We start from the raw sequence: 136,454 nt of genomic DNA on the forward strand, positions 1-136,454 counted from the left end.
TTATGTTCTAAGCTGCTACATTTCCTAGCCAGCTCCCTGCTTGTGGCCTGGTTTAAAGCAATGGAGGATGGTCCAAAGCCTCAGGACCCTACACCTGCGTGGGGGACCCAGAAGAGGCTCGTGGCTCCTGTCCTCAGACCAGCTCAGCTTCAGCCATTTGGGGAGTGAACCGGTGAACCCTCTCTGTCTCTCCTTCTTTCAGTAAATCTGATTTTCGAAAAAAAAAAGAAGGTGACCACAGTGTGACACCTGTTTCTATTTCCCAGCATGTTGCACCAAGGCCCCCAAACACGCTGAAGTCCACAGGTGGTACCCACTACCTTAACGATCCCCCCGATGCACACATTTACAGTCTCCCCAGGATGACTATACACTCCCTACTGACCAGACCCAAGCTCTCCTCCTCCCCAATGCCAAAGAGTTCAATCAGGCATACTGGCTAATTGTGTCTTTTCAGATATTCTTTTAACAGGAAAGGCAGATCAAATTGATGGAGAGACAGAGAGACAGATTTCCCATCCACAACACCTGAAGCTGAGCCAATCCAAAGCCAAGAGCCAGAAGCTTCTTCTGGGTCTCCCATGCGTGTTCAGGGTCCCAAAGCTTTGGGCCGTCCTCGACTGCTTTCCCAGGCCACAAGCAGGGAGCTGGATGGGAAGTGGGACACCTAGGACATGAACCAGCACCCACATGGCTAAAATCCCTGGGATCCCAGCACTTGCAAGATGAAGATTTGGCCACTGAGCCATCGTGTTGCTCCCCCTCACCACCACCATCACTGACTGATCTAAACTTTATGTTAAGGATCTCCTCAACCCATTTCTTTTTCCCAGCAATGCGTGGTATGCTGTGTGACGCGCGGAGGGTCACCTGGGTATCCTGCTGCACACCTCATCACAGGACTGGTGTGGAAACACCACAGCAGCACTAGAAGACTAAAATTAACAGAATTTTCTCTCACCACTTAATATGCAATGGAGAAGGAGCATGAACTCTGGAATCTACTAGTTGTCCTGAAGTTCACGAGCACTCTGACCTCAAGTGACTGGGAGCTTGACTTGGAGGAGCACTGAACGGGGGAGCCTGCTCTCGGGCCCCTCACGACAGCAGCGTGCTGGCCCCCAACTCCAAGCCAAGAGCAGCTTTCAGCTTTATGAACACAAGACCTGGCTGGCTACACGGCCACCATTCACGCTCACCAATAACGTGTTCACATGAAGAGCTATGGGAAGCAGGTTGGCTAGCCACGCTGGACTTGGGGATTTTTGCCCGGCATGTGCCATACGGCCTAGGTTGAGCTCCTTCCACAGATGGTGCTCCTGTGGTGGAAGGCAGATCGCCAGGGTTCCACAGAGTGCTTGGGACCAGGAACAGCAGCTACACTGAAGGGGACTTGCTCCAGATAAGAAGCCAAATACAGTAAAAGCCCTTTTCACAAGAAGGTTGCTATCACAACTCTCCATTTTATGGTCAGAAACGTGTTATCAAGGCTTAGAACAACATGAACTTCAAAACTGTGGATCTCACACATTCTGGGAGGGACCCTGCAGGAGCCCGATCAAGCTCATCACTCCCCCACTTCAGCAGGAACAGGCTGCTGCGGCTGCTCTTCCCCACGACCTCGGGCGTCACAGGAACACACCTGGCCGTGCTGTGAGTCACTGTCCCCACTCCAGCTCTTCCTCCTCCGCTCCATAGGAAAGAAGATCAGAGTCTCCCCAAAGCTCCTGCTGCAGGCGGATGCAGCGTCCTCCTTTAAAGATAACTTACAAATGAAGCCAGCTCTGTGGAGACGCTATTTTTAGTACAGCTAAATAAATATAATTTGCAAAAACTACAGTAGAGTATGCCTGCATTCCGCTTCTTTGGCGCAGCTGGCTGTGGCATCTAGAAACTGCACAAGTGTTGGCTGAACACGCTGAAATCCCAACAGCAGCACCCCTAGATGAGCACCCCGATGCTCCTGGCGCACTGTCGTCTTCTGGGGAACCCCAGCTTAACACCTGCAATGCGTGCTCGGTGGAGCCACTTCTTGCCTTTGCAAAGTTTCTCTGATTACAAAACTCAGTCTAATCGGGGAGGAAAGAAGAGTAAACAAAGATTGTAAACTAGCGTGAGGACAAGAGCAGGGTAAGCACACAGCACTACGGGCACAGGAAAGCTGGCACAGTTAACGATGGAAAGGTGAGCGGCCATCCCCAGGCGTGAGCTGGACGGGAGGCCGCAGGGCAGGGTGTGCTGCTGGCACGGCAGTCAGGCAGCTGCTCACGGTGCCAGGCTCCTCCAGAATCCTCAGCTTCCTAGTCACACGAAGCCCAGGGCGTAGCAGGTGACGGCTGAGTCCTGCCAGCCCCAGGGGAGACCCAGAGCAGAGTGCCAGCTCCGGGCTTTGGTCTGGCCCAGATTTGGCTGCTGTGAGCATGCCGGGGGTTGGGGGAGTGAGGGGGTCACAGTGGCTGGAGATCCCTTTTCAAAGGAAATGAACTTTTTTTTTTTTTTTAAATAAAAGGAAGGCTACTCTAAACAAAGGCTTGCCAACCGGAGTTACAGATAGCACTTTCTACTAGGCAAAGCCAAGTGCTGCGGGGCGGTGGCTTACTTGCTCACAGCATGGGGAGTGACGTGACAAAGCCCAGTGCTGGAGGAGGGCTGGAAAGTCCTTGCTGAGTCACGTGACAAGACATGCTCATGGCAGTGATTCTCTGGGACATCCTGGCAGCAGCTTCAAGAATAAATTACAAAGGTGAAAAACCGGGGACGTGCTGCGGCACAGCGGGTTACGCCACCACTCAGAAAGCCCGCGCCCCTCGTCAGATTGCCGGTCTGAGTCCGGGCTAGCCCATCGTTCCTCTCCAGCTCACCGCTCACAGATCTGACAGGCAGTGGAAGATGGTCCAAGCACCTGGGCTCCTGCCACCCACAGGGAGGGCAGAATGCAATCCTGGTTCCTGGCCTCGCCCTGCTACTGGGGAGTAACCAGAGATGGAAGATCTGTGTGTATTTTGGTATCTGCCTTTCTATTGCTCTGCCTTTTTAAAATTTTTTCCGTTAACATTTATTTTATTGGAAATGCACATTTTTACAGAGAGTAAGAGAAAGATCTTCCATCTGCTGGTTCACTCCCCAAGTGGTTGCAATGGCTGGAGGAGAGCTGATCTGAGACCAGGAGCAGGGAGCTCCACCCAGGTCCCCCGGCTTTGGGCTGTCCTCTAAAGCCATACGTGGGGAGCTGGATGGGAAGTGGAGCAGCTGAGGCATGCACCAGACCCCATATGGGATCCAGGACATGCAAGGTGAGTATTTAGGCACTAAGCCCTGCCCTGCCTTTCAAATAAATGAATAAATAAATCTTTGAAACTTAAATTAAGGATGGAGGGCAGAATAAATTAGAAAACTAACCCAGCCAAGCATTGGCAGCAAATATCTAGGTGAACGGAGACCCCAGAGTAGGCTGTCAGCCAATGGACCTTGGAAGGATTTCCTCATCCTGAGAGCGGCAAGATCATTTCAGTACTGAAAACATCTGAGGGCCCGGTGCGGTGGCCTAGCGGCTAAAGTCCTCATCTTGAATGTGCAGGGATCCCATATGGGTGCCGGTTCTAATCCCAGCAGCTCCACTTCCCATCCAGCTACCTGCCTGTGGCCTATGAAAGCAATGAAAGACAGCTCAAAGCCTTGGGACCCTGCACCCGTGTGGGAGACCTGGAGAAAGTTCCTGGCTCCTGGCTTCAGATTGGCACAGCATCGGCTGGCTGTTGCAATCACTTGGGGAGTGAATCATCAGACAGAAGATTTTTCTGTCTCTCCTCCTCTGTATATCTGACTTTGCAATAAAAAAAAAATAAGTCTTAAAAAAAAAAAAGAAAACATCTGAGCAGGACCTTCGGCGCATGCTCCACACTGGGGACCCTGGGATGACACTGGGTGGCCACTCCTCATCCCCGGGGGACCGATGCAGTAAGGATGCTGGGTGCGACTTCTCTTCCCTCTTCCCCCAGATACAGGAAGAGTTCAAAGAAAATTGGAAACAATGGTCTCATCCACTTCCCCCTAATATTCATTTCTCCCCACTCTGGTTGGGGACCACATGGGCATATATCCTTCATGACTATATAAAACATCATCAAAAATAAATATTTTTTAAAAAAAAAAAAAAAAGGAAAGAAAAGTGAAAGAGCCAAAGATGCTTCCCAGGGTCCAGAATTGTGGTACAACGGGCTAAGCTGCCACTTGAGATAGTGGCATTCCTGAGCTGGGGCCGTGGCACAGCGGGGTGAGCCTCTGTCTACAGTGCTGGTACTTCACACAGGTGTTGTTTTAAGTCCCAGCTGCTCCACTTACAACCCCAGCCCCTGCTCATGTGCCTGGGAAAGCAGCAGCAGATGGCCCAAGGGCTTGTGTCCCTGCATCCATGTGGGAGACCTGGAGGAGGCTCTGGACTCCTAGCTTGGGCCTGGACCAGCCCCGGCCAGCCATTGGGGGAATGAACCAGAGAACAAAGAGCTGTCTGTCTCGCCTACTTCGGTAGTAACTCTGTCGTTCAACGATAAAAAAAGAGGAAGAGGAAGGAAAGAATCCCAGGATCCATCTACAAAGTCCTGGCCTTTTTTTTTTTTTAAGATTTATTTATTTCTATTGGAAAGGCAAATTTACAGAAAGCAGAAGAGGCAAAGAAAGATCTTTCATCCACTGATTCACTCCCCAAGTGGCCACAACGGCTGGTGATAAGCCAATTTGAAGCCAGGAGCTCCTCCAGGTCTCCCACGCGGGTGCAGGGTCCCAAGGCTTTGGGCCGTCCTCCACTGCTTTCCCAGGCCACAAGCAGGGAGCCGGATGGGAAGTGGAGCAGCTGGGACATGAACCAGCACTCATATAGAAATCTGGCATGTTAGCCACTAGGCTACTGTACCAGGCCCAAGAATCCTAGGTTTTTAAGGGGAAAAAAAAAATGCTCATTTCATTTTGATAGTAACAGATTTGAAATCATGTATGCCTGCGATATTTAAAAAGTTTCTGGAAAATACATATTATGGGGGTTGCGTTGGTGCCATGGCACAACCAGTTAAGCCACTACCTAAAGCATCAGCATCCAATATGGCCATCCGTTCAAAGTCCTAGCTGCTTCACTTCCGATCCAGTCCCCTGCTAACACGCCTGAGAGAGCAGCAAAAGATGGCCCAGGCAATGGGCCACCACACCCACGAGGAAGATGGCCCAAAACTGGGCCACCGCACCCACGAGGAAGATGGCCCAAGTGCTGGGCCACTGCACCCACGTGGAAGATGGCCCAAAACTGGGCCACCGCACCCACATGGAACATGGCCCAAAACTGGGCCACCGCACCCAGTGGAAGATGGCCCAAGTGCTGGGCCACCGCACCCATGTGGAAGATAAGCAAGAAGCTGCTGGCTCCAACCTCGGTATTCCTGGCTGTTGCGGCCCTCTGTGGAACAAGCCAGAAGAAGATCTCTCTCTTTCACTCTTAACTCTGTCTTTCAAATAAATAAAACAAATCCTATACACACACACATAAAAAAACCACTCATAAATTTCAAAATTTTTAAAAAAATGTCAGCCAGTGGATTCTGGAGAGATTTCATCGTGCTTGGAACAGCGAGATTGGCAGCAATTCAGAACATCAGGGACCCAGGATGGGTGGGAGACTGGGTGGGACTTCTCCCTTTATCTCTCCTCTTACCGCAGATACAGAAAAAAAAAAAGTGGAAACAATGGTCTTAGCCACTTTCCTGTAGCTCTTGACTCTTTGTGCCCTAATCAACTCTGTAAAGATTATCAAAATAAAATAATTGAAAAAAGAATTTCAAAATTTTTACACCAAAATAGTTGTTTTAAATTTCAGTTATGGGGGCTGCCACGGTGATGCAAGTGGTTAAGGTCCTCGCCCAAAGCGAGGACGGCCCAAAGCTTTGGGACCCTGCACCTGCGTGGGAGACCCAGAAGAGGCTCCTGGCTTCAGATCGGCATAGTATCGGCCATTGTGCTCACTCGGGGAGTGAATCATCGGACAGAAGATCTTCCTCTCTGTCTCTCCTCTCTGTATATCCGCCTTTCCAATAAAAATAAAATAAATCTTTAAAAAAAATAAAAAATTTCAGTTATCAGACACGGCGCAGTGGCTTAGCAGCTAAAGTCCTTGCCTTGAATGCGCCAGGATCCCATATGGGCACCGATTCTAATCCCAGTTGCTCCACTTCCCATCCAGCTCCCTGCTTGTGGCCTGGGAAAGCAGTGGAGGACGGCCCAAAGCCTTGGGACCCTGCACCCGTGTGGGAGACCTGGAGGAGGTTCCTGGTTCCTGGCTTTGGATCAGCACAACACCGGCCATTGTGGTCATTTGGGGAGTGAATAATGGGAGGGATTATCTTCCTCTCTATCTCTCCTCTCTGTATATCTGACAGAATTCCCCTCTATCTGTCCTCTCTGTATATCTGACTTTGTAATAAAAACAAACAAATCTTCGAAAACATAAATAAATAAAATTTCAGTTTTCAGTGAAATTTAAAACTTCCGTATCTACGGATAATGTGCACAGTGCAATAAGGGAAAGGATAAAAGGAAGGGGAACAGCAACATTTAAAGTAACAGGCGGGGGCTGGGCTGGGTTGGGCTCGGGCTGCTCTAGTTCTAAGCCAGCTTCCTGCCAACGTGCCGGGAAGGCAGTAAAAGATGACGCGACGGCCTGGCCCAGCCCAAGCCACTGAAGTCATCTGGAAAGTGAACCAACAGATGGATGACATCTTTCTGTTGCTCAATCTTTCAAGTAAAATAAATTAAAAAAAAATCTTCACAAACAAAGTAGCAAGCACAGGCAGGAGCTTGGCCTGGCAGTTATCACACTCCACATCAGACGGCCTGGGTGTAACACCCAGGTCAGAGGCTGACCCCAGCTTCCGGAAAAAGACATCGACTAAAGCCTTTCCTCTGGAAAAAGTGTAAGCAGCAAGTCCGTCACAGAGAGTGGATGCACCATGCTGTCTGTGTGAAACAGACTTCATGTGTGGATCTGATGAGAGCAACATTCGTCCGTGGGAAGCTCGTGGCTCTGAAGGGCTGGGTGTGCTTATGTCATCAGAAACAACAGCAGCCAGATTATAGCCAGAAGTTATGGAGAAATTTCAACCTCACCTTCATGTGAAATGTACAGCTCATCTTTGGCATCCACCAAAACCCATCCACAGCTACATTCACCAACAGCGCATCAGGAAAGAAACTCGTTGGCCAAACGAGCAACTCACCTGAACCGCAGCAAGCCTGGAGTCTTACAGAGGAAGAATCATGTGAAAGGTTTTCAAATAAATACATATTTTTAATACATTAAAAAAAAAAACAGGAAGCCATGATTTTAGAAAAGCTAACCAGTTTACAACAATCTAAGGATACACAGGAACAGGGGATGGTCTACCTCAGGGATCAAACACCTTTGCACGCGAAGACTTCCCATGGTATTATCAATTCACAAGCTTGTCTGCACCGCTCTCCTGGGCGGCAACTTTCCAACACGCCTCCAGTGCACTGCAGGTCGGCTGGCGCGCTGGATCCCAGGAGCCACAGGACGGCTGAGCAGTGGTTAGCACTGCTAGAGCCTGCAGCCCAGACCTCCCAGGCTGCAAACAGCTGCACGTGTCCCACCACACCCACCTTCCGTGTGTGCTGGGAGACAACTCCCTAGTCTGCGAGCCCTTTAGCAACAGAACTCTGCGGAGTCACTCCTTGTGCCCGTGCCCAGAGTGCCCAGAACCACAGCAACCTGTCCTAGACATGCTTGAGTCCTACTGCCTTCTAGGGGGCTGGCACTGCAGGGCACCAATCAAATCAACAGCCTACCTGGAACACTGGTTCCAAGGCCAGATATTCCACCTCTGCTCCAACTCTCCACTACCCTGCCTGGGAAGTCAGTAGATGACCTGACTACTCAGGCCCCTGCCATCCCCATGGGAGGCAAGACCGAATGCCTGCTTCCTGCCTTCAGCCTGGCCCTGCCCTCGTTGTGGCAGCCATCTGAGGAATGGACCAGTGGACAAAAGAGATCTCTCAGGCCCAGCATGATAGCATGGCAGTTAAAGTCCTCGCCTTGCACGTGGCGGGATCCCATATGGGCGCAAGTTCTAATCCCTGCAACTCCACTTCCCATCCAGCTCCCTGCCTATGGCCTGGGAAAGCAGTCGAGCACAGCCCAAAGCTTTGGGACCCTGCACCTATGTGGGAGACCCAGAAGAAACTCCTGGCTCCTGGTTTTAGATCGGCTCAAGCTCCAGCCATTGTGGGCGCTTGGGGAGTGAATCATCGGACTGAAGCTCTTCCTCTCTATCTTTCCTCCTCTCCGTACATCTGCCTTTCCAATAAAAATAAATTAGAAAAAAAGAAGAAGAAAAACCACAAAAGCCATGGTCAGCATTCCCATGTAAGCGCTCATCAGTCACAGCCATCTCTCCCTCCTCCAGGAGGATGCCAACGGCAGAGCCCTGAAACCCTGAGCGTTCTCTTTCCTGTCCATATGGTGCGGCAGACCCTCGGCAGCAGCCTATGACAAGGCTCCAACGCAGAGTTCTTACCTCAGCCAGTTCTTCTCAGACTAGAATACAACGCACTCATACATTTGTAGAACACTCTGCACTGGGATAGTGGGTTGAGCCATCTGCAACGACAGCATCCCACGTGAGCACTGGTCAACTCCCAGCTGCTCTCTTTAAAAACAGATTTTTTCATTCATTCATTCATTCCTTTGAAAGGTGGAGTTATTAGAGCCAGCACGGAGGTATACAACCTAATCCTCCACCTGCCAGCACTGGCATCCCATACGGGTGCTGGTTCAAGCCTGGCTGCTCCACTTTCCCATCCAGCTGCCTGTTTATGGCCTGGGAGGGTAATGAAGGATGACTCAAGACCTTGGGCCCCTGCCCTATGTGGGAGACCTGGAAGAAGCTTCTGGCTCCTGCCTTTGGATCAGCTCGGCCCCAACCGTTGTGGCCATTTGGGGAATAAACCAAAAGATAAGACTTCTGGGCCCACTGTGATGACTCGGTGGCTAAATCCTCACCTTCAAGCACTGGGGTCCCATATGGTCACTGGTTCCTGTCCCAGCTACTCCACTTCCCATCCAGCTCCCTGCCTGTGGCCTGGGAAAGCAGCAGAGGATGGTCCAAGGCCTTGGGACCCTGCACCCATGTGGGAGACATGGAATAAACTCCTGGCTCCTGGCTTCGGACTGGCTCAGCTCCAGCCATTGTGGGTATTTGGGATGTGAACCAGCAGATGGAAGATCTTTCTGTCTCTCCTCTCTCTGTAAATCCTGCCTTTCAAGATAAAATAAATCAATCTTAAAAAAATAAAGAAATAAAGAGAAAGGAAGGAAGGAGGAAAAAACAGGGGGAAAAGGCAGTTAGAGAGGAGAGCCGGAGATCTTTCGTCTACTGATTCATTCCCCAAATGGACACAGAGCCGATGCTGGGCCAGGTGGCAGGGGCCCGAGCACTGGGACCATCTGTGCCGCTCTTCCTAGGCCATCAGCATGAAGTGGAATGGCCAGGACATGAACTGCTGCCCACACAGGATGCATCACGGGCAGCGCCTTCACTGGGAAAGCCACCATGCTGGCCCCCAACTGCCCATTTTTGATCCAGCTCCCTGCAAATGCAACAGGGAAGGCAGCAGAAGATGGCCCAGGTACCTGGACCCTTGCCACCTATATGCGACCTGGATGCAGGTCCAAGCTCCTGGCCTTGATCCAGCTTTGATTCAGCCTTTGTAGCCATCTGGGAAGTGAGGCAGTGGACCAAAGATCTGTCTCTTTCTCTCTGGAGCTCCACCTTCCAAATAAACACATAAAAAAAATTAAAGAAACCCTTTATAGGGGCCAGTGTTATGACATAGTGGGTTAAGACACAGTCTGAAACGCAGGTATCCTATACAAGCATTGGTTCAAGAAGAAGCTCCTGGCTCCTGGCTTCAGATCGGCGCAGGTCCGGCCAATTGTGGCTGCTTGGGGAGTGAATCAGCAGACGGAAGATCTTCCTCTCTGTCTCTCCTCCTCTCTGTATATCTGCCTCTCCAATAAAAATAAATAAATCTTTTTTTAAGAAATTCAAATGATTTCTCAGCACTCTTCTTCTAATTCGTGACAGCTCTTGCTGTGACGAAGTTATGGTAAACACCATCTCCAAATCTGTGGAGATGCTCCTGCCCAGGAGGGCCAATGATGCCTCCGGCACACGTGGACTTTCCTAACATCAACAGCGACTGCTAGGGTTTCCATCTCTCCGTCCTCCGTTCAGGTGGTTAGTTCAGGCCCCTGCCTCACTCCAGCTTCACCTCCCACTCAGGCGGCAGGAGCTGCCTCGGCGAGGCTGAAGCCAAAAAAAAAAAAAAAAAGGACCTCACTGCTCTTCAGTTCCCTGACCGGCATGGAAAGTCACGGGCACAATCACCCCTTTGCACAGGCACCTCAGGTGGCAAGCCGCTCTTTTGTCAACCTCCTCTCTCACAGGGCAACCCTGGCTGCTCACATTTTATGGCTATTATGACAGCAGATTATTAATAGCAACTAACACCTCTTTGGTGCTTACTATGTGCTGTGCACAACACTAAAGGCTGTACAATTATTATCTCCTTTCATTCTCACAGCAACCCTACTACTCTTAACAGATGAGAAAAACGAAGCGGAAAAGGTCATTTTACCCAAAAAACATGCAACTAGTAACAAGCAGTAGCAGAATTTGAATCCAAGCCCCACTCCTAATTACACCCCACTGTCTCAAAACGCTGCAGAGTCCTGTGTGGAGACACAGTCCAAACGCCACCGTCGCGGCACAAAGGGAAGCCGCTCCCATCATTTCCCTCGGTTACAGGCTCAGTTTTAACAAACCTTTTCAGAGAAGTTCCTCCTTTTAACAAGTAAATCCCGCCCTCTGGCCTTCGCGTCCATTTCCTCTTAGGACTCTGGTGGAAGACTAGGGCAGATGAGCACACTACAGTCCGACCCTTTATACTGTAAACTTGAGGCCCACTCTCGCCAGCCTGCTGTCTGCTCTGCATTCCGTACCACAGCAGCTACCATTCACTGGTGCTAATTCTGTGCCAGGCACCACATACACGGCCCCTTCCCCCTTCATCTCCAGACCCCCAACACTGAAGGCCTTGAGGCTGCTCACATACACAACAGGAAGTCTGGGATTTCAGATAAATAATTACCTTGTGTTTTAATATTTGTCTTCTGGAGACTGAACTTGCCACCATCTGTGTTAGTTCTGCACCTACTGACAAGGTGGAGACACTAACCTCGCCCAGTTCTGAAGGCCAACACACTGGTTCCTTGCTCAGCCATCTGTGGGCGTTTTCAGTAGCAACTACCGCCCCTCTTTCCCTGTCCTTAAACAGGGAAAGAAAGCTTGTTGAGTTCCATCCACTCCAACCTCCCCGAGGGCTCGCTGCATGCGTAGGTCCACAGGAGCTAGACGAAAGCCAACTCCTGCAAGGCTAAAAGCCATGCAGACGCAAGGCAGTAAATCCACGCTGGAGGGCAGAGCCCACGGGCAGGTGTGGTCCACGGGAGCCCTGCCCAGCTGGATCCAGAGCCAGCACTCTCTGCAAGGCTGCCTCTCAGCTGCATGAGCTGCTTTTGGAGTCTCTTACAGACACGGTGTCCCCACTCAGGTCCAATGCGCAACCATCACTTCACCATCCTGGGCCATCCAGAACACGGGTAACAACTTTCTCACCAATATCGGGCCCAAGACAAAATGGCAGCAGAGCCCAGCATCACCCACCCCACCCCACTGCACCTGCTGCACTGACCCAGGCAAACAGACTCCTGCAGTAGATCGCTTCCCAATAAAAGTTTCATGGCCCGGCCCAGGGGTGACCCCGTCTAACAGGACCAGACTGAGGGATCGGGTTACGGACAGACCAACACAACCCTCCTCCTGGCCTGGCCTGCTGGAAGCCTCCCGGGAACTCCTTCCCAAGCAAAGCCACCACCACCACTTTCAGAACCAAGGGGTCCCTTTCAAGGGGGAACTGCACCTCCCCACCTCCCCTTCCTTCCTTCTTTCCAACGCCTGCCATGAAGCAATGGCTCCATTTTCTGTTCCGGGAATCCTGGTACGCGGTAAAGAAAGCAAACGGCTTGGAAGACACCAACTCGGGGCCTGTGACAAGACGCTCTCTCCTCCTGGGAGACCGCCCCCGCTCCGCCTGGGGGAGGGAGGCACCACCTCCTCTCTCCTACCGAGCAAGTCCCCCCTCCCCCTTCCACCCCACCCCCTCCCCACCTGCTGCCCCCTTCACAACCTGCCACTGCAAGGACCCCCAACAGGAACAGCGCCCTCGGGGGACCCCGCCGGCTGACCCCAGGCACCCACGCTGGGGGCGGGCGTGTAGGAGAGGGTGTCACCCCCACCCCCGCCAGGCTCTTCTCCCGGCTCCCAATGCTCAAGTGGGGGAGGGCGAGGGAGCAGCGAGCAGCATTCCCTAGCCCTTTCACGGATGAAGCCAAAAAAAAAAAAAGCAGCCCTGGCCGCCCCCGCAGCTCGTCTCCCCACCCAAGCCCACCGCCCGCACCGCCAGGACCGAGCTGCAGCCCAGGTCGCCCCCTGGTGCGAGGCGGAGGACCAACCCGGTGCGCCCCCCACCCCCACTCCGCGTCCTTCAGCGGCGGAGGCGGCCGGGGGGCCGGAGACACCAGCCCTGTGGGCGCCGCGGCCGGGCCAGGACCCCACACGCCAGGCAGGGCCGGGCGGCGCCCCGAGGGGCTCCATCAGCGCCCGCCGCGCCCGAGCCCCGGCCCGCGGGGAAGCCAGCTCCTCTGCGCAGCCCCTCACCTGTTCCCGCAGCCTCCGCCGGGCTCCCGCTCCCCAAGCCGACCGCGGCGCGCCGGCTGCCCCTGCCCGCTCCCCGGCTCCCTCCTGCCTTCCCTCCACCTAGCACCGGAAGCCGCAACGGCGACGAGCGCTGTGCGGCGCACCCCCACCCCCTGCCCGGGACACTTCCCACCTCCACGCTCGCGCGAGAGCTGCGGGGCGGCGAGCGGCACTTCTCGCGAGAGCCATCACCATGGCAGCGGCTGCAGCAGCAGCAGCAGCAGCAGCAGCCGGGCGCCGGAGCTGGAGTCAGGGCGGGGGCCGCGCTGAGGATGGGGAGTGGGAGGCGAGGATCCCCGGCTCGGACCGAGGCCTGGGGCGCTGGTCGGGCACGGCTTGCCAGGACCGCTCCCCGCCAGACCACCTTTGTGCCTTGCTTTGTGCCGGCTGCCTCCGCCACCCTGCCCGAGGAGCCCCTTGTTGTCGCCTAGGACGTCTGAGTGGGAGTCCCTTGCCTGAGGAAAGGAGCAAGAGGGATGAATAGAAGAGGCTGGCGCAAACAGCTGGATTTGGGGGGCCCCCCGCTAGGAAGGCGGCCCTTGAACCCGTCACAGGCAGGGTCGAGGTGTGGCTTGAGGACAGGGACCAAGAGGGGGTGTCTCAGGCCTCCTTCCCTCGCACTCCCTGGATGAGGTGGCTTGCTAAAACCACACCTGCTATACCAGAGTGCTGTTAATGCTGAGAACAAAACAAAATTCTGTAAGTTCCTTCTCATGTTCAGTAGTTAGAAGTTTGAGCAAGATTGTCACTTTCTTAAATGAATGTTTCTCCAACAAGAATGAGGTGGAGCTCAGACAAGGTGGAGCTCAGACAAGGTTAAGCTCCCACTGGGAACCTCAGCTTCCAGGTGCGGTTTCTTGCTAATGTGCCTGGGACATAGCAGGTGACTGCCCAGGTGCTTGGGTTCCTGGTACTCCTGGAAACCCAAATGCAATCCCTCACTCCTGGCCCTGGCCTAGCCCAGCACTGGGGAATGAACCTCTCTCCCATCATCCTGCCTTTCAAATAAATAAACTTTAAAAATTGAGTTCAGGTCTGGCACGATAGATAGCATAGTGGTTAAAGTCCTCGCCTTGCACACCCTGGATCCCATATGGGCAGCGGTTCTAATTCCGGCATCCCTGCTTCCCATCCAGCTCCCTGCTTGTAGCCTGGGAAAGCAGTCCAGGATGGCCCAAAGCCTTGGGACCCTGCACCCGCGTGGGAGACCTGGGAAGAAGTTTCTGGCTCCTGGCTTCAGATAGGCTCAAGCTCCAGCCATTGTGCTCACTTGGGGAATGAATCATCGGAGGGAAGATCTTCCTCTCTGTCTCTCCTCCTCTCTGTATATCTGACTTTCCAATCAAAATAAATAAATCTTTTTTTAAAAAACATTGAGTTTGTAGACATCACATCATGTCTTGCTCCTATCTGTTCCTGAAATATGTGATTACAAGTCATATTCCAGTCTGTCCTGTTTTCTATCAAGAATAACATGGCCAGGGGTCAGAACAACAAGCTATCCTCCTGTGGCAATGGCATCCCTTTTGGGCTCCTGTTCCTCTCCCAGCTGCTCCACTTTTGAACCAGCTATCTGCTGATGGCCTGGGAAAGCAGCAGAGGATGGCCCAACTCCTTGGGATCCTGCACACCCATGAGAGAGACCCAGGGAGGCGCCTAACTCTTGACATTACAGCCATTTGGGAAGTGAACCAGCAGATGAAAGATCTGTATCCCTCCTCCTCTCTGTAAAACATGCTTTCTAATAAAAAAAAATCTGAAAAATAAATAAATAAAGCTGGGTTTGGCTGTGGGGCTGGGGCAAAAGGAGCATCCTGCAGTGTGGCAGCTGTGAGGGTGCCGCAGCCAGGCCGGACCCAATGCTGGGGACTCAGGCCAAAGTCACTGCCTTTCGGCAGTGACCGAGTCCTAGGCTTTGGGCGGCCAGCACACCAAGTGCATCAGGCTCTGCCTGCTGGCCACCCGGATGCAGGTTCTGGGGTCTTTAGGGTCTGTAATTGCTGCCTAGGGACATCCATGGATAAGCCCAGTGTGAGTTTAGGTGAGAGATAAATCCTGGGTTTATTCCCAGCAACGGGGTCATGGAACTTTCTGGCAAGCATGGGGGCTGAGACCTGGTGGTTTGGAGGGGAGAGTCCATAAGATCTATTCGGGCCAGACTGATTCACCAGCCCACATGGGAATCCTGAGATGGGCTGTTAGCATAGAGCATCACTGACTACCACACATCAGTCTACACAAAAGCTGTAGATGGGGGCCTGTCTGGCAGGGATAAGTACCGGTACCTGACTGAGTGGTGGAGTAGGAGATGGGTCATACTTGGCAGGGTTGAGACACTAACTGGCATGTGAGGGAACCAGGTCTGGGGTTAGATTCTGTGGGGGAAGTGTGGGCCCAACCTTGTGGAAATACAAACCCTGATGGTTAGTTCGTGAGTTGGGGTGGTGATGGGCTGAACTAGGTGTGACCATGAAACCTGCCATCACTCACGGGTAAAGGAACCGACAACAGTCTGGGCAGGTCAAGCCAGCAGCACCCAAGTTTGCATCCTAAAATAGGGTGTGGGGTGGGCTGAGCTGCAACTGGAAGGGGGTTGACCGGGTAGGGCTGAGCAAACCTCAACTCACAAGGAAGAACAGAAATCAGGCTGGAGCACAGGTCATGCTGAGCTAGGCTCTTACACCGACTGCTTTGCATGAGCCAGGGATACTAAGCCACAGCGTGGAAGGCCAAGACAGGTGAGGGGCTAAGCCAGCTGGGTCAGAATAACCACGCACGTAACCTAGGGCTGGGAATAGACCCAGTTGAGGAGCTGTGAGAGTACACCCTTGCTGGGTTAGGGTTCCCCCTGGTGAATGCAGGAGCCGCATTCTGGGGGCTGCATTCTGGTCTGAATATGGCTGCAATCTCCCTTGGCACAAGTGTGAACAGGGGCTGGGCACACCTAACCTGGCTAGTCGCCAGCACCATCTGGTGCTCTGGAGAACCTGGGTAAGTGCAGGATGGACTAGGCTGGGTCTCTGCCCCTACTGAGCCATGTGTGAGCAGTGTCTGGGAATGGACGAGCCTTGGCTAGGCTGAAACATACAACAGTAAATACCGGAAGGCCAGGAAGGAAAGGCCACTGTTACTGCCAGGACAGGAGATGGACTAAGTAGGGCTGGCCCATGGACCCACCAGTATGTGCAAGATCTGGCATAGGGAGAGGTTCCGATGGAATCTCTCTCTGTCGGGACACAATCCCTGCAGGTGAGTGCAAGAACCATGATAAGGAGCAATCCAGACCAGGCCAGAGAAAGATACCCATGGGCATACATTTGGCATAGGTCGGGGGCAGATCAGGCTGAACCAATTCACATCGCCCACTGGCGAATCTGAGCACCAGAATAGAGTGTGGGTCAGGCCAGGTTCAGTCACGAGACATAGCAGTGCACATTACAAAATGCCAAGGTGAGGTGAGCTGTACCAGATGTTACCATGTGACCGCAGTGCCCAAACAGCACACGTTAGAACCAGGGAGGGAGGGGGCAAAGCCAGCAGGGGGAATATGGAGGGCTCCCCTGTTGGACAGCCACTGCCACTGGAGAGCATGAATTGGAATGGGGACAAACCAGACCAGGCAGGGCTGCAACACCTGTGGGCCTCATGTGAGCCGGATCAGGGGAAAGCCAGGTTGGGCTGAGTGTTCCGACTGGTGCAAGCAAATATTAAAGTGGGTGAGGGTTGGTTGGCCTTTGCCACAGCATCAACTGGCAGAAGCTGGCACTGGGGGCTAAATCTGTCAAGTTAAACTCCAGAACCACCTAGAGAGTGCATAATCTGGAAGTTGGAGTGGCCTAGTAGCAAAATAGTGGGCACCTCCCTCTTGGGTTACCACTCCCACTGGAAAGTGTGAAAACCAGGACAGGGGCAGAGATGGCTAGGCAAAAAGGCACCTACCAGTATGTGTGTAGACTAGAAGGTAGGGTTGGTTGGGTTGAACTAGGCTTCAATGCCCATTGACATGCACGAGAGCTAAATGGGCTGTGCGACAGTCTGAACCAGTCTGGTACATACAGGCAAGCATGGGAACCAGGGTAGGGGGCAGACCTGGTGGGGGTTATGGGAAGTTACCCTGACTAGGCTGTAGCTCCCACTGGTTTGCCTGAGGGCCAAGTATGAAGTGGGAAGGATCGGGCTGGACTGCAACACCCATCGGTTCGTGTGGAAGACAGGGCTGGAAACAGAACTGACCCAGCAATTGCAATGACCAGCATGTGCATAAGCTGATTGGGGCAACGGAGTATGCCAAAGCCTGTACTGGCAAACACACACAAGAATCAGGTCAGGGCCCGGCTGCGTGGCCTAGCGGCTAAAGTCCTCGCCTTGAACGCGCCCTGGATCCCATACGGGCGCCAGTTCTAATTCCGGCAGCTCCACTTCCCATCCAGCTCCCTGCTTGTGGCCTGGGAAAGCAGTCGAGGACGGCCCAAAGCCTTGGGTCCTGCACCCATGTGGGAGACCTGGAAGAAGTTCCTGGCTCCTGGCTTCGGATCCGCACAGCATTGACCATTGCGCTCACTTGGGGAGGAATCATTGGATGGAAGATCTTCCTCTTTCTCTCTCCTCTCTATATATCTGACTTTCCAATAAATAAATCTTAAAAAAAAAAAAAAAAGAATCAGGTCAGAGGTGATCAGGGATCAGGGAATCACCTCTGATGGAGTTTCTTTGGAGATTCCCTCCAACTGAACTGCTGATCTCAGAATCGCAACCAGGAAAAGACTATGTCAGCCAGTGGATTCCGACGAGATTTCATCATGCGTGGAATGGCGAGACTGACAGCAATTCAGAACTGTTGAACTATCAAAACTGCTTGAGCAGGACCCTCGGAGCATGCCCCACATTGGGGACCTGGGATGGGTGGGAAGCTGGGTGGGGCTTCTCCCTTTGTTTCTCCTCTGACTCCAGATACAGAAAAATATATATACGACATTAGTGTGGAAGCAATGGTCTTACCCACTTTCCTGTAGCCTTTGATCCTTTGTGCCCTAATCAACTATGTAAGATTATCAAAATAAAAAAATATACTTAAAAAAATAAATAAATCTGGGGCCAACACAATGGCTCAGTGGCTAAATTCTCTCCCTGTAGGATCTGGGATCCAATATGAATGCAGGTTCATGTCCCGGATGTTCTACTTCCCGTCCAGCTCCTAGCTTGTGGTCTGGAAAAGTAGCAAAGGATGCTCAAACCATTGGGATCCTGCACCCATCTGGGAGACAGAAAAAGGAACTCACTTCAGATCAGCTCATTTTCAGCCATTGCGGCCACTTGGGAAATGAACCAGCAGACAGATCTTTCTCTGTATCTCTCTTTCTCTCTGTAGATCTTCCCTTCCAATAAAAATTAATTAAAAATAAGAATAAGTCTTAAAAATAATAACATGGGACCTGGCGACATGGCCTAGTGGCTAAAGTCCTCGCCTTGAACGCGCCGGGATCCCATATGGGCGCCAGTTCTAATCTCAGCAGCCCCACTTCTTTTTTGTAAGAAGTATTTTATTTTTATTGCAAAGGCGGATATACAGAGAGGAGAGACAGAGAGGAAGATCTTCCGTCCAATGATTCACTCCCCAAGTGAGCGCAACGGGCCGATACTATGCCGATCCAAAGCCAGGAGCCTCTTCCGAGTCTCCACACAGGTGCAGGGTCCGGGCCACAGGCTTGGAAAAGCAGTCAAAGACGGCCCAAAGCTTTGGGACCCTGTACCTGCATGGGAGACCTGGAAGAGGTTCCTGGCTCCCGGCTTCCAATAGGCGCAGCACCGGCCGTTGCACTTACTTGGGGAGTGAATCATCAGATGGAAGATCTTACTCTCTGTCTCTCCTCCTCTCTGTATCTGACTTTGTAATAAAAATAAATAAATCCTTTTAAAATAATAATAATAACATGGTCTTAGAATGTGAGGTTAAAACAACCTATTTTTTTTTTAATAATAACTACGTTTACATAGTTGAGGAGGATATATGCCCATGTGGACCACCGATTAGGGTGGGAAGGGTAGAGGAATTGGGGAAAACGAATGAGAAAATTGCTTTCAATTTTTTTCTCTTCCTATATACGGGGCAAAAGAGGGAGGGAAGGAGAGAGGGCCACTGCCAGAGGTCTAACTGCATCAGTTCTCTGGGGATGCAGGGCGGGCACTCAACATCCTAGGATCCCCAATTTGCAGCATGTTCTGAGGGTACTGCTTAAGTGATTCTGATAGTTCTGAGATGCTGTTGATTTCATTGCTCCAAGGTTGGAGAAATTCTCCAGCGTCCATTGACTGACTAGTGTACCTTAGAGTCTCCGTTCACCCAAGTACTTGGTGTCAAAGCTTGGCCAGGAGAATCATCCCGTTTGTTCTGCCCTCCAGCCTAGGCCATGTTACTAGATGTCCTCTGTAAGCCTCAAGGATCTGTCATGTCCCCCATGTGCATCTAGGCATGCTAGCCACTGCACAGGCTTCAACAACTAAGGAGGCCCAATTGCTCCACAGTCAGAACACAGACCCTGCGATTTTTCTCATGATCGGAATTTTGAGCCCAGCAGTCTAGGTTAGGGGATTCCCCATCTGAAGTGACCCCAGACCTGACTCCTATGTGTGCCAGCCAGTGCGGGATCCAGCTAAGTCTGTAACCCACATCAGCCTGCACACATACTGGTGTTACAGGTACTGGGTCAATTTTGTCCCCAGCCCCATCTCATATGCAAACGAACAGATGCCGTGGCCCAGCCTAACCCTGCCCACCACACACTCGGCCCTCATGCACACCAGTGGAACTGCAGCCTTAAGAACCCCCACTAGGCCCAACCCCAGCCATGGTTCCTGCTCATGCCAGTATGTGCAGCAGACTGGTCCGATTTGTCCCACATCCCATTTGGTTCTTGCACATACCAATGGGTGCTGAGGCCTAGCTCAGTCCAACTAACCCCACTATCCAGCCTGTACTTATGCTGATGGGTGCTACCACCTGTCCAGCCAGGCCCGCCCCCAACCCTTGTTCTCATGCCCCCTGGTAGGAGCTACAGCCCATCAGAGAAGTGCCCATAGTTTCCATACTGGGCCTATTCCTAACCCCAGATCTTGCATTTTCTAGGTGCTTCTGCAGTCTAGCCTGACAGGACTTGCCCCAATCCCAACACTTGCCAATTGATGCTGCAGGAAAGTCCAATCAGCCTGTATTTACTGTCTCATGCATGCGCCAGTGGATAAGGTCGCTTAGCCCAGCTTGGCTCTACCCCTAACCCAGCTCACATAGAGGCCAATGGACTTTTTTAGCCCTACTCAGCCTGACAGAGTCTGGTCTGCTCCAAGTCCCAGTTCTCTTGCTCACCAGCTGGAGCAGTGGTCCAAAAGGAGAGCTCAACAGCCCCCCTACTGAGCTCACCCCCCACCTCCAGAGTCTTGTGTGTGCTGGTAGGTGCTGCAACTCCGTCTGGCATGGCCCGCTTCGCCTCAGCACTCACCGGTGGTGCTACAGCCTGGTTCTGCCCAGCCTGCCCCCAGTTCTAGCTCATGCTGGTTGGTGCTACAACCTAGTTCAGCCTAGCCAGCACCCAGTCCCAGCCCTAATGTGAACTGGTTGGCTTTGTGGCCCAACCCTGCCTTTCTCACATCCCATCCTGGTTCTCACATCTGCCAGTGAGTGGTATGTCTTGACCCAGCCTGACCTGCCCCAGACCTGACCCACATGTATGCCAGTGGGTACCATAACCTGGCTGCCAGCCTTAGTTTATGTTCACCAGCAAGAACCGCATGCCTATGAAGACTTCCCCAAACTCCTCCATCAGATCACCTCCCAGTGACAGATTTCGCTGGTCAGTCCTTGGCCCAGTCCCACTTGGCCCATCTCCTGTCCTGGCAGGAACAACAGCCTTACCTGATACTCATTCTGGCTCTTACTTTTGGGTGCTACATCTCAGTCCTGCCTGGTCCACCCCAAGACCCAGCTCTGACATGGTTCAACACATGCCAAGACCTAGCCCAGCCTGTCCTCTACCCACTCAGGCTCTTGCAAGCACCAGTGGTGCTGGAGCCAAGCCCAGCAGTGTGGCACACCCTGAATCAGGTCCACAATCATGCTGAGGGATGCTGCAGCCATATCCAGTATAGTTCACTGCCCCCATCCCAACCCCCAACCCTTCCACTCACAAGTGGGAACCGCAGCCCAGCAGGGGCTTCCCCTTAGCTCCCCAACAAGAGTCGTTCCCAGCCACAGATCTTGCACGTGGTCGGTGGCTGTTCTAACCCAGCCTATGTAGCCCATCCCCCATCTTAGCCTTTGCCATCAGATGCTGCAGCCTGTCCTGACCCAGTCCACCCCTCACTCTCACTGGTGGATGCCGCAACCTAGCTCTGCCCAGTCTGCCCCATTCCTCGGCTCTCATGCAGACAGACAACTACAAAAGCATAGCCTGGCATGACATCAAGCCCATCCTGGCTCCCACACATGCCGCTGCGTGCTATGACGTGGCCTGGACTTATTTAGTCTGTCCCCCCAAACCCACCCCTTAGCTGGCCCACACATCTGCTGACAAGTGGAGCAGCCCTGCCTGGTCTGGCCTACACCCAACCCCAACTGTCGTGCCCACCAGCAGGAACTGCAGCCTAGTAGGGGAGTTCCCCAAGTCCCTTTACCAAACACCCTGCCAGATCCAGTTCTTACACATGTCACACCTGCCCAGCGCAGTCCACTCCCCATCATCAGCCTTTGTGAGTGCTGGTAGGTGCTGCATCCCAGCCCATCCCTACACCTGAGTCTTGGGTGCATCTGTGGGGGCTGCATTTTGGGCCAACCTGGCCTACACTTAAAAAAAAAAAAAAAAAAAAGAGGGGGCCTGGCACGGTAACCTAGTGGTTAAAGTCCTCGCCTTGAACACGCCAGGATCTCATATGGGTGCCAGTTCTAATCCTGGAGGCCCTGCTCCCCATCCAGCTCCCTGCTTGTAGCCTGGGAAAGCAGTCGAGAATGGCCCAAAGCCTTGGGACCCTGCACCTGCATGGGAGACCCAAAGGAAGGTCCTGTCTCCTGGCTTTGGATTAGTTCAGCTCCAACCATTGCGGTCACTTGTAGGATGAATCAGTAGATGAAAGATCTTCCTCTCTCTCCTCCTCTGTATATCCACCTTTCCAATAAAAAAAAAAAAGACTTACTTATTTTTATTGGAAAGGCAGATATACAGAGAGAGGGGAGAGACAGACAAAAAGATCTTCCGTCTACTGGTTTACTCTCCAAGTGGCCACAACGGCCAGAGCTGAGCCAATCCAAACGCATGGGTCAGGAGCCCCCTCTAGATCTCCCATGAGGATGCAGGGTTCCAAGGCTTTGGGCCATCCTCTAGTGCTTTCCCAGGCCACAGTCAGGGAGCTGGATGGGAAGTGGGGTAGATGGATACGAACAGGTGCAATATGGGACCACAGTGGTTGCAAGGCGAAGATTTAGCCACTAGGCTATCCCGCCAGGCCCTGGCCTACTTAACTCCAGTTCCCATAAGTATTGGTGAGTTCCATGGTCATGCCTCACTTGGGCCTTCACCGTTCCTAGCTCTTATGTAAACCAGCAGGCATTGCAGTCCCACGGGGATGAGCCCATGCATTCCCCTCAGAATCTGCTCCCAGACCAGGTTCTCTTGTGTGTTGGTGGTTAGTGTCATGGCCCAGCCTAACATGGCTCACCCTCTGCCTCGTGGGAGTATCGGTTAGTCCTGCCAGGCAGAACCCTGGTGTGTTCCAGTGGGCTGACTGATGCCAGCTAGCCCAGATCTCCCACATGGGTAGGTGTCCTGGCCATGACTCAAACGCGACATCCAGCTTCCCTCCTCTCGAATCCACCTGGTCTCAGCTAGCTTGGCTCCTTGCACTTGCAGCAGGCTGGTCCATGAAAGACCCCTTGGAAGTCACTCCTCATCGGCGTGGTACTTCCTCAGTAGTCCCCCCACCCACACATCCCCCAAAGCCCTTCCCGGGACATTTCACACGCACCACATCTGCAGCTGTGGCCACAGTGGTCCCTGGACCTGGGTGTTCTGGCCTTGCGCACCTGATGGCTCAAGTACTGCCACCCAGTCCTGGATGGCCCTGTCACCCAGGTGGGAGAACTGGAAGAAGTTGCTGCTTCTGGCATCACATGGCCCAGCCCAAGCTGTTGCAGCCATAGGCTTGTTCTCTCTCTCTCTCTCTCTCTCTCTCTCTCTCTCTCTGTCTCTCTGTCTCTCTCTGTCTCTCTCTCTCTCTCTCTCTCTCTCTTTTTCTCTCTGACTTTCTGAAGGACAAAAATACATGTAGATAATTTAATGAAAAGTATCATGGGTTTGCTGGGTGTCCAGAGCAAAGAACTCCATTCTAAGAGTAGGGAATTACTTTTGTGGATTTGCCATCAGCCTTGCATCTACCTCCCAGGTTCCTGATTCAGAGTTTGAAGAGAATAGCACCCGTTGTTGTGGGTCCAGGTTCCACATGGAGAGACACCTAAGACCTGACAAGGCTGAAGCAGAGCTGACCTCACGGTCTACAGCAGATGGTCAGCAAACCACAGCCAAAGGAGCTGAGTTGTCCTGCAGCCCATCTTTACAGGTGCTGTTTAATCGAACACTGCCATACTCACGTTCATATAGGTTCATGTGGTTGCTTTTGCTCTATAACGGCAAAGTTGAGTCGTTGGGACAAAGACTACAATCCCAATGTATTTACTCTGTAGACCTCCACTGGGGAGAAATGGCTGACGCTTGTTCTACAGCAGCAATGGAATGGAGCCACAAAGAGAATAAACAAGTCAACCTTTAGGTTCTGTGGCTTTTCCCACCAAAACAGCCAGCCAAGACACTGAAGACCAGTTCAAACCCTTGGTGGGCCTCAGCAGGCACTGGCTACAGCTGGTAGGCCCCACCTGGACAAGTGACCACAGCATGGGACCCCAAGCATGGGAAGACAGCATTGTCATTTGCTTTCGCCAGCACAGTAACTTAATTTATTTTCGTTTCAAACAGGAACCAAGAACAAGTCTTGATACAATAAATTATCCATTCCCACCCCTCCTACTGAAGAAAGAAGGTGCCCTGGGAGTCTTGGCTGAAAGCCCTTCCTTTGGAGGGTCCCGTTTCACACCTGGATAGAAGGAGCCACGCTCCCCAGCGCCTGGACACCTTTGAGGATCCAGGAGAAGGAAGCTCACCCCTCCCTCCCATCTTGTCCCACTGTCTCCCATTACCCCACAAAAGGGGAGGCAGGAGGCGGGCAACAGTCAGTGGGAGTGGGTAGTCTCTTTTTAGATCTAGATCTCGTGGCTCCACTTCTAAATTCCACATGCCTGGAGTTGTCAATCAACAGAGAGGAAGTGGCCAAACAATAGGGACCAACACAGGGTTAAAGGGTACCTGCCACCGAGAATACAGTGAATTGCATCTTGGGCCACTCAGGTGTTTAAGGAAGACGGATGACAACGCCCTCCTCAATCCAGCCAACTCTGCCTGGCAAGAAGTGGGGACAAGGATGCTACCCAGCCCCCTACCACTCCCAAAGTCAAGTTGGAAACGCCAAGTAGCTGCTTTGAGCTTCCAGGGAGGCCAAGAGCGAGCAGGGACAGAAATGACAGCCAAGGGCTCCCCTTTTCCCCTGCCCCCTTCCAGGGGGACTGACCCTCACTTGCACACATTGAGCCACTCTGTGACCCGGCACTCCTCGCACAGCACGTAGCAGCACCAGTGGAAGCGACAGTGGCAGCGCTCCACGCGGGTCTGCCGCAACACGTTGTGCCCCCGGCCGCAGCACAGACTGCCACAGCCATCCAGCAAACGACTGGTCTTGTTGCAGGCCCGGCCCCTGGTGCCTGGGGAGCCCACGGTGGGGTCCCGCTCACAGAAGTCGGGTGACTTCTCAAAATAGACCAGCTCTCCTGAGAGGCGCCTGGGACGCAGGCGGGGCTGGAAGGTCCCTGAGTTGCGGTTGTGCGTATCAATGAAGATGGCTCGGCCCAGCCGCTCCTTCAGCGCCGCCCCTACTGCCCGGAACTCCGGAGCTGCCCTCCAGCATGTCTTGAACTGGCAGCTGCCCGAAGTGCCGTGGCACTTGCATTTCCGCTTTAGGTTTTCCGTTACCACCTAGGACATCAGAGAGGAGAGAGCTGAAGGTGAGGCGCAGGCCATGAGAGCAGCATAAAGGCCCGGGGAAGGACCCAGAACCCAGGGTGGAGAGAGACAGCCACTTCAGGCAAGGAGAGGGGGCATGGCAGAGTTAACTGTCAGCCCAATTGGCTTATATGACACCCCAGCACTAAAGCCAAAGCAACACTCGCTAGCTGGTCATGGAAGCAACGCTCAGCTCCCACCTGTCCTGACTCTTTCTAAGGGCACCCTTGACTGGCCGAAGGCACCCTAAATTCTGGAGGGAATGCCAACTGTAGTAACAGCCACCAGGTGACAAGGGGAGGGCTAGGTGCTAAGTCAGGTGCCTTAGCTATTTACCAGCTCAGAGTTAAGGTAGGTGCTGCCAGGCCATTCAGACGCTAAGCCTGCTATGTCTGCACAACCTGCTCGCAGCCACTAGGCCACAGCCTGCCGCTCTGCTGTGCCTCTCAAGCTCCAACCAGGGCTAGGGAACTCCGAAAGGAGGCTCAGACACATACCTGGCGCCCCACCCTGTTGTTGTGGATCCGCATTCTTGCCTGGATGTCCCGGGGAGCTTCCCTGGAGTCCAAGAAGTCCCGAGAGAACTTCTCTCCAAAGTCCATGTCATGGTTACAGCCACCCCATTCCCACGTGTCCTGGGGGCCGGGGCCAGAGCCAGAGCTGGAGCCGGAGCCAGGGCTGGGCAGGGAGTGGGGGAAACTCTTGCCCCGGGACAGTGCCTGCAGCTGTAGCAGCTTGGCTCTCAGGCGGTCCTGCTCACCACTGCCCTTCCAGCCACAGCCACAGCTCACCAGCTTGCCCAGGCTGCAGGCTGTGGCTACCGCATGCATCACCCCAGCAGCCAGCATGGAGAAGGAGAAGGCGCTCTCACGGAAACCTGGGGACGAGAAGAAACATATGATGCGGGAGCAGAGGCTGAGAAAGGGGGAAGACGATTCCTAACGGGACCATGACCCCGGGCGACTCCCGGAGCAGAGCGTAGAAGCCTGCAGCTCACAGGTCTGTGAAAGGAAGACAGGTCGATCTTGGAGCCCCATTATCCTTCTTGAAGTCTGTGGTTTTCAGGTGTGCATGAAAGAGCTCGCCCAGGTGGGGGAGAGACCCCTGGACTAGGAGGGAGTCCCTGAGGTCTTTGAAGATGAGTTCAACTGAGTTCCACATCTGAAAACCTTCGAAACTCCCCAGCCCTGCAGGAAGCTGTGTGGGGGTTCTTTCTATACCTCCAGGATTAGCTTAATCAGTCTTTTAATCAAGCTACCCCTCCACCACCCCAACACCCCCCCAAATACTCAAGTAATGGGACTCTCTGTCTGCCCCATCCCAGCCTTGAGTTTGAGATCTGCCCTATTCTTCTGAACTAACCTGCTATTACCTTATAAAACACTGGGAAGAGGAAGGGGCGGGGGGTGATTTTCCCTAAGGCCCTCTTAAAAGATTGGCTTCTGCCTTATGTTGTGGGGATGGGAGTGGTGTCAAGAGGCTCCGAACGTCCAGCCCTCAGCAAGACGCTGCCCTGCCCATCTGAGCAGCAAAGCCCTGCCCTTGCACCAGGCTCCCAGCAAAAGGACAGGTCCCTTGCTGATCTCTGGAGCCCTGAAGATGAAAGAGACAGCGGCCAGGCTTCTTGTACCTGGACGCCAGGGCTCCTGGGCCAGCCTCCGGATCCCCGAGCCCCACGTTCCAAGAAGCTGTTTGCACACGTCTTGGGAATTCCCCTGCAGATGGCAGCTGCCTATTAACCCTAGAGTCCCCGGAGCATTGCCCCCACCCCTGGGCTGAGCCCCCCACGGATCTTCACTGTTCGGGGAGTGAAGGGGGGAACAGGCCGTTGGGGAGCGGCAGGGATGCCTCCCCAAGCCTTCCAGACCAGCAGTGACCTGTTGGCTGCCCCTGCACCCGTTCAGGGGTGGGACACCTGGGAACTCCACAGCACAGAGGAGGGGGCTGTTCCCCAGCTTCAAAGCCATCAGGGTCTTTGTTCCCAGCTTTGGCTCCTGGGAACCCCAGCAATTAGGGGAGCAGGTTTAACCCTTAAACGGTTGGGGGCGTCACTCCACCCCCGCGGAGACTCCAAGGACTCCAGCCTGGACTTGTCCAAAGGAGGGAGCCAAGAGAGACAGAGGGAGGGAATGGGGGCGTTTGAAGCTTCCAGGGCTGGGGGCGTCTCTCGTTCACAGGTGCAACCCAGTCCGAGCAGGGCGGAGACAGGAAAGGCGGTGCGGGGCGGGGTGGGGGTGCGCTTTGGGCAGGGGAGCTGGGATCCAGCTGCCTCGCCGGCAGCGCGCAGGTGGAAGGCAGCGCTCGCAGGGGCCCAGACGGGTGGCCAGACCCGGCTCCGCGCGGCTCCCGGGGGAAATTCCCGGAGCCCCGTCCCTTCCCGCCTCCGCTCGCCTCGGCCTGCCCCCCACCCCAGCCCCCAGCCTCGGCGGGCGCGAAGGCGCAGACCCGCCCCGCCGGGCTCACCGCGCCTGAGGACTGCGCTGTGGTGTGGCAGGCGGCCGCCGCCCTCGAGCGCCGAGCAGTTCCAGCGCTGGTCCCGCAGCTGGTGCTGACATTCGTGCACCGCGATGTGCAGACCCTGAAGCGCCGACGCCGTCACGTCGGGACTGCGCAGGCACAGGCCCAGCTGTCGCTTGCTCAGGCCCGACAGAGTCAGGCACACGGTGTTGGCCGTCAGCGGCGGCTCCCCGGGCAGCTTGAGGCCCAGAATCTCATTGCCTAGCGCCCTGGAAACAGAGAGCGAGTCTGGGGTCTAGGGGTCCGGGTCTCAAACCCCCCTCCCATGCTTTGCCCCAGGACTTCAGGACCCAGCGCCAGCTGGGGGCAGGTTGGGGGATCCCACTTACCCAGTGCACAGCCCCAGGAGCAGCAGACCAGTGAGGCCCGAGGGCAGAGGCCACCGCCAGGGCCCCTCCAGCATGTCGAAGCCCAGAGGCTCCACTGGGCAGATGGCTCAGCGCCTGCCAACGGCGGAGTCTTTGCATGAACAACCAGATGGTGACCCTCCTTGGAGCTCCTAACCCACACCCACTGGTCCTTCACTCATATCCCCAACTCCAACCATCGGATGAGGCCCACGGGCCCTGAGGCTGGCCCTGACACCAGCCCTGGAGCCTCGTGGCCAGAGGACCACACAGAGACCTTCTCATTCAGCCGCAGACCCAACCCAGGGACCGCCCCCACAGCCCCCGTGCCCTCCCAGGTACTGTCCGGGGCCAACAGGCTTGGGAGAAGGTGGAAAAACGGCCCAGCGAGGAAGGAGTGGACAGGAGCTCCAGGTGTAGCAAAGGCTGGGGTGTCCCTGGGATGAGCGGGATCCCCGTCTTGCCTAACTAGCTGCTCCCCTACTTGGGGGGCTGCCCATCTGGTGCCCACCTCCCAAGTTCATTACCCTCCAAACCTGGCTACTCCCTATCTCTGGCTCCTGTGAGTGGGAGTTGTCCGTCCGTCTGTCCTTTTGGTCTTGCTGACTTGTCCCTGGGAGCAAATCCCTGTCCTGTCCTCTCCCGGATCCCATTACCTCCAGCAGTTCGGGTCCGTGACCAGCACAGCTGACTGGGTTGCTGGGACTCCCTGAGGCCGCTCAGACTGTGGGGAGACTGCGGGTCCTGCCCCCTCTGCAGCACCTCATTCTTCCAAGACGGGGCCACTCCTCTCCACCACTTCCCCAGCGGGCTGCAGCGGCTACAGGGAGGACGGGGCGGGAGGGAAGGAGGGAGGCGAGCTGAGAGCCGGCAAATGAAGAACTGGGGCTCTGGCTCTGCTGGCGCACGACTCACCGAGAGAGGCTCGGCCCCGCTGGCTGACGAAGCTGCTGCCCCTCCCCGAGCCCGGGGCATCCCCACCCCCAACCCTCCCAGCCTGGACCAGGGGAACGCCACGGCTCCCCCTCCTCCCAGCCTACACACACCCTCTCCCCTGACGCCTGCCTTGAGCTTGGTCCCCGCTGAACAGGGACATGGCTAGGGTTCCTCTCACCTGTACCGGAGTTGCCATGGCTGCCACTCGGCCTCTACCCAAGCAGCCAAACCTTCCAGCATCTTCCTTTGCCCCCAGCTGCGAGGGCAGCCGCGAGTCGGCTCTCCACGGGGCCAGATGAGCGTGGAGCTGCAACTGGTGTCTGGCACGGTGGCTTGATGAGTCCGGAACCAGAGCACTCCTGCAGGGCACTGGGAGCCAGCTAAGGAGGTCAGGCCTGTGGGCCCACGCCCCCGCCCACCTCGCAGCTCTGCGCCTCCCCCTTGGGAGGGGTCAGCGTGGGCCCCTGCAGGGCTCAGGTCGCCTTGCAGGCAAAGGGCGGGGGAGACCCACAGCGGTCTGCAGCGCCTCCTGGAACTCTAACATCTGTCTGTAGGACAGTCGGCCAGGACACCTGTTGCAGGCTGTCAGGTGTGCTGCACACTGACTGAGGGTAACCAGGAGAAAACCTGGTCTCGGGCACACATAGGCAGAGGCTGGGTCGCTGTGGATAGCTCCCGCGGTGGCAGCGAAGGGGTTAGGCGCCGCCGTACTCCTCGCCTGACTCACCCTCGCAGCTCTAACCACTGCGGGCTATTTTTGCCAGAGAGGGGCCCCAGGCTTCCCAGCCGCCCCCAGCCCCTGCCAGACCGCAACCCGAGGCACGGCGGGCCCCCGCGCACCCGAGGCAGGCACGTTGACTCAGACACAGCTCCCCAGGATGCAGTGGCATGAGGCTGGTGCCCACAGCCAGTCCTCTTGCTCAGTGTGGTGGCAGCCCAGTTCTGCTGAAGAGCCGGCTGCCAGCCCATGTTGCTGCAGGGCCGGCCCTATGCTGCAAGGCACAACGCGCTGGAGATAGGGGACTTTCCTGAGTACCTTTAGTGCCGGCCCTGAGGTGGCTGAGGAGGTGAAGGCGTGCGCATGCGTTATGGGCCAGGCAGCCTGGGCCCAGGAGGTTCGCTCTGCACTCTGCTCTTGTACCTCTGCATTGGGGGAGAGCTACCTTCCCTCTGTCCCTCCGGTTTAGAGAAAGCAAGCCAAGCCACTTGTGGCTTTTGAGGCCACCACAATCTGCAAGGCCTAACTCAGTGGCTCTCATCCATCACCTGGATTCGGCAGTCCGTGCCACTAGTCCCGCGGCCCTGCAGCGGGGAGATGAGCTCCCTGTTCCCAGCGGGGTCTCACAGACGTCCGTGTTTATGCATGTGTTGTTGTGGATGTTGCTTGTTTTTGCTTTGTCTGCAGATTCTACCCTGGTGGTGCTCACACACCATGCAGTCAGGTGCCAACAAAGGGCTGGGGTCAGAACCAACTACCACATGTTTCAGCTTTTCAGAGGCCCCTGAGCCCTTGCGCACAGGCCCATCCCAAACCTCAGCATCCACACGCCTCATCCCTCTTCCCTGGAGAGACCCAGCTCAGGGGGCAGGAGGCCACAGACTGGGTGGCCTGAGCTGGCCCACAGTGCCCTCAGCCCGACCGGCTGGCCTGAGCGCTGACCCGCAGGCAGCTCAAGGGCGGTGGGGCAGGCGGGGCCTGGAGAAGGCTACGGGTGCACACCCATTGCCTAATACCCCAAGCACGCGGCCAGCTCCAGGAAAGGGGAGGGGCGGGAACCAGAGAGACCTTGACAAGGGTTGGGCCCTTGGCAGGAGGGGGCAAGCAGGGGGCTGTCAACAGGGCAGGCAGGGAGTGCATGCGGTGCAGAGGAGCCCAGGGTCGTTCCTCCTTCATCAGGTAGCACTGTATGTCAATGTCAATGTGAGGAGAGCACTGGGGCTCCGTAGGGCGGGGGGTCAATGAAGAGTAGGGGGCCCCTGGAGATTGGGGGATCCAGCAACTGAGGCGGTGGCTAAAGCCGGGCGCAACCTCGGGAACCTCCTCCTTCAACCCCCCATGTTTGCCTTGGCTCGGGGTCCCGGGTGACTCATCTGTTGCTAAGCCGCTGATAGGGGTGGCCAAGCCCGGGGAACCCAAATTATAGGCCCAGGAGGGATGGATGCGCCTAAAGCAGTGAGCTCAGCTCTGCTGCTCAGCCCTCCGCCTCCCAAGCCTGCCTGCAGCATCGCGGGCCACCACCCGGAGGCGCCAAAGGGTCTGCCGCCAGACCGTGTGGGATGCAGCAAGCCCTCCTACTGTCCCCCGCCGCCGCCGGTCATCTTCTGGGGTGTCACCCTAGACAATCGATGCCTTTCCCCGCTCCTGCCTTTCCAACCCAATGCGCCAATGCTGCCTTCCGGTGATTGAAAGGAAAGCAGGCTTCCCCGACCACAAACTTGCAACCCTGAGCCCAGGCTCCCTTTCCTAGATCCCAAGGTCCCCGCCCCACTCCTCATCCCTAGCACAGAGCAGAAATTTGCAACTGGTTTTCTTTAAAGTTATCAGTGGTCAAAAGTGATGCAGAGAAAGAGCAGAGGGAAAGGAGCTGGGGAGGGGGGGCATTTATTTTATAAAGCTAGGGGGAAAGGAATCAAGGCAATGAATATTTGGAGAGCATTCCCGGAAACAGCTGAGCAGGTGCACAGATCCTGGGAATTAAGCAGGCAGCGGCACGGCCCAGGGATGGGAAAGGAGGCCAGTGCGCCTAGAGGGCAGGACTCCATGGAGAGAGTGGTAACCAAGGAGGACCGGGGACTCAGGGGCTAGGGCAGAGCGCACAGGGGTCTTACAGGCCGCTGGAAGAGCGTGACTTCGACACTGAGTGGCATGGGATATCAAGGGATTCTGAGCAGAGGAATGAAATGGTATGATTTCTATACGGGGTTGGATCTCTCTGCTGTGAGGGGACTGTGTCTGCGGGGGAGGCAAGGATTAGAAGCAGGGACACAGGTGGAGCCAACCAGTGTTGGAGCAGCCGAGTGGTGAGGCTAGATTAAGGTCAGCCTCGATTTTGAAGACGGTAGGACAAGGTTTGCTACCTGATTGGACACAGACTGTAAGTCAAGGATGACTGCGACCTTTGTGCCGAGTCACCACGAGGATGGAGTTGCCACTTAGTGACAAGGACAAGACTGACCAAGGGTTCAGTGTCAGACAAGCATGGGAAAGCGGCAGAAGCTAATTCAAACACTGCGCACGCAAGTCCAGAGTTCAAGGACAGACGTAAACCAGAGAGTTCACCGAGGCAGTTTGTGTAGACAGAGAAAAGGCTGATTGAACCTGGGTGTGTGCCAGGATTTCAACAATTATATATAAATGAAGAGAAATCAGATAAAGAGAGCAGCCAGTGAGGTAGAAACAGCGGTCCAGAACCCAACGGGAATGTTTTTCAAGAAGGCTGCTCAGAAAGAAGAGATGAGAACTGAGGACTGTGGGGAAGGGTGACGTGGTGGAGGCTCACGGTTGATTTGCCAAGCAGGTGTCCTGAGTTCAAAGGCGCAACTGTGCTGGAAGGAGACTGAAGACAAGAAATGGGGGTGTGATTACAGCAAAGGGGGACAGCGGGATGAAGCGGTTTTGACCATCCAGTGGCAGCTCCCACAACGTGTGTCCGTGTTTATGGGTGTGTCCCAGGAGGCAGGTAAACTGGTGCTGGTTGGGGCAGGTGTTGGTAAAGTGGTACCGGTAACATGATCTGCCAGAAACCGGGCTAGGTTACACACAGTGTCACCAGGGCCTTGATCCTTTCCTCACTTCCTCCCTGTTCCTGGAGGCTAGAATTGTGGACAAAAGAAGGACGTGGCTCTCCTTTCCCTTCTCCCTACCTCTACTTCATGCCAGTGGCCACGGACCAGGGCTTCCTTGTCCCTCAGCCACCCCCACCCAGGTGAGGTTCATCAGCCCCTCCAGGCCTCAGGGGGCAGACAGCACTAAAGGACACAGGAAGGCTCCCCCAGCCCCAGGCACTGTCTGCCTGGCTGGCTGTCCACAGCAGGGGTTCTCTGCTCTTAGAGAGACCAGATAGCTCGGCTGGGGCAGAAGATCCGGGAGGAATGAGAGCCTCTAAAACACCTCCATCAGGTTTCATTCGAATGAACACACATCTCTGAAAATGCAAGGCTTGGGCCAGCAGGGTGGCTCTTTTGACTAACCCTTCATCTCTAAGCATCAGTATCCCATACTGGCACTGGTTCTAATCCCAGCTGTTCCGCTTCCCTGAGACCCTGCACCTGCAAGGGAGAGCCGGAAGAAGCTCCTGGCTTCCGATTGGCTCTGATCTGGCCATTGCAGCCACCTGGGGAGTGAACCAGCCAATGGAAGATCTTTGTCTCTCCTTCTCTCTGTAAGTTTTGACTTTCCAATAAAAAGAAATATAATCTTTAAAAATAAATAAACATATATTTATTTTTTAAAATGAATTCAAGGCTTTAAATGCTTAAGACAAACTTTCCTCAGCTCGAACAATATTTCTCAGAGTGTGCCCAGCTGGTCACCTACATTAATAGTTCCTGGGTACTCAGTATGGAGCAGGAGAAGATGGGAGGGGAGGAAGGAAGGAGGGCGGGAGGGAGGGAGAGGAGAAACGAAGGCAGGCAGGCCCCTCAGGAGGATTTTCTTGCCTTCAAAGGAAAGCCTGTTCATTTCTCATACTCTTTGGTGTTTGGGCCTGGGTAAATGAGTCAAAAAACCATCACACTTGATCTTAGCCAAAAAAAACCCTGAGATGTGACAGTCAGAAAGCATCTTAAAGGACACGTAAGATAAGGAAAGAGGAGTCGAAAGGAAGACAGGAAGGTCTTCACAAGCTCTTCCACCCGTGTCCACTTTGAGCTGGGGCCCCCGGCCGGCCGGCAGGTGGCTGGGAAGTGGGCGCAGCCTGTGCGAGCTCTAGTTGCGAGCTCTAGTTCACGCACTGGCCGTCCGTGGGCTCCAGCAACTGCCTGCCCTCTTGTCTCCTCTGCCACCAGGGCAGAGGGAGAGCTTCTGTGTGCAGTGACACCTCCTGTGCCCCATCCACAGCAGCCAAGTGTCCCGGAGAAGGCCAAGGTGGCCTTGCAGCTGAGCCAGAGTCCCTGGGACACAGAAGGGAGGCGCACATCCCGCAGATGGTTCCTGATCGAGGAGGACTGGGAGCGACTCAGAATGGCAAGACTGAAAAAAAAAAAAAAAATTCACGGATTCTCCACCTGCAAGCCTAGAACCCACATGGGTGCCTGGTGTCCCGGCTGCTGCATTTCTCGTCCATCTCCCTGTCTGTGGCCTGGGAAAGCAGTCCAGGATGGCCCAAAGCCGAGCTGAGGTTCTGGGCTCCTGGCTCTGGATCCCTTCAGCCCCAGCCACTGCAGCCATTTGGGGCGTGGACCACCAAGTGAAAGATCTTTCTGTAAATCTGCCTTTCCCTTTTAAAAGCAAAGATCTGAAAAGAGTGCAGAAAACCGGTTTTGGAGTAAGACAGGAATGGGGCAGAGAAAGCAAGAGGCCAGGTAGACACAGCAGGCTCACTTAGCCAGCAGCCGCCTCTGTTCTTGCCCTCACACCTGACATGTCTCCTGCAGAGCTGACAGCTCGGCTCCCTCCCCCAGCGACACCCGCCAGTGTGACACACCATAGGTGGCTCAAGGTAAACAGGGCGACAGGGTGACACAGACACACATTCTTAGTCTGCCCTGCACTCACTCATCCACCGCCTTCACACACTGTCCCAGACGCCCCATCAAGCGCCTTCCTGACACACAGCCCCAGGCCACCCTGTGACAGGAGGACTGGATCTCTTCTGGTCCGAGCTAAATTCCAAAATTCTTTGGAAAGCTTCCAGCCATCTTCTCCGAACAAGAAGTTTCTGCACAGGCAGACACAGAGAGCAAAGCCCCCTCGGGACACGCAGTCACATATACTGTACTCCTGAGCTCCGGGCCCGCATGTACAAACCGGCTCTCCACCGCTGGGCTCAAGCGCCCCCTCCAGCAGTCCCCCAACACACACACACACACACACACACACACACACACACACACACACCGGGATTTCCCTGACCACAGCCCCACCCATACACCCTCCCCTCCAGTCCACTCCTTTTCTTCCCCCGCTCCCCGCCTCTCCGTCAGCCGTCGGGGGTTCCTGGGCGGGGACGCGTCTCCCCGGAGGAGTCTCCGACCAGAATCACCACAACTTTCCTTCCGCCCCTCAGGACGGGGGAGACAGAAGGGACGCCGCCTGGGCCCGCGGTGACGTCGAGGGGACAGCCCCACCGCAAGCGGCGGAGCGCGCTGGGCGGCTGGCGGATTCTCCCCGCAGCGCGCACGCTGTCGCCGCGCCCTCTGGCGGACGCTCGTCCCCGACGCGCCCCGGCCGCGAGGCGCAGTGAGGCGGGCGCGCGTGGGAGGGCGTCCCAAGGGGAGGGGTCGGCGGCCAGTGCGGGCCCGGAGGCGGGGGCCACCGGGCGGGGGGCGGGGGATGAGCCCCGACGGCCAGCCCGTCAGCGCTCGGCTCAGACGGGCGGGAGCCGGGGCCCCCGCTCGCCGCCCATTGTCTGCGCCCTGACCGGTGCGCCCTGGTGCCACAGTGCGACCCCGCGGGGCAGCCTCCCTCTCGTCACTGGAGCCAGCGCCGCAACTATAAGAGGCGGTGCCGCCCGCCCGTGGCCCGTCTCAGCCCACCAGCCGGGACCGCGAGCCATGCTGCCGGCCGCCCGCCTCCAGGGTCCTTAAAGCCAGACTGCGCCAACTTTGGCCACTGCCGCGTCCCGCCCCGCCGTCGCGGGCAGCCGCCTAAGCCGCCGCAACTGCAAGCAACAGCGTGGGCAAAACCAGGCAGGCCATGGGGCGCTGGGCGCTGCTGCCCGGCTGCGTTTCTGCTGCGCTGCTCCTGGCGCTGGCCGCTTTACCCGCAGCTCTGACCGCCAACAGCAGTGGCCGATGGTGGTAAGTGAGCCGCTGAGGGTCACCACTTGCCCCCCGGGGCCCAGCGCCAGGAGTCATCTCTTTACCAAGCTTCCCCTCTCGGGGGATCCCCCTCCAAGACACCCGAGGATGCCCGGGTGTTGCGACAGCTCTCCTGCGGTGGGCTGGGATTCTCTCTGGCCCCCACACAGGAAGGGGACCCAGCTCCTTTTCTGCCCTTTTGAGCCCTAATCCAGGCTTCACCTTGGCATCCGCACCACAGGGCTTCCCCATCCGGGAAAGGGAAGGGCCAGGTTTGGAAAGGAGGGTGGTGGGCCACCTTGCCTTGAGTGGGCAAGATGTGCGGCCCAGGATATCCTCGCTGGGGGGGTGGATTGACAGGAAGCAGGATGGGAGAGCCCAGGTGGAGGCGCAGCTTGCGGTTCCCCACGCCTCTTCTAACCAATCCCTGGCAGGCATGCTCAGGGCGGGCACAGGGAGATCTGGATGCCTGGAGAGAGGGCAGGGACGGTCATTACCTTGTTAAGCAGCTCCCTGCGCGCTCTTCCCCTGCTCACAGTCCCCGGGGCAGAGGACTAGAGTCCGGTTGGGGCCCCCCTCCTGCAGCTGAGCTCCCGCTCCGCGTTCCGCGTTCCACCAGGGGCATCGTGAACGTGGCTTCCTCAACGAACCTGCTGACCGACTCCAAGAGTCTGCAGCTGGTGCTCGAACCCAGTTTGCAGCTGCTGAGCCGCAAACAGCGGCGACTGATCCGCCAGAACCCGGGCATCCTGCACAGCGTGAGCGGGGGACTGCAGAGTGCCGTCCGAGAGTGCAAGTGGCAGTTCCGGAACCGCCGCTGGAACTGCCCCACTGCCCCGGGGCCCCACCTCTTCGGCAAGATCGTCAACCGAGGTGGGTGCCTCAGCCAGGCGCACGCTTCCGGGAGCGGAGCGAGCGAGCGCAGTTACCTCACTCTCCACCCTCTCCGCACCACCCACCCCACGCCCCAGGGCACCGGCAGGCGAGGGCAGGAAAGAGGTCCAGGGCACTTTCCAATCGCGGGATCCACCTGCCCAGCGGCGCCTCAGGCCCGGTGCGGGCTCAAGGGCGCGCTCCATCCAGCAGGCCATTTCCAGCTGTACGCCCTGGGTTCTAGGCATGCATGACTGCTGAGCCGCTGCCCCCAGAGAAAGGGAGTTTTCAGGCCGTGGGCGCGGACCGGGTGGCTGCCTCTCCCCCACCCCCACCCACGGCGCTGCCGGGTTTGTTGCTTTCGGGAGCCGAGCGAGCGCGTCTTGCCTCCTACCCGGCAAGGCTGCTCGGTCGACGTAGGCGAGTCTGGGCGGCAGAGAACTCGGAGACGCAAAAGTTTTTCCTGCTCCCCTCCCTTTGAGTTTTCTATTAGAGCTCCTAATCGAAAATGCGCTCTTCGCGAATCATCAGCGAGGTCGTTTAGGAGCGCAGCCCCGGTTACGCGTCACGCAACTCTCCACCTTTTTCTCTAGACGACCCGGGCCCAGCGCTGCCGCGAGGGTGCTGTCTCAGCCCCCTCCCCCACCTCCCTAAGAGCACTCTCACCCATCCTGTGCCCTGCACCCACAGGTTGTCGGGAAACGGCCTTTATCTTTGCTATCACCTCGGCCGGGGTCACCCACTCTGTGGCGCGCTCCTGCTCCGAGGGCTCCATTGAGTCCTGCACCTGTGACTACCGGCGGCGCGGCCCCGGGGGGCCCGACTGGCACTGGGGCGGCTGCAGTGACAACATCGACTTCGGCCGTCTCTTCGGCCGGGAGTTCGTGGACTCCGGAGAGAAGGGGCGGGACCTGCGCTTCCTCGTGAATCTACACAACAACGAGGCGGGCCGCACAGTGAGTGGACCCTGCGAGCCGCGAGCTACGGGAGCGGGGCAAGGCGAGAGGGCGTCCCTGGGGGCGCAGCGGGTTTGGGAGGCCGCCAGGCTAAGAAACCTGATAAGCCGGTCGAGGGCTAGTGGCAAATGGAACAGAAGCGATGGATTGTGCAGTCCTAGACCCTCTTGCCTACAGCTCAAAAAGTAAGGCGGGGAGGCCGGGAGGGACCCCACCGGCCGGCATGGAGCAGGGCTGGGCGCCCGGCCAGGCTGGGCCCGTCCACCTCGCGTCTCCCTGGCCCTGGGCTTGGCCAGGCCCGGGCCTCCGGCGGCGTCCGGGAGGGGGCGGTATCCGAGCCGGTGGAGATGCCCTGGCGACACCCTTTCTTCTCTCCTCCTGACAGACGGTGTTCTCCGAGATGCGCCAGGAGTGCAAGTGTCACGGGATGTCCGGCTCGTGCACGGTGCGCACGTGCTGGATGAGGCTGCCCACGCTGCGCGCCGTGGGCGACGTGCTGCGCGACCGCTTCGACGGTGCCTCGCGGGTGCTCTACAGCAATCGCGGCAGCAACCGCGCCTCGCGGGCGGAGCTGCTGCGCCTCGAGCCCGAGGACCCCGCGCACAAGCCGCCCTCGCCGCACGACCTGGTCTACTTTGAGAAGTCGCCCAACTTCTGCACGTACAGCGGACGCCTGGGCACCGCGGGCACCGCAGGGCGCGCGTGCAACAGCTCGTCGCCCGCTCTGGACGGCTGCGAACTGCTCTGCTGTGGCCGGGGCCACCGCACGCGCACGCAGAGCGTCACTGAGCGTTGCAACTGCACCTTCCACTGGTGCTGCCACGTCAGCTGCCGCAACTGCACGCACACGCGCGTGCTGCACGAGTGTCTGTGAGGCGCCGCGCGCGCCCCCCGGGCACGCTCCCCTCCCGCGCCCCAAGGCTGACTCGCTGGGAGGCGCCCCACCTGCTACCTCCCGCCATTCACGCCACACCTCTCTCACCTCCTCCTTCCTGGGGGCTCCTTCAACCACTTGCCTGGGGCGGCGCGCATCCTCTCCTCTGGCCTTCCCGAGGGACCCGCCCCGGACCTACCTCCTCCCTCCCTGTCCGCGGGATACTCCCCCCCCCCCCCACACACACACCCTTGTTGCACTGCCCCCTGCTTGACCAGGTGAGAGCATGAGAAGGCTCTTCCGCCACTCCGAGTCAGCTACTCTGCCTGCTCCGCGGTGCCAGCGGCCTCTGGGCCTCTCTCCTCTGGCGCGGACCTCGGCTTTCTCCGGGTCTCCATGCGCTCCTGTCCACGTTTTTCGGGCCAGGGGTACAGACCCTGCGCGCGCGCGCGCACGCACACACACACACACACCCGGGCACCAGGGCCTTTCTCTTCCCCACGTGCAGCTGACTGACTGCCGGGGAGGTGCCGGGTGAAGGGCGGCTGTGGTGATGTGGACCCGAAGACCCAGGGCCGGCTCTCCCACCTCTGCCCTGAAGCCATGGAACAGCTGTGAGCCCTGCCTCCCGCGGCCGCCTCCCACCTCCTTCCTGTCCTGCCTCCTCCTCAGTGTGTAAATAATTTGCACTGACACGTGGACGTGATGCCACGCATCTGGTTGTTGTAAATAAAACTATTTATTGTGCTGGGTTCAAGCCTGGCTTGCAGAGACCACCCCTCACCCCGGCCCAGCCCAGCGGAGCTTCTCCCCTGGGGCCATCCCCTTGACCCTCCTGGCCCCCTCCCTGCCTCTCCAAGATGCCTTGGCCCACTGGAATCAGCATTTCCTTCCATCGTAGCTATTAGTGGCTCCTCGCCCCCGTCCTCATAGTACCTTCCTCTGCAGAATAAAATCTCTATTTTTATCAATGACTCGCTGACTTCTCCTTGAGTCTGGGGCACACCATTGCAGTGACCTTCACCCTTGCCAGAAGTGGGCACCCTGAGGTCTCTGACACAAGCAGAGCAGACTGCTGGAGGACTGGCCTGCTGGAGGGCCTGCACCAGGGCCCTGAAATGCCCAGCCCTCCAATAACCCCACTGGCATCCCGGGAGCCCCAGGGTGCCTAGGGGAACCTGGGCAGGTACCCCAGGAGCTACAGAGTCCTTCCTGTTCAGACCCCAACGGCCCAAGGGGCACCTACATCCCCTTCATGCACGGGGATTCAGCCTGCTCCCTGAAACTACTGCCACGTGCCAGCTAGAAACACATTCTAGAACAGAGACCCATGCAGAAATGTCCAGTGCCTGCAGTGCGGAGATATGGGTTCCAGACAGGCACCGGCTGGTGGTGACGCCTCCCCTCCACCCTGGGCTCAGGGAGGGGGCACCCCAGTAACAGGAGGGGCTCCAGGCCCCACCGCTCAGAGAAGGAGGGTTAGGGTCCACATGCGGGCTGGGCTGGCGCTAATGCAACCCAAGGGAAACCCCAGTGCCAGCCATACCCATCCCATCAGGCCACAGTCCCCAATAGAGCCACTGACAGTTAGCGAGGTGAAGGCCCCCAAGTGTGCATCCAGCAGGATCAGCGGGGGTCCCCAAGCGCTCTGAACACACCCATCTCTATCTTGAATGTCCTCCCCAGCTGACTGCAACTTCAGACAGACCAACCCCTTCCTGAGCTCTGGCACTGGTCTCTGATCCCAACTCCTCCTCCTCCAGGACCCGAAGGGAGGGCTGGATGGGTGGGGGGGAGGCACAGAAGCAGTGAAACACCCCACCCCCCAACCCTAGGGCAACAACCGCCAGCTTGAGAATCAGCCCCTCTCCCCAGGACACTGTCGTAGTTGTCACTGCCTCCCACCTCTCCCTGGTTACATGAACTCTGACCCCTGTTGCCCTTTGGGGTATGTGGGAGGTGGGGGGAGAGCAGAGAGGAGCCAGGAGCTGCCCCACGCTACCAGCACACCAGCATGGCTGCTGTCCCAGGCCAGCACTGCCTGGGCTCTGATGGGAGTTCAGTGGGAAGTGTGGGGTACCTGAAAGGCCTTGGGGTCCAGCAAGGGACACCCACAGAGAATTTCAGACTGGAACCCAGGCGCCTGCTGGGTCCCGCAGCTGTCAGCTGCCAGCTGTGGTGAGGGTGTCTGGGGAAAGCAGCCCAGGAGGGCTCCTGCCACTCTTAGCTCCAAGAGTTGGGATCAGAGCCAGCTGGAGGTGGGCTCTGGGTGGGCTGGGAAAGAGCGAGCGAGGAAGGGCCCCTAACAAGACACTCACTCAGCAGAAACAGCTGCCCTCAGCCTCAGTTGCCTCAGCCACCTCCAGCCTCATCTTGCAGAGGGGTGACAGGTTTGAATGTTTGGGGAAATCCGATCATCAGGACACTCCTCACACCAGGTGTGCTGGTGACCGGGGGATGCGCAAGCCTGCCTAGAGGAAGCCACGCATGGGTTCGAGCACAACCAACAGCCAGCTACACAGGCCAGAGGTTTGGGGACAGACCCCCCTCCCATGATCTGAGCCTTCAAGCATGGAGGCCCCTTTCCTTCCCAGGGGACACTGTGGGAAGGCCCCTTCTAAAGAAGGCACGCAGGGATGACATGCCACTGGAGGGACTGCAGGATCTGCAAAGTACCTCACAGGAGCTCCTGCCTGTCTCAGGTGCACCTGTACAGTGCTTGCTGGGGCTGGAGAAGACTGACCCAGCAAAGGACATCTGTGCCTAGAAAGAGACAGGCCCGGAGCTGGCTGAGGGTGGTGGCCACGGGACAATGCTGTCAGGAAAGGGCCAGGCGCTCCAGGCTCCCGCCCACCTCTGATCTTCAGATGCCAGAGGATCAGAGCCTGGCAGGGACCCTGGGCATGAGGCCGGCCTTGGCCAGCAAATGAAGAACTCGTCTTGAAATATCTCAGTGGAGGGGGAGGGAGCGGAAAAGCTGAGAGGACCCGGGCAGCAGGCCGTGCAGGTCCCTGGGGGTCAGCAGGCCGGCTCCACGGGCACCCTGGAAAAACCCCGTCAGTGGTGCTGCAAATACCCCAGGGTCCAACCGCCCCCTCCCCTGGCCCCCCGGGCGGCTCCATTCTCCTCTCTGGGCCAGAGGGAGAAAAATAACAAAACGAGGAGAAAATGAGCTGTTTGGCTGTGGTGTGAACAGGAATATCCACGCAGCGCTGCCCACCACTCATCCTTACTCACTCTTTCCACACCCAGCCAGGGCGCCCAGCATGAGACAGACCACCCTCCTGCCCCCTCCCCCGTCTGGGCTAAAAGCAGATGCTGGTGAAACGAGCAGCAAGTTATAAAAATATGTCCGGGGAACGGCCGCCAACTCGCTCCCCTGTCTTCCCCTGGGAGGGGGCAGGGTGGGGTGTCTCCTGGGGAGGAGCCAGGGCTGCCCTGGCCCTGAGGCCCAGGAGGAAGTGGGGCTTCCAGGAGTCGGCTGCACGCTTGGGGCGCTGCCGAAACCACCTTGTCCTAGGCAACTGCGTGCATCTTCCAGAAAGCGGGTCCTGGTTTCCTTTTGGCTCAGGCGGACAGAGCCCGGTACCACTGCCTCTTCTCTCAACCTGGCACAAGTTCACCAGGCACTCGCTGAGAGCCTGAGGGTGCCAGCCCCTCTGACCCAGGCACACCTGCCTGTGCCAGGCCTGCCTGTGCCAAGGTTGACTATACACACGCGCTGGTGCCCCTGCCACAGCCCCCCTGTTAGAACATCCCGGCCAACACCGGGCAGCCCACCAGGATAGACTAAGCTCTAGGCACTGAGGAGTCGAGGTGGCTGAGAGGAAAGGACTGGGAACAGGGCCCCATATCTGCCTGATCCTTCCACCCCCTGATAAACAATGAGGGACTCCTTGCTTTGCCAGGCAGGCGCCATGTGAGGAGGGCAGCCCCGCTATCCACCTGCCCAAGGCTGCTGGGGCCTCCTATCCCCCAACCTCTTCCCAGAAGGTGCTCAGCTGGGCAAGAGGGGCAGTGCCACCCTGCCAAGCTCCCAGCAACTCCTCCCCCAGGCCCGAAGGCCGCCCTCCGCCCTCTTCCCTATTAATCCTCGGAAGTGAAGGGGGCGAGCCTGGCGGCCCCTCGGCCCTATTGTGGCCCCTCGCCCTCCCCGGCTGGGGTCTAATTAACTCCTCCTGCCCCCGTTTTGTGTGCCCCCCTTACCCCACCTTGTCGACCCCGCCCCTCCGCTCGGCCTGTTCCCCCCCCTCTGCCCCCCGACGGACATTCCAGCCAGGCTGGGCCAGTGTGCCAGGGCAACCAGGGCCGGACCAAGGCCTAATCCCCCCGCCGCCTGGCCCGGCTAGGGGAGCCCCACTCACCTCCCCACGCTCTGGGGGCTGCCCGGCTCGGCTGTGGCGGAGACACACAATCCGGACAAAGGCGCAACCCCCAGGGGGCTAACTCAGCCTTCACGCCCAGGTTGTGCGGCATTTGGGGAGTTTAATGAATTGTCCATCACGCCTTTCAGGGCCTGCCCGTCAGGCTGGATTAATCTTCGGAGCCCTGGTGGGGTAGGAGACACTAAGCCTGTATTTATTACTCTCCCATTGTCACTAATTGAGGTAATTATCTGTGACTCTAGCCTGGCCAACAATGCACCATTCACTGCCGGGACCTCGACGGCCCGGCTCCCACTCCTGGCACCAATCCTCCCTCCCCCTCCTCACCCAAACCCCGCCAAGGGCCAGGACAGGCCCTGGAGCATGTTGGGAGAGCAGTGTCCCACGATGTCACACCTCTGGCCAGCGTCTCCCACGGTCCCCACGACAGGTGTCTTCTCCCGGGGCTGGCAGTGGCTGGCAGAGCCCTCACGCTTGCAGGCGGGACCGCCTGGCTCTTCTCTAGGTGACGGCCACAGCTGCATGGACAGGTTGAAGGTGGCGCTGACCCACAGAAAGGTCCATTGGGGGGCAACCCGGGGCTGGGCACGTGACAGTAAGCAAGGTGGGTATGGTGAGAGAGAGAACAGAAAGGCACTTGTCGTGGAATCGGAGGGAAGGGCGTGGAGAAGCAGGTGACAGCCGCGGCCACGCGGTGAGTTCAGACACGGCCTCAGGAGGGGAGTGTGCCAAGGAGTAGAGTTCTCACGCAGATGGCTGCCCAGGTCGAGGGGCCTGGCCCTGCGGAACAGGAGCGCACGGCCAAGACAGGGAGGACCGTGAGGAACCGCGTGCGTCCCTGTTCCTTCCACGGGAGCCTAAGATCGCGCGTGGGCGCCGTCCAGTGAACGGCTGGGGGTATGGCCGCTCTGTGCGCTGAGGCTGCGGCCTGCGGCTCCTTCTTCACCCGGTTCTTGCCTGTGACACGGACGACTCCGGCCAACTCGGAACTGCAGCTGGAACAGCTCCATCTTGTGGTGTTTCTCGGGAGCGCCCTGGAAACACCGGCCGTGGCAGAGAAGGGCAGTCTCCCCACCTCTGTTCCCGTGCGGTACAGCCTCACCAGCTATGCCAGCGTCTGCGTCTCCTGCTCCATGTCAGGCTTGCACGGGCATGCAGCAAAACCCAAGGCACAACTCCTGGGCAGCCAGTGGCCTGGCTGGGGGGGGTTCCACGAGGGAACGAGACTGACAAGGGTCATGATGGAGTTGGAGAAAACCCAACAGGTGCTGAGAAGACACCAGCAGGATGGCAGTTCAAAAATGCTCCAGCTCTCGCCCCCCCTCGATCCTCGCTCTAATGCTCCAGTACTCTACCTTTGCGCAGCTCCCGGGAGCCACCCCCTGCAAACCACTTCCCTCTCAGCCTTTCCCATACCTGGCAAGCACCCCTTCCCATGTGCTCTTGCCTCAAATGTCTCTTCCGCCAGGAACACGCCCTGGGTCTCCCTGGGTTTCCGTTGCAGCCGAAGCTGGCTACCCCATCGGGGCTTGTTTCTCTGTGTTACTCAGCACCTTAGGCGACAGCCAGCCCTCCGAGCACAGAAGCCCCATGTTTTGATGTTGGCATCCTTCGCAGTACCGAGCTAGGCACAGCATGTGCCCTTCTTTTCAAAAATGCTTTTGTTTCTTTTTTTGCTTTATTTGAAAGGCACAGAGTGAGAGGAGGGAGGCAGGTGGAGAGAGATCTTCCATCTGCTGATTCGTTCCCAGATGCCCACAGCAGCCAGGTTGGTCATGACAAGAGCCTAGGACTGGGCCCGGCATGGTAGCCTAGTGGCTAAAGTCCTCACCTTGAATGCGCCAAGATCCCATATAGGCACCAGTTCTAATCCCGGCAGCCCTGCTTCCCATCCAGCTCCCTGCTTGTAGCCTGGGAAAGCAGTCGAGGGCAGCCCAAAGCCTTGGGACCCTGCACCCTGGAGGAAATTCCTGGCTCCTGGCTTCGGATCGGCGCAGCACCGGCCATTGCACTCACCTGGGGAGTGAATCATCAGACGGAAGATCTTCCTCTCTGTCTCTCCTCCTCTCTGTATGTCTGACTTTCCAATAAAAATAAATACATCTTAAAAAAAAAAAAAGAGCCTAGGAGTGCCAGGAGCCCACACACCTGAGCTACCACCTGCTGCCTCTCTGGGGATGCTCACTGACCGGCCATTAGGCGAGAAGCAGGGTATCTGGGACTGGAACCAAGCACTGTGCTGTGAGATGGAGTCCCCAGCAGTGAGGTGACCACTGCATTGATGCCTGCCCCCACTCAAACTCATTTTTTTTAAAGAATTTATTCATTTTTATTGGAAAGCCAGATATACAGAGAAGAGGAGGGACAGAGCGGATCATCCATCTGATGACTCACTCCCCAAGCAGCCATAGCAGCTGGAGCTGAGCTGATCCAAAGCCAGGAGCCAGGAACCTCTTCTGGGTCTCCCACACGGTTGCAGGGTCCCAAGGCTTTGGGCTGTCCTCGACTGCTTTCCCAGGCCGCTGGCAGGGAGCTGGATGGGAAGTGGAGCCACTGGCCCATGAAGCTGCACTGTTATGGGATCCTGGAACCTGCAAGGTGAAGACTTTAGCTGCCAGGCTACCACACCTAGCGGTTGAGCTGCGGTCCCCTCTCAAACGCATTTAAGAGGGAGAGGAGAGAGGAGAGACATGGAGAGAGAGAGAGAGAATCTCATTTGCTGGTTCACTCCCCCAAATGCCCACAACAGTTGAGGCTGGGTCAAGGCCAAGGTAAGAAGCAGGACTTCCATTTCGGTTTCCCATGTAGGTAACAGGAACCCAAGTAGCAGGGCCCTCACCTGTTGCCTCACAGGGCGTGCGTACGTGCCAAAGTCGACAGTGACGTTGGGGTTCAAACACAACCGCTCAGATATGGGAAAGCCCCAGGTGGCCTCATTTTGTTTGAAGATGTATTTGAAAGGCAGAGTGTGGCACAGCATGTTAAACTGCTGCCTGTGATGCTGGCACCCTGGACGGGCACCAGTTTGAGCCCTAGCCGTTCCACTCCTGATTCAACTTTTTACTAATGCCCGCAGAAAGGCAGCAGGGCCCCCCGCCCCTGCACACCACGTGGGAGACTGGGATGGAATTCCAGACTCCCGCAGCTTCGGCCTGGTTCAGCCCTAGTCATGGTGGCCATTGTGGAGTGAGCTATCAGGAGAGAGAGAGAAGAGGTCTTTCATTTGGGGTTTGCTGCCCCAAATGGCTGGGCCAGGCAAAGCCAGGCGTGCAGGTGTTCTGTGCGGGTCTATGGTAGGCGTGTCAGGGGACCAAAACGCGAGCCTCTGTCTGCTGTGTACCGAGGATGTTAGCAGAGAGCTGGATCAAAGGAGTGGTCAGGGCTCTAACCTGCTCTCTGATATACCACACGGGCAGGTCGAGCGGCTGCTGCACCATTCCTCTCTGTCTTTCTTCATGTTATTTCAAAGATGCAGATAGAAGAAGCTCCCCTCTGGTGACGCACAGGGGTGGGGCCGGGCCCGATGAAAGCAAGGAGCCGGAACTGCCTTGGTGGCAGGAAGCCAGTCAGCTGGGCTTCCTGGAAACTGGAGTCGGGAACTGGGACGCTGTGATGTGGGATGCAGGCGTCAGCGGTGAAGCCAAACGCCCACAGCCCAATCTCCCTCTTTAAATGATGGATGGGCAAGCAGAGTGATGCCCGGGGTGAGAGCCCGGGGCGAGAGCCTGGCCGTGTCCGGGTGTGCAGTGGCCAGGCGGCATCTCTCCGTGGCATCCGCAATGTTTGCAGCCCGTGTCCCAGGGCCCCAGCTCTACTTCCTGCACCAGGTATGGGAGTCGCTCCTGTCTCCCCTGGGACGGACACTGCACTGTGTGCCCCAGCGCAGTGTCTCCATGGGTGCCCTCTTCCACAGGCTTCTGTCTCCCACTCACCCTGAAGGGAAGACAGGAGGCCTGCTGAGGGAGCACAGCTGAGGGAGCACAGCTGAGGGAGTACGGCTGAGGGAGCACGGCTGAGGGAACAGACGAGTAACAGAGCCACATGCACACTGCTCTGGGGCCACGTTGCACACTCTTCTCCCTCCTGTCCCTCACCCTCACCCCCACCCCCACCCCACAACCCTCTCCTCTCACTCAAACCCCTGACTCCGGGGGCACAGCGCTTCCTTGACCCACCAGAGGCTGGTCCAGGGAGATCTGCAGGAGGGGTTCTGTTAATACCCCCAGAGCTGCAAGAACTGGAACCCAAGTCGGGGGGGGTGGGATATGGCAAGGCAGGGTGGCAGAAAGAACTTCCCCGGGAAGAGCCTGGCTGTTGGGAAGGTGCCAGGGTCCCCCACCAACCTGAGGCTGATGCCTGCAGCCAGCCACATCCACCCCCCACCCAACTGGACTGTGTCTGCTGCTGACCAGGGGACGCTGCCCTGGAATGGGGGTGTTTGTGGCACAGCCAGATTTAGAAGTCATTTTCACAGCAGGGAGCCTCCAGCCTCCCGCCTCCCACCCACAGGCCCCACAGAGCCAGGCTTCACCCGAGGCTGGCCCCGGCCTGCAGCGGCTCCTCCCTTCTTCCTGATGCTATCCTCCCTGGCGCCTCAGCACCCCAGCTGCCACTGCTGCCTGGAGCCTCGGACACGGAGCCACGGACGGTAGCAGTTCTGCCGTGACAGCACGGCCCACCGAACCACTGACCCACTGACCCCTACATCTTCCCAGACTCTGTCTGCCCACCCAGGGGCCATCTGCCTGGCCTCTGCTCTGTGCGTCTCCCCTCCCTGCTCCGACTTCCTCTTCCCTGTCCCCCTGACCCCACGCCTCGACACTAACGGAATAGCCGCAGAGAGGAACCATCAACACACGATTGTGCCATGTACCGAGTGTGTCACATTGCTGGAAGTCATCGGATCCTCCCCGCCGCCCGAGAGCAAAGCACTTGGGTGATTCCTTTATATGTTTGTTTTCTCTTTGTTTTCATTTCTCCTTGAAAGAGAGAGATGAGCTTGGGCCAGGCTGAAGTCAGGAGCCTAGAACTCCGCTCCATCCCGGCCTCCCACACGATGGCAGCGACCCAAGCACTTGGGCCATCACCCACTGCCTCCCAAAGCACAATAACAGGAAGCAGGATCAGAAGCCGAGGGGGCAGGACTCAAACCAGGACTCTGATGTGGTCCGTGGGTGTGCCAAGCGGCAGCTTCACCTGCTGTCCATACTGCCTAATGTCCAAAAGCACTTTTCACAACCGCACTTTAAAACAGAGGGTCCTGGGGCACAGAGAGATTGAGTAATTTGCCTGTGATCACAGAGCTAGGCAGAGGCAAATTCCGCACAGCCTGCCAGGCCCCAGAGTCCGTGAGCTAACAACACTGGCCGGGTTCTCCACGGAGGGCATCAGCGAGGGGCGCCCTCAGATATGGGCCTGTGTTTTTGTTTGTTTTGTTTTGAAGATTTTATTGATTTGAAAGGCAGTGTTGAAGAGAGAGACAGACAGACAGACAGATCTTCTATCCACTGACAAATGACTGCAATGACCAGAGCTAAGCCTGTCCAAAGCCAGAAGCCGAAAGGTTCCTCTGGGTCTCCCGTGTGGATCCAGGGGCCTAAGGTCTTGCGTCATCCTTCAGTGCTTTCTCGGGTCATTAGCAGGGGGCTGGATCAGAAGTGGAGAACTGAAACTACTGACTGCCCCTACGGGACACTGGTACTGCAGGCGACAGCTTAGCCTGGACGCCATGGCACTGATTCTGTGTTTCCACCTTTGAAGGGTCCAGGCACTATTGGGGTGCTCTCCCAGGACCAGCACCCGCCTACCCTATGCCCTGGAGCCCCTGGGTTGTAACACAATCCAGTGACACCCTGGTCGCCACCCTGGCCTTCCTGTTTCCCTCCCTGCCTGAAGTCCATCCTTCTCCCAAGGCCGGAGTTGCAAAGCCTTGGCTGGCCAGTCCACTCTAGCGCGCATGTTTCTTTCACACCCACCTTACCTCCCGTAATCCCCTGGATGTATTCTCAATGGCTGTCACATGGTGATTTGGCAATTTTATCCATGGGGCTAGTGCAATAGCATAGCGAGCTAAGACTCCATCCTGTGCCACCAGCATTCCATATGGGCACTGGTTCATGTCCTGGCTGCTCCACTTCCCGTCCAGCTTCCCGTGTATGGTGTGAGAAAGCAGTGGAGGACCGCCCAAGTCCTTGGGCCCCTGAAGCCACGTGGGAGATTCAGGAAGCTCCGAGCCCCTTCCCCTGAGATTGGCTCAGCTCTGACCATTGTGGCTATTTGGGAAGTCAACCAGCAGATGGAAAGCTTTCTCTCTCTTTGGTCTCTGTATATCTATCTGCCTTTCAAATAAAAATAAATAAATAAATGTTTTTAAAATACTCATTTATTTGAGGGGCAGACACACACACACAGTGCAAGGGAGGGAAGGCGCGTCCTTCTGCTGTCCCCAGATGCCTGCAGGCGCTGTGGTTGGACGGAGCAGAAGCTGGGAGCTCGGTGCAGCTCTCCCACACACTGTAGGGGCCCAGTTCCTTGAGCCATCCGGCTGGGCTGCCTCCCGGGTCTACACTAGCAGGAAGCTGGAGTCTGCAGCCAGAGCCAGGGATGGAACCCGGACACTGTAGGCTGCAAGCGTCTTAACCCATACTGTTCCATTGTCCCAGTGTTTAAGAACATCTCCGAGGGCCCCGCGCGGTGGTACAGTGGTTAAGGTCCTCGCCTTGCACGCCCGGGATCCCATATGGGCGCCGGTTCTAGTCCCGGCAGCCCCGCTTCCCTTCCAGCTCCCTGCCTGTGGCCCAGGAAAGCAGTCGAGGATGGCCCAAAGCTTTGGGACCCTGCACCCGCGTGGGAGACCCAGAAGAAGAGGCTTCCTGGCTTCGGATCGGCATAGCATCGGCCGTTGCGCTCACTTGGGGAGTGAATCATCGGATGGAAGATCTTCCTCTCTGTCTCTCCTCTCTGTATATCCGCCTTTCCAATTAAAAAAATAATAAAAATAAATCTTTTTTTTTTAAAAAAAAAGAACATCTCTGCTTTTGCAGCCATTCCCTGCCCTTGAGATGACCTGTCGCTGCGCTCTGTCCTGGCTGCACCTCCCGGAAGCCTCAGCGTTCTCCCTCAGGCCCCAGCTGTGTGCGTGTGGGCCCATGCCTGAGCCCTGGACTCTGCTGCGCTCCGCTTTGCCCTTCCCGCCCAGGCCTCTCGCCTAGCATTTGCTCAGTTAACACCTGCTGGTCAGAGCCGGTGGGTGGCACAAGTGTTGGGGTGGGCAGGCAGACCTGGGGGTCAGGGCTTGCTGCCAGGGGTGACCCTGCCCCCTTTAGCCCCTCCTGGAGAGCTCACGGGAAAGCTTGCATGGTGGGTTCCCCCCCCCCCAGCTTCCCTGGGTGCAGAAACCCCAAGGGCAGGTGTCCCTCCGCGGGGGACGAAGCCAGCCAGCCCCGCGTCGGCGGGCGGGCGCGGGTGGGCAGCGCTGTCGGGAGAACCGGACGCTGCAGCCAGAAGCGGTTTGAAAGCTGGGCTGGGGACCTGCACGCCCGAGAACAGAGAGCCCTGCCGAGCCGGCGGCTAAATTTACCCGGGCTGACTCAGCCCTTGCCCGGAATGGGGGGCGGCGGCCCGAGCGGGCAGGGGGCGGGGTGCGAGGGTCGCGGCCCGGGTCGCGGGGCCAGCCCGCCTCCCCTCTGGCCGCCGGAAGGACCAGGCCGAGGCTCGGGAGAGGGAAGCTTGCATTTTATTGAGCGCCCACGGTGTGCCGGGCACCGAGCCGGGCGCTGTACATACATGATGGAGTCCTCACAACAACCCTGCGAGGTAGGTGTTTATAAAACCCCCCACTGACACAAGAGGAAACGGAGGCCCTCCCCACCCCCAGAGACCCGTAGCAGGCCGACAGGAGGCGGGGGAGAGAAAAGTTCGCGAGTGTCTGCGCCTCCAGCCGCTTGGAGGGGAGCCGGAGGCCTGCTCCCGGCCCCGCAGGCTGGAGGTGGCCAGGCGGCGGACGGGAAGCAGGGACCGCGCTGACCACTGCGCCGCCGGGCCCGGGGCAGGAGGAGCGGGCGCCCAGGCCGCGGCCCGCGCGCGCCCCCTCGTGGCCGCGGCCCGCGCCACACCCACGGCTCCAGGCCCGGTCCTCCAGGAGGCCGCGAGGGACTCCACCTGCGAGATGCTTCCCAGCTACCAGGGGCAACAGGCGTGCAGCGGACAGCAGGCCCTGGAAAGAGGCGCCCAGCTGACTCACTGGCTGCCTTCCTGGCCTGGCAAGGCCAGGGACAGCGATCAGGGCCACTGTCCTGCCCACGCCTGGAGCAGCCCTCACCTAAACCGGGGAGGCTGGGGCAGGAAACCGCTCCCATCCCGCCGCCCCGGCCTCTCAGCTCTCCTGCAAACCCCGTGGGACCTTCTGAATTGAGGTCTGGTGCAACAGGCCTCCCAGGGCCCCTCAGACGGGCTTCACTTACTCCCTTCCGCTCCTTTCCGGCTTCCCTTTGGTCCCCAAAATGTCAGGGACAAGACAGGCCACAGCAGTCTCTCCTTACCCAGCGGAGGTGGGGAGGGACGCTGCAGGGAGGGGTGTTAAGTGGCAGAGTAGGGATTGCAGAGGCTGACACCTGAGACTGGCAACACCGCGGGGAGGTGCCTTGCGCTTCCTCCATCACTCTCAGCCTCCTGTCCTGGACCCGGCTCTGAGCAGGGCTGGCGTTAAAGCTCATCCCACCTCTCTCTTAAGACAAACCTGGACGCCCTTTTCTCTCCCGGCTCCATTTCAGGTGTGTTGGCACCCCGCGTGGGGAGGGGAGGAAACGGAGGGAACCGTGGGGCAGGGAAGGGGCAGGTGACTTGGGAGACACCAGAAGGGCCTCTCACTGTTGCTGATTCTCTGCCTCTGGGGTCTCCGTGTCCCGCGCCCCAGACAGTGCCTCCTCGGCGTGCCTGCCCACGCCTGAACCCTCCCCGGTGCTGTGGCTCGGCCCGGAGCCCTGCCCACCTTGCCGGGGCCCAGGGTTCCCCGCCGCCGGCAGGGTCCTGTCACCCTGCCAGCAGGTGCGCGGGGTTTCCGTGTCGCTCCCGTCGTCGGACGAGCCACTGCGGATGCTGAGCGCCTCAGCCTCGTCCGAGTCCGAGTCCGGGGCGGTGTGGCGGCGGATGCGGGACACGGCTTCCCGCAGGGCCCCCGCGTAGGGCCCGGGAGCGCGCACCCAGCCTCCGCCGGCTCGCCTCGGGGCCGCCGAGCCTCGCGCGCCCGGCGCGCAGCCCGTCCCTGCCGCGGCCGCCGCGGGGCCTAAGGCCGGCTGCTCCGGGCGGCCCGGCTGCTCCGGGCGGCCGCCCCGCGGGCTCGCTGCGCCCACCGGGAGCCCCGGTATTCTGGAGGTGCGCTCCTCCGGGGACGGGTCCCCCGGCTGCCCGCTCTCGGCCTCGCACCCACTCGCCTCGCCCTGCCCGAGCGAGAGGCGACTGCTCAACAGCTGCTTCTGGCAGCCGGGGGGTGAGGCCGCAGCCGGCTCGCCCTCCTGCTGGCCGGGCCGGGGCGGGCTGGGGACAGCGCCCCCGGCACGCGGCCCCTCGGAGGGCAGGCGCTGGCCTCCAGGGGTCGGCACGTACTGGGCCTTGATCACGACGCACGTGGCGTCGATGACAAACACGCCTTCCCCGCGAACCGGGCCCCGGGAGCTGCGGGGCAGGGTGTGGGCGCGGCGGGCCGCCCTCCCGTGCCCGGGGCCCAGGCCCTGCTGGTGACCCAGGGACTCCTTCCAGCCGGTGCCTCCCGGAGCCCAGGGTCTGGGGAGGGTCTGGCTCTGCCGGGGCGGCTGCTTTCCCGGGGAGGGAATCCAACATCGGGGGAGCCAGGTCTGCCCTCGCCCTTCCTTGCTTTCCCTGGAGCCCTTGGGGGGTTGCCTGGGCCTGGGCGCCGGGCGCCGGGGGCTGGGAGTTGGGGTGGCAGGCCGCGCGACAGCTGTCTCGGCTGCGGAGCTCCCCGCCACCGTGGCCTGAGAGCGGCGGTCGCTGCCACTGTCCAGGCCGGCGGCAGGCGGGCCCAGCCTCTTGCTTGCGACCCCTCGGCCCCCAGACTCCGGCCGGTTCGCTCTGGGGGCGCCACAGCCTGGTGAGCCCCCCAGCAGACCCCGGCCCTGCCGGAGACCCCAAGCTCCGAGGACGTCCCGGTAGATGCGAGGATCCAGCCTCTTCTTGGCGCTCCCACCCTCCGTCCTGGCCGGGGTCGGAGCAGGGGCGGACGCGGCCAGCGCCTGGCATTGCTCCGGACTTGGCTTAGTCCCTAAGGTCCGGTGGGGACCCTCGTAAGAAGGCGGGGCCACGTAGGGCGGCGGCCGGTCCCAGCGGCGTCGCAGCGCCGTCCCCACCGCGCCTCGGAGCAACAGGTGAGCCTCGTAGCTGGGGGGTCCCGGCCGCAGACACCCCCAGGGCCCTAAGCCCGCCAAGCCCGCCGCCCCCGCCTCGCCTCCGTGCGCCTCGACCGACGGGCGCGACGCTCTGCCCAGCGGCCCGGGCCGCTCCCGCCTCGTGGGGCCGGGGAAGCCTGCAGGCTGGGCCGCCCGAGGGGCGTTCCGGGGCTCGGGGCGGGGTGGGCCCGGGGGGCTCCGTCGGACCCCGCCGGCCTTGCGCCTTTTTCGCTCGGTCTCCTTGGCCTCCCGCTCCTGCGACGCCGCTTTCCTTTTCTCTTGCTCCCGGGCTCGGACCTCGGCCGGGGGCCCCGCCCGCCAGTTGGTGGCCTCCTGCAGCACCCTGGAGGCCCAGGGCCGGCGGGGCGGCGGCTCAGGGGATCCCGGGCGCGGCCTACACCTGGGACAATGAGCAGGAACCCAGGTGAGCAGCTTGTGCGGGAAGGGAGCTGGGGGTCGGGGAGCTGGGCGCGCCGGAGAGCGCGGGGGGCCACCGCGCGCGGGGGTCTGTGCGAGTGTGCGTGCGTGCGCACGTGAGTGTGTGTGAGGGCTGACGTCCAGGAGGGACTCCTCGCCATCGCTCCCTGCACATTTCAACAGCGGCTGCCCCATCTCACCGCCTGCCCTTTCTCACACCTTCTGGCCTCCCCAGAGAGGCAACGCCGAGTCAGGCCGAAGCCCTCAGAAGGGCGTTGGGGAGGTGGGGGCGCGGGGAAAGAGAAGCCCTCCTCCCCACCCACCCCACGCGCAGCGCCGGCTGGTGCCTTCGGGGGTCCTGGACCCCACTCCCTGCCCCACCAACTCCCTCCTCCCTTCACCCCCCGCCGTCACTCACGTGCGACTCTGGGGCCCGCGGGCCCAGGGGCCGGCCTGGAAGTCCATGAGCTGTCGAGGAGGGGCTGGGCGGCTATAACGACAGGAGATGGTCTTCACTTGGATCACCAACAGCTTGGACTTCTGCACCCAGAGGCAGCTGACGGGCACGGGCTCTTCCCCCCGGAGCACCCGGGGGCTGTCGCGCCCCTCGGCGAGCAGCAGACCATCCAGCATCCTGCCCCACCCCGCCCCGGCCCCCCACCCTCCCACCCGCCCCGGGAGCCCCCTCCCAGCCCCGGGAGCCGGCGCCCACTGCAGAGCGGCAGGCCCAGAGACTGGGAACTATATATACCCGGGCACACGTGTGTGCCTGTCTGTGTGTGCGCGCGCATGTGACACAGCGCGGACGGCTTGGAGCTGCTACCTCCCCCACGTGCACGGCCGCCCCCTGGGCCCAGGATTGGACGCCCCTTTCCAGTGCGTGTCCCGCAAACCTGACGGGACCACACGGTTGGACGGGGGAGGGACTTCTGTTTCCTGCCAAACTGACAATGTCCCCCCAACACACACGCACACCCCACCACCACCCCGCCCCCACTTCTTCAACCTCCCTGCCGTTTTAACTCTTTGCTCTCCTGCACAACAGGCCGCCCTGCCCTCCCAGCCAGGGTCCTCCTGCCTCGGACTTGGATCTGACAGGGAGTGGTGAGAGCGGAACTCCGGATCTCTTGCCTGCCACTTCTGTCTGCTGGTTTCCATGGGGTTGGGGTGCAGGAGGGGCTGGCCCAGGCCTGGGGGGCTATTTTTAGCGGCAGTGGCATTCGGGTGCAGAAATGATGAGTAACCGGCTCCCATGCGGTGCGGAGAGGAGGCGGTGGCTTTTAGGAAGCTTTTGTGCGGCTCTGGGGGCGAGCTGCCTCCCCCCGGCCCCCCAGCTCAGAAGGGGTCACCCCCTCTCACCTATTCGGTGTTGCATCCCAGGGCTGCTAGGACAGGACACAGGACTCTGGCTTGGCTGCCCCACCACCCCCATTCCTGATCATTGTCCTTGGGCACCCATGGAGCCCTCCCCCCAACCAATGCAGAGGCCATGGTTTGAGGATTATACTGTTCTGTGCCCACACCACTCTACCTAGCCTTATGGGGTGGGGGAGCAGCAGAGTCCCATGCTCCCTTGGCAAAGCTAACCCCCTAGCAACTGAACTAAAAGCAGTTGGCTTCCCAAGGCCGCGTTCCCCTCCCCCCACCCAATGCCCAGTTCACCCAGCCTCCCTGGAAGCAGCCCCTCGTTGGGGGGCTGGGGAGGGCTGTTGCTAACACCCACGTGAGCCCCCTCCCCCTGGAGCCTACACCAGGTGTCCCCTGATTCACCATGGTAATGTTGGTGGCAGCACAGCCCACGCCAACCCTTCCAAGCAGAGACTTAGCAACCATGCCTGGCAACCATGGCAGCAGCTCCGAGTGGAAGGGGGGGGTGCAGGGAGGGGAGAGAGCATACATAGCAATGGTTCCTCAGGAACACAGGACACTTTGCTCGAGAGAAATGGGTAAGAACAGAGGCCTGGGGGTGTCCACGGCAGCTGTACCCTCAGGCTCAGGCTGCCTGCTTGGGTTTCAGAGGAAAAGCGAAACCTGCCAGTGTGCTCTGTATGACAGCGCACGGACTTTCAACAACCCAGAAGGGATGTTGAGGGGCAGGGATGGGCTTTCTGAGAAATAGGACTTAACAGAAAACTCACCCAGGTACCCTGCTCTGCAAGGCAGACCTCTTTGAGAGACCCTGAGCATCCTGGACTGTTTTCACCCACCTCGGTTCCATGCACCTGCCAACGGCACCGATGCCTCTGCTTCCAGGTGCTTCCTTCCACTGCAAGTCCCGCTGGAGTCCGAGGCCTTTTAAAGCCCTGGCCTCCTTCATAATGGAATGTGACACAAGCAGACGTCCGTGCTTTCCACCGTAACCCTCCTCCCCCCACCCCATAAACATTCTCTAATTCCAATAACCCAGAAGCCTCCCTCCCCCAAGCTGGGGAATGTGCTGAGAGCCACAAAGGAGGAGATGCAGAAACAGGGCTCCTCCAGCCACCAGGAGATGAGTTCACAAGGGCTCAGCGCTCTCCACTGTGTCCCATCCCTTTCTGATTGCTCCGGGCATAGGTGGGAGATGGAATCAGACCCCAAGGTAGCAGCAAAAAGCACACCTCACACCCTGCAACCTTCCATCTGGTGCTGACCATGGTGGTCCTTATCGGCAGCCACCGTCCCACTGCTCCTCCTCCTCTTCTCAGCCCCGACCCCCAGCTCATTCTCTTCTGGGACTGGGAAAGACAGTGCCAGCTCAGCACAATCCCAACACCACGCAAGCTTCTCTGAGAGCGGCCCCTACTCTGCTTGCCCTCCAGGGCCCTAGGACGGCGAGGGGATGCTCCTTGGCTCCCAGCTATGGCCCAGGCAGAGGGAAAAGGGAGAGTGGGGACAGTGACAAAGGACAACTGAGAAGCAATGAACCCCCAAAGTCCGACTGGGTTTCAATGCCAGCATTAGTTCTTCCTCACTGTGTAGTCGACATGGTTATTCAGCTTCTCTGTGTCTGGGTTTTGAACTGGGTTGTGAAGCTGGAGCAGGAATAGATTCTACTGTTACTTTGAGGATTCAATGTACAGGTTGAACATGCTTAGTTCAAAATGTTCCGAAATCTGAAACTTTCCGAGTGTTGACAGGATGCCCCAAAGGGAAAATTCCACAGCTGACTACATGACAGGCCACAGTCAGAATGCAGCTGCACAACTTACTACTCAGCATCCCAGAAGGAGAAAGGACCCTCCCAGAGGCACTCTGGCAGCAACACACTTTGTTCCATGCATAAAACTGTAAAAAAAAATCTATAAAATGAATTTTCTATTTGGACTTGAGTTCCACCCCCAAGATGATCTCATTATCTGTATACAAACACTTTGAATTAAATGAAACAGCACAATTCCATCAAGAGATTTCTGTCATTTAATTAGATTTGTCATAAAAAGCAACGCACTTGACCCTCTCTCCTGCCTGCCGCATCCCTTCATGTGAACATGGCCCGGGAACCCCAAAGGCCTCCCTGCCCCGGATCTCCCTTGCCCCAGGTCAGGAAGAAATGTCACCAAGTGGCCTCAGCCTGCAGGAGTGAGCGGACACTGCGAAGAGTTCTGTGGTGCTACCTGAGGGCGGAATCGGCAGCTAGGCAGAGGTGAGCAAGGGCTGGATGTCTCTCTCAACCTGCCCGGGGGGCGCAGAGCCCACAGCTCGCCCATGAGAACAGGGGCTGGCCCACCGAGACTCCACTTCTCGGTGTGAGGTGAGGCAGCCACAGTCCCTCAGCCCTCTTCCCTCCTCAGCTCCCCAGCTCCCAAGCAGGAGGGCCGGGGACCCCCCCCCGAGCAGTGCCCAGTCCTCACTGTCCAGGGTTCCCTGCTCCAGAGAGCTTCTGGCAGGCAGTGAGCAGGTGTATCCCCTGCTGCTGCCCGAGGGCCCCCAGCTCAGGGCTTCTCTCCTCCTGTGAGTACCAGAGCCTGCAGGATGTCGGACAGTGATACGATGCCCTTGACCACATCGTGCTCATCCACCACCACAAGTCGGTGAACCTGGCACAGAAGAGCAGGGGAGGAAGGGTGTGTTGCCTTGTGCCTCGGGTGAGCCCTTCAGCGCCCCCTGCCGACAGCAGGCACTCAGCTGCTTTCCCAGCCCATCTGGGGGTGGCCGGCCCTACCTCCGCTTCCACCAGCCTGTTGATGATGGTCTCGAGGGTCTCATGCAGGTAGCACTTGAGGACACCCTCGAAGTAGTGTGACCGATGCTGCAGGGCTTTGGTCACAGACACATCCAGGTTATTGTAGGTCTTTTCTGCTGCCAGATTCTGGGGTGAGACAGGAAGGGCTTGCAGAAAAGCTAGGGAACCAGGTTCCAAACCCTGAGCCCACCCAGGCTCATCACTAAGACTTCGGGCAACCGTCAGCCATGCCCACAAGCCATACTCAACTTGTTCAGCTCCTCTGCAAACAGGATTTCAGTGCTTGAAAGCTTCTAAAACCCCTCCCTCTCCACATTCAACACCCCATCCCCTTCCTTCCCCACCTCCCAGCCCCGACCCAGTCACTCACGATAACATCGAACTTGGAGTAGATGTCCACCACACGCCCTGCGGGGACAGAGAGGCTCAGCAAGCAGGACGTGGCATCCAAGTTCCCCAGGCCCCAGTCCCGCTCAGACCGAGCTGAGGGGAACGCAGACTTCTTGGAGCCCCCGGGACTCCTCCTTGGGCCCGATCTCACCTTTCTCGTCTACCACTGGTAGGGCTGAGACTCGATGCTGGACAAAGATGCCCAGGGCTACATAGACCGGGGTGCTGGTGCGGACCATGGCGATATTGGCATAGGTGCCAATCTGCAGCTCTTGCAGAGACTTGGACATGAATTCTGGCTTGGGGAACTCAGTGATCTGAGGAGAGAAGCATCAGCTTGATTTTGTCAAGGCCCCCAGCCCAGCCTGTATGGAAGAAGTGAGGACCAGGCTGGAGAGCACTTACGAACAGTTTGAGGAACTTGAGGATGCGCTTGTGGGTGAGGATGTACAAAGTGTTGCCTGACTCCGGGTCAATAACTGGCAGCCTGTGGATCTTGTTTCGAATTAGCGAAGAGACAGCATCGAACAAGCTGTGGGAAGGCAGGAGCTGATGACTAGGCCCACGGCACCAGGGCCGAGGGTGGTTAAAAACTCCTCAGCGTGCATATATGAACAAGGAAAGTGGGGGCTGCGGGAATAGGGGGTACAGTGTCAGCTGACAGAGAGAGTGCACTGGGAGGAATATTCTTTTCATCTATTATATTTGTCTCTGGGTCTTTGTATGTTAAGGGCTGTTTCAGCTTTGCTGATGGTAAGACTTCCTTTAACTTCTTTTTATTCTTATTGATTTTTATTTTATTTGAAAGGCAGGGCCACAGAGATCCTCTATTCAATGATTCACTCCCCAAATGTTTGCAACAGCCTGGCTGGAGCAGGAGCTGTCTGCATCTCCCACGTGGTGGCAAGTACCCCGGGCCTGAGCTGCCACCTGTTGCCTTCCACTGTGCACATGAACGGGAAGCTGGAATCAGAAGAGCAGTCAGGACCCAGCCCAGGCACCCTGAGAGGAGCTGTGGGCGTCCAGCACCATAAGGCTGGCGGCCCCTTCTCTTTCTGGCCAACTGGCCAGGACTCACCTGGCATTAGGAGAAATGCAGACGAGTGGCTTAAAGGAATCTTGTAAGTACACCTCTGGAAGGAGAAAGGCATGGTTCAGAAGCAGCTCGGGGAGAGGCCTCCAGCCCCTCACCCCTTCATCACCTCCCCCCCCCCCGCCCCGACTCCCCTCACACCTCTCCACGTTTCTATCTTGTGTTCTTCTAGTTCATAGATTTGGACCTGGAAGCAGAAACAACAGCCCTGGAGACCAAATCTCCTTGGCTCCTTAACCCTTGGGGCGCCCTCACGGCAGAGGAGGCTCTCTGGACTGGGAAATGGCAGCGGCCACTGGGCGAAGGCTCCTTACCAAGGCTGACTTATAGTAGCGGTGCAGAATATTGATGAAGTCAGTGATGGTCAGCATGCCTGGAGGCCAAGACAAAAGCCCCTCAACACTGCCCAAAGCCACTTTCCCTGCGCAGCACGCCATACTCCAGTCCGGGCGCTTCGACTTACCCACAAAACTCTGCTTCTTACTGTCCCACAAAGGGGCAGCTCGCACGCCGTTAGTCACCAGTGCAAAGAAAGCTTTCTTCACCTGCAGCCAAGAGAGTAACACTTTTTTTTAAATTGCATCCAGGCATTTTTAAAAAAAGATTTATTTTTTATTATAAAGGCAGATCAGATTCAGAGAGGAGAGACAGAAAGAAAGATCCTCCATCTACTAGTTCTCGCCCAAATGGCTGCAACAGCTGGAGCTGAGTCAAACTAAAACCAGGAGCCAGGAGTCTTCTCTGGGTCCCCTCAAGGCCCTGGACCATCCTCCACTGCCTTCTGAGGCTATAGGCAGGGAGCTGGGTGGGAAGCGGGGCAGTTGGGACATTAACTGGCGCCCACATGGGATCCTGGCGCCCACAAGGTGAGGCTCCAGCCATGTGCCTTCTCACTGGGCTTGAGAGAAGCACTGTCACAGGGCCTTCACAGGGCAGGACTGTCAAGAAGAGGGATTGAGTATGTTTTAGAAGGGCAAGAATATGCCCCTCAGTAGCAGACAGGATGGGAGGTACTGAACCGAGGCTGCAAGCCAGGGGAAGAGAGAGTCACTCACCTGCAGAGAAGTATCAAAGACAACCAGTTTGGAGCTTGTGGGAATCAGGTCATAGCAGCGATGGGACTTCATGAAGGATGTGTACACGCTGTTGTTGGATTCTGGAGTGTCTGCATCGGGTATGACAATTAGTAGCTTCCTCCCATGAACCAACTCCCAGTCAAAAGGAACAGGAAGCAAAATGGCTTCCAGTTTCTCAAATAGTTAAACAATAGTTTCTGCAAGACTCTCTATTCTACCTGTTACCACAAAGCCAGGATAAAACCCTTAGGGGACATTTCATCCAATCCCTACCTTCAGGTAAAATAAATCTATGGCTACCCCCTTAGGTTAAAAACAAACAGAACCCAGCTGGCTAAGACCTTTTCTAGCCTAAAGAAAAGCTTTTTCTTATTTTTAATCCAAGTTCTCCTCCTGTATATTTAGCACATTTTTACTTGATAACTTCTCAATGAAGAGAAAAAAAACGAAGAGTGCATCTTAAAATTCTCCCAAGGAAAAGTTACAGTCAAGACGGGGCCATGTCTCATCCACTCGGGGCTGGAGTCCAACGCTTAATCAACGTGGCCCAAACACCCTGAGAGTTTGGTTGAGGATCATTTTATGAATTAAAAAAAAAAAAAAAATCATCCCACCCAGCCTAGACAAATGGGAGGTCTTCGACAGCCTGAATGTGTCACATCACACAACCCTGACAATTCTCCGAGATGAGCACTGCCCCATTGTTTGGAACAAATAGATGATGCAGCTAAAGAACCATTCAAGGTCATTATCACCAGTGAGCAGCAAAAAGGATTCAAACTCAGTTTCCTAATTCCAAAGTTTGCTCTAAAGTCCAGATTGTTTTTCAACAGCTGTGTTTCATTTTTTTTTGTTTTTGTTTTTGTTTTTTTAAGATTTATTTTTTATTATTTTCTCATTGGAAAGGCGGATATACAGAGAGGAGAGACAGAGAGGAAGATCTTCCGTCCGATGATTCACTCCCCAAGTGAGCGCAACGGGCCAATACTATGCCGGTCCGAAGCCAGGAGCCTCTTCCGGGTCTCCCACGCGAGTGCAGGTTCCCAAAGACTTGGGCCGTCCTCGACTGCTTTCCCAGGCCACAGGCAGGGAGCTGGAAGGGAAGCGGGGCTGCCGGGACTAGAACCGGCGCCCATATGGGATCCTGGGCGTGCAAGGCGAGGACCTTTAACCACTTGCGCCACCGCGCCGGGCCCTCTGTCTCCTTTTAAAGAACACGTGTGTATCGCTCTTTTGTGAATTTTCATTTTGGGTCATGATTCACTCTCTTGCTTCTTAGTGCTATTCCCTAACGAGGAGTCCATCACACAGGCACCTACTGGGAGTCCCTGTCCACCCACAAGCAATTCTTCCAGGAGTTAAGCTATAATGTTGCTTACAGGAACACTTAATTCATTTTGACCGAGGATTCATTATTCAGAGTTAGGCTAAATGACAAAATTTTTTTAACCTTTCTTTAACAACTTGTTTCCCCTGAAGTCAACAGCGGTCTTGTCTTTGATTTTCTAAATATGGTATTTAGAAATAATTCAACCCCAAACTCTTCTCCAGCTGTTTAACCGTAGACATCTCTCCGAAGCCTCGGGCCTGCTCGGCCTGCTGTGCTGTACAGAGCTGCCTCCTGGGGGTCCTCCTTCATGTCACTCCTCCACAACCACCTGTTCCCTGCATCCCATGCTTCCATCGTTTGCAATCATCCCCTGGTACTGCCTCAGCACAGCTTCCAGAAGCCTACTGAGAAAGGGTGCGTGGGAGGCAGATTTTTTGAGACCTTCCCTGCAGCCTGTGCACATCCTTATTCTACTTCATCCGTGACTGGGGATTCGGCTGGAATCAGAATCCCAGGGTGGGATGTTTTCCTGCGGACTGTGGAAGGCAGTGGGCGTGCTGAGTCCCCAGCTATTGGTGACTTTGTAGCTGCCTTATCTTTCCCTCCCTGGAAGCCCCGGGGATTGCATCTTTGTTTCCAGCACTCTGAAATCTCCTCATTGTGCTTTGGGCGGGTCAGTTTCACCCACTGTGCTCAAGATTCCAGTCCTTCCCACATGGTAACTACTGCACTTCAGTTCCGGGAAATGTTCTGCAACTTGCCTTGATTATTTCCTTCTCTTTGTGCTGTCGTTTTTCTCCTCCTGTAATTCCTAAAATTTAAACATTTGACCTCCTAAACGGATCCTTTAAAATTTGCTTGGATTTCTGTTTTTAATAGGCTCTTGTTCTGAAAATACTTTAATTTATACATCTTGTCTGTTTAGCTCCACTTTCTGGGAGATTTCCTCACCTTTATTTTCCAAAGTTCCTACTGGGGTTTTAATTTTTTTAAATATTTATCATATATATATAGTATTTTATACATATTTATATTTTTAAGATTTTATTTTTACTGGAAAGTCAGATATACAGAGAGGAGGAGAAACAGAGATCTTCCGTCAGTCGATTCACTCCCCAAGGGACCGCTACAGGCAGAGCTGAGCCGATCTGAAGCCAGGAGCCAGGAACTTCTTCCGGGTCTCCCACGTGGGTGCAGGGTCCCAGGGCTTTTTGGGCCATCCTCAACTGCTTTCCCAGGCCACAAGCAGGGAGCTGGATAGGAAGCCGGGCCACCAAGATACAAACCAATGCTCACATGGGATCCTGGCATGTGCGAGGCGAGGAATTTGGCCACTAGGCTACTGTGCTGGACTCAAGATTTATTTTCTATACATTTGAAAGGCAGAATTACAAAAAGAGATACAGAGAGAGGGGTCTTCCATCTGCTGATTCACTCCCTAGATAGTCACAATGACAGGAGCTAAACCCATGTGAAGCCAGGAGCTTCCTCCGGTCTCCCACAGGGTGCAGGGGCCTAAGGACATGAGCCATCTTCTGTTGCTTTCCCAGGCTATAACAAAGAGTTGGACGGAAAGTGGAGCAGCCGGGACTCAAACTGGTGCCTGGCATGACAGGAGGAATCCTTGCCACCTACTGTGCCACAGAGCTGACCCTTGGATTTTTAATTTTTGCTATTACATTTTTAATTTCCAATACCTCCTTTTTGTTTTCTAAATTGTTACCTTGTACTTGTTTCATAGTGGAACTATACTGAAGTTTGCGTGTACAATTATAAAAGTTTTCCTCTGGTCTTTTCATTTAGTTTTTAAGTTTATTTGTCTCTATTTATAGGAAAGGCTGAGAGAGAGAGAGAGAGGGGAAAGGGATCCCCTACCCACTGCTACTCTCCCGTGATGTCAGCAAGGGCTGTGGCTGGGCCAGACCAAAGCCAGGAGCCAGGAACTCTGCTCAGGTCTCCCATGGGAGTAGCAAGAACTCCGGTACTTGGAGCTACCAGCTGGTGCCGCCCAGGAAGCTGGATCTGCAGTGGGGGCAGCACTCAGTCCCAGGTACCAACTATGGGATGAGGACCTGATCCGAGGCACTCGGACGTGGGATGTGGCCATCCCTCAGCTGCTTGACCTGCAGTGCCACAAAGCCTGAAGATGATGATTAAAGCTTTCTTCTTTGGGTCTGGACTATTCTCCCCCAGTGAACTTTTATTCTGTATGTTTCCTTTAATGCATGTATGGGTGGGGACAAGCTTACATCACTGTCTTTCATAGAGTCTTTCTTTGAAGAAAAAAAAAAAAAACTTACTTATATTGGAAAGGCAGATATACAGAGGAGGAGAGACAGGAAGAGCTTTACACTGGTGGTTCACTCCCCAAGTAGCCACAACAGCCAGAGCTGAGCCAATCTGAAGGCAGGACCCAGGAGCCTCCTCCAGATTCTCCACACAGGTGCAGGGTCCCAAGGGTTTGGGCCATCCTCAACTGCTTTCCCAGGCCACAAGGCAGGGAGCTGGATGGGAAGTGCAGCAGCCAGGACATGAACTGGTGCCCACGCGAGATCCCAGTGGATGCAAAGTGAAGGTACAGCCTCTGAGCCATCACGCTGGGACCCATGGAGTCTTTCTTTAGAAGTCTAGTATCCGGGAGGTGGGTGGGGTTTCTCCCTTTATCTCCCCCTTTACCCCAGATACAGGGGAAAGAAAAGCAATAATATGGAAACAATAGTCTTACCCACTTTCCTGTAGCCCTTGACCCTTTGTGCCCTAATCAACTACGCAAAGACTGTCAAAAATAAAGAAAAAAAAAGTCTAGTATTCATTTGGTTTAAAGGAGGATTTAAATACTTTCCTGAATAATAAATAAATCTTTGTTGTTGTTGTAGCCCAAAGAGTTAAGTCACAACATGGGTCGCCTGCATCCCATAGAGATCCTTCATCTACTAGTTCACTCCTCAGATGCTGGCAATGGCCGAGAACCAGGAGGCAGAAACCTGGTACTCACACCATCACTGCTGTCTCCCAGTCAAACTAGGAGCCTGGGCCAGAGCGCAGAGCCAGGACCAGAACCTGACATTGCCAGGAGACAGCAGCTTAACCATGGCACCAAACACCCAGAACTGGACCTTTATTTTTAAAACTGGGGGCCCAGTATGGTTGCCTAGTGGTTAAAGTCCTCGCCTTGCACATGCTGGGATCCATATGGGTGCTGGTTTGTCTCCCGGCAGCCCTGCTTCCCATTCAGCTCCCTGATTGTGGCCTGGGAAAGCAGTGGAGGATGGCCGGGATCAGAACTGGTGCCCATATGGGATCATGGAGCATTCAAAGTGAGGACCTCAGCCATTAAGCCACCGCACCAGGCCTTAAGCAAATAAATCTTTTTTTTTTTTTTCAAAGAATTTATTTATTTATTTTTATTGGAAAGGCAGATATACAGAAAGAAGGAGAGACAGAGAGGAAGATCTTCTGTGCGATGATTCACTCCCCAAGTGAGCGCAACAGCTGGAGCTGCACCGATCCAAAGCCAGGAGCCAGGGACTTTCTCCAGGTCTCCCACGTGGGTGCAGGGTCCCAAGGCTTTGGGCCGTCCTCAACTGCTTTCCCAGGCCACAAGCAGGGAACTGGATGGGAAGTGGGGCTGTCGGCATTAGAACTAGCATCCATATGCGATCCTGGAGCGTTCCAGGCAAAGACTTTAGCCACTAGGCCACCGCGCCAGGCCCAACAAATAAATCTTTAAGAAAAAAAATTATATGGTAGTTTAAGGATTTGGTTTTATTTTTTTCTGTGAAAGAATATATACAGTCTGCCATGTTTAACTGAAAGTTATTTTTCAAACTGGAGAACTTAGATTTTCTTGGGTATCCACTGCACTGACAATTAGATACTATCATTTACGTCACAGACCCACAACTGTGTTGGATCTGGTTCCTGGTATTTTTGAACGTTTAAGTCAGTTTCCAGGAGCAGGTGTTTTAGCACAGTAGGTTACGCTGTGCCTACGATGCACATATCACATATCAGAGTGCCTGGGACAGAGTCCTCCCTTGGCTTACGACACAGCTTCCTGGTAATGTGCACCTTGGGGAGTACCAGAGGCTGGTTCATGTACTGGGGTCCCTGCACCCACATGGCAGAAGACCCAGACAGAGCTCTTCGGCTGCAGGGTCTGCCCTGATGCAGCACCAGATGCTGAAGCTCGTGGAAATGCATATTACATTAAAAAAAATCAGTTGCTGGGCCTTGCAGAATAGCCTAGTCTTGCCTAAATCCTCGCCTTACACGCAACTGGGATCCCAATATGGATGCTCATTTGTGTCCCAGCTGTTTCACTTTCCATCTGGGTCTCTGCTCCTGACCTAGGAAAGCAAACAAAGTCCAAATCTTTGGGACACTGCCCCCATGTGGGAGACCTGGAAGACGCTACTGGCTCCTGCCTTTGGATTGACAAAGCTCTGGCTGTCGTGGCCGCTTGGAGAGTGAACCAGTGGATGGAAGATCTTTCTGTCCCTCCTTCTCTCTGTATACCTCTGCCTTTCCAAATAAAGAAATAAATCTTTAAAAAAAAATTCAGTTGCCAAGTTTTAAGAATGTGAAGAATTGCACATAAATCCAACTTCCCAGCTTCTCTTCAAAATCAGAAGATCTGGCAGTAACAGGTCTTCCTTGATCAGATGTGGATCGTGGCTGCCTCTTTTTAGAGATGACAGAAGAGCCACAGGTGGCATGGTCCTACGCACTCCACGTCTACAGTGGCATTCCTGGCTCTCCTGCCTTGGTGCTAAACGCAAACACATTCAGAAACAGAAAATGGGCACCGACACGCAGAACTTAACATGGCCACATGAGCTTTCTGAATCCCATCACGGTGCAAGCAGAAAGCGCAGAGCTCCGCACTGACAATTCACACACTGCTGATAACCGGTTCTAGGATCCTGACTGTGCTACTTCCTGAAGTCTGTGCATGCCTCCTATTTAATCCTCCAGGAACCTGGGTGTCCCCAGTGTCAGAAACACATTCTAGAAAGATGGAGTGTTCCTGTGCCTTCTGCTTCCCTCCCGATGGCTTCGGGCAGTGCCACTCCATCGTAGGCCTGGTTTTTAAAGGATTAACGCTTCTACTTGCAGATGAACTTTTAGGGTTTCCAGGCCCTTCCGTAATTTCCTGTCCAGTGAGCTTGCTGGGTGATGGAGTCTTGGCGGCTTTGTTGCTGGACTACTCAGAATGAAACAGGGACTTCTAAAGCTTAGACATGGTTGGTTCAGAGTTGCCTTTCCTTTCACGTGATTTGATTACTGAAAATACTCATCAGCCCCATTCTGCCCAAGACCTACTCCTGGGTTATTTCATCAAACCACTGCTCCTGCTCTGTGCTCACTGGCACATTATGTGGCCCAAGCAGAACCCTAGGGGAGATTCCAATGCATTGCTGAAGGCAAGTTCAGAGTGAGGTTCATTTTCTGCAGGACACTGACCTTGAGGATGCTCATTTTCCAGGACCGGGCAGCTATCTGAAGTGACCTGGACAAGAGATAAGAGACACACAGGTTCAGCTTAGCCCAGGCTCCTTCCACATCCACTTGACAACGTCAGAGGAGGGGCTGGTGCAATAAGGACATCCCTTGAAGCTTTCATGTACCTTATCTCATCTAGCCTTCATAACTACCCTGAGGTAGATACTACTATTGTTAACCTTACTTCCCAGGCTAGGAGCCAAGTTCAGAGACATTTGACAATCTGCTAGGTGGAGTAGAATTCGTATATACCCTTCTGCCAAATGAAACATTAGGTCTTAAAAAAAATAATAACATCACACAACTAGAGTGTAGGGATGATGATTTTTAATCTAAATGTATGCTTTCCCAGACTCATTCACCAAGCAGCTGTGGGGACCACACTCACATACACTCCTTACCATTGAATGAGAGCCACATCTGGGGTGGATCTGGGGCTTCCAGACAGGAGAGTGTGAGTGGCTGAGGTATGGGGAGCAACTGGGGACAGCTGCTGCACAGAGGGGACCCTAGCTCCCCAAGGCACCTCTTCTGAGTTAGAACTCTGAGATGAGGAAATCCCATTGTTAGGAACCAAGGGGGGAACATAAGGATTTTCATGAACCTTCCAATAGGTTTTGGCTTCTTTCGCTTTGGGTAACAGTCCCTAACTAACTTAAAGGCAAAGCTTCTGTGTCAAAGGAGCCTTGAACCTGGAAGGCCACAGGCAAGGTTAGGCTGGAAGGCCAGCTCCATGGAGAGAACAGACATCACCTCCCTGCCCCCTCTCCAGGCTGTGTAAGATGACCGGCTTGGCCTGTCTTGGCATGGCCACTGGAATAGCTTCCTCATTCACACAGGGGAGATGGCTGTGTGACGACCAAGATGCACGTCTGGAATGCCAGTCTCCTAAAAATCAAGAAACAGCTACTTCTGTGGAAATGACTGTAACCGCTGAACAATTCTTACTGCTGTTATTTCATTCATTATCTGTCCCCACGGACTAGAGATTCCTAAAACCGACAACTATCTTGTACTGCGTGGAACACCTAAACATGGAGTTTTGCACTTATAATTGTTATGTTTTCTAATTCTCTAATGAGAATAGAGATCTAAGGCTAAGTTACAGAAAGAGAAGAGGAACATATGGGTGTACATCAAAAAGTTCACGGAAATGGATTTTTTGGGAAAAAAGAAGTATGTAAGCACAATTTTTTTTTTTACATCAAATTAAATGCCATACAGACATAGTTATTCGGGAGGCACAGAGGGCTCCTATCTGCTGCTTATTCCACAAATGCCCCCAAACTGTTAGGGCTAGGCTGGCTCAGAGCAGCAAGCCATGAGTCCAAGCCAGGTCCACCAAGTCCACTGCTGCCCTGTGGGCTGGCAGGGATCCAACCACTTGGCCCTAATCGCTGCCTCCCAGGATCTACACTCAGAGGAAGCTGGAATAACAAGCACAGAAGCAGACTCAGGTGTGGGCCAGAGGCGTCTGAGCTGCTAGCTCTCAAGTGCCCATGCTCAGCACCGGGGCAGTGCCAGGGGTCCACCACCCACCGGACCCTATCTTTCTGCCTCTGCTGTCTCCCTCTTCAGTTACCAGAGCATCTCAGGCTTTGAGGGAACTTGCACCTGCAGCAGACAGGGACCACCCACTCACTGCTTTCCCAAGCGGCTCAGTTCATTGAAGGGAAAGTGCCGAGCGCAGTCCCAGTACACACATACTGCCTTACTCGGGCATTTTCCTCACTGGAAAACACAGTTCAGACTCAGCACGTCATACAATACCTTCAAACTGATCTTAGCCCTTGCTCCCACCATGAGCAAAATCTAAAGCTTTCCACTGACAACCACCCCCCCACCCCCGTTATTATCCGCATATCCCACCCTCTGTTCCGGCTGGTACTGTGGTCACTTCTCCTCTGCCTCATCACACTGCACGTGCTCACAATGCAGCCCACAGCTGCGCGTGCTCAGCCCTCTCCCTCTCCCGTCAGGCTAACCTCTCCAACCAACTCTCCTTTTTCACACACAGTTCCCATCAGTGGAAGCTTACTCACTTCACTAAGTCTGAAGACTCAATTAGAAGTCTGTATCAAAATGCACGGTACACCCTAACACAAGTAGTAAAGAATGATACCTTGTTTTGAATTTAATGGACTCAGACTCTATTCTTCCTCAAAACTCTTTAGGAATTGAGCCTGCCTGGGTGATCAACAGCCAATCACTTTACCCCTTCCATCTGCTGGTTTTTTGTTTTTTTTTTTTTTTTGACAACCTGAGGGATATCACTTTCAAAACGTGTAGCAAAATAGTATCTCAAAGATCAGTGAGCCGGTGGCCGGTCTTGCAGAGTTACAGCCAGTCTTCCGGGAGGGCTTGGGGAGCGGGAGGCGCCTCAGGAGTGCTCCTGGGAGGGAGGTGGTCCTGCAGGACCTGCAGGAAGGAGGCGGCGACTCCACAGCCAGCCTGCCGCCGATGCGCGGTGCCCCGCGCCCGCTAAGGGCTGCAGAGCAGAACGCCCCCCAAGCGGCTCGTGACCCCGCGTCAGGGCAAAGCAGACTGGGGGAGGGACACAGCACAAGCAGAAGGGGCACAGACCCCCGGCTACGCACTCGGTGGAGCCGGACTACGATCTGCAAGAGCCTGAGCTCCCAAGAGGACGCGGAGACCGCCGGGCCGGCCCGGAACGGCGAGGCGCGACCTAGGTGTCGCTGCCCGCTCGCTGGGAGGGCACTGCGGGTGGCAGCCGGGCAAGGGCGCGGCCCAGCTCTGGGGCTCGCCGCACGGCTCGAAAGCCCGCCTGCCGCCGGCGTGCCCCCGCCCGCTTCCTAACGGGGGTCTCGGGCTCCACAGCGCCCCCCGCCGCCCTCCCGCGCTCCTCACCGTCTCCATCGCCACTGGCGCCCGCTCCGTTCCTTCGCTCAGCTCAGGCCCCGCCTCCCTCCCTCCCGTGCCGCGACGCCACTTCCGCCTACGTGGGGCGCGGGCCGGGAGGCGGGGCAGCTGCCTTTCCGGCGGGCCCGGCCGCAGCCCTCCTCCCCTCTCCCCTCTCCCCGCCCGGGTCCCGGAGCGCGGGGCTGGCTGACGGCGAGGGTTACAGCACGGAGCCGCTTGTATTTAAAATGTTCTTTTTTTTTATTTGCCATTTAAAAACAAACTTGGAAGAAGCAAAATCCAAAAACTTGCCCTTTGCCTCTTGCAACATAAATTATGTACAGTTCAGAATGATCGCTGATACAAAACATGCCGAGGAGGGGGCGCTGGGGCGGAGGGAGGGCGCTGTAGAAAGGGGACCATTTCATCCGTTGTTAGGAAGGACCAACCTTGCTGTACAGGATACACACAACACAAAATAAAGTCTTCACGGGATTCACACTTGTCAGCGATTTATTTTTTAAAAAGGGGGAGGGTCCTGGAGGTGAGAATAGAAGACTAAAGGGGAAAAACTGAAAATCAAATATGTGCAAGTGTAAACCAACCCAAAATACAAACACGGGGGTGGGGGCAGCGGGAGGGAGGAGGAAATTCTGATGCAATTATACAGGCAGGGTATTAAAAAAAAACAAAAAGAAAAAAAAACCAACAACCAAAATTCCAACCTTGTAGCTTGGGTCTGAGTTATAGTTTATATAAAAATTAAAAACTGTATAAGGTTTCTTTACTAACTTCTACAGGACTATTGGATACCTAGCATAGCTTACAAAGTCTGCCCAGCTCCTTTGCCCAATCCCAGGGCCCAAGCCCCAACCAGAGCCCGACTCACACAAGCCAGTCGCCCCCTCCCCGGAGCCTGGACGTCCAAGGGCTGTGGCTTTGGGGGCAGCCCAGTCTCCCCACTGTCCGATTTAATTACAGCGGTTCTTGTGGGAGTGGGGGTGTTCTCTTAAACATCTGTAGCTTGAAACAGTTGAGGAAGCAGCTTTGAAAAAAAATAAATCTCCTTACCCCCCATCAATCCACAACCCCCAGAAATTCAAAACAAAAACAAACCTAAAATCACAACAGCAACTGTGCCCCCCTCCAGCAGGCCTGCCCGTCCGTCACCACCGAGCCCACTCCTGCACGCCAGACAATTGATTCTTGAAAATATTACAAAATGCCCTTTGCCCACAGCCCCTAGGAGAGAACTGCATATAAGCTTCATCTTCATTCCCACGCTCCCAACCAGAGCGCCGTCTGGGGCCTCACCCACCCCCACCTCCCCTCACCCCCAGAAAGAGGTTCAACTGCAGCACAAGCTTGGGCAGAAAGGGGAAGGGTAGGAGGCAGGGAACCCATCACCCTCTGGCTCCCCCTGGGGTCAGCTCACTTTTGTGCGTTATCACATAGTCTAATGATAGAATCAGGTGGGCCTAGCCCAGCCTCTCTCTGTACCCCCACCTTACAGCAGTCACAGCCAGGGGGTAGGGGAAGAGGGTGGGGGTGAGGAAAAGGGCGGTAGGTTGGGTAATGGAGGGGGCCCCCCCACAAGGGGAGCTCCATGTGTCCGCCCCATGCCCCCTACCATTTATAAACTGGTTTTGTAAAAAGAAAATAGATATATTTATATAGAATATATAAAGCACAAAAATTAGTAGTTTTACATTTGCTCTCCCCGGGGGTGGGGGAGAGGGGAGGGCTCTCACCTCCTGCCGGCTCCCCCGTGCCCCACAAGACTATGTACAACCCCATGTATAAATAGATAAATACCCCCCACCCTCCCCGCGCTGACACTAAGCTCCCCACCCCACATCACCACCCCTTCCCACCAGACCAGCAGCAGTTTGGTGACTGAGGGCAAGTGGGAGCTCCGGGCCACACCCTGCCTCACTGGGTGCGGGCATGCCTCTCGGGCCAGCCCTCACCCACCCCACCCACCCCACACAGGGGCTGCAGGGCCAATGGGCACATGATGAGGTTGGGAGAACAGGAGGGAGACGTCCCGGTCCTAGGATTAGCACATCCCTCCTGCCCATGTCCAGACGGAGAGGGAAGTCCCAGAGCAACCAGGGGCCAGTCATCCCCAATCTTCACCATCATTTGCCTCAACCACCATCCCATGCCCATAATTAAAAACGAAGATGGATTTTTTGTTGTTGTTTTTTCTTCCTCCTCCTACCCCCCTTCCACCCACTCAGAAGAGGGCAGTGAGGTGGGGGAGAGGGTTGGGGCAGTTGGGGGCTTAGAGAGGGTCTCACATTTCAAAACAGCAAAAAATCCAACACTTAAATGAGGTAGGTGTGGGTGCGGGGTCTCCTTGCCCGGCTTGCCCAGCGTGCCCTCCTGGGCAGCTTGGCGCCTCTTTCCCGTTCATGTTGCATTTGTCAGAGTGGAAAACAAGGAAACACAAGCCATAGAGAGACAGAAACACAGAGGAGAAGAGCGAGACAGAGACAGATCAAGCGGGAGGGGTGGGAGTGCGGGGGTGGGGGGGGCAGGACCCGGCAGGCAGGGCCAGGTGTGGGACCCGGCCTTTGGGATTGTCACGCTTAGTCAAGTCTCTTTGCAGCCTTGAGTCGGGCTAGAGGAGTAGGAGGGGGCAGCAGGGCTTTGAGGCCCCACATCCTCCTCCTTTCCCTGCTGCCCCAGAGGCTTCTGGGTAGCTCCCGGCCCGTATCCCCCTCAAACCTGAGATGCCCAACGGCTGCTTCTGTCTGGCCCCTCCTAGAGCTGGGGGCAGAGATGCCAGCCTGAGGGCCGGTGGCGGGGAAGGGGTTGTCCCTGGTGCCCAGGGTGGGCTTGGCCTAGGGCCCTTCTGCCCCAGCCTCCTGTGCCAGGGGCTCCGGTCAGCCGGCAGCCCCAACCCTGGGTCCTGGCTCTGGCTGCTACCTCTCTTCCCCCTCATCCCTTTCAGGGAAGAGGTTGGGGGTGGAGAACTCCCCTGCCTGGTAGCCTCAAAGCTTCTCAGTTCATCCATTTCCGACAATTCCAGGCTCCACAGTGGCAGGGGATCTTGTGCTGATCGTCCTCAAAATCAAACTGATAGTCATAGGTCAGCTGCAAAGACAAGAGCACACACTCAGTGCCAGTCCCCGCGAGGAGTCATGCAGACAGAGCCCCGCGGCCAGCTGCCAGGGGACCGCAGCTCTGTCACCCAGACGCCGCCCTTACCTCCTCTCCCTTGGGGATTCGCCGGCTGGAGATGATGATGATCTTGTCCTCTTTGTCAAACGTCACGACCTCCGCCACGCAGTTAGGGGCACAGGAATGGTTAATGTACCTGGGCAGCGAGACAGAGCCGGGGATGCCGGGGATGCCAGGGATCTGAGTTGAAGAGATCCTGGTTCCTCGTGGCTATCCTCAGGGATCCCTAAATCCTTCCTCCCTCTCTTACTGCTTTTACCTGGCAGGGCCACCGGTCAACGTGGCATCAATCACGTGCTCATTGTTTATTCGGAACATGTAGATGCCTCGATTCTGCAAAGGCACAGGTGTATCAGAACGGCAGTGGGGCAAAGGCGAACAGGGCACACACCCTTTAGTTCTGCCGCCTCTCCCACCCTACACCACCCAGAACCTGACTCTTAGTCAGCTTTGGCCGTGTGGGCGCCCTGTCCACCGATACCTGCTCCTCGTAGATCTTCTCCCGCCGGTTGGCCACCTCGTTGCGAATGATGGTGCCGATGTACTCGATGACCATCGTGTGCTTCTCTAGGTCCTTGGCTGCATAGAGCCCCAGGCCCTGGATCCGGGAGCGAGCCAGATACACGTTGTTCTTCCACTCAGTGCGCAGCCGTCGGTACTGGGATGACTTGGAGTGCACAAACTGCTTGCTGTACGGGGTGTGGGTCTCGCCTGTGAAGGTGCTCTGATACGCCTTAGACATGCTGGTGCTGTTCAGGGTGTGGGGCCTGGGAGGCGACACAGTCCATGACAAGACAGCCCTCCCCAGGCCGACCACACACCACATGCTGCCTCAACACACAAGGCACTCGGATGTGTGCGCCGTGGCAAGCACGAGAGTGGAGTGCAGGCCACTGTGTGGCCACAGCTCACTACAGGGGCCCTTTCCAACCCCCCCAGTGGCAGAGACAGCCCAGGATGGGGAGTGAGGGTCTGAAGGGGGTGCCAATTCCCCTACACTGAGCCTGCCCTCCCTTCTCCCCATTTCCCACCACCCTCTCTGCCGAACCACCGTCAAGGACATGCTCCTCTGGGAGCCCTTCCCCAAGCAGCCGGGGCCTAGAATGTAAGATGACAGTTTGCTCAGAATGTGCAAGTTCTGCCTCCTAAAGCTACGGGAAGCCCTGCCAACAGGGGCCATGTCTCCTACGGCAGTCTGGGAGTGCCCAGCCTGCAGATGGCACCCCTGCCTGCGTGCGGACAGCCTCTCTCTGCTGGCACCTGGGCTCCTGCAGCTGGCTCAGTGCAGGGGAATGACTGCTGCTGGAGTGATGCCGTTCCACCACCCAAGGGCACCAGCCCAACTCCTGCCCATCCCAGACCAGTGGTTTTCAAACTTTTTTTTTTTTTTAAGCAAAAATCTCACGCCACTGTACCCTTCCCCAAGATATTGGTTGGAACTCCAATGCATAAGCTCAATGAAATGGGTTCTTCATTACATTCAATTTGAAAATTAAGGAATCAGGTTTGTCTGGGAGGGCCAGGAACCGCCCACTGACTCCCATGTTCTGGGCTTCGTGGAACACATGCACTCAGTTTGAAAACCACTGTGGTAGAGAATCAAGGACTAAGGTTGAGGAGGAGTGGAGTCTGTGACGTCCCAGAGGCCTACCACCACGATTCTGCCTCCCTCTACCCACGGGCCAAGGACAGGCTACTGCAGTACACAGAAGGAACAGTGACCCACAAGTCCAGAGGTGAAGGTCTGTGTGACCTTGGTCTAGCCACTTCATCTCGTTGGGTCTCGTTTTTCTTAGCTAAGAAATGGGGGTCATACCACCTGCCCTACCTACCTCATAAGGTTGTTGTGAGGATCAAATGAGATAATGGATGTGAAAACGCTTTGAAAAAAAAAGTATAAAGTGCTATACAAACGTATTTTGTCACTACAACTTTAACTATTTATGACCAACTTAGCCTGGGGAAGGGAAGGTGACCCGAGCACTCCCGGAGTGTCTGAGATTTGGGAATCACAGGCCCCCCCTGGAAGCAAAAGAGGAGTCTGGAGAGGTGACCGGGTACCTCACCATTCTCCTAACAGTTCACCACCATCTGCCCCCAAGATCCCCAGAGGCCACTCCCAGGGTGTCCAGTACACCTGAGCAGGCTTAGGGAGGCGGCGAGGGGGCCCACAGGGATGCCTCCACGCCCTATGAAGTGCACCCCAACCCTCACAACAACACATCCATGCCCACACCCCTTGAGTCCTGCGTCACAAGCTCACCGTTTGTAGTGTGTAAGGATCTTAGGCTCGGATCGGGCACAGCCAGTGGGATTGATCATAAGAGGCAGCTCCATCAGGGGGTGGCGTCCATAGCGGAATAAATAGTTCTGACAGCTCTCCACCCCAGGCAGCTGTGGGCACAGGTTGTGGTATCTTAGCTCAAACTCTCCCCTGCCTCTGCCAGCCGGCCACCCAGCTCCCAGCCCCTCCTTACTGATTCAGCTATGCGGAGCACCGCGTGCACTGTCAACCCGAAGAGCTCCTCGCCCTTCAGGTACTCGGGGAAGAGCCGCAGCATGTCAGCCTCCTTCCTCATGGCAGCCACAGGCTCGATGATGCGGTTCCAAACGGCTACGGGAGCGAAAATGGAAGCAGCCCTCAGAGGCTACCTCTGATGCTGGAGGGCACGGCCACCATTCCCTATGGGTATTTCATGAGCTGACAAAGCTGAGTCCCCTAGGCCCTGCTGCCACTCTGCCTTCTTCCTGCTAGCAAGACAGGAGGGGGCAGGCATTTGGTCTAGTGACTGAGAGGCCTGGATTTCACCCTGGCTTTGGCTCACGATCCCAGCTTCCTAGGATGCAGACCCTGGGTGCAGGAGTGAGAGCGAGTACTTGGGTCTTGACTACACAGGGACTCAGACTGAGCTTCCAGCTCACAACTTCAGCCCAGCCCAGCCCAGCCCCTATTACAGCAGGCACCTGGGAAGTGAATCAGTGGATGGGAGCTTGGTCTATCTCTCAAATACATTTTTAAAACAGAAAACTTAAAAAAAAAAAATTGAAAAGCAGTAGCAGCAATTAGGCTATCAATCTTAGAAGGAATATCACAGAGTCTTGCAGCACAGACACAAATCCAAGACCCAGTCTCTGTCAGAAGAACAGGCACGCTTTAGAGTTGGGAAGAGCTGGGTCCAAGCTCCAGCACTGACCATGGCTGCACTGAACACTTCAATTGCTGAGACCCAGTTTCCTTATGTTTTTGAGTGGGCATAATCATAGGACTGCCAAACCGTGAATCACTGAGCGTAGCTTGTGCTGCACTGTACACACTCAGGAAGAGGTACCTGCTTTATTGTTATCCTTATTACTCACACTGAAACTAAGATCAAAAGAATGTTGTCTAGGAAGCACATGGGGCGACACTGGCATCTCCTGGAGTGCACACTCAAGGCCCAGCTGCTCCACTTCCAGTGCAGCAACCAGCTGATGTGCCTGGGAAACAGCACAACTAAGTACTTGAGTCCCATGTGAGACCCGGATGGAATTCCTGGTTCCTGGCTTCAGCCTCGCCCAGCCCTAGATGTTGTAGCTACATGGGAGATGAACCACCACATGGAAAATTTCTCTCTGCCTTTCATATAATAAACATTTTTTTTCCATTTTTAAAAAGATTTTATTTTTACTGGAAAGGCAGATTCACTGAGAAGGAGAGAGAGATCTATCCGCTGGTTCACTCCCCAAGTGGCAGCAACGGCTACAGCTGAGCTGATCCGAAGCCAGAAGCCAGGTGCTTCCTCCAGGTCTCCCATGTGGGTGCGGGACCTGAGACTTTGGGCCGTCCTCGACTGCTTTCCCAGGCCACAAGCAGGGAGCTGGATGGGAAGGGGGCCACTGGGATTAGAACTGGCACCCATATATAAACTCAGTGCAGGCAAGGTAAGGATTTAGCCACTAGGTTACTGCACCGGGCCCAATAATACTTATTTTTAAAATAACAACAATGGGTCCAGTGCAGTGACCTAGCAGCTGAAGTCCTCGCCTTGAACGTGCCAGAATCCCATATGGGCACTGGTTCTAATCCTGGTAGCTCCACTTCCCATCCAGCTCCTTGCTTGTGGCCTAGGAAAGCAGTCAAGGATGGCCAAAGACTTGGGACCCTGCAACTGTGTGGGAGACCTGGAAGAGGTTCCTGGCTTTGGATCAGCTCTAGCTGTTGCAGCCACTTGGGGAGTGAATCATCGCATGGAAGATCTTCCTCTCTGTATATTTGACTTTCCAATAAAAATGAATAGATCTAAAAACAAAACAAAAGCAATAAAACAAGAAACTCTGGGGCCAGTGGTATAACAGAGCCTCTGCCTAACAGTGCCAGCATTCCATATGGCTACCACTTTAAGTTCCAGCTATTCAATTTCCAAGCCAACTCTGCCTGGGAGGGCAGTGGAAGATGGCCCAAGGATGGCCCTTGCCACATGGGAGGCCCAGAAGCAGTTTAGGGCTCCTGGCTCCAGGCCAGCCCAGCTCTAGCCTTTGAGGGGTCATCTGTGGGGTGAACCAGCAGATAGAAAATCTCTCTTTCTTTGCAACTCTTTCAAATAAAAATAAGCAAATCTCAAAAAAAAAAAAAAAAAAAGGTCAAGGTTAGAAGAACCAGACAAAGCATCTCCACGCTGCTTCCTCTTAATTACGCTGAGACTAGCCAAAAGAAATACACACCCCCGCCTGCTGAAGGTGGGAAGAGGCCCCCTGCCATGGGGCCTTGCAGAGTCCCCTTGCTGCCCAGGCCATCGCTAGCTCAGGGCCCCATGGGCGTACACTCACCCTGGGGAGAGGCGTCAGTGAAGATGAGATCCTCCAGGCCTTGCTCCATGACTTTGATTATGAACTCAGGCCGCCCATTGTTCTCACTGATGGAACAGCGGTAGCAGCAGCGCCGGTTGTTGGTGCGAAGGCTCCAATAGATGCGCGTGGCCTCGTAGCCCACCGGGTAGAGGGCAGTGGCACTGTGGAAATCAGCCATCTGGTGTGGGAGCAACTGCCCAATGGCATGGAACACGAGGCCCCCGACGCGGAACATGTGCAGCCGCTCCCCCCGCTGGATGATGCTGGCTATCTGCTTCACCTCGTCCCGCTCGATGTAGACCCGGCGGAAGACCGCAAACGAGCTCAGCTCCTGCTCACAGGGGCCCTTGACCTTATGCATTGGACACAGCATGGTCTTGTCCTTGAAGAACATGCACTTGGCGCGAATGGCACAGGCAAAATGGTAGACATTGGGGCAACGCATGCGGTTGCAGCTGCTGGTGGCACCGGTTCGCTGGCACAGGGAGCACTTGGTGAGCAGGCCTCGGTGGAGGGCAACCTCCACATTCATCAGCGCCCCACCCTGGGTCTCATATACCTCCGTGGACCAGAGAGCACAATTGAGGTGCACCCAGAGGTCCAGGTCCAAGTTCAACAGGCGGGCTGGCCCATCCGTGGCCCCATCACCCTCCTCGTGACAGAAGCAGCAGCGCCGCATATCCCGAGGCACCTTGTCAGGCCGCAAGGCTGTGCCCAGCTGCTCCATGAACTCTGCAACTTCCCGCTCATCTTCCTGATGCCCGCTGGTCTTCTGGATGGTCAGCAGCAGCCGCAGTCGCTTCCAGCGCACCCCCTTCCACTTCTTGAGACGAGGGGGACGGGAATCTTCACCTTCCTCAGGGGGCCGGGCTCGGGGTTTGGGCCGGGCAGATTCAGGGGATGAGGCCAGCGGCAGAGGGGAGGGGACAGGTGGCTCAGCTGAGATTTCAGATGGAAGTTCAACCAGGGGCTCGGCAGGGGGGCTGGCAGGAGAGGGTGCCAAAGGGGATGGGGGTGGGGAGGGCTCCTCAGGGGGCGGGGCTGAGAGCTGTCGCACGTCCAGATTGGAGACGTTGTAGGTGTAGCTGTGCTGGGTAGGCAGGTCGGGGGCAGGGCTCTCCTAGGAGAGGGTGTCCTGGACAGTGAGTGTCAGCTCTGTTCCTCCCCTGACCAGCCTCTTCCCTCCCCTCGCACCCGGGCTGCATTCTCCCCAGAGCCCTCAGCCTTTTCTGGCCCAGACAACAACTTCTCCCTAACACCCTGCCCTCCAGACCTACCTGCTTCAGGAGGCTCAAGATGTCCAGCTGGCTTTTAAGCGTGTAGCCGGGCAACACAGCATCAAACTGCTTGAGCCACTCGGGGCCAGCATCTGGGTTCTTGTCTCCCAGACCCTTCTCTTTCCCTACTGCAGGAAGAAAGGTCAGTGGCTCACACCAGACCCATTCCCCAAAGGCCGCCAGAGGGCTTTCCTGCCACACTCACCGGCACCCTCAGCATCTCCCTTTTTGGGCACCATGCCAATCCGAGCAGGGCTCTCTGGGAACAGCACCTCATAGGAGTTGGGAATCTTCATGCTTAGCAGCTCTGCCACCGCCACCATCACCCCATTCAGGTTCTGCCAGGACAGGGAAGGGAGAGAGGTCAGCACTGTCTGGAGGGGGCACTGCCACCCACTGTGGGAGAACACAATCACCGGAGCCCATGTCCTGGGGTAGCCCGCCCCATGCCGACACCACTCTCCCGACCGCAGCACCAACAGCAGAAGGCTGGGTTCTCAGGTTCAGAAGTGACGTCTGCTGTAGTCACAGTCCAGAATGACACCTAGCACATTAGCCAACTCAAGAGCCCAGGGAGGAAGGCAGGGCCACGCTTCGTTCCCGCAGGCCCGCAGCCTCCCCTCTAGGCTTTTACACAGCAGGGACTCTACAAACAGCTCTCCTTATCATTCAGACAAGCCCCAGGTCTACTGCCCCATCATGACGGTCCCCTTGGCTTGAAGGTCCCCCCAGAGACACACCTTGGCTGCGGCAGCAGACACTGTCAGCATGACAGACACCTCACTTCCTTTGCCTTTTTCCCAAGCCACAGCAGGCAGCTTTCCTGAGACGTCCAGGTCAAGGGCCACATACGGCTTGGCATCTGAGAAGACTAAAGGGACAGAGGGACTCAGGTAGGAAGGGGCCTACCTCCTCCCCACCTGACAACCCAGCTGGGACCGCTTATCCCAGGCCCAGGGTAGCACACACCTGGGATATTGGCCCGAGGGATGATGGGTATGACAGGGGACAGGGCCCGATCATCCTGTTCCCACCGGCCAGAGCCCAGCTGAGGGTAACGAGGGGCCTCCTCTCCCAGGATGCTCTCGGGGGATGAAGCTGGCACGATGCTGTCAGGAGAGTCACTGTCCTCATCGCTCTCCATCCTAAGAGCCAAGAGGGACATTTGTGGCTACAGCCCTGTCACCTGCTGCGTCCCAGTGGACATCCTATCCTTACGAGAAATTTTCCACCTGCTACAAGTCGACCGAGGGACCTGTGCCCAGCCTACCTGACATCCTCGGTCTGGTTGTGAGGGGGCGTGGGCAAGGCAGCCAGCAGGTCAAGACTCTTCACCTCGGAAGCATCTGAGAGCAGGGAGGAGGAGATGGGATGCAGGTAGCCAAAGTTGATGGTGCCTCTCACTCCCAGCCTGCCCCAGCACCCCAGATTTCAGGCTACACTCAGCCAAGCTAAGCTCCCAGCGACGACTGCCAACCACTCATGTTCCTACCGCTCTGGCGCAGAAAAGCTGTGCTCTAACAAGCCATTTCCAAGGGCACTACACACATTCTTTGTCACTTAGCGGTTCCCATCCCACAGGCAAGAAGCCGAGGCTCACCCAATTCAGTCACAGTAACACAGGTAAATCGACGCAGCCACCCAGATCCTGGTACGATGCTTGCTCCATGCGATACAGATTCAGCATAACCCCCCACACTCCTTCCCTAGAACCTTGGCTCCAGAAGCCCACCCTTACCCTCAGCTCAACAGTCCTCGAAAGTTCTCAAGACTGCATACAACCTCCTCATTCCTTGGATTACATGGTAGGGGAGCCCCCTTAAAAAGGGACAAAGCTGCTCCTCACTCACCCCGCAGCGTGCCTTCTGTGTCCCGGGCAGACGTGGCATCCTTGGGGTTCTCCCCCAGTTCCTCAGACGCAGTGACACCATTCACCATCTTCTGCTGCACCGATGGGGGTGGGGTGGGGGGCAGCGACGAGGGTGGTGTCGGCGGGTTACTCAGGTTATTCTGAGGGTGGGGTGGGGTGGTGTGTGCAAGATGGCACAGGGAGACTGACATGATGCCCTGGCCCACGCCACACCAGCCATCTCCTCCAGTCTTCCCTCTCCGCCCCCTCTTCTCCCACAGCTTCACTGGTCCCAAGGAGCCAATGCTGTTTTCCTCACCTTGGTCAGCAGCTGAGAATAGTAGTCAGCGCCAGTGGTTAGCGTCCCACTTCCAAAGGCCCCTCTTAGCTGGTTGTGCCCACTGACTGGGCAACCACTGCCAAAGGGAGCCAGGAGGCTGAAGTTGGCGGTGATAGTAGGCTCCGTCAGGGGCAGCAGAGACAGCTCCTGGGAGAGGAAAGATGACAAAGTTGGAAACTAGCAGCATTCACTGCACTGTCACTGCACAGCTGGGGCCAGCGGCCTCTAGGCTGGGATGGGACCAGGGAACTCGCTCCCAGGGATCACCTGCTTCAGTTGCTTCAGCAAGGCTTCGCTGGCCCTCAGCCCGTCCTCCTTCCGGAGCTTTTTTCTGGAGCTCACCAACCTGTCGCCTGCCTTCTGGACCCGCTTGGGCTTTGATGTCAAAGGTTTCCTTGCTGCCGCATCCTAAGCCAGACAAGCTCAGTGAGGGCAGCTGCGCTGCTCCTCAGAGTCCCCATCTGTCCCATCTCTACCTCCAACTACTCACCTCCTTGTTGATGGGGGTACCCTGCAGTTTCTGCTCCAGCCCAGCCAGCTTGCTGTCAATGTGCCCGTTGATCTCAGTTCGCAGCCCCTCAGGCCCCCGCCCAGCGTTGAGTTGCACATTCTTTGCTCGTAGAAGCTTCTGCAAGAGCAGATGCCCAGCCTCTGAGCGGGGGCCTGCCAGCAGGAGGTGGTTGCTGGTACCTGCTGTCCCTACTGGCTCCCCATTGGCCTCCCTCTTCACCGCTTGGGCTCCCAGGGCACATGGCTCTTCCCGAGGCTCCTGTTTGATGCTGAGTTGGGGTGGTTCAGGCACCACCTGTCCATTCACTTGCTCCAGATGCCCAGCTACCAGGTTGCTCTGCTCTGGCTTCTGGGTTTCTGCTAAGTTGTCTGGGGGGTCCCAAGGTCCCAGCCCTTTGCCAAAGAAGGTATCTGTGTGCTGGGCAGAAGCAGGTGAGACCCTCCCAAGAGGCTTTGGAGTCCCTGGATGGGCGGAGGGAAGCTGGGCATTGGGGGAAGGTAACTGTGAAGAAGGTCTCTTTGGCTCTTGGGGGCTGGATGGCGGAGGCGTGGGGTGGACAGGTCCAAGTGCTGGTCCTGCGGGTGAGGCTCCTTGTGGGACAGGGGGCCGGGGTGGGCCCTGAGGTCGAGGCCCTGCCCCCAGCTCCTGGGGAGGGCCTAGCTGGGGCCCAGGGAAACCCCCAGGTTGTGGCTGGCAGCCCAGCAGGCCCTGCAGAGGAGAGGGCTGCGTCCCAGGCTCCTGGAAAGGTGGAGTCTGGCGTACGGCCTGACTCTGCTGCAGTTGCCGCTGCACAAGAAGGGCCTGCAGCTGCTGCTGCTGCTGAGGACTCAAGTGCCGCAGCTGCGGGTTTTTGGCCAGGACTCCTTGAAGCTGTGCTCGAAGCTGACCCACTGCAGGCATGACTCCAACCCCAGGCAGACCCTGCCCAGTCTGGGGAGCAGGTCCTGGTTTGGGAAGCTGTGGCCCTGTATTATTCTGCAGGGGCTGTTCTAGCCCAAGGGAAGGCTGGGGGCCAAGAAGGTTCTGGGTCACGGGTCCGGGCTGGTCCCCTACGGAAACAGAGGGTTGGACCAGGAGCTGGGGCACAGCTGAGGCCTCAGACGATCCGCCGCCTAGCTGCCCATGGCTTCCCATGCCTGCTGAGTGAAGCAAGTTAACTTGCTGTTGCTGCTGTTGTCCTGGGAGCCTCAGAGGTGGCTGTAGCTGCAGAGAGCCAGGCTGAGGCTGAGGCTGAGGCTGAGGCTGAGGCTGAGGCTGGGCTTGGGGTTGGACAAGCAGGAGTGGTGAGTCCCCAGAGAGCGAAGGTTTTACCTCCCCTGGTTCAACAGCCATGGGCTCAGGTGTAGTCCCTACTCCTAGAGGCCCTCCTCCCTGATGGACTGAGGCCCCCTCAGCGACCTCTGAAGGAAGAGCCGTCTCTACAATGTTTTGTTCCTTGCCCGGCAAAAGGAGGGTTGGGCCCAGGGCTCCGGGGCTAGAAAAGTGTTGAAGAGGCTTGGCTGGCATGCCGGGGCCAAGGGTCACCTGCTGCTGCTGCTGCTGCTGAGGAGACAGTAAAGTTCGACTCTGGTTCAAAAGGCCCATCTGCTGCTGTTGCTGCTGCTGCTGAAATTGCTGTTGCTGTAGCTGCTGCTGTTGCTGCTGCTGCTGTAGCTGCTGTTGCTGTAGTTGCTGATGTTGCTGCTGCTGTAGCTGCTGTTGCTGTAGCTGCTGTTGCTGCTGCTGCTGTAGCTGCTGTTGCTGCTGCTGCTGTGGCTGCAAGGAACTCATGGACTGGGCATTCAGTTTAGGCTGCCCACTGTGGGACATCAGCCCCTGCTGAATATGGGAAAGCCCTGCCATGGAGCCCTGCTGTTGCTGCTGCTGCTGGGCTGTGACCAGCCGTTGTCCCATAAGGCCCTGACCCTGCTGAGCCAGCTGGGGGGACGTCAGCACCCGACTTTGGGTCATAAGCACCTGTCTGTGGGGGCCCTGTGGACCCAAAGCTCCAGGATGCTGCTGCTGCTGCAGCACTGCCACCTGGGCAGGGCCCAGCATGCCCTGAGGCCCCTGCGGTGGCTGAGGGGAGAGCTGCTGGACCAGGAGACCTTGGTGGTTGCTGGGGGGCAGAAGTCCCTGGGGTTTGGGACCCAAAGCTTGGTTTGCTTGCACGCCAGAACCCTGCTGCTGTTGCTGCTGGATTGCCACCTGTCCCAGGAGGTGCTGCTGCTGCTGCAGTTTCTGGGCAAGCTGCATGCGCTGCTGTTGCAGCTGCAGTTGCCTCTCCTGTAGAAGTCTTGAGTCAGGTGCAATGTTTCGAAGAGTAAGGTTGCCAGGGAAAAAGCCCCCTGATGGGCCAGTCAGGGATCCAGCCCCTCCAGAATGCTGTTGTTGAGCCATGGATGAGTTGAGGAAGGGACCACCAGGTTGTCCAGGTAGCGCCATAGCCCCAGGGGGCATGCGAAGACCTCCAGCTTGCCCACCAGGGGGTCCCTGTAGTGGCTGCAGCCCATGGCCAGGGAGTAGCTGGCCCGGGAGCTTTGTGAGTAGCCGGGGACTCTGGGAGGGACTAAGAGTCAGTACAGCCGAGTGTTGTTGTTGTTGTTGCTGCTGCTGTTGCTGCTGCTGCTGCTGCTTATTCCGATACTCTGCCATGAGATTAGTGTGTTCTTTCTGCTGTTTACGGACCTAACACAGGAAGGTCAGAGAGGTCAGCCTGGAGCCTGCCCTCCCAAGACAGCCCTGTTTCCTGGCTTCTGAACGCCAGGTTCATTTCTCACCTGATCCAGCTGTTTCTGGATCTTGCTCTGCTGCTCTGTAACCAACTTGAGCTTTTCAGCATCAGCTTCCGGGAACTCACGGCCAGCCTTTTTGGCAGTTCGCTGCTTGGCGCACAGGGCCTTCCGGGACTTGCGGTGCACACCAATCTGTTCCTCAAGCACCTTCAGCTGCATCTGTAGGAGCTGCTGGGTATGGAACAGCCACTCTTCATACTGCCGCTGGTCGGCCTCGTCTGGGAGAAGAGACAAGGGTCATGTCCTGCCAGGCAATAACCCAATCCCCTTTCCTCCATCAGTCCTAAACCATGTCCCTGCACCCTCCTCCCATGCCCTATACTCACTGATCACTCCCTGTGCAAAAGTGGGTGGGTTGGGACGAGACTGGGAGGGATCCCCGGCATTCCGCTCCTGCGACAACAGAAACTGCTGAAGGCTCACTGTCCCATGCCAGGAACTAACAGGATCCCAGTGGTTCTGCAAGCAAAATCCTTTACCCACCTGTCCACTCCCTGGTACCACGTGGTTTTGCAGATCACTGCCAGGTCCCCCTGAGAGCCTCTGGGCTAGCAGGGACACTTGCTGCCTGGAGTCCACCAAAGCACATAGGGTAAGTGTTGGCAACGGGAAAATTGGAAGGCAAAGAAGTATGACAATAGGGAAGGAATACTCAGAAGAGAACAGCTGTAATTGAGGAAAAGAAGCCAACTTCAGCCCACCCAAGTCGAGTCTCACCTGTTCATACCAGGTGCCACCCCAATGCTGCCCTGCGCCATCACTTTCTTAATGCCTTTCAAAGCCACCATCTTGGCCTTTGCAATAGGATCAATGATATCTTCAGCAGCAAATTTATCCAGGTCTGCAGAAGAGCAAAATGAGGTATACTTTAAGGGCCAGTGCTCCATTGTATGAAAGAACTTGAAAAACTTTAAGGAAAGCAGGGGCAGGGGCAAGGCCCTAGGCTTAAGCTCTAGCTGTGATGCCATTCCCTACACTGAAGTGCCTGCACTCAACCCCCAGTTCCATCTCTAACTCCAGTTTCCTGCTAATGCAGATGCTGAACGATGGCATTTGAAGACTCAAGCAGCTCAGTCCCTGCAATCCACAGGGGACCCCAAGCTAAGTTTTGGGCTCCTGCCTTCAGCCTGGCCCAGCTTTAGCTACTGCGCACATTTAGAGAGTTAATCAGCAGGAGAAAAATCTGTCTGACCCTCTTTCTCTTTGATTTTTCAAATGAACAAATGGACAAAGTTTCAAATTACATATTTTTAGAAATTTATGAAAAAATGGGATTAAAAGGCAAACTTGTTTTAATGTACACATCTTACAAATCCACATAGATTAGGGTCTGGCACTTTGGCTCAACCAGCTAATCTTCTACCTCCAGGTGTAGCACCCCACAGGGGTACCAGCTCATGTCCCAGTTGCTCCACTTCCTCTCCAGCTTCATCTGTGAGCTGGGAAAGCAGCGGAGGAGAGCCCAATGCCTTGGGACCCTGTACCTGCGTGGGAGACAGAAAGAAGCTCCTGGCTCCTTGGTTAGCCCAGCACTGGCCACTGTGGCCATTTGGGAACTAAACCTGCAGATAAAAGATCTGTCTCTCCTCTGTAAATCTGCCCTTCCAATAACATTAAAAAAAATTTTTAAAAACCACATAGATTTTTCATAATTGACAATGAAAAGACCCCTTAGACATTTGTCATTCCTTCCAACAACCTGACCTTCACCCAGACAAGCCGAGTAACGGCACAGCAGGAGGAGGACTGGCTAACTCTGCTGTTATTCATAAGCCATATGAGCCCGTTTCGACTTGCACATGCTTGCAAAGGGGACTCGGTAAATATCTGTTGAATCCAACTATAAAAGTTATCGCACTTCTTCAAGCCTCAGTTCACTCCTCCGAGAGAGCTGCGGATGTCCTACTAGTTTCAGGGAGCTAATGAAAGGACCAGAGGTGACAGAGTGTGAGCATCCTTAAGGACCTGGAAGTATTCCCCAAGAAGTGTTCCTAGTATAAGCAACAAAGCCAAACCCAAGATGTAGTGGCTGGTGTGGCACAGCACGCTAAGCCACAGCTAATGATGCCACTCCAGTCCCAACTTCTCCATCCCTATTCCAGGACCTGCCACCCTCATGGTCACCATCCCGATTTAGCCTGGTTCTTTCAGACATTTGGGAAATAAAACAACAGACAAGGAAGAGTGCCCTCCTCCTTTAAAATCAATTAAAAAAAAAAAACAAAACAAAACCAAAAACAAATCTTAAGACCATACAGAGCCCAATAGCAATACACAGTGACAAAGACTTAGATGTCACAGCTGTCCTGGATACATCACACTCTCACCTATACCTTAGTCCTGTGTCGGTCCCTGATACTTAATAAAAAAAGAAGCAATCACCAAAAACTCGTTATATTTCTGAAATCCTGTACTTCATGTTATCTCTCCACAGCTCAAAAAATGTAACTGCCCCATCCCGCCCCCACGCTCTCCTGCAAAACTATGGAGTAACAGCATTCAGATCCAGCTCTGCCAGCTGCTGTGCCTCCTTGAAGGAATGAGCTGCCTGGCCTCCACTGTTGCTTCCTCTTATAATGGAGTAGCGAAACGTCTATTTAGGGAGTCCGTTGTGACCATTAACCCTCAGCGTACTGCTTGGCAAGTATCAGTTAATAAATGCTACGTAGCTTAAGGTCTCCTTCAACCTGTCCATCCCACCACCCCTTTAAGAATTTGTTTTGTCTGAAATGCAAAATGACAGAGAGACCTCCCTCCCACCCACTACTTGTCCCCCAAAAGGCCACTACGGCCAGCCAAAGCTTGGCCAGGTCCAAGCCAAGATCCTAGAACTCCGTTTGCTGCTCAGCTGCTCTCATAGGCACATCGGCAGGGAGGTGGACGGGAGGAGGACTGTGCCTTCCATCCCGCTCGGAGCTCTCCAGAACCACAGCAATTAGCTAGCTGCCTCCTGCATCACTCACACTGCTCCTCAAAGCAGCCCAACAGTTTTCCTGGACTATCATTCCCTTCAGTCTCTCATCTGTCCTGACTGCTGCCTCTTGCCTCGCTTGCAAGTCCTCAACTTCCCGCCCGACCACAGCCACAAAGCCTTTGCCGACAGGTTTTTCCACGACTTGCTTCCACTTGGACAATACCCGCCACATACCCGAAGCTGCTCCCTCCTTACAACGCCTTATCAGCTGCAGTGTGCCCCAGCTACAGGCAACTGCCTAGGTTGCCTTGTACTAGGCAAGTGTTACACTGCTGGGAGAAAAGCAGCATAGCTGGCTGGCCCTCTGGACCTTGTTCATGCCACGCCTGTGTTAACTACACAGGGCACCACCACAGTTGCCTATCTTATTTATTTTTTAAAGCTATATGGGGAAGGCAGGGAACGCTGGGCCAAGACATGCCACCCAAGTTGGTGGGATTCTAGATTGACCAAGAGGAGATATGTTGGAGTGGACTGTCCCACATCCCTGGGTGTTGTATCTTCTGACAGTAAGGAGTGGGGCCCCATCCCCTTTCCCCACCTGTAGACACAGGAGAAAAAAACATTACTGAAACACTTGTACCACCCACCTTCCTCCATACCTTGACCCTCCTCACCCTTATTGAGACTCACATGGGGTGCTAAATACACATGGAGTACAGCACATATACTAAAATTGGAATGAGACTCACATGGGCGTACATCCATCACAACTATGCAAACATTAAAAAATAAAATTAGAACCTGGTATGGTAGCCGAGCAGCTAAAGTCCTCGCCTTGCACGTGCCAGGATCCCATATGGGTGCCAGTTCTAATCCCAGCGGCCCTGCTTCCCATGCAGCACCCTGCTTGTGGCCTAGGAAAGCAGCCGAGGAAGGCCCAAAGCCCTGGGATCCTGCTCCTGTGTGGGAGACCTGGAAGAGGCTTCTGCCTCCTGGTTTCAGATCAGCTGAGCTCCGGCCATTGTGGCCCCTTGGGGAGTGAATCAGTGGACAGAAGCTCTTCCTGTCTGTCCTCCTCTCTGACTTTCCAGTAAAAATAATTAAACCTTTTTAAAAAATAAATTAAAATTTGAAAACATGCAGTGTTTTCACCTATGCCTAGTCTAATATTTAGTCAAAGCCCTTTGTGACCCACCTCTTAGCTAGGGATTATCTTAGTGTCTGGCCTCAAAGCGCACATCTGCTGGTGACAACAACCCTGAGGAATCAATCACGCCACCTGCTGGGGTTACCTGTGTCTGGGAAGAAGCTGTTAGCCAACTGCTGTTGCATTGCCAACTGCTGAGGCTTCATGCACATGGAAGGCGGCATGGTACCCATGGGCTTCTGTGGTAGCACTGGCTGTGGGCTCTGCTGGGGCACCAAGCCTGCCTGTCCCCCATGCTGCCCGCTTAGCATATGCCCTTGGTTGGACATCATGGCCATGGATGGGGCCAAGCGCTGCTGAAGGGCATGAGCCGGTGGCTGGGTAGGCATCAGTGGTTGGCCCAAGCCTGGCTGCCGGGCCCCTCCAATACCCAATGCAAGCTGCTGTTGAGGTCCAGACAAACTTGGAGAAGAGCCTTCATGTGGCAGAGCCATGGCCTGGGCAGGGCCTGTTGCAGACAGTATCAGCTGCTGCTGCTGCTGCTGCTGCTGCTGCTGCGCTGGCTGCAGCTGTGCTGAGAGCTGCTGCCGCTGCTGCAGCTCCTTCTTCTCATGTTCCAACAGGTCCTCGATGAGCAGGGGCAGATCACTGGCTACCAGGGAGCTCTCCATCTTGTCCAGCTCGTCCCCAGATGCTGCAGGGCCACCAGGCAAGCTCAGGGACCCACTCTCAAGCTCAAACTTTTCCAGCAGGGAAGATCCCGCTGAGCCGCTTAGTGGGCTGGGGGCTAGCAGATGAGCTGGTGGTCCCCCTGTGGTCCCAAAGGGGCCCTTCTCTGCTGTGTGCCCACTGCTGGAAAATGGCCCTGTGCCCATCCGGGTCTCTCGGCTGCCCATCATGTTTTGTCCTGGCTTCAGGCCCAGGCCAAGGGAAGTGGTAGCAGGTGCTGGTTCTACCTTTGGGGTGTTGATGGTGAACTGGCAAGGGGAAGGGTGACGTCCACCCTCCTCCACCTTGGGCTTCACCTCTGCCAGGCGGGGTTCAGAGGCATCAGCAACAGGGGGTGGGCGCTCCTCAGAGACCGAGGGTCCTGGCTCCACCCCCCGCAGCAGGGCCTCCCGCTCGGCTTTCTCATTAGCCGACTCCACCAGCCTCAGGTGCTCGTTGAAGATGTCCTTCTTGTCCCCAGTGTCCAGCTCGGGGTCAGTGTAGGCCAGAAGATCAAACTCATCTCCGTTGAGCAGGTCATCCAGGTGGGGGTCGTTGGTCTCCAGGTTTTCCAGGGTGCCCAGCTCATCATCACCCTTGGCCACATCCACACCCAGCCCCAGGTGAGCAAGTTCTTCATCGTCCTCCAGGGCCTTGTGGGCATCAAAGTCATCATCCAGCTCAGGGTCCTCACAGGGCAGCTTCCCTGTATCCAGAGCCAGAGGTGGTGGCCGGCTGAGCTCAGTGCTGGAGGGTGGCCGGCTGACCAGCTCCAGGCCAGCAGGCAAGGTGGAAGCCTTGGTGAGGGGCGGGGCATGGAGGTTGTTGCTCAGCTCAGGGGCAGGTGGAGCTGATGGTTTCTGTGAAGGAAGGCCTGACAGCACCAGGCCCCGCAGCCCTTCGGGAGCCAGTCGATGGGGGTCTTCAGTCACAGGGTAAAACCGAGGTCTCTGAGGGGGGCCCTGACCAGGAAATGGAGCCCCTCCAGGTCCTAGTCCTTTCTGTACATTGTGCCTCAACTCAATGAACTGAGCAGGACCAGCTGGGCCAGGCACTGGCTCACCAGGGCCTGGCAAGCGAGTGGGAATTCCCGGCAAGGAGGACCCCAGGGCTTGGCGGCTAAGCTCAGGGCCAGGAGTTGATGGAAAGCGAGTCGACATGGCAAGTCGCATGGAGGCAGCTGACGTCGCCTGCTGTTGCTGTTGCTGCTGTTGCTGCTGCCACAGCTGTTGCTGCTGCAAGGGCAGGGAGCCAGGATAGGGCGCTCGCTGATAGAAGGCCTGGGAGCCTCCTACCAATTGCCTGGAAGAATATGCAGTAGTCAGTAAGAGGCAATCAGGAGGGAAAAGGCTGGAGCCTGGGCTCAGGGCACTGAGAACAGAGGGAAGAAGGCTAGTGACACTCCAGAAACACGAACCACATGGGGAAGCGGAGGCATCCGACAGCAGCACTACAAATCTGCCCCTGTGGTTTACCCCCAGGAAGCCTCCCGCAGCCTACCGGCCGTTCACGTCCACAGAGGAAGGCGTGGCTGGTGGAGGTGGCCGAGATAGTCGATCATCACTGGGGAAGGGCCCTGGTCCCAGGACAGAGCCCCCCAGCTTGCCTGGGGGCAATCCCACGAGACTGCCCTTATCCTAGAAGAGACGTAGATGAGGTAAGGCCACCTTCATCAACCCAGTTCTACCTCCCCTTGCCACTCTCCCTACCTGAGTCCCAGCAAAGGGCGCCTGGCCTCGGCTCAGCTGCTCAAAGGCAGGGCTGCTGGGTTCTGCGCCCCAGCTGCCTGGGGGCCCCGCTGCTCCTCCAGCTGCCGCAGCTGTCTCCTTCTCCTGCCGCAGGCTGTGACGCTGGATCTGCTGGCGGATCAGCAGCTCACGGAGTCGCTGGCGCTGTGCACAAGATGAACGAGCAGCCCCATTCAACCCCCAATCACAGGAACGGCTCAGGGACAGCAGATGGAAGGGGGAGGAGAGAGGGGACACTCAGCTACTGGGTGTCAACTCACCTGTCGCTGCTTCTCCAGCTCTGTCTGGCTAAGGCTGGACATGCCAGGGTCTTGGGTACCTGGGAGTTCAGGTGCCACCAAAGAGCTACTCATTCCAGCCCCTGACTCTTCTCGCTTTTCGACTGGAGAGGTGATGCTTGCCCGCTGTGAGGCTCCGTGGGACAGGTAGGGGAGGGATCCGTCGGGTGCAGGTGGTGGCAGAACTGACGTGGGGCGTAGCGGGGACAGCCCATAGCCCTCCACTGTGGACCCGCTGCCAGGCCCCAGGGGGCTGCCCGATGGGTGAAAGTTCCCCGCAGCTACTGCGTAGTTTGTGCTTTGAGGCTTGCCCAAAGTGGGGCCGGGCCCAAAATGGCTGTTGATCCCATGGGGTGGAGGGAGACCAGGCTGAGGGACAGGGGGCTTTAGGGGAGGCTCCCCGGCTGCCTGAGGGAAAGTGAAACGCATGGGAGATGGGGTGCTCACAAATGCGCCTGTCCCTGGGGAACGGGCAAAATTGGGGGGCTGCCCACTTGGGACCTTGGCATGGAGCTCAGCGGCTGGCCCCGAGGGCAGGGCTGCTGGGAAGCCCCCAGCCCCCAGGGGAGTGTGGGCTAGAGACCCAGCCTTAAAGGCAACTTCAGAGGGCTGGGGACGGGGTGGCTTATGCAATGGGGCAAATGGGTCACGGGACTGAGGGCGTGAGGGTGGGCGGGAGTAAGGGTCAGGGGACTGGAAGCGAGGGGTGACAGGAGACGGGCAAAAAGCCTCAGCAGACAGAGGACGGGGTGTCAATGGTGACTGGGAGCTGGACTGGGACTGAGGGCTGGCAGGTACTCGGGAAAAAGGGTCAGAGGGCAGTGAGCGAGGGGGCAGGGCGCAACAGCTCTCAGGGGCTGGGGGCTGGGGCCGAGGGGTCAGTGGGGGCTGGGCATAGGGGTCAGGGTAAGGGCTGGGACGAAAGATGTCTGGGTGGCTTGGGGGAGAAGGAGCCAAAGCTTGGGCAAGGGGCGGCTCCTGGGGCCGTAGACCCAAGCCCGGGCTCTGGGGCTCTACCTGAGATGCCCGAGGGGTCAGTGGGGCTTTGAAGACATCAGGTGCCTTTAACTCCAGCCCACCAAGGTGGGGGCCTGAGGAGGATGGGTCAACAAAACCCAGGTTTGGGGGCCCATAGCTAGGGGAGGATGCCCCAAGCTCTTCCTTCTTCACCTCCAGGGCCTTACGGGCCTCCCCAAGTGGTGGGGGTGAGAGCAGGGGCTCGGAAGCCTTGCCTCCCCCTACCCCGGGGCTCTCAGGCACAGCCAGGTTGTCCAATGAGGGGCAGCGGGGTTTGAGAAAGGGGTCGGGTGTAGAGGGCTGGTGCCGGGGGGTGCCAGGTGGGGTAACGTGGAATTCCCCTGGCAGGCCAGGCCCAGGACGAGTGGAGGCACCTGGCACTGGGGACTGCGCAGGGGCCCCAGCTACATTAGGATAAGTGGGGTAGTTGGGTGGTGCCACGGGGAAGCGGGGCTCCAGGGCATAGGCAGGGGCCAGTCCAAAGGGGTCCTGCGAAGGCACTTGGGCGGGCACCTGGGGCGGGAGCTTGGGGAAGAGCTCACCGGGCGAGTCGGGGCCAGGCACGGTGCCTGCTGGCGGCTTCAGGAACCCGTCCGCAGAGGTAGACATGCCGGCGGGGGGAGTGGGGCTGCCAAGGAAAACGGTGGGGGCGGCAGCAGGGGGTGGGCTGCCCAGTGCCCCCTGCTGAGGGGGAATGCGAAGATGCAGGGCCGGTCGCTCAGTCTTCCGGGCTGTGTCGCCCACCTTGGGCTGCCTGTTGATCTGGCTCTCAGCCTGCTGCAGGGCACACAGGAACATAGCAGTCAGGCTTCTGCAGCAAGCCCCATGTGTCCCCCCCCCGGAGACTTCCACAGTATAGCCCAGCCCGGCCCCCACTCACCTTCTGCACCTTGTTGATGCGGTGAGCTGCCCGGTTATCTTTGGCCTTTTGCTGAGGGATACAGGACACACATAGGGCCCAACGCTCAGCCTCCCAGCTGCCCCCAGCGCACACTTCATTCACACTCCCCACAGGTGCTGGTCCCTTCCAGCCCAGATGCTTTAGGGGTGATGGTGCAGAAAGCTGAGGTAAATTCTCCAAGACGGCCCCCTCCATCAACTCACACGCCAACCCAGCCCACACTCCCTTCTGTCTCACCAGGTAGGGGGCTTTGTCAGCGGCTGGGACCTTTCTCCAGAGCTTCATGATTTGTTTGCAACGGCTGGACCAGTCTGCAGAGGAGAAGGATGGAGGGAGACTCGGCAGGTGACCCCAGCCTCAAAGGCCATCATGCTGCTAGGCTGTCCTCCTGCCCTTGTCCCACAGGTACCTGGGTAATCTTGCTTGAGGTTGGGAAAGTTAATGTTGGCATAGAGCACAGGGGAGATGGTGGAGAGCTGGCCCAACTCCTCATCCTTCTCCCAGCGCTGCAGACTCCGCTGGTTATAGGACAGCCCGTCGCCCTCACCCTCCGTGGTGGGGGTTGTGGGGGTGGAGGGCGTGGTGCCCCCTGAGCCTGTCCAGGGGCTGTCTGGCTCACCGGGTTCTGGGCTGAAAAAGCCCCCGCGCTCCCTGGGGCGCAGGGGCAGAGAGTCACAGGAGGCAGAAGTGCCAAGCCCCACCCGCTCCCTGCCCCAGCACAAACAAGGGAGGCAGAACAAGGGCACAGGTGGAGAAAAAGGGCAAAGGGACTGCCCATGAGAATTCAGCTTAGGTACCAACCTGGAATCCAGGAATGGGGACTGGCAGAGGCCTGGGTAGGAGTCCAATGGGCTGCTGGAAGGAAGACTGCCCAAAGGGAGTCCGCCTACGAGAGAACCAGGATCAGTGAAAACCAGGATCAGCCCCCAGCCTGGGGGCAGCCTTGGCCAGTCCAGGGTTCAAATGTTCCCACCTGTGTCACCGTGGACAACGGGCCTCTGCAGCGGCGTGCGGTTGCCTTCCAGGCCAGGGGTCCCACAGCCCAGATGTTGTTCTCGTTCTGAACCCAGGACATCCTTGAAGAGCTGCTGCAGGTCCTTGGATTCCATCTTGGGCAGTTCTGTGGGAGAATGATAAAGTGCACTACAGAAGACAGGCACGTTCAGCTGCCAACCTAGGCCCATTTACGGCATGGCCAGGAAGGGTGCCCAGAGAAGCTACCCAGATCACAGTCCAATCAACAAGACCCTCTCACCAACTGAGGACACTACAGGAGAGGAGATACGGGTCACTGCCTCACCTTCCGTGGGAATCCGGTCTAAGTCGGAGCTAAGCATCCCTTCACCTGGAGTGCTCGGCTTCTCGGGGTCACTGGGCACTGGGGATGCCTTTACACCACCATCCTCAGGGCCTGTAGTTGCCAGGAAAAACCCGTGAGTCAAAGCCTGTGTGCAGGCACCACACTGGTCACCGGGAACCAGAGGGGGATAAATCACTTTCAGCTCCCAACTCAGACTGACAAAGGTAAAGCCCAGTGGAACATGACCCACAGAAGCCTTCACCTGGTGTATCAGCCTTGCCCTCAGGACCATGGGACTCCTCATCTGCAACATCTGGACCATCATCCCCTAGAAGGAACAGAGATCGTCCACACCTGAAGCCACACCCAGTCCCCAGCCCCATAGGCTATTCCTCACTCCAGGAGCCAGAGGGGGTCAACTGCACTCCCACACAACCAACCTTTCTGTGAGGCGGAAGGTTCCTTCCTGTCTGAACCTCCATCACCCTTGCCTTTGGGGGTTCCTAGTCCAAAGCCTGGTCGGCCCATCCCAACTGCAAAAAGGGCCTTTCGGCTCAGGTCCAGCAGCTCTTTGCCAAAGAAGGCCTCCTGTTGGGAGAGTCAGAGAGAAATAGGCTGTTGTTGGCCCTGCAAGGCACAGCCAGCCCCGCCCCGCCTAAGCAGGCCGAGACCCACCTGCAGGTAAGCAGGGAACATGTCCTCCAGCTTGCTCTTCTTGCGCCCTCTCCGCTGCTGCTTCTTCTTCTCATCGGCATCAGCTGAGCCCTGTTCCCCGGAGCCCTCTGCAGGCAGGTCCACAGGCATCACTGTGGACAGAACCGGCAGCGTCAGGCTCTCCAGATGCACCAGGGACACAGTGCCTAACACAAGCTGCAGCTGGGCCTGGGCCCACCACACCCTTCTGGCTCTTCCAGTGACCTCCTCCAGGCCTTTTGGCTTTGTCCTGTGGTACCAGGATCCTCACCTTCACCCAGGTCCCAGTGGTGGTGCCCTCACCTGTCTCACCCTCGTCAGGCTGCCCATCCCCACTCAACACCTCCGACTGGGCAGCAGGCCCCTTCTTCACACGAGTGTGGGATTTCCTCTGCCGCACCATGAAGCCACCAATGCCTGTCAGGAGACAAGAGCTGAGGCGTGAGCAGCACCGGGCTCCCAGCGAGTGCCCCTGCTGCTCCGCTGGCCACCCGGGGTCTCACCAGGTCGGTAAGGCTTGCGCTTGCGTTTTTTGCTTTCCTCAGTCTCCTCTTTGCCAGGTTCCGCATCCGGACTGGTGGGGCCCTCCATTTTAATTTCACATTCCATGTGCTCCACACCACCTGTGTGACAGAAGAGACGGGCAGTTCAGAGGCATGCGCCCTTGTACCCATGTCATCGGCTCAGTAGGCCCCACCCAGGGTGCCAACCCTCATAGGCACTCCCAAGTCCCCAGCCCAACCTTCACCCTTGAGCAGCTCTTCGGCATCCAGGTCCCCATCCTTCTTGTCATCGGGGCCAAGGGTATCTGAAGGTTCAGAACCCTCCAGCCCCACCTCGCCTGGGAGCCCAAGCCGTCCTCGCCGCTGGCGCCGCTTGTGCAGGGGTGACATGGTCAGGTTGCGCAGCACAGCCATGCCAGTTTCTGTCAGCCACACACCTTCAAAACGAAAGTACTGGGGCTCTGCAAGACAGGAGGAGTGTGTGAGCCTTTGCTGGGTGCCCAGAGGACGGAGGACCTAAGTCCTAACTTGGGCAGAAGCCGTGACATAAGCCAACCCTGGGGTCTTGGGGTCAGGGAAAACGGGCCCAGAGTGGGCAGTGGTTGGGGCCTGAGCTGTCAGAGACCCACAGGGATTCAAGCAGCTGCTCTCCAAAGCCTGGCTTTACTAACCAGGAAACCTCCCCTCTATAGCCTCTAGCCATCTTAGGCTAGCAGGGTTACACCTGCTGGATGCCAAAACACAGTTGCCAGAAGCAGTGTCCACCTCATGATGGAGGGAACGGTTTAGACTTTTCCAAGGAAAGAGCTGTGTCCTCTGGCAGTAAAGAATCCACGACACCTGCTCAAAGGAACCTGGATGCCCAGGGAAAGAGCCTTGCTTTTAGTCGAAGCTCTGCTGAGAACTTACTAGACAGCCTTTGGTAAGGCACTTCCCTCTCTGGACCTTAGCACCCTCCTATCAAATGAGGATATCGGGCTGGGCACGGTGTCACGGCCTCAGTGGCAATCAGCATTGGTGACTCACCTGGCTCCTTTGCTTTCACAGGCACCAACTCTGGAGGCGCAACAGGTGCTGTGGATAGGACACACCAGAGCTGCTGGAGGCCCTGTCCCAAGGCAAGGCGCCCATGCCCTGACTTGCCCTGCGCCTGGCACTCACCCACAGGCTTCACCACATAGGGCTGGCAGGAGACACAGTCAAAGCCTTCATCGGCTGCCTGCTCCACATCATCCTCTGTGAAGAGGCTCTCACAGCCAGCATGCATCCACCTGGGAGAGCAGAAATGGGAGATGAGTCTCTGCCACGTGAGGCTGTGGCTACTACAGGCAGTACAGGGGACAGCGACCTTCTCACCGTTCACAGTGTCGGCACTGGATCAGCAGGTCCTCTTCCACGTAAGGAGCATGGCAGATGGGGCAGGTCACCAAGCTGGCACAGGGCCCACAGTGTGTGTAACTATTTTGCCACTCACAGTGGAAGCCAGGGGAAGCGGCCCCACACTGCATACAGGACACACACCTGGGAGGGGCAAGAGACACCTCTTCAGCACCTTCCCTGCTCATGGCAGGCATGGGCCCAGCAACTCACACAGCCCCAACCCGGCCTCTGCCAGGCACTCAACGTGACAGCACTATAGCATCTCTGGTGCCTGCCCTACTGGAGAGCCCTTCCTCACCACTTGCACTTCCAGCCGCCCTTGGGCACTGTGAGCAGTGGAGGGTCCAAGCAGTAGGTGTGATAGCTGATGTCACAGTCGTCACACAGCAGCAGGCGAGAGGGGTCAGAGGCCTGGCCGCACACCTCGCACACAATGCACTCCACGCAGCGCCAGCCCTTCAAGAGCATCACCTTGGTAATCTGAGGGAGAAGACAGAGGGCCATCCCACAGGGTGGGCATGGAGGGTGGGACTCTGGCTGGAGGGGTTTGGGGCAACCGCATGAGCCAGGCAAGGCTTCTGATCGAGCACAGGGTGCCCTTGCTTCCACAATAGTGGCTTGAAACTCTCCATCCTCTGCCGAATCCTGACAGTGGAATGGTAACCTGTCACTAGCCAAACTTCAGAAGACCATGTAGGACTAAGTCTCCCCTCACTTTTCTTCAAAAGTTAAAGCTGCCACTGCTGCAAGTTACTAAATGTAAGCAGTGGACAAACCCTAAAATGACAGTTCATAATTAGGTTAAAAATGCTTTCTCCTTTCAGGCGTGTACTCCTGATTTTAATCCATTTTATGTACCTCCATATGACAGCTTCTACTAGTAAAGTCGCAGTTAAAGGGCCAACTTTTGGCCCAATGCCTGAGCCACCATTTAAAGCACCTGCAGCCCATATCAAAATGCCTAAGTCTGAGTCCTCTGGCTCTGCTCCCAATCCCAGTTTCCTGCTAATGTGGGCCAAGGGAAGCAGCAGCCAAAGGCTCACACAGCTGGGTCTACAACCCACATGGGGAACCAACAGTGGATAGCTGGCTCCTGGCTTCAGATCACTCAGCCCTAGCTGTTGCAGGCATTTGAGGAGTGAACCAGTAAGAGCTGTTTCTCAAAAAACAAAAAGTAACAACACCAACAACAACAAAAAAAAAACCCACAAAGACATTGTCAAAGATTGTATGATGTGCTGAATTGCCCTAGCTAAGACAATAAAAAAATTTGCCCTAGTAAGTCATGACCTACCACAAAGAAACTATAGACTGTGGAGAGTACCATATTTCTCCCCTAGACAGGCTTGACAACCACGTTTGAGGAATGATTTCTAAGAGCCATAGCTGCTGTGGCAAGGATCAGGCACCTGTGGCCCCAGATCACAGTACACACACCTAGGTACCACACTCACCTTGCTGTTGACACAGTAGGGATGGTAGCATTGAGAACACTGCGAACATGCCAGGAGGTGGCCCTCTGCACCTCGGCCGAAGCTGCCACATACCACACACATGTCCTGGGGAGACAAGAGACCAGGGATCCAGCAACACTCCTGCACCCCACTCAGACCGAGCCAACTGACTCCCTTCAACTCTAACCTTAGCCCAGGGAGTCACGAAGGCAGAGGTTCAGCCCACAGCCCTCAGACACTAGAAGCCACCTTAGGGCTCCCTCCAAGGATACCTTGTTCACCTAGTCAAGTAACTTGAATTTATAAAGCCTGACATGGATAAAAGTCATGAGAAATTGAAGAAACATAAGATGCGGTAAAAACCTGACTTAGTAAGAACCACACATATGACACCATCCCATGAGCTTCAGGGTTATTAGGGAGTGGCCACTTGGCCTAGCAGTTAGGACACCAGTTACGACATTCATATTCCTAGCAGAGTGTCTGAGCTCCACATCCACCTCCAGCTCCTGAGAGGAACTATCTGCTAACTTGGACCCTGGGAGGCAGTGGTAATGATGGCTCAAGTAACTGGGCTCCTGCCACCCACATCAGCAGATGTAAACCGAGTTCCCCACCAGGGCTTCAGCCTGGCCCACACCTAGTCCTTGCAGGCTGCAGAGACGTAACACAGTAAACAAGAGTTCTCTCTCCATCTCCCTGCCTATCACACAAGTAAATATCGAAAAACTCACTATCATCAGGTGAGATCATATTTAAGCTCCCTAGACTATGAGCTTCAAGGACAAAGGCCCTCTCTGCCTTTCTCACTGCTGGGTCTCTATCTCCTACCTGCACCCAAGTTCAGAGATGTTCTCAAGGTCTCTGATGGATGAAGGAACCACCAAGCGATGTGACTGTGCTTCGCTGTCTGGTACTGGCTGGGTCTCCCCAGAAGCGTAGCCTAGCTATCCTTACTTGCTTTTTCAGTAAAGCACACAACCAACAGGTCTCACTGCTAAGGAAGGGACGAGCCCAGCCAAGGATGGTACCTGCATTAGGACAAATTTGTCCGTGTTGGAGAAGAGGACCACAGTGTTCTGCATGGTGTCGTCGTCATCCTCCTCCTCCTCCTTGCTGGGGGAGCCATCGATATCAGCAACCTTTCAGGGAGAGTTGTAGAAAGTGAGGCAGAAAAACTTGCTCAAATCAACCGCCTTCCTCTACAGTTTTGCAGGGATGCTGGCTAAGATGAAGGCCAGGAGCCAGGAGTGTCTCCCAAGCTAGATCTCAGCCCAATGGCCAAGACCCCATAGCTGCCCAGGGGCTGAGTGGACAAGAGGAACACAGACTCAAGCACACAGATCCTAGGCAAAGCTGGGGGACTGGCTAGACTCAAAGAGCCATGTGAAGTGTGCTTGGAGGGATGGCAAGTCTCTCCTTACTACCAGAGTCTCAACGGAAGACGTAGTAGATTTTAGCCGGGCCCGTCCTCTCCCTCGTCCTCCATGGGCTCCTCCTCGAGGTCGCCGTCGTCCTGGGAAACTGCTGCTGCGACCCTGAGTGAAGGACAGTCACAGAAGCAGGTTAAGGGTCAGCATGCAGAGTCTGCAAGCTGGCAAGGGACAAGGGACAGTGTGACAGGTAGTATGGCCCAGGAGTTCTACTCAGGGAAAGCGGGAAAAAAAACCACGCTCCGATATGCACCAGTAGACAGCTCTGGCCTAGACCCATTCTCTTCCGCCGCACCCCCTTCCCCCCCAGAAGAAGTGGCCAACACAGTACAAGGAGAATGAATAGTGGCTTGAGAGTACCAGCTCTATCACTGAATACCACACATCAGAGCAGATCTGCCCCCTCGGTATGCCAGCTGGTATTCTCCTTAATGAAATCAAACATGTGCCTCACCCGGCGATTAGACAGCCCCTTACCTGTTTGATGCGAGAACGGGCTGGAGAACTACGCCGCCTCCCCTTGTCCCCCTCAGCTTTGCCTCCGCTGACGGCTGTCCCAGCATCACACAAGAGTGAGTCATCAGTCTCTGGCAGCGAGTCGGTACAGAGCCGCAGGGAGCCCTCATCTCGGGCTGGACTCACATCCGTAGATACCCCTAGCTCCATGGACAGGGAGCCACCCCCTTCAGGGTCAGGAGAGCCCAACAGGGGCTCCGAACCAGGAAAACTGGCACTGGCATCACCCTGGCTCAGATTAGAAATTTCATTAACAATATCAGATTTGATGAGAGTAGGTGGTGTGGGGGCCACTGTTACACGTGGTTCCTCCTGCTCTTCACAGGGTGAGCCCTGCCCTGGCTGCTTGCATTCTGGGCCATAGACCTCCATAGGGGTCACAGGGGCCAGCTCCTCAGGGTCCAGGAGCTCAGGGGAGCCTTTCACTTCACTGCCAGGGGCCTCTCCCGCCGCTGGCTGTGCATGAGCAGCAGCAGCCCCATCCAGAGGGGCCGTGTCCTCCCCCAGGCCAGGGAAGTCCTCCAGGGCTGGTGCAGGGCTGGGGGCGGGGCAGGACAGCTCCTCCATCGGGGAGGGAAGAGGACTGGTGACACTGGGTTCCAAGGCCGGGCACTCGGGCTCTGGGACCTTCTCAGTCTCCATCGGGTGTAGCTCAGGCTCATCTGAGAGGGGCTCTGCCTTTCCTACAGGACTCAACGGGGAAGGCAGAGACAGCGGCAGAGCCAGAGGCGAGCACTGGGAAGGAGGAGAACTTGGGGGAGGCAGGGAATGTTGGAGGAGCGGAGAACATGGAGGGGGCAGGGGTTCCATCAGGATGGGAGATGCCGGGCCCAGAGGGGAGCCTGGGGACGGGGGCAGGATCATTGGGGGCACGGGCTCAGGGTCAGTGCAGTGAGCTTCAGGTGGAGGGCTAATGGGGGTCTCTAGAATGGGAGCAGCCAACGACTCGGGGTCACTGTCCCCTTTGGCACCAAAGGGGTATGTTAACTCCCCCAAAGGAGACAGGGCTGGTGGGGCCACAGCTGTAATAATGGGTGAAAGTGGAGGAGGAAGAGAATCTGGAGAGAAAGAGAAAACAAGGGGCTCTTAGATTAGATGCACCATAGGGGGTTAAGACGTTCCCACAGAGACACTACCATCCCGGAGCCATACACTACTACTACCTTACCTGATGGTATCAGCTGAGGCGACAAGGATGGCTCCCCAGATGGTGACAAGGGCAGCTCTTCAGGCAGAGGGGACAGAGGTGGTTCCCCAGGCTCAGACAGAGCCGGCTCTCCAAGCAAGGGGGCTACAGGTGGCTCTCCAGGCTGGGGGAACAAGGCCAGTGCCTCGGGGGCAGTGTGCTGGCCTGCTGCCTCCCGCCGTGGGGACAGGTGCGACTCCCCAGGCTGAGGGGACAGAGCCAGCTCCTCAGGTTGAGAGGACAGGGGCGGCTCCTCAGCCTGAGGGGACAGGCATGGTTCCTGCAGCTGGGGGGACAGGTGCGGCTCCTTAGGTCGAGGGGACAGATATGGTTCCTCCGGTTGGGGTGACAGGCATGGCTCCTTAGGTTGGGGGGACAGGCGTGAAGGTTCCTCAGGATGGGGGGACAGGCATGGCTCTTTAGTTTGTGGAGACAGCTGTGAAGGTTCCTCAAGTTGTGGGGACAGGCATGAAGGTTCCTCGGGTTGGGGTGATAGGCATGGTTCCTCGGATCGGGGGGACAGGTGTGGCTCCTCAGGCCCAGGAGACAGGTGTGGTTCCTCAGGTTGGGGGGACAGACGTGGCTTCTCAGGCTCGGGGGACAGGTGAGATTTCTCAGGCCGGGGGGATAGATGCGGTTCCTCAGGTTGGGGGGACAGACGTGGCTTCTCAGGCACAGGAGACAGGTGCAGCTCCTCCGGCTGTGAGGACACACAGGGGTCCTCGAGGGCGAGGGACAGGCACATCTCCTCAGGCTGAGGAGACGGGTGCGCCTCCCCAGACTGGGGGCAGAGTCGGGGTTCCTCAGGTGGAGGGCAGAGTGGCAGCTCCTCAGGCAACGGTGAAAGAGGTGACTCCTCCGAGGGCAGGGACAGGAGTGAGTCCTCTGGCGGTGGGGATGCTGGCGAGTCTTCAGGCGGCGGGGACAAGCGTGAGGCCTCCGGTGGAGGTGATGTGGGGGACTCCTCAGGGGGTGGGGATAAGGGGGATTCCTCAGGTGGTGGGCACAGGCGCGACACCTCAGGCGGGGGAGACATAGGCGAGTCTTCGGGTGGTGGGGACATGGGTGAGTCCTCAGGCGGTGGGGACAGGCGTGAGGCCTCAGGTGGTGGGGAGACAGGAGACTCCTCAGGAGGAGGGGACAGGGGAGACTCTTCAAATGGCGGGAACAGACGAGACGCCTCGGGAGGTGGAGACATGGGCGACTCCTCCGGCGGAGGTGACATGGGCGACTCCTCAGGCGGTGGAGACAGGCGCGATGCTTCAGGGGGTGGGGAAGTGGGCAGTTCCTCAGGTGGTGGGGACAGGGGAGACTCCTCCAATGGTGGGGACAAGGTGGACGCTTCAGGTGGCGGGGACAGGGGCGTGTCCAGAGCAGGAGATGCAGGCAACTCTTGTGGTGGACAGAAGGGCAACTCCTCCCGGGGACAAAAGGATGATACTTCAGGTGGGGGAGACAGAGGAGACTCCTCGGGCAGTGGGGAGAGGGGCGACTCTTCGGGTGGCGGTGACAGACGTGACGCTTCAGGTGGTGGAGATGTGGGCGATTCCTCGGGTGGCGGGGAGAGGGGTGACTCTTCAGGGAGGGGCAGCAGTGGCATCTCCTCACTTCGGGGGGTCTCCAGTCGGGGCTCAAGCTGGGCCCCTGCTCTCCCTGCAGACACAAGACATAATATTCCTATCAAGCCCAGGTACACTCCCCACAGAGCACACAGCACAGATGCCTCTTACCACAGAGGAAGAGGGGATTCATTTCACGACCCTCAAATCCTACTCACCTAGTGGTTTGGCTTCACATTGCAGGGGCCCTGGTTCCTTGGGTTGCATAGAGGTCACGTGCCCACCCTTTGGCTGCCCTTGGCATGCAACGTACAGAGCATCAGGCTCGTCAGTACGGGTATCACCACCAGGCTCTGGGGGTGAAAATCTGCAGAGGGTACAGGGGAGCAGACACTATGGCTCTTGCCAGTCAACAACTACCAGACAACACAGTGGGGCAGGGCTGTATTGCCCATCTGAGCCCTCTCCCCCTAAAAACACGTTTGATTAAGTATGGCCCCTGCCCATGTCAGTTCCGACCTCCCACCCCAGTTTCTGTCTACGTCCTCACCTGCCACAGACGGGGGCGAGCTGCGCAGCCGCAGAACTGACTGGCTGACCGCCCTGGGCTTCGTGACAGCGGTGACAGAGTGAGTAGTTCTCAAACCACTCACAGTGGGGACTTAGCTCTGCTGAGCCTGCCCCACAAGCGCGGCATACCCGGCATGCCTAGGGGAGAGGCGGTGGGTGAAACAGGCCTTGGTCAAACAGACAGCAAAAACCAGAAGAAAATAGGAGGGGACTTCAAATCAACAGTTTACTTTGGAGATCAGCATTCTGACACACTGGGTTAAACCAAATGCTGAGGAGACCGGCACCCCATAAGGGAGCTCTATTTCCAAGCATGATGGCTCTGCTTCTGACCCAGCTGCTGCAAACACATCTGGGCAAACAGAAAGTGGCCCACCTACTTCTGTCCCCACCATCCACAGCAGTGACCTGAACGGAGTTCTGGCTCTTCAGCCTGGCCTAGTCCTGGCCACTGCGGCCATTTGGGGAGTGAACCAGTGGATGGAAAAGCTATCTGCCTTTCCCCTTCTTTGTTACTTTGCCTTTCAAATTAGTAAGACCCTAATTTTAAAAAAAAACATGATTTTAGAAAGTTTATTTTGGTGCAATAATTTCGAAGTCTATACATTTTATTTTTCATGATATTTATGTTCCATGAGTTTTGTGATGATATGCATGGATTTTCAAATTTTTCACATGAAAATAAATTTACCTTTTAATTCCATTTTTCACAAACTGAAAAAAGCTTTCACATTTTCATCTTATTTGAAAATCAGATACAAAGGTGGAGGAAGGGGCAAAGAGCGAAACAGAGATCTTCCATCCAGTGGTTCACTCCCCAGACGGCCACAATAACAAGGGCTGGGCTGGGCTGGGCTGGGCTAAAATCAGGAGCCCAGAATTCAATTCAGGTCTCCCATGAGTGGCAACAACACAAATACTGGGGTTTGTCACGTGCTACTCCCCAGAGCTAACATCAGGAAGAAGCTGAATAGCCAGGATTGAACACAGGCACGCACGGCACAGCAGCAGGTGTCTGAAGTGCGACTTAACTGCTATGCCAAGTTACCCACTGTTAACTCTGTGAGGTCCCTTTGCACCCGATTCGTTACCAAAGGGGTATTCTGGTATGCTCAGGGAGCAGAACTGAGGAAAACGAGGCGTCAACTGGGGACACCCACCTTGCATTTCCAAGAATGAGCAGGCAGCTCCTCCATGGGTGGTTTCAGGCAGAAAGTATGGTATCCCTTGTCACACGTCTCACAGACCAACATCTTAGAGTCATTCCCAGGTTTCCTGCAGCGACATGAGGGACATTTCAGGGTCCTCCTTGCCTTCATGGCCAAAACTACCTGCTGCTGTACCCAAGTCTCCCCCCTGGCCCTCGTATTCTTACCTGCAGGCTTGGCACACTTTGCATTCAGGGCACTGCCAGCCCGCACGCTTGCGGGCCGTCAGAGCAATGTCGAGGCAGGCCCCATGGTAGTGATGCCCACAGCTGGTACAGAACAACAGGTCACGCAACTCCCCTGGCCCCTCACAGACAGCACAGCGAGCCTCCTCTGCAGGGAAGGGCAGTAGGCACCAGTCAGAGATGCTGCAGGAGATGCAGCATGCTGCTAGGCACACACACACGTCCCACGATGTGGAGGGAATAACAAATGGAAACGGGGCACCTGCCCATACTCCGCCAGGCCCCACAGGCAGTGAGGTAAAGGAGACAGAGCCAGAGTGCTCACCAGAGACACGCTTTCAGACAGCACCCAAGCACAGACTGCAGAGCGTGCGCGCACACACACGCCCAGCACTTGCCCCGTGTCCGAGGACACGACTCCTCACCCAGATGTGCAGCCCCCTCACTGTGCTCTGGGCAGAGCAGCTGCAGTGTCTTCATGGACAAGAAGGAACCACTGGTAGCTGCACAGGGGAAGTGGTAAAGCCGTGGACATCCAGGCGAGCGGCAAGGGATGGAGGCACCGAGCCTGGTGCAGTGGGAGCAGCGCTGCCAGGGTGAAGACAAAGCCTCAGCGCCAGCCAGCCCTCTGCAGACACAGCCCGGGCGCCCCCACTGTCCTCCTCGGACAGCCCACCAGCCCTGCCTGCCCAGCGCCTAGGCAGTCCTCTCGCCCCAGCCCCACCTGTGAGATCCCTGAGAAGATGGCCTTGTCCACACCACATAGTTCTGGGCCCTCCTGCCCCCAGACGCCTGCCGACCACGCAGCACACCAATGGTGAGCCCAGCAGAACCCTTTACAGGTGGGAACCGGGAAACAGAAAGGCCAGAGTCAACAACTAGGTGCTTCCCCAGCCCCTTCCCCACAGCCTGCCCCACTTCCCCTCACTCACCTCCAGGTTCTCCCAGGTGGGCAGGTGTAAGGCCCTCAGGGAAACCAATCTGTGATAGGTCCTCACTGGACAGCACTGCCTCTCTGGGCCCTGGGCTCCCCCCAGGGGACACCACTGGACACCGGGGCCAGTCAAATGGCAACTCAAAGCGCCGTAGCTCGCGCTGCCCATGCAGACTAGGCTCCCCGCAGTTACAGAGAGCACAGCGCCGCACTGGACCCCCACTGTGGACACACAAGCGTCAGCACCGTGCCAGGCCTGCCAAGCCCAGAATCTGGCAGGCTCAGGCTTCCCAGACACTCATTTTCCTGTCCCTCTTCCTGGAAGTCCCACTCTCTCATATCACATCCTCCTGTGTCCCCGTGTCCCCTGTCCCCACAAGTTACCTGCAGTCCCTGCGTGGCTCCTGAAGCCGGGTACTCCCAGGACTGGGGACAGGCCCCTCCCCGACAGGAGGGCCGGGAAGGTCGGGCTCCTCAGCGGCCGCAGCTCCATCAGCTGCAAGGATGGAGCAGCACACCATCAGCTTGGCTGAGCACCTTGTCTACTGCCCAGAGCCCCAAGATTACCCCAGACTTCGGTGGGCCAGAACAAAGTTTGTGTCCTTGTACCAGGACCAGAATCTAAGGCTGCATGACAGCAGACCCAGAAGTTGCCCTTCTCACCTGCTGGTTCTGAATCTTTATCCTCACCAGGCGGCTTCTGGCTGTCCATCCCTCTCTCCGACTGGGCAGGGCCCTCTCGGGGAGACCTGTTGGTGCCAAGGAGGATATCTGTCTGTCCAGTAAGTCTCTTCAGGAAGCATTTTTTCCAGAATCCCAAGAGGAAGTCAGCTCATGGCACATAGACCCCACACACCTCAGAGCAAATCCACACCTTGAAACCCCACACTAACGACAAGGAAAAGTCACTCTCCCTGGCCCTGTGCCCGCCACTGCCTAGCTCTCTCTGGGTCACCACAAACCCTCTTCTCCCACTCTGGACTCTCAGGGAACCTCCTCCACTGTCCCACTTCTAGCCTCCTCCATAGCAGTTCCCAAGGATATAGCACCAACTCGAAGCACATTCAAGGACTGCACTTTGCCTCATCTCTGAGTCCCCAGCTTCAGGTGGGCCCTCTCCCATGCCTTTCCCACCCCCAATACCATCCTTGAGGCCTGTCGATGCCAACCCAGGGACAGTCATGACCCAGGAAGTCTTGAGTTTGACCCAAATCCCGGTGGCAGAGGGCTAGAATCTTGCAAGAGACAGAACACACTATGCAAGTAAAGCCTAACCATAAGTGGATCTCTGCCACCCCCACTGGTTTCAGCAAGGACACCCCAAGACTAGTCCCTACAGAAGACACTCCCACTGTCCACGCACTGTCAGTCCAAATCCAGCGCAGGCCCACCCTACGGCCCCAGCCCTAACCCAGGACAGGCTATCACCCAACTTGAAGGCCTCAAGTTGTTGCCCTTAGCAACACCAACTGCCCTTCCTCCTCAGACCTCCCCAGTAGTTAACAGAAGTGAGATGCAGGAGTTACTGAGCATGTGTAGCCAGGCCTGAGGCTAGGCATGCTGGGAGTTGTAGTCTCAGGAAGCACACTGCCACTTGGAGGAGTTCAAAACAGTGCAGGACACAGCAGAGCACAGTGGCTTCCTTCCTCTTCCATCAAACAGGGTTTCCACACACTCTGAGCGAAGGGGCGGGAGTTATAATGGTCCCATGCCCTCTCTCTGAAGATACACCTGCCTATACCAGAGCCCAGTGAGACTCACTAAAGTCATTCTTGGAAAAGTTGAGACCCACACCTTTAAGCACACCGTACTGGAGCCGACAGGTGAAGTAGGCACGGTGTGGAAAAAGTCAAGCATAAGAATGCCCGAGGTACTGACAGGAGAGGGAAGCTCCAGAAGGGAGCACGGGTGCCCAGCGCTCCTGGGAGAGCAAGTACACACGTCCCTGAGCAGGCGCTGACAGGGCAGGGGGATTCCCTCAGCACAAACCATGCAGTTCAGAGCCTCAAACACTCATCTGCCACCTTCTCCCTCCTCTCATCAGAACGTCCTCACCACCTGAGAACGGACAGCCCACTCCCCTCACACAGGAAGGCAAGCACCCCAGCCGGCTGCTCGGGGCTCAACAGTGGGCATGCTGCCATGAGCCTGAGGACCACTGGATCAGCCCTCCTCCCTGGAGCTGTATGGGCAACACCCCTACAGACCCGTGTCCCAGGATGGGTTAGTCCCTGACCTCTCCCCTCAACACTCACCATCTACTAACGAAGGAAAACGGCACGTGACACCTGTCACCTCCATTCCCACACCTGCCACACAGCCACACCTGGAAGCTCACGGCCAAGCTGCTCCAGAACTTCAAGCAGCACTTAGAGGCCACCCACCGGAAGTAGGCAACGGAGGCCAGGACACTGGCCAGGCTCTCTCTTCCTAACTCAGTCTCGTTTAAGGCCCAGCCACACCCTGAAGACCCAAAGAGACCTGGGTTTTCTAACTGCTTGCCCTTTATGCCATCTTCCCACCACCTGCCCCTGAGCTTCTCCACCGGCTTTGCTCTCACAGCCGACACCAACGGGGACACAAACAAGAAACGGCAGCGCTGCTAAGAGTGGGCAGGGGACTCACACAAGGCCAGAGGGACAAACTCCTCCACCTTCCTCTGGGCACAGACCTCTCAGGTCAGCAAGGCTGGCACTGCCCAAGGAGGTACAGAAACCACCTCCATCTACCTTGGGAGGTGGTGGACCAGCCCCTCAAAGGCAAGGCCCCACTGAGGAGGGCTCAGCAGCAGAGTTAAGCAGCAAGAAGCTAGCGTCCTGCAGGATGCCCCCGAAAGACCATCTAGGGGCACCTCCAGGCCGCCTGAGCCTTCAGCACGCAACCCAGCACCTGTACCCTAACGCCAAGCCCCATAATGACCGTGCTCCTGGTCATATCACAGTAAACCAAGACCATAGGCTCCCCCTGCCCCGTGATTCCAAGCCAGCATGCACGCGCGCACACACACACTAGCTTACACTAGGCTAGTCCCTGGTCAGGCTTCTGCCCTGAAAGCAGACAGCAAGCACAGAACTAGGGGAAAAAGTGGTGCTCACCCTCCAGGCCTACCCAATGGGCCAACCCCAACCCCAAGAGCAGCAAGAAAACTGGCCTCCTCCCAGCAAGAGTGACAGAGGGGGGGGCCTGGAGGGAAGCAGAGCTGGAGCAGGCCCCAAGCGAACAGCTCTTCAGCAGGGCTCAGGACTTCCTGGTTCCCAGTCTGAGGATCCAACCACACCTCGCCCCACCCCCATTTGGGGTCAGCCCTCAGGGAAGGACTGGGGCGGACATCCAGGGGCTACAGACCCTGGGCACAGTCCCTGGGCCACCCTAGGTGCAGCCTCACCCCGGGGAGCTGCTGGGAGACAGCCAACGGCATCCTCCAAGGGAACGCAGCAGCAGAGGGCGAGACGGACAGCTCACCTCTCTCTGCCATCCCTGGGCCACCTCCCAAGGGCAAAACCCTCGCTTTGGCCTTTCCAGGACAAGACTCCAAGAGAGCGAGCACATGTATGTTGGAGGGGGTGGAGGGAGGGAGCGAAACGCACTAGCCAAATCCCTGCTGGGCAGCATGACAGGTGTGAGAGAGGCTACTCCAGGCGGGAGCCCAGAGGCAGGAGGCCACACCGCACCCTCCTGCGTGGGCGCGCCACACACACACCCCTCATCCCCCAACACCTCCGGCCAGGGCTGCGAAGGGCCACTGACTTCCAGCAGAAAGGCCTGTCCCCCCAAGAGGCACAAGGCCACCCGCCTCGGCAGAGGTGGCCCGGGCCCAGTCCGGGCAGGGCTGAAGGGGTCTGAGAGGGGCAGCACTGGCCAACAGACTCCCGGGCAGCCAGCTCCCGGCAGCACACCCAGAAAAAGGGGGAGACAAAACCTTTTTTTTTTTTTTTTGGTAGCCCACATTCGCAGGGAGCAAATCTCAACGGCCTCCTCTGTAATCCCCTGGAGATTATGTCCATCCCGAGAGGAGGGGAGGCAAAGCAGGCTAAGACAGCACTAGGCCTCGCTGAGGTCACTTTACCAGGCAGGGGTAATTTAAAGTTGACCAACGGGGTGGGGGGTGGGGGGCAGAGCTTCCCCCAGCCCCGCCACCTTCTGGCTCCGATCACCCCCTTCAACCCACTGGCTAGTTTCCACACACCCTCCCCCTAGCCCACAGAGAGAGAGAGAGAGAAAGGCCTGGTGAGTTTGGGCTTCTTGGAGGTTCCCAGACACTACTTCTAACTGGCTACTAGACCGGGCAACAGTAACCCTAGGGTCCAACCTGGCACGAAGTCTGAGCTGGCAGAGGCACCCCCACCCCCACGCCGAGTCCCAAGTCCCACCAAGGTCCTCCGGAGGAATGGCAGCGGCATCGAGGCCTGGGTTAGTCCTAGCTTAGTCCAATTCCTCCCCCCACGACTCTCCCGGCACAAAAATAAACAGAAAAGGCGCTCTGGACGGGCTCCCCGAAAACCTACTCCCGGACCCCGTCTCTCCAGAGGCACACCCCGCAGGAGCAGGCCTCAGCTCTGCCCTGGGCTGCCGGCTCGGCCCCCGGCGGACCCCGCTGCCAAAGCGAGCCTTCCGCAGGTCCGCCAGCCCCGGCCACCCCAGTCCATCTGGCCGGGCGCCCCCCGCCGGCCCCGGCCCCGGCCCTCCCAGGCCCTGGCCGGCCGGCGGACCCCACTCACCTCTTCACAGGGTGATCCAGAAATCCTCATCCGAGAACATGGCCAGAGCCCGGGCCGCTCCCCGACCTCCAACCGCCAGAGCGATCACCGGCGCCCCCCGCACGGGGGGGCTCACGGGGGCCAAGAACGGTAAATCCAGGTCGGAGTGGCCACCCTCCCCACGAACCAGCCAGACGCCGAAGATGGACGAGGGTGCCGGCGCGGCTCTCGGCCTCGGGGGTGGGGGGGGCGGGGGTTCCAGCAGTTTTTTTAGATGTCCACGGCCAGCCTCGGGGCGACGAATCCGGAGCGGACACAAAGAGAGCACCGGTGGCTTTGATCTCGGGCGAGCAGGCAGCGCATCCGCACCGCCGGGCGGCCTCTCAGTCCCGGGGCCCGGCCAGCGCCCCGGCCGCCCGCGCCGGGCTCGCGCCCTACGCCGGCGGGGCTCTCCAGATGGAACGCCGAGGCGCCTCCCCGCAGCCCGGAAGGAGCGTCGCCGCCGCCGCCGCCGCCGCGCGCGCCGGGCCGGAGCCGCCGAGAGCCTCCCGGCCGCGGCGCCGAGCCCTTCTCCCCGCCCCGGGCCCGGCGCCCCGGGGCCGCGCGAGCTGCGGGCGCCGCCGAGCCGCCGGGGCCGCGGGGCTGAGCCTGACACACACACACACACACACACACACACACACACCCGCGCGCGCGCGCGCGCACACCCAGCGCCGGGGCGCCTCGCCCGCGGGCCCCCCACCGTACCCCACCCCCGGGGAAGGGAGGAGGCTAGCCGGCTGAGAAAGAGGAAGGGGCGGGCGGGCGGCGCGAGCCCTCTGGCCCGCTCCCCGCCGGCCGCTCCGAGGCCCTGCCTGCCGCTCGCCTCCCTTCCCCTCTCCGGCCTCGGGAGCAGCCGCTGCCCCGCCCCCGGCCCGGGCCGGCTCCGCTCGCCGGGCGCCCCCCTCGACCCCCCGGCGGGCTTGTGGTCGCGGGCAAAAAAACGGGGGCCTAGAGGTGCATGGCCCTACCCCGGCTCCCGGCGCCCGGGGGGTCAGGAAACTGAGCGCAAAGTGGGGAACGAGGCAGCCATTTGCAACCGGAGAGGAAAGTAGTGCAGCGCGGCGCCGCTCCGCCTCTCCTCCTCCTCCTCCTCCTCCCTCGGCACCCCCCTCCTCCCGCGTCGCCTCCCGCTCGGCCGGCGGGGTGGTTCCTGCGGCCGCGGCGGTCTCCCGGCGCCAGAGGCGGCCGGCCGGTCGTGGAGCTCCGCCGAGCGCCCGGCGCGGGACCCCGGGAGGGCGCCTGGCCCGGACAGCCCCACGCGCGACGCGGAGAAAGGAGGCGAGGCCGCCCTATTTTGTGTCGGAGCGGGGCGGCGGAGGGACTCGGCCCTCGCGGAGGAAGGGCTGTGACTCTGCAGTTCTACGCACACGCCGCGGATCCTTCCGCCGCGGGTTAACCCCGGCGCTGCCGGGCGGCGGGCGGCGACGGCGACGGCGGCGCGGACACGTGGGAACCGAACCCCCTCGTCGTCCTCGCCGGCTCCGGGACGCGCGGGGCTGGGAGGCCGGCCGCTCGCGCCCCTTTCGGATCCCCGACCCTCGCAGTCACGGATCCGCCGAAACTCCCCAGTGCTTCCCCCCCGTGCCTTGGGCCAAGGGCAGCATTTCCCGGGAGGAGGTTGGGGCGGGCGGGAGGGGAGGTGGAAGGCGAGCCCGGAGATTGGCCGCTGCTCGGAATCCTGGGAACTGGAGTCCGCAAATGGAGAAAGTCGGGCTGGGCGCTAAGGCGCTGCGAAAGGGTGGGTTCTCTCCACGTTCCGGGGGCTCCGAGGACGCCCGGCCGCCTCGGGCCTTGCCCTTCCGGGCCCCCCAGAGCCCCCCGGTGAGGAGGGCGCGGCGGGGCCTAGCAGGCGCGCACCCCGACCTGCACCGAGGGCGCCCCTGCTCTGCGCCGTGCCCCCACCCCCACCGCCGCCCAGTTCCCCTCTGAGTGAGCAAAGGCCACCTCTGCGCGACCCGACCCGCGGACTGCGATCCCGGACAGGATTCCTGCCCCATAAGTTTGGGTGAGAGGATTGCCGTAGCCACGTGGGGTGGCCGGGAGACAAATTACCCATGTGCTAGACGCTGTGTGTACTCTTACGGACTCCTCGCCCTCCACGAGTTAGGGAATTTGCTCCCTAATAGCAGTTGAAGCCACTGGCACGCCACCAGAGGGTCACATGTAATCAGCCTGGCCTAGGAAGGTGGTAGAGGATGCACGCAGCTGGGAGTTAGGCTAGTGGGAAAGGGCTTCTTGCATCTCCCATAGAACTTTCTAGGGCCCAGCACAATGGCTGAACGGGCTAACCTTCCCTGCTCCCCATGCCAGGATTCCACATGGGCACCGGTTTCCTGGCTCCTGGTTTCAGATCTGCTCCGTTGCAACCACTGAGGAGTGAACCAGAGGAGGGAAGATTTTCTGTCTCTTCCCCTCTCTCTGTAAATCTGCCTTTCCAAGAAAAATAAACAAATCTTTCTTTGAAAAAATGAACTTTACACTGCATGATACAGTAGCTCGTACCACTATTGAGCACCTTGAAGATGGGCAACTGAGGAATGCTTTAACTAAATCTAGCCCAGAGACCAGACATGGGAATGGACAGGTAACTCCCTACCTACTGGTGCCTGGAGGCTAAAATGACTTCAGGAAGGAACTAACCACTCTTAGAGTGCGCACTGTGTGTGTGTGTGTGTGTGCACTAAGTGTACTAAACATCACTTCAGACTTAGGAAGCGTATTTTACACATTCATGCTTGGCAACCTGGAGCTCAGGGAGGTTGAGTCACTGCCGAAAGTCACACAGCTGTTAGCCGTTTCCTGGACATTGCTCTTAGATGCTCTTCTAGAAAACCTTTCGAAGTTTGTAAATTGACACCAGACTGCATGGAAGAGGCATGAGTGCCCCAGGGCAGGTGTGCAGATGGACACTGTTTCAGTGTGAGGAGGGAAGCTGGTGACAGCCCCAGAGACACCTCCAAGCAAGGAGCATGTTTCTTCAAACAGGCCTGACTTCTTTGATGCTGAGTCAGAAACAAAAATAGGGGCAAGACTTTGGACAACCAACATGACAAGCCACCAACTCCAACCAGAGGCCAGAACCAGATCACAGTAACCAACCAGTCGGTCCACACATGTCTTTGGTCCCTTCTGCCCAGGTAAGTGGCTGCTGGAGCACCTGAGGGCTCTACCCAGCTGGCAGGAGAGGGGCCATGTCCTCCTGGTGATGAGCCCAAGGAGGGTCTGCCGGGGCAGTGTCTAGAGAAACAGCCAAATAGAATCAAATCTTCCTGGCTGAGATTCTCCTGCTTCCGAAGTGGCGGGTAGGTAAGAAAAGGCGGAAGCGGCAACCTGTTACCCAAAATCCAGAGTAACTGCATAGATGCGAACTGTGCAAAAACTTAACCAGATGCTCAAAGGAAGCAGAACAAGTCCACTTTAACGAAAGGCAGTGGGAAAGGGGGCAGCAGGGAGACGAGAATCCGCCAGGGACATTATTTCTTCCTTAACTCAGGGGATCAGAATCTTCCCAGCATTTCCAGCCTTCCTGACTCCAGGAATGAGGGGCTTCCTTCCTGCCCACAATCCTTTCCTCCCTGGCAATGATGCCGGGTCAGCACGTGGCAGCTGGCCACTAGAGGGTAGTGTTTCTGTAGGGAACCAGAACTAGAGAGCCTGGCAGCCAGGGGGATTCAGTCTAGACAGAATCGAGCAGAATGGACAAGACTCAGTGTAACGCTACTCTAAAAGCAAGGAAGTGGAAACTTCCCCATCAAAAGCCATAACCCTCGTGACTTTGGAAAGGAGCTATGGGCTCTGAATTCCCTCCAAGATCCAGAGAAGTCAACAAGAAAGAGTCCTCCATTTATTTGCATATATACACATGTCACGCCCCGGAGCCAGGTTTCTACCTCAGAAATAGTAAGCACACCCCACCCAGCCAAGAGACAGAATATACACAGAAGGATGGAGCCTAGACAAGCCAACACCAGGACTCACTCAATCCTGCAGGTTAAAAGAGAATTCCTATAGCACAAACAGGGGGCTGGAGATCTGTGCCTGTGAGCCATCCTTGCCCCGTTGTAAACATTGACTGCTGGAACCCAGGGAAAGTATGTAAAACATGAAGGTGCCATACTGGCAGCCATAGCTGTGAGATCTTCAGGGCCCGCACCTCCTCCTCCCACCAGACCCTGGCAAAACCCAGAAGCAGTCACGTGATATGGCATCGCCGCTCCTGCCCGTAGGAGTTCTCCACCCGCGTAATCTCCTGGATGACTTTGATGAAGATGCTTCGAGTTGGCTACAAAGGGACAGGGTTGCAGGAGGAAAGTCGGCGAGTTCAGTGGCCACACCGCCAGCTCCCAGGCCAACACCCCACCCCCCTCGCAACGCTCCACCCGACAGCTGCCCAGTCATCAGGCCCAGCACCTGATTCTCTCGAGCAGACGACTCCAGAAACGTCGCACCCCAGGACTCCGCCAGCTTTTTCCCTTCAACTGCCTGTACCTCTCTGGAAACAACCAACAACAACAAAACTGGAACATGAAGATGGGGCCACTGGCCCCACGTGCTCTGCCAGTTAGCACCTAAACCTCTTCTGACCTCTCCCCACATCCCAAGGTCTGGGAGGAGGGTTGAGAAGGCAGAAAATACAGCTGATTCAAGGAACAATGGAGCAAATCGGGGGAAATGACTTTTTGAGTTCCACGGGTTCTGTTCTCTCAACACATAAATTAGCAATGGAAAGGTGAAATGACTTGTTTGAGTTGGTGGCCGCAGCTTGACCGGGACCCTGAGCGGCCAAGGTTTACATACCTGTTCAGAGACAGATCTGCCTTGTTCCCCACTAGCACCACTGGTAGCCTATAAGCAAATAGCAGTCAGTACAGGGGCTCCCCAGGTCCCCAAGGACCCCTACCTGGAAGTCAGAGTGGCCACCGCCCCACCGGGCAGAGAAGGACCTGTGTCCCAGTCTCCTACTGTCCCAATCTACTGGGACAGTGCTTCCCTCTGTTCCTGCCCGCCACCCACCCCCACAGCCCCCACCCCCCAGGCATCTGACCGGGTTTTCCCGTGGCCTTCATGTAGCTTTTGGTACAAACTCTCAATGACCTGGAAGCTTTAAACACACACACACACAAAGATGTGTAAGCTTCATGCTGGGACAGCTTCATGCTGGGACAGTTGGAAGGTCCCCCTCTCAGGACGCCAGTCATTTACCTATGCAGGGAGGTGACAGAATAGACAAGCACATAACCGTGCACTCCAATGATGAGTGAGTGGGGCAGAATGCTGTATTCATCCTGAAAAGAAAGAAGCGTGAGTGCGTGGATCTGCACCACACGGATGGCAAAGGCTGCTGGGACAGCGTCCGGGCACTTCTGCTCGCGGGGCTATGGGTGAACCTGGCAATGCTTAGTGGCTAGCGGGCTGTCCTCTTGAGAACACCCATCCCGAGTCACAGGGATCTCCGGACTCATCTGGGCCGGTGCCGCCACATTTGGGAAACCTGCCCCCCGCCAGTACCTGCCCAGCTGTGTCCACAAGATGCAGATGAAACTCATCTTTGCCGAGCGTCACTATCTTGCTGTAAGCTGAAAAGACAACTTGATGGTGAAATGGCCCCCCACGCGTCGTTAATCCGGAGGGTGGCGCAGATGGGCCCAGTCCTGGAAACGCCACACACACACACACACACACACACACACACACACACACACACCGTGCTAAGTTCTGTGATGTTGAGTGCAGCAGCCAGTCCCATCCCAGTCACACCAGGGCAGAAAGCCACTCACTGTTCTCCACTGTAGGATCGTAGCCCTCCACGAACTCGCCCTCCACAAACTGATGTGCCAGAGAGGTCTTCCCTGCGGGCAGCAGAGGGGCTCGCGTCCACACCCTCCAACCAACCACCTGCACACCCTCGCCTTTCCACCGAGGTCCAGTCTCAATGTCCCACCCAATGCTGTTCCTCCCCCCGGCTGTCTCTCAGCCAGGGTCTCGGCTGCACTTGGGCGACCAGACGCATAGGGCATTGCCTTAGGAAGTCTTTCCCCTAAGGCCCCAGAAAGATCCAGGTTTCCCAAGACTCAAGTCAGCCCCACTCCAGGATACCTGAGACTATTTGTCCCAAGCAGAACCTGCCCTTCCGGCACGCCCCCAGGCCCCTTTCCCCCTATCGCCATGGCCCGCCACTGTCCCTAGTCCCAGGGTAGTGGGTCTGGGGCCGCTGCTGCAGCCAAGTCCACATTAATGCTCGTGTGTCCCAGCTCCCTGCAGCCCCGTGCACACCACCACACCCGTGCCATCCTCGGCTGGCCCAACGCGCTCCCACAGAGCCATCCTCGTGGCTGCCAGGGCTCCGTTCCCGCGGCCACGGCGCGCGCGCCGGGCAGTGCTGCCCGCAGGGCGGGTGGACTCACCCACGGAGCGGTACCCGAGGATGACCACCTTCCTGTAGCGGAGCAGCGGCATGGTAGGAGACCGCCCCAAGCCCGGAAGGCCGGAGATGGCGGCGTGCGTCCGCAGGTGCTGCAAGCGCTCGCGGCGAAGTGCCTCACCTCGAGGCGTCCGGGGCAAGCTGCAAGAAACCAAAACAAGCGCCGCTCCCGGAGCCGGCCACGTGATCACAACACAGCGCGACTCGGCCGAGCGAGCCCGGCGCCGGGGGCGGGGCGTGCAGCGCCGGCGCCCGGCTCCGCCCCCATGGCCGCTCGCCATTGGCCCGTTGGTACGAGCGAGGGCGGAGTCTCGGGCGGGAAGGAATGGTGGGCCTCACGTGGACCCGGAGAGCGGCGAGGTGCGCACGCGCGCGCGCGGGCCGGTTCATTCATAAAGAAACAGAAAGGAAACCCGGGGTCCTAGAGGTGTTTGCGCATTTGCAAGCCTGGCTTAAGAGGGCATAAGGAAAATTTCCGCCTGCGCTGGGCCGCAGTTTCTATTCCAAAGACCCTAGGCCTGCCTTTGGCGAGGCCTCCGGGGACTGGGGCGTGGGAAGCCATGGTGTCAGTGTCTTCCTCCACTCCTCCTAGGTCGCAGAATGACTGCATCAGGTACCATGTCTACTGGGACCTAACTTCGCAACAGCCGTCCTTCGTCCTGAGAAGACTGCTCCTAACTTGTGACCAGGCACTCTGAGCTTTTGTCATCGTCATCATCATGATTTCGTTTATTCAGCAAATATGCTTTGAGCAAACGCAGCACGTTGCTTCAGGGATGAAGCTAAGGACTGACCGAGTCTCAGTCCTCAGGGAATTTAAACTGCGGGAACAATAAACAAGTAAGGCGGAAAAAACTATGCCTAGAAAGTAGTCACTTTAGATCAGTGGTACTCTCCGAGGAAGCGCCATTTAAACAAATCTGAATGACAATAACGAACCAACTTAGCAGGAAATGCTCAAGTCACATTCATGAATGCTAATGTGTTTAATTCCAGGAGCCGACAGGGGTATGTGTGGGGGAGGGTTCAGTTAGCCTAAACCTGGTGGTAATTCTTCCAGCAAATTACACCATCTGCGCCACCAGCACCTACGACGCCAGACGAACCACATAGACGCGGGTTCCAGCTCCCTGTTGAAGTGCCTGGGGAAGCAATGAAAGATGACCCCAGGGCTTGACTTGCTGCCACGCTTGTGGGTGGCTCAGAAGGACTTGGGGCTCCTGGCTTTGGCCCCACGCCGGTGGTTGGTGGGCACCTGGAAGGTGGGAGTTGGGAGATCTCTCCTAGTGGCTCTGTCTCAAAGACAAATAAACAAAACCTTAGTGTTCACAATAGCTCTAAAGTTTATGTATTTATTCAACAACAAATATTCGTTAAGCCATAACCAAGTTCCACATGCCTGCTCAGTACTGGGACACAGCAATGAAGTACAGTCTTCAGTGTATCCTTTCACAAAGTAAACAATACGTGACTTACTTTTTTTTTTTTAATAAATGAGGTTCTGGAATCAAATCTTTATATAATCTTGTGGAAACCCCAGAAATTGCTATTGGTGGAAAATCCTCACCTTGAACGCGCCAGGATCCCATATGGGATCCCATATGGGCGCTGGTTCTAATCCCGGCGGCTCCACTTCCCATCCAGCTCCCTGCTTGTGGCCTGGGAAAGCAGTCGAGGACAGCCCAAAGCCTTGGGACCCTGCACCCGCGTGGGAGACCTGGAGAAAAGATCCTGACTGCTGGTTTCAGATCAACTCTGCTCCTGCCTTTGAAGTCACTTGGGGAGTAAATTAGCGCACTGAATATCTTTCTTTCTGTTTCTCCTCCTCTATGTATCTCTGACTTTACAATGAAAATAATTAATCTTTAAAAACAAAACTTAAAAAATAGAGGAGGAAATTTTTTTTCTAAGATTTAGATATTTTTATTGGAAAGTCTGATATACAGAGACAGAGAGGAAGATCTTCCATCCGTTAATTCTCTCCCCAAGTGGCCGCAACAGCCAGAGCGGAACCAATCCAAAGCCAGGATCCTGGAGATTCTTCCAAGTCTCCTACATGGATGCAGGTTCCCAAGGCTCTGGGCTGTAGTCAACTGCTTTCCCAGGCCACAAGCAGGGAGCTGGATGGGAAGCGGGGCTGCCAGGATCACAACCAGCACCCATATGGGATCCTGGAACATGCAAGGTGAGGCCTTTAGCCACTAGGCTACCATTTCAGGCTCTCTCTCTTTTTTTTTTCAAGATTTTATTCTCTTATTTTTATTGGAAAGGCAGATTTACAGAGAGAGAGAGAGAGAAACAGATTGGAAGATCTTTCATCCTCTGAGTAATTCCCCAAATAGCCACAACAGCTGCAGCTGAGCCAATCCGAAGCCAAGAGCTTCTTCTGGGTTTCCTATGTGAGTGCAGGGTCCCAAGGTTTTGGCCGGTCCTCTACTGCTTTCCCAGGCCATAGGCATGGACCTGGAGGGAAGTGGGCACTAAGGATACGAACTGGCACCCATGTGGGATCCCATGTGATCAGGGCAAGGACTTTAGTCACTAGGCTACCGCACTGGGCCCAGTAGGAGCCATCTTAAGCACTCAGCCAGCTCCTGTCCCCAAATACCTTTTCCATCAGGTTCTTCGCACAACAAAGATTCTGTCGGACTGCTAGGTCTGGGTGAAGTTGATGGTGACGCCACATCAGGATTTAAGCACTGTAGAACAAAATGAAAAACTGGATTAAATTCAGTAAGAATATGTTCATTTCCTACTTTGTATCAGGCATGCCAATGATATAAAATCAAGAATAGAGGGATTTTATACTCTAACTCCAGATATGGGTCAGGAGGTAGGCCTTGTCCCCTGTTCCCAAAAGGGAGGAGCTTGTAGGAGGTTATGTGGCACGGGGCCCTTGCGGGTCTCTCGGCGACGGTCCAGCACATCTCCGGGAAGCCCCCAGGATGCACAGTTCCTTTCTGTGTCCCAGGAACCCCTCCTCGCCTTCATCTTTCAGGCCTGTACAAACACCCTCTCTCTCTCACTTTGGGCCACTGCTTTACCTCCCAGGTTTTTGATGCGCTGCACACAGCATTGTAAGTAAGCATAGGGAACCTCCATCAGTTTCTCTTCAATCAGAGAAAATGTTAAACGAGAAAAAAAAAGAGTACACTCGCGGGGTATTGCTATCTGCAGTGTTTTGGACAAAACTACTTTCTGGTCAACTCCAGCCACAAGGGATCCTGCAGTTTCAAGTGCTCATTTTCCCAAAGTTTGTGGGAGAAGAAGGCAGGGAGTGAGGGTTCAGCCGAGCAGTTGACAGGCCCACATCGCATACAGAGCCTGCTCTCAATTCCCGGCTCCGCCTCCCACTACTTGATAATGTGGACTAGGAAAGGCAGTCGTGGTGACTCAAGTCACTGGGTTCCTCTGGGGGGCTACATTGATTCAGTCCCTGCTTCTGTGCCTCAGCCTTCAGCCTGGGATATTACAGGCGTTAGAGATGAATCCCTCTCCCTGTGTCTCTCAAAATTGATTAGGGGGCCCAGCGTGGCAGCCTAGCAGCTAAAGTCCTTGCCTTGCATTTGCCAGGATCCCATATGGGTGCCAGTTCTAATCCCAGGGGCCCCACGTCCCTTCCAACTCCTTGCTTATAACCTAGGAAAGCAGTAGAAGACGGTCCAGAGCCTTGGGACCCTGAATCTGCATGGGAAATGCAGAAGAGGCTCCTGGTTCCTGGCTTCGGATTGACTCAGCTCTGGCTGTTGCAACCACTTGGGGAGTGAATCATCAGATGGAAGATCTTCCTCTCTGTCTCTCCTCCTCTCTGTATATCTGACTTTCCAATAAAAATAAATAAATCTTTAAAAATAAGTAGAAAGAATGAGTACCAGTTTGTATTTCGGCTGCTCTGCTTCCCATCCAGCTCCCTGCTTGCGGCCCTGGAAAGCAGTCGAGGACGGCCCAAAGCTTTGGGACCCTGCACCCACAAGGGAGACCTGGAAGAAGCTGCTGACTCTCAGCTTCAGCTCTGGCTGTTGTGGCCACTTGGAAAGCGAACCAGCAGATACAAATCTGTCTCTCTTTCTCTCTGTAAATACACCTTTCCAACAAACAAAAAAATCTTTTTTTCTTAAAGATTTATTTATTTTTATTACAAAGTCAGATATACAGAGAGGAGGAGAGACAGAGAGGAAGATCATCCGTCCGATGATTCACTCCCAAGTGAGCGCAACGGCCGGTGCTGATACTATGCCGGTCCGAAGCCAGGAACCAGGAACCTCTTCAGGTCTCCCACATGGGTACAGGGTCCCAAGGCTTTGGGCCGTCCTCCACTGCTTTCCCAGGCCACGGGCAGGGAGCTGGATGGGAAGTGGGGCTGCCAGGATTAGAACCAGCATCTATATGGGATCCTGGCGCATTCAAGGCAAGGACTTCAGCCACTAAGCCATGGCGCCAGGCCCAATAGCATTTCAAAACTATCAAAACCACTTAAACAGTACCCTCAGAACATGCTCCACACCTGGTCCTCTGGGCTGACATTGGTTATCCCAGATCTCCAGGCACTGAGCAGTCAGCATACGAACTGGCACTCATATAGGATCCCAGTATGTGCAAGGTGAGGACTTTAACCAATAGGCTACCATGCTGAGCCTTTTTTTTTTTTTAGAGCAAATTGATTTTTTTTTTTTAATTTATTTGTATTTGTTGAAAAGCAGATTTGGGCCTGACACAGTGGCCTAGTGGCTAAAGTGCTCGTCTTGAATGCACCGGGATCCCACATGGGTGTCAGTTCTAATCCCAGCAGCCCCACTTCCCATTCAGCTCCCTGCGTGTGGCCTGGGAAAGCCGTCAAGGACGGCCCTTAACCTTGGGCACCTGCACCCATGTGGGAGACCTGGAGGAAGTTCCTGGTTCCTGGCTTCGGATCAGCATAGCACCAGCAGTTGCACTCACTTGGGGAGTGAATCATCGGGAGGAAGATCTTTTTCTCTGTCTCTCCTCCTCTCTGTATATCTGACTTTCCAATAAAATAAAACAAAATAAAAAAAAATGTGCTAATTAGCTGGGTCTAACGCAATGGCCTAGTGTTAACCACCCCATTCTCTTTGTCTTGTTTAAACCTCTTCCGGGTCTCCCACGCGGGTGCAGGATGGGAAGCAGGGCTGCAGGGATTAGAACCAGCGCCCATATGGGATCCCGGGCGTGCAAGGCGAGGACCTTAACCACTGAGCCATCGCGTGGGGCCCTAAATTTATTTTTCTTAAATTATTTTATTTGAAAAAAATGACAAAGAGGGAGGAAGGAAACGAGTGAGCTGTTTACTGAGAATGACTGAAACAGCCAGAGATGGGCTGACCTGAAGCCAGGAGCCAAGAGGTCCTTCTTGATCTCCCACATAGATGGCAAAAGCCAAGTACATGGTCCCTCCTCCACTGCCTTAGGGACATTAACAGGAGCTGGCTGAGCAGAGTAGCTGGACTCAGATCAGCGCTCCAGTAAGGGATGCGAGTGTTCCAAGCAGTGGCTTAGCTTGCTTCACCACAACACCCATCCCTGAGTCACCTCTTGGTGCCCCTCCGGCAGGGGTCACAGGCCCTATTGCATAGCCCTCTGCTGTGGTTGTCACCGTGGTTGCAGTTCTCTGGCGGCCCTTGAACCCCAGATGCAGCAATTAAGGTTAGGATTATCCACTATGCTGTAGAGCCAGCACTAGAGAAGTTCTACTCATAATTGGTCATTAGGTCAATCAGATGACATTACAGACTGAAATGACCCAGGCAAGAAAAGCAAAATGCTGAGGAAGGAGTGAAAACCAGAGTGCTGGGGGCCGAGAGTGGGCCTGTCTCAGGAGAACTCTCCACGTGTAGAAATGAACACCAGACCAGGCTGCTGCAGAGGACTGTGAAAGTCAGCTTTAAGAACTTGAACTCTATGACCTTAAGATTCTCAAAATATAGAAGCACAGTCGGATCTCTTTGGATTTTTTTTCCCCCTCTGGCATTGTGACCAAAGTCTGAATGTCATCTCATACCCATTGGTATTTTCAGGGAACTGATAAATATTGGCGGCAGGGAGGGAGTCAGGTGTCTGGCTCCGGGAAGACTCCCTTCTCCCCCGGGGTATGTGTGTTTGCTGCCTTCCAATCTCACAGCTCCTCCCCACTTGGAGCACTGGCAGGCTCTGTGCCTCCCGCAAAACGATCCCAAGGCCGCACAGCTGCTGAGGAAGAACATACAGCCCTATTGTTCGAAGCTGTGCAATCTCGCTTCTCTCCGAGAACGGGAGTCTCACAGGCGCAGCCTCTGTGACGATGCCAGGGTCGCTCCCACGCGTGCTTTCTAGGCCTTGAGACGCAGGAAGCCCACTTCCCACACCCCACCTGAGAAACCCCTCCATCCGCAGATATTTCCTTAAAAAGATGTGTTTGTTTCATTTATTTGAAAGAGAGAAAGAAAGATCTTCCACCCATGCCCCAAATGGCGACAACATCTAGGGCTGGGCCAGACAGGAGCCAGGAACCCAGAACTCCATTCATGTCTCCCATGGGGGTCTAGGGACCCAGGTATTCGAGCCATCTTCCTTTGGTTTCCCGGGCATGTTAGCAAGGAGGGGATAGGAAGTCTGTGCCACAGTGCCAGCCTTTATGATGTTGGCACCACGGGAAACAGCTTAACTCTACAGCGCACAATACTAGCTGCTGCTTCTTATTTTTTCTTTCTTTTTTTTTTTTTTTTAGAAATCTTCCATCCATTAGCTCATTCCTCAAATGCCCCCAATGGCCAGAGCTGGGCCAGTCTAAAATCAGGAACTTATTTTAGGTCTCTCACACGTAGGCAGAGGTCCCAAAACTTGGGCCGTCCTCCACTGCTTTCCTAAGCCACAAGCAGGGAACTGAATCAGAAGTGGACTCCAGCCGGTGCCCATATGGGATGCCTGTGCCGCGGGCAGAGGCTTAGCATAGTGTACCACAGCACCAGCACCAACTTCTTTATACTTTCAAAAATATTTTTTGGGGGGTCAGCATGATGGCTCTATAGGCTAATCCCCTGCCTCTAGCACCAATATCTCATATAAGTGCCAGTTTGTGTCCTGGTTGCTCTGTTTCAATTCAGTTCATTACTAATGGCCTGGGAAAAGCAGTAGAAGATGGTCCAGATGCTTGAGTCCCTGCTACTCACACAGGAGATCCGGCAGAATCCACTGCCTCTTTGCTTTACTTTAGTCTAACCCAGGCCAATGTGGTGACCTGGGGAGTCAATCAGCAGACAGAAGATCTCTCTCTGTCTCTCATTCTCGCTCTCTGGAACTCTGCCTTTCTACTAAGTAAATCAATATTTTAGAAAAAAAAATCATTTTTTCTGGTTAAGATTCATTTCTTCATTTGAATGGCAAAATTACAGGGAGAAAGAGAGGGAGTGAGCGAGGGGGAGAAGCCACTCCTCTACGTTGGTTTGCCTATCCAAGGCTAGACCCGACCAAACCCGGGAGACAGGAACTCAGTCTGAGTCTTCCACCTGGAGAACAGTGACCACCCAGTCTCCCGAGCCATCCTTGCTGCCTCCTAGGGATGCACAGCTGAAAGCAGAATTAAGGATGGAGCCAGGCACTTAAGTATGAGATGCAGGCCTTCCAAGGAGCAACTTAACCATTCGGCCAAATGCCCGTGTCCTATTCAGACAACCCGGGCAGTCCCTAACAAGTCCAAATAATGCTGCATCTTAGTTTGCAGAAAGATGAGTAAAGCAAGCAAGAGATGTCAAGTATGGCAGCGTCCCCTGGTGGTCCCAAGGTGTTTGGGTTAGCCACCTACAAATGAAGCTTAGTGACTTTGATTTCAGCTTAGTAAAGAAGAGACCTGAGGCATCCATTCTCTCTCTCTCGTTTTAATTTATTTATTTTTATTGCAAAGTCAGACACACAGAGACGAGGAGAGACAGAGAGGAAGATCTTCCGACTGATGATTCACTCCCCAAACAACTGCCACGGCCGGTGCTGAGCCGATCCAAAGCCAGGAGCCAGGAACTTCCTCCTGATCTCCCACACGGGTGCAGGGTCCCAAGGCTTTGGGCCGTCCTCGACTGCTTTCCCAGGCCACAAGCAGGGAGCTGGATGGGAAGCGGGGTAGCCAGGATTAGAACCAGTACCCATATGGGATCCTGGAGCCTTCAAGATGAGGACTTTAGCCACTAGGCCACGGCGCCTAGCATCCATTCTTAAAAATTTGACAAGATACGATGACAGCAAATATCTGAGCAAATGGAGACTTTAAGGTGGACTCTGTCAGCCAATGGACATTGGAAAGATTTCCTCATCTGTGGATCAGTGAGATTTCAGCACTGTCAAAACCACTTGGGCAGAACCCTGGGGACCCTGGATGGATATCGGGTGGCCGTTCCCCATCCCTGGGTGCTGGGGTGGTTGGGAAGCCGGGTATGACTTGGCCCCTTTACCCTCAACCCCACCAGAAACAGGAAGAAGAAATAGAAAATTTTGCAAACAGCGATCACACCTGCTTTTCCCTAACCCTTGATCCTCCCCACTCTAATCAACTATGTTAACATCGTTTAAATTATATATATCTAAAGATTTGACGAGATACTAGAAGTGGGCCAAGTGCTGGAACAAGGAAAGGGTGTGTGTGGAGGAAACAGGATTAATCCCAGGTCCACCAACTGAGAGCTTAAGCAGCTGTTCCCTGGGCAGCTGCAGTTTTCAGCCTAGACCTCAGCTCAGGCCTGTGACCATCAGCCCCAAGCTCAGAAAAGATCTCAAAAAAGCCAAAGAAAGGAACACGAGAGAGTCCCAGTTGGAAGGACTTGTGTTGGAAACTTCATTGCTTGGAAACAGAGACCTGTGTTTGTAGATTATGCGGTTCCCAGGACAGGGTCTGAGGGATCATTCAGTTTAGGTTTTCTACTGACTTATTTGAGAAAGTGAGAGAAAGAGAGCTGCCATTGGAGCACTCATTCCCTTAAATGCTTACAGCAGCTGAAACTGGGCCTGGCCAGAGCCAAGAGCTGGGAATGTAATTGAGGTCTCCACGGGGGAGGCTGAGAACTCATTGCATCATCACAGCTGCCACCTAAAGTCCGCATTAGCAGGAAGCTGGACTCAGGAAGCAGAGCTGGGAATCGAACCCAGGCACTAATGGGCATCCTTCACTTGTCTCCTGCGAGGCCACATACTTGCCCCCAGAAATGCTCATTAGCATACACCATCAAGTCATGTACAGAGACAGTAACAGGGAAAAGGGAGTGTTTTTGCTTTTGGGAGAGCCTGACGGGGAGGCAGACACACGGAGCGAGTTCAAATCCAATGGTCCACTCTCCAGTCACCGTCAACGGCTGGGGCTGGGCCAGGCCAAAGCTGGGAGCCAGAAACTCAGTCCAGATCTGCACATGGAGAGTAAGGATGCACGTTTTTCGTTGTTGTTGTTGTTTTGTTTTTTAAGATTTATTTTATTTTTATTGGGAAGGCGAATATACAGAGAGGAGGAGAGACAGAGAGGAAGATCTTCCGTGCGATGATTCACTCCCCAAGTGAGCCACAACGGCCAATGCTATGCCGGTCCGAAGCCAGGAGCCTCTTCCGGGTCTCCCACACATGGGTGCAGGATCCCCAGGCTTTGGGCCATCCTCGACTGCTTTCCCAGGCCACAGGCAGGGAGCTGGATAGGAAGCGGGGCCACCGGGATTAGAACCGGCGCCCATATGGGATCCCGGGCGCGCAAGGCGAGGACCTTAACCACTGTGCCATTGCGCTGGGCCCAGGATGCATGTCCTTGAGCTGTCACCTGCTGCCTGCCTGAACGCACATTAGCAGGACCCTAGAAGCACAAGCACAGAGGAGAGAACCATTCAGGCACTGAGTACAGGACATGACATGTCAGTGGTGTCTTAACTGTGAGGCTAAGTACATGCTGGAGGGCCCACATGATGGCTCAGTGGCTAACCTCACCTGGCAAGCGCCGGCATCCCAGATAACTGCCAGTTCCTGTCCCAGCTGCTCCACTTGCCATCTAGCTCTCTGCTTCTGGCCTGGGAAGCCAGTAGAGAATGGTTGCAAGCCTGGGGACCCTGCACTCTGCATGGGAGATCCAGAAGAAGCTCCTGGCTCCTGGCTTCTGGTCAGCTCAGGTCTGTCCATTGTGGCCACTTGGAGAGTGAACCAGCGCTTGGAAGATGTTTCTCTCTGTCTCTCCTTCTCTCTCTAAATCTGCCTTTCCAATAAAAATTTAAAAATAAATCCTTAATGGCCTGGCATGGTAGCCTGGTGGCTGAAGTCCCTGCCTTGCATGTGTGAGGATTCCACATGAGCGCCAGTTCCTGTCCCAGCAGCTCCACGTCCCATCCAGCTCCCTGCTTGTGGCCTGGGAAAGCAGTCGAGGATGGCTCAAAGCCTGGGGATCCTGCACCAGTGTGGGAGACCTGGAAGGAAGCACCTGACTCTTGGCTTTGGAACTGCTTAGCCCCGGCCATTGCAGCTGCTTAAGGAGTGAACCAGCGAACCAAAGAACTTTTTTCTCAGTCTTTATTTCTATAAATCTGACTTTCCAATTAAACCAATACATATTGAAAAAAACTAAAAAAAAAATTTTAAAGAAATGCATGCTGGGGTAGAGATGTTGAATGTGCTAATGTGTGATTTTATTACAACATTATGACAGAGGGTCAGAGGCCAAGGGTACATGGTTGGCAGCCGTCCGGTCCTTTTGGGTAGGCAGTGTTGCTATGGTAGCAATTTCTGTTAGCTGACCACAGGAGGAAATTCAAAGGGACCCTGGGGGAGGGAATGGTGATCTATGTCCTCTGGTCCCTGACTGTCTTCTCACTTGTAACATCACTTTAAACGTTTTGGAATTTTGTACGTAGGCTGTCATAATAAAACACCGTACTGGGTGACCTCGGCGACAGCTCTGGAGGCTGACTGCACTGCGTTGGGGACTTTGGCATGAGATGACTTTTCCTGGATGTGCAAGAGAGGAAGGAAGGAGACACCGTCTTCTTGAAAGGACACAATTTCTACCAGCTCTGGAACCACCCACATGATCTCATTTACGCTCACTCATATGGCATGTTAATGCTTCAATATATGGATTTGTGGGAGGAGGACCCCAGCATTCAGTCCACAGCAAAAACTCAGTCACCCCCACTCTAGGTCAGGGAGACCATGTTCGCACATCCATCCCCCATGGATTTGAGCTGCCAAGTCACACCAATGTGTATCTTTTTTTTTTTTAAAGATTTATTTTTTTTTATTATTTTTTCATTGGAAAGGCGGATATACAGAGAGGAGAGACAGAGAGGAAGATCTTCCGTCCGATGAGCACAACGGCCGATGCTATGCTGATTCGAAGCCAGGAGACTCTTCGGGGTCTCCCACAGGGGTGCAGGGTCCCAAAGCTTTGGGCCGTCCTCGACTGCTTTCCCAGGCCACAGGCAGGGAGCTGGAAGGGAAGCGGGGCTGCCGGGATTAGAACCGGCGCCCATATGGGATCCTGGCATGTGCAAGGCGAGGACCTTAACCACTTGCGCCACCGCGCCGGGCCCTGTATATCTTTTTTAAAATGTATTTATTTTTATTACAAAGTCAGATATACAGAGAAGAGGAGAGACAGAGAGGAAGATCTTCTGTCTGATGATCCACTCCCCAAGTGACCGCAACGGTCAGAGCTGAGCTGATCCAAAGCCAGGAGCTTCTTCTGGGTCTCCCGGCACAGGTATAGGGTCCCAAGGCTTTGGGCTGTCTTTCATTGCTTTCCCAGGCCACAGGCAGGGAGCTGGATGGGAAGTGGGGTGGCCAGGATTAGAACCGTCAACCATATGGGATTCAGACGTGTTCAAAGCGAGGATTTTAGCCTCTAGGCCATCGCACCGATGTATATCATTAATGAGATTGCTTCTCAGGTGTAGTTGGGAGTCCAGCCATTCAATCAGGAGGAAGAAGGGCCAATGGAAATGAGAAATGAATCTCACAGACAGAGCAAGGCAGTCTTTATGGAAAATCAATGACAGGAATGAGCCAGGGTGAGAATCCACCAAGGCAGTTTTAGTTCTCAGTCGTCCTGCTCCATTCCACCACCTACTGGCCATAGGAGCTCGGGTAAGCGATGCACACTTCACTGGCCTATCCTGTCTCCAGAGCTGCGGTGGGCATGAAGAAACAGGCATGGGGCCCGGTGCGGTGGCGCAGTGGCACAGTGGTTAAGGTCCTCGCCTTGCACGCCAGGGATCCCATATAGGCGCCGGTTCTAATCCCGGCAGCCCCGCTTCCCTTCCAGCTCCCTGCCTGTGGCCTGGGAAAGCAGTCGAGGACGGTCCAAAGCTTTGGGACCCTGCACCCGTGTGGGAGACCCAGAAGAGTCTCCTGGCTTCGGATCGGCATAGCATTGGCCGTTGCGCTCATCGGACGGAAGATCTTCTCTATCTCTCCTCTCTGTATATCCGCCTTTCCAATAAAAAAATAATAAAAATAAATCTTAAAAAAAAAAAAAAAGAAACAGGCATGCAAAGGGCTTCGTTGGGGCCTTCTCTTGCTCCAAGCACGCCCGCAACACGGGCTCCGAGTCTTTGCTCACGGTGTTCCTTCAGTCTGGGATGCCCTTCCACTCTCCATCTCCTACACAAACTTCAACACCCTGCCCCGGAGCCCGTTTTCTCCATCAGTCCTTGTCCTGTATCAACAGAGCTCAGCTCATCCCAAATAAGTGACAGTTATTCTGGACACATGCCCATGTGGACCACAGATTAGGGCGGGGAGGGTTGAGGAATAGGGGAAGCAGATGAGACAACTATTTCCAATCTCTCTTTTTTTTTCTTCCTGTATCTGGGGGAAATAAGAAGAGAATGGGAGAAGGCCGCCCCCCAGCAGCCTAACTACATCAGTACCCAGGGATGGGGAATGGCCACCCGATGTCATCCCGGGGTCCCAATGTGGAGCTTGTTCCAAGGGTACTGCTTAAGTGGTTTTGATAGATGCTGTTGATTTCATTGTCCCAAGGGTGAGAAAAACCTTCAAAGGCTCATTGGCTGATATATTCCACATTAGATTCTCCATTTGCCCAAATACTTGCCGTAAAAGCTTGGCCAGGAAAGCTGTCCCTATTTTTTTTCTGCCTTCCATGGTACCAGATGTTGTCTGCAGGCCTCGATGAACTGGTTGTCATGTCCCCCATGAGCATCTGGGCATGCCATCCACTACACAGACTTCAGTTCTGACACATGCACTCAGCGGTTAGACCACTGATTTTCACCATGGTTGGAGTTCTAAATCCAGTGGTCTGGTTTGAGGGGTTCCTAAAAATACCTCATCTGAGGTGATCTCAGACCCAACTCCTGTGTGTGCCAGCCAGTGTGGGGTCCAAATTAGTCCATCACTCACATGAACCTACATACACACTCATGATTGCAGCTGCCCAATCATTTCTATCTCCAGCCCCATCTCACATGCAAGCCAATGGATGCTGTGGCCCAGACTAACCCTGCCTACCACACACTCAGTCCTCACACAGCAGTGGTGGCTCTAACCCAGTTTGGCATAGCCCATCCCCTACCTTGGCCTTTGCCATCCAGCCTGGCCTGGCCTGACTCACTCCCAGTTCCACTCACTGGTGAGTGCTGCAGCCTAGCCCTGCCCCGCCTGCCCCCATCCCTGGCTGTCGTGCAAGCCAGTAGGTGGTGACAGCCTAGTCCAGCATGGCTCATACCCCATCTTAGTTCCTGCACATGCAAGTGTGCTAAGGTTTGGCCTAGCCCTGCCCGGTCTGCACCCCCAGAGCCAACCCACACACCTCTGACAACTTAAGCAGCCCTGCCTGTCCTGACCAAGATCCAGGACTAAATCACATACTCACAAGTGAGAGCTACAACTCACCAGGACAGTTTCTCAAGTTCTCCTACCAGGCCTACTCCCAGAACCAGATCTTACGTGTGACAGCTGGTGCTAGGCCCTCACCCGGCTAAGTCTGCCCCCAGTGTCAGCTTTCACGTGTGCTGGTAGATGTTGTGGCTCAGCCTGCTCCATACCCTATTCTTCGTGCACCTGTAGGTGCTACAGCCTGAACCAGCCTGGCCTGCTCCCAACCCCAGTTCCCATGAGTGTTGGTGAGTTCCACGGTCATGCCTAGTTCAGTCCATCACCACTCCCAACCCTCAAACAAACCAGCTGCTATGGCAGTCTCACAGGGGTGAGCCCACAATCCACCACCAAAGTCTGCTCTCAGCCTCAGTTCTCCTGGTTAGTGTCATGACCCAGCCTGACACGGTCCACCCCCTGCCCTGACACTTACTGGTAGGTACTGTAGTTGAGCCCTACCAGGCAGAACCCCCAGCCATGGCTTTTGTGTGTGCTGGTAGATGATGATTAACACAAACAATCCCAGCTCAGGTTGCCCAGGTGGGTGGGTGTATTGGTTTAGCCCCAAAAGGTTTCCCTCCTCTAAACCACCTGGTCTCAGCCCCCTCATTCACCTGCAAATGCAGTGTCCTGGTTGATGGAAGTCCCCCCATGTCACTCCTCACCTGTCAAATCCTCCCTCAGCAGGCCTCCCTCCCACACATCCCCAGACTCCCTTCTCTAAGCAATTCATATTACCCCATCCCTGTGAGCATGCAGACCCCTAAGCTCCATCAGGCAGTGTGCTGTTCCAGCCTGGGGCCCTGCCTGCCTACCCAGGGTCCACGCAGTCATGCTCGGGCCCCTAGACCCTGTCTATTGGCATGCCAGCATTTGCTCCCTCGACATACCTTAAAAAAAAAAAAAGAATAGGCAATTATGCTGGCATACTGGCATAGTCAACACAAATTTAGCATTAGCCATGCCCATGATGGCCACCAACTGTTTTCTTTTTTTCCCCCCTATCGATTAACACTTGCCTAGGTACAACGCAACGTACACAGTTGCCTGAATCTAGGGCTGCCTACTTTGTTGATGAAAAAAGACATTGCATGCTCTGGTTTCTCTTCAGATTAAATGGGAAAGGAAAGGAAAGGAAAGGAAAGGAAAGGAAAGGAAAGGAAAGGAAAGGAAAGGAAAGGAAAGGAAAGGAGAGGAAAGGAGAGGAAAGGAGAGGAAAGGAAAGGAGAGGAGAGGAGAGGAGAGGAGAGGAGAGGAGAGGAGAGGAGAGGAGAGGAGGAGAGGGGAGGGGAGGGAAGAGGAGGGGAGGGGAGGGGGCACTGTAAGGTGGAGAGTCTGTGCAGCCAGGGGAATCCATCCACCTGCTTTGCGGAAGTGGTGCACTTTGTTGTTTGAGGGTGATTATGTAGGTTTTGAGAAACATGGGAAGGGCTTTTAGAAAACACATATAACAAATAGCACTGGGAGGTGAGGCATGCCTCAGGTCTGAGAGTAACCTATAGTAAGTCTGTGTTTGCTTTATTTTGTTTCCTTACTTTATTATGATGATTATGATCTTTACACAGTTGTCAGGGCGCAAAGGGTCAAGGGCTGCAGGAAAGTGGGTAAGATCATTGTTTCCACATTCTTTTTTTTTTTTTTTTCTTCCTGTATCTGGGAGAAAGGGGGAGATAAAGGGAACAGCCACACCCAACCTCCCAAACTTCCCTGGGTCCCTGATGTGGGGCATGCTCCGAGGGCACTGCTCAAGTGGTTTTGATAGTTCAACAGCTCTGAATTGCTGTGTTGTTTGGTTTTTAATATAAAGATTTATTTAGGGGCTGGCATAATTGCTCAACTGGCTAATCCTCTACAGTACAAGCACTGGGATCCCATATGCAAACCAGTTCATGTCCTGGCTGCTCCACTTCCCATCCAGCTCCCTGCTTGTGGCCTGGAAAAACAGTCGAGGATGGCCCAAAGCCTTGGGACCCTGCACCCACATGGGAGACCCGGAAGAAGCCCCCGGCTCTTGGCTTCAAATTAGTTCAGCTCTAGCTGTCTCTGGCCATTGCGACATATGAAGAGTGAACCAGCAGATGGAAGATCTTTGTCTCTGTCTTTTCTTCTCTGTAAATATGCCTTTCCAAACCCAAAGTGATTTACTTATTTATTTGAAAGCAGTTACAGCCAGGCTGCAACAGCCAAGGCTAAGTAGGCCACATCTGAGAGCCTGGAACTCCCTCTGGATTTTCCTGCATGGCTGATAGGGACCCGACGCCTCAGCACATTTCCCAAATTTCCACAACAGCCAGGCTGAAACCTGAAGCCCAGAACCCAATCCAGGCCGCCTACGTGGTTGGCACTTGAGCCTTCATTTCTGTCTTCCAGAGTGTGCAATCAGCAGGAAGGTGAGTCAGAAGCTGGAGCCAGGATGGAAAACAGGCATTCTGAAACCGGAGATGGGGGTCTTAACACACAGCCCAAAAACCTTTTTTTTTTTTTAAAGATTCATTTATTCATTTTTATTGGAAAGTCAGATACACAGAAAGGAGGAGAGACAGAGAGGAAGATCTTCCGTCCGATGATTCACTCCCTGAGTGGCTGCAACAGCCAGAGCTGGGCCTAAACAAGGATCCAGGAGGTTCCTCTGGGTCTCCCACGCGGGTGCAGGGTCCCAAGGCTTTGGGCCGTCCTCGACTGCTTTCCCAGGCCACAAGCAGGGAGCTGGATGGGAAGCGGGGCCGCTGGGATTAGAACCAGCACCTATATGGGATTCCGGCGTGCGCAAGGTGAGGATTTTAGCCGCTAGGCTACCGTTTGGGTCCCCAAAACCCTATTTTCAGTAGGCTTTTAAACTATTGGCATTATCTGAATAGTGTAGTAAAGAGAAAGGATTCAACAAATTCATTACCTGGAGGTGACATGACAGGAGAACACCAGAGTATACCAGGAGGCAAATGCAGATTTAGGGAGAAAGCAGGAGGGACCCACAGCTTGGGCGTGTTTCTGAGTTTGGCCAGAGGCAGGGTGGTGACAGCTGTGGACTGAGGGCAGGGACAGCAGGTCACTAGAGATCAGTGTGGTGTTCAAGCGTTGGCTGAAAGCCTGTTGTGCTGTCACCTCCTTGTCCTGATGCACCCTAGGTTCAGAGGAGGCAGCTCTGACATGCAACGGCGCCTGGCCCACTCTGGTTGCCAGCAGGCACAGCAGCCTGACAGGTTTCCCTGAGCAGCAGGTGCCTCCTCTTTACCTCCTGACACCTGCAGCTGTGCTCTGGCAGCTCAGCATGCCCCTCCTATCATCCCTCGCTCTTCAGAGGCTGCCTTGGGCCAGGCCTAGACGCCCCTCCACCCAGCATACAGAATCATTGCTATACTTCTGTCTGGAAAAACAACTGCATCTACAAACCTAGAATTCTTCCCAAAGGCCAGCCAAGGGCAATTTAGACATCTCTGCTCTGATGTGGATCCACCTTACACCCACACAGCTGTGGCAGGCAGGCTGGAGTGGGCTCGAGATGGTAACAGCAAGCCTGAGACCACCCCCTACCCTGGCCCCAGGCCCTGACACTCCCCTTCTCACTTCTCTGCCATGAGCATCCGCTTGTCTGGATTCCAAGTGTGCACTCCGTTGACACCCAAACTTTGCAAAAACCTCCGGCATGCACTGGCCATGAAAGCAGAGCTAGCAGTAGTGTGGAGTTCAAAAAGGGTTCCTCAGCTGTGGTGCCTACATGCCTTGTTTGGGGAGCTACTTTACACCACCCCCAACACCCATGTTCCGAAGCCCTTCAGGAAGGAAAGCTGTTAACCCTCCCCCAAGCCCCACCCACAAGTGCCTTCTTCAGGCTGCACCCCCAGAGTTATTAGGGAGCTCCTTTCCCACCCTCCCAGTGACAGCCCACAATACCGGACCCACCCAGACCCTGCCATCAAGGTGAGAGGCCAGGACCAGGCAGATGCACAGGCTAGACTGAGGAGCCAGGATTTCTGTGGAACAAGAGCGGGTCCTCACAAAGCCTGGGTGCCCTGCGGAGCCCCTGTAGACAGAGACAGGGTATGCACGGCCCATCCCTGCAGGATGTGGAGGTGTAAGCTCTGGAGCAGGTGGGCACCAAGACGGCAAGGTGGCTTCGGTGGCTGACAGACACAAGCAGCCCCTGTGAGGGGGTCCCAATGTCCCTGCTGAGCTGGGAGTGAGGCATGCGCTTGGGCCGGGTCCCCTTCCTCCCTGTCTCTGGAGATGAACGCAGACGCTTTTCCAAGGAGCTCCCAGAAGCCTCCCCTTTATTAGCCCACCTGTCAGTCAAAATGTCTGGCTGTGTCAAGGCAGCAGTTAAGGCAGTGCCCCAGCCCCTTCCCTTCACAGGCTGGGCAAGCAAGCAGATCATTATATTACAATTTATAAATAGAAAATAAAATAAAACTATTGGGTGGGGCTAAAGCCCTGGGCACCAAGAGATCTGCCATCAACAACAGCTACCCAGGGATCACTTCTCTCAGTTCTGTCACCCCTTAAACAGGCAGTCCCCACAGCCCTCCTGCCCCTCTGGTCCTCCCCAGTAGCCTCTCCCTTCCACTTCACCCCCAGGTCTCGGCCAGCAGCCCCCACCCCAGCCCCAGCTGGGTCCGGCTGGGGCGCTCAGCCCAGCAGCTCCTCAGCCAGGCGGTAGAGGAGCCGAGAGTACCAGTGCATGCCGGTGGGCTGCACGGTGCCACCCGGGAACAGCGCCCCTAGCGCATGCAGCAGGCGCAAAGGGGCAAAGGCGCGGTGTGCCCACTGGTGACTCTCCAGAACCGCGTAGCACGAGGCCAGGACGTCGTTCACCAGCAGCGTCCCATGCGCCGTCAGCGGCGCGAACACGCCCACGGCTTCCTCGCGCGCCACGCGGGCCACGCGCGCCGGCCGCAGGGCGTCCCCGCCGGGCGCCAGCACCGAGTCTCCCGCGCGCAGCCGGCGCGC

The 136,454-nt window shown here is 56.2% G+C and overlaps 7 protein-coding genes across 8 annotated transcripts in view; 1 reads left to right on the plus strand and 6 right to left on the minus strand.

Moving 5' to 3' along the window:
- Positions 1-24,083: 24,083 nt before the first annotated feature.
- On the minus strand, positions 24,084-28,678 carry WNT10B (Wnt family member 10B). The gene is made up of 5 exons (XM_040988513.1): positions 28,545-28,678; positions 27,871-27,984; positions 27,488-27,750; positions 25,522-25,901; positions 24,084-24,997 (listed from the first exon to the last, which is right to left on the minus strand). The coding sequence occupies exons 2-5, from the start codon at positions 27,942-27,944 to the stop codon at positions 24,539-24,541; spliced, it is 1,176 nt and encodes a 391-aa protein (XP_040844447.1). The 5' UTR covers positions 27,945-27,984; positions 28,545-28,678; the 3' UTR covers positions 24,084-24,538.
- A 6,675-nt stretch (positions 28,679-35,353) lies between these two features.
- Positions 35,354-38,715, plus strand: WNT1 (Wnt family member 1). The gene is made up of 4 exons (XM_040988525.1): positions 35,354-35,784; positions 36,404-36,657; positions 37,348-37,613; positions 37,999-38,715. Exons 1-4 carry the CDS (start codon positions 35,681-35,683, stop codon positions 38,485-38,487), a joined length of 1,113 nt encoding a protein of 370 aa, XP_040844459.1. The 5' UTR covers positions 35,354-35,680; the 3' UTR covers positions 38,488-38,715.
- A 13,021-nt stretch (positions 38,716-51,736) lies between these two features.
- Positions 51,737-54,322, minus strand: DDN (dendrin). The gene is made up of 2 exons (XM_040977688.1): positions 54,108-54,322; positions 51,737-53,672 (listed from the first exon to the last, which is right to left on the minus strand). The coding sequence occupies exons 1-2, from the start codon at positions 54,320-54,322 to the stop codon at positions 51,737-51,739; spliced, it is 2,151 nt and encodes a 716-aa protein (XP_040833622.1).
- A 2,750-nt stretch (positions 54,323-57,072) lies between these two features.
- PRKAG1 (protein kinase AMP-activated non-catalytic subunit gamma 1) lies at positions 57,073-70,196 on the minus strand. Of its 2 annotated transcripts, none has more exons than XM_040978564.1 (12): positions 70,117-70,196; positions 67,210-67,255; positions 60,393-60,545; positions 59,801-59,882; positions 59,652-59,710; positions 59,479-59,524; positions 59,323-59,377; positions 58,650-58,776; positions 58,396-58,561; positions 58,225-58,262; positions 57,834-57,980; positions 57,073-57,708 (listed from the first exon to the last, which is right to left on the minus strand). In XM_040978564.1, the coding sequence occupies exons 2-12, from the start codon at positions 67,222-67,224 to the stop codon at positions 57,604-57,606; spliced, it is 993 nt and encodes a 330-aa protein (XP_040834498.1). In that variant the 5' UTR covers positions 67,225-67,255; positions 70,117-70,196; the 3' UTR covers positions 57,073-57,603. The 2 variants fall into 2 exon arrangements, with proteins under 2 accessions (XP_040834498.1, XP_040834508.1); XM_040978574.1 differs by having other exon boundaries at positions 60,393-60,502; positions 70,117-70,190.
- A 151-nt stretch (positions 70,197-70,347) lies between these two features.
- KMT2D (lysine methyltransferase 2D) lies at positions 70,348-111,698 on the minus strand. The gene is made up of 56 exons (XM_040978588.1): positions 111,230-111,698; positions 107,175-107,260; positions 106,896-107,007; positions 106,510-106,733; positions 106,302-106,411; positions 106,003-106,165; positions 105,560-105,725; positions 105,345-105,459; positions 104,165-104,322; positions 103,833-103,981; positions 102,828-103,708; positions 102,038-102,719; positions 100,831-101,927; positions 100,345-100,458; positions 99,952-100,062; positions 98,921-99,025; positions 97,765-97,946; positions 97,443-97,607; positions 97,248-97,357; positions 97,113-97,160; positions 96,326-96,547; positions 96,087-96,206; positions 95,896-96,000; positions 95,566-95,696; positions 95,331-95,478; positions 95,153-95,218; positions 94,891-95,001; positions 94,573-94,710; positions 94,392-94,476; positions 94,000-94,241; positions 93,828-93,901; positions 93,570-93,620; positions 91,655-93,466; positions 91,356-91,538; positions 91,147-91,283; positions 89,084-90,948; positions 85,592-85,715; positions 85,358-85,442; positions 85,201-85,267; positions 84,860-85,092; positions 82,080-84,767; positions 81,857-81,997; positions 81,569-81,736; positions 81,251-81,410; positions 80,671-80,746; positions 80,370-80,545; positions 80,141-80,271; positions 79,606-79,738; positions 79,401-79,528; positions 78,103-79,243; positions 75,774-75,910; positions 75,560-75,690; positions 73,778-74,063; positions 73,556-73,629; positions 73,324-73,432; positions 70,348-73,209 (listed from the first exon to the last, which is right to left on the minus strand). Exons 2-56 carry the CDS (start codon positions 107,221-107,223, stop codon positions 73,117-73,119), a joined length of 16,512 nt encoding a protein of 5,503 aa, XP_040834522.1. The 5' UTR covers positions 107,224-107,260; positions 111,230-111,698; the 3' UTR covers positions 70,348-73,116.
- Positions 111,699-115,101: 3,403 nt separating this feature from the next.
- On the minus strand, positions 115,102-117,761 carry RHEBL1 (RHEB like 1). The gene is made up of 8 exons (XM_040988537.1): positions 117,655-117,761; positions 117,028-117,099; positions 116,759-116,826; positions 116,453-116,535; positions 116,295-116,351; positions 116,048-116,095; positions 115,661-115,742; positions 115,102-115,532 (listed from the first exon to the last, which is right to left on the minus strand). Exons 1-8 carry the CDS (start codon positions 117,704-117,706, stop codon positions 115,443-115,445), a joined length of 552 nt encoding a protein of 183 aa, XP_040844471.1. The 5' UTR covers positions 117,707-117,761; the 3' UTR covers positions 115,102-115,442.
- Positions 117,762-136,133: 18,372 nt separating this feature from the next.
- Positions 136,134-136,454, minus strand: part of DHH (desert hedgehog signaling molecule) — a 4,196-nt gene continuing 3,875 nt past the window's right edge. Inside the window, exon 3 of the mRNA XM_040978626.1 lies at positions 136,134-136,454. This exon is cut by the window's right edge and continues 305 nt beyond it. Within this exon, the coding sequence (XP_040834560.1) occupies positions 136,134-136,454 (321 nt within the window).

The sequence above is a fragment of the Ochotona curzoniae genome, unplaced genomic scaffold (assembly GCF_017591425.1).
Source record: "Ochotona curzoniae isolate NIBS_2020 unplaced genomic scaffold, NIBS_Ocur_1.0 contig_1014, whole genome shotgun sequence".
Lineage (NCBI taxonomy): Eukaryota > Metazoa > Chordata > Mammalia > Lagomorpha > Ochotonidae > Ochotona > Ochotona curzoniae.

What these genes read in the sequence shown, in the direction of transcription:
- WNT10B (XM_040988513.1), bottom strand. Translation starts at nt 27,944, where the DNA reads ATGCTGGAGGGGCCCTGGCGGTGGCCTCTGCCCTCGGGCCTCACTGGT. An exon ending in CTCCTGGGGCTGTGCACTGG is followed by an intron (nt 27,751 to 27,870) that starts GTAAGTGGGATC and finishes CTCTGTTTCCAG; the next exon opens with GGCGCTAGGCAATGAGATTC. An exon ending in CAGCGCAGTCCTCAGGCGCG is followed by an intron (nt 25,902 to 27,487) that starts GTGAGCCCGGCG and finishes TCTCGTCCCCAG; the next exon opens with GTTTCCGTGAGAGCGCCTTC.
- WNT1 (XM_040988525.1), top strand. Translation starts at nt 35,681, where the DNA reads ATGGGGCGCTGGGCGCTGCTGCCCGGCTGCGTTTCTGCTGCGCTGCTC. An exon ending in AACAGCAGTGGCCGATGGTG is followed by an intron (nt 35,785 to 36,403) that starts GTAAGTGAGCCG and finishes GCGTTCCACCAG; the next exon opens with GGGCATCGTGAACGTGGCTT. An exon ending in ACAACGAGGCGGGCCGCACA is followed by an intron (nt 37,614 to 37,998) that starts GTGAGTGGACCC and finishes TCCTCCTGACAG; the next exon opens with ACGGTGTTCTCCGAGATGCG.
- DDN (XM_040977688.1), bottom strand. Translation starts at nt 54,322, where the DNA reads ATGCTGGATGGTCTGCTGCTCGCCGAGGGGCGCGACAGCCCCCGGGTG. An exon ending in CGCGGGCCCCAGAGTCGCAC is followed by an intron (nt 53,673 to 54,107) that starts GTGAGTGACGGC and finishes TCATTGTCCCAG; the next exon opens with GTGTAGGCCGCGCCCGGGAT.
- PRKAG1 (XM_040978564.1), bottom strand. An exon ending in TCTTTGATACTTCTCTGCAG is followed by an intron (nt 59,883 to 60,392) that starts GTGAGTGACTCT and finishes TCTTGGCTGCAG; the next exon opens with GTGAAGAAAGCTTTCTTTGC. An exon ending in ACAGGCTGGTGGAAGCGGAG is followed by an intron (nt 57,709 to 57,833) that starts GTAGGGCCGGCC and finishes CTTCTGTGCCAG; the next exon opens with GTTCACCGACTTGTGGTGGT.
- KMT2D (XM_040978588.1), bottom strand. Translation starts at nt 107,223, where the DNA reads ATGGACAGCCAGAAGCCGCCTGGTGAGGATAAAGATTCAGAACCAGCA. An exon ending in CTCATTCTTGGAAATGCAAG is followed by an intron (nt 104,323 to 105,344) that starts GTGGGTGTCCCC and finishes CCTCTCCCCTAG; the next exon opens with GCATGCCGGGTATGCCGCGC. An exon ending in ACCTTCCGCCTCACAGAAAG is followed by an intron (nt 95,219 to 95,330) that starts GTTGGTTGTGTG and finishes TGTTCCTTCTAG; the next exon opens with GGGATGATGGTCCAGATGTT.
- RHEBL1 (XM_040988537.1), bottom strand. Translation starts at nt 117,706, where the DNA reads ATGCCGCTGCTCCGCTACAGGAAGGTGGTCATCCTCGGGTACCGCTCC. An exon ending in TTGTGGACACAGCTGGGCAG is followed by an intron (nt 116,536 to 116,758) that starts GTACTGGCGGGG and finishes CTTTCTTTTCAG; the next exon opens with GATGAATACAGCATTCTGCC. An exon ending in GCAGATCTGTCTCTGAACAG is followed by an intron (nt 115,743 to 116,047) that starts GTATGTAAACCT and finishes GGTTGTTTCCAG; the next exon opens with AGAGGTACAGGCAGTTGAAG.